Source organism: Psammomys obesus, unplaced genomic scaffold, assembly GCF_907164565.1.
Source record: "Psammomys obesus unplaced genomic scaffold, mPsaObe1.curated_primary_1811, whole genome shotgun sequence".
Lineage (NCBI taxonomy): Eukaryota > Metazoa > Chordata > Mammalia > Rodentia > Muridae > Psammomys > Psammomys obesus.
In genome coordinates this window covers 2,967,409-3,097,458 of record NW_026591450.1, presented here as the reverse complement: position 1 = coordinate 3,097,458, position 130,050 = coordinate 2,967,409, and the positions used below count along the sequence as shown (strand labels likewise).

Genomic DNA, 130,050 nt, shown 5'->3' with positions numbered 1-130,050 from the left:
ATATATATATATATATATATATATATATATATATATATATCCCCCTATCGCCTGCCCTCGTTCTTTCTCCCCACAAATACTTTCCTTTCTGCTTTATTTGTACACACACAGAAATGCATATTCTCCCTTTTTTTCTACCCCCCCCACCATTTTCTTTCTCACTCATATACATTTGTATTTAAATCTAGGTCCTACTTCAAAGAAAATGTGCATTATTCCATCATTCCCTATCATCTTCATTTTATCTCCTTCTCTTTAGATTTCCTCTCCACTCCTCACAGACCCTATACTTTTTTTTTGTTTGTTAGTCTGCTTTATTTTTTTTATAATTCAATCATATTTTTATATATGAGGAAAATGATGGTTAAATTAGTTTTTTTCTTTTTTCTTTATTAATTACACTTTATTCACTTCGTATCTCCCCTGTGGTTCCCTCCCTCCTCCCATCCCAATCCCTCCCTTCCTCCACCTTCTGCATGCATGCCCCTCCCCAAGTCCACTGATAGGGGAGGACTTCTTTTCCTTCCTTCTGATCCTAGTCAATTAGGTCTCATCAGGAGTGGCTGCATTGTCTTCTTCTGTGGCCTGGTAATGCTATACCACTCCTAGGCATATATCCAAAATATTATCAAGTACACAACAAGGACATTTTCTCAACCATGTTTGTAGCAGTCTTATTTGTAATAGCCAGAAGCTGGAAACAGCCCAGATGCTCCTTAGTGGAGAAATGGATGCACAAATTGGGGTATATCTACACAATGAAATGTTACTCAGCAATAAAAAAAAAAACAAGGAAATCATGTAATTTGCATGTCAATGGTGGGATCTGGAAAAGATCATCCTGAGTGAGCTATCCCAGAAGCAGAAAAGATGCACACGGTATAAACTCACTCATATAGACATATAATATAGGATAAACCTACTAAAATCTGTACACCTAAAGAAACTAATTAAGAGGGAGGATTATTGCTAAAATGCTCAATTCCTATCCAGAAAGGCAAAGAGGATGGACATCAGAAGAAGGAGAAAAGAGGGAACAAGTCAGGAGCCTGACACAGAGGACCTCTGAAAGGTTCTGCCCTGCAGACTATCAATGCAGATGCTGAGACTTATGGACAACCTTAGGGCAGAGTGCAGGGAATCTTAGGAAAGAAGTGGGAAACAGTAAGATCTGGAGAGGACAGGAACTCCACAAGGAGAGCAACAGAACCAAAAACTCTGAGCACAGGGGTCTTTCCTGACCCTATACTTTTATACTCAAGGTGTTTTTTTAATATTGTGTTTTTTAACATACTCAATATGTTTTTAATTAGTAGTTTACTAATTATTTGAGAATTCCCTATATACATGCAATATATTTTGATCATATTTAATCCTCACTCCTTCCCGTGTCTCCTCAAGATCCATCCCCTCTCCTACCCCTTCCCCATTTCATGTCACTTTTTAAATATCCCACCAAGTCCAATTTGTGCTGCCCAGATACTCATGAATGTGGGCCATCCAAACACCAAGGTCAGCCTATCAGAGGCAGCAACCTAGAAGAAAACTGAATCTCCCACCCTCACCCCCAAATCCATCAGTTGACACGCCAACTTGGATGAGTTAAATCTCATAGGTACCCATGTCTGGATGAAGAGCTACAGGTTAATTAATGGCTGCTGAGAAAGGGAAAGCCGTCATCTCAGGGACAAGTCCCCTGATGATTGTCCAACCCCAAGTGATCAGCCCTAAGCATATATACATACAAGCAACACTAAATGGACAAATAATTATGATTATTAATATTACTATTGTTATCATTGTCACATGCATGTGACAACAATAATTGAAGAAGAAGAGGTCAATAATATAAGAGGAATGGGGAAGCACAGACGTTGGAGGGGGAGAGAAAAGGGGTAAATATCATGTAAACACAGTACTTATGTAGGAAATACTCTAAAAAAAGTTAAAACCTTACAGTTAAATACATAGTTTAAAAGGAGAAAACTGCCAATGGCTCCTCAGTTAGGGGCCATGAGCCACTTTTCTCTCCTGCTAGAGCGTTGGCTTGATCTCATGCAGGGCTTGTGCAGGCCAGCACAGTTGTCATGAGTTCATGAGTGCAGCATCCTGCCACATCTGGGAGATGCTGTTTCTCTTTCTGTCCCATCCCTGAGCGTTGGCTGAGGGGAGACGGGACTGGGATGGAGATGCCCAGTCTGTGGCTTGCACAGACACTTGTTCTCTGCGCGTTTACCAGTGGTGAGATGGTGCATGAACCACCATCCATTGCACAAAGAAACTTCTCTGATGGGCCTGAGCAATCTACGGGTAGAGAAATGTGAACTTAAAGGGCAGTCTGATAGCATGTCCATGTAGCAAGATAATAATAATAGTGGGCCCACCCCTGGGACCTATGAAAGACCTTAAACATGGGCTTACAGCCAGATTAACAGCACCAAGAATGTATTTCCTTCTATGCAGTGGGTCTATTAAAAATGTGGTTGGTTAATCCCATAACTCTCCCACCACTATTTCACCACTGGAACACAGAAACTAGGCACAGTGATAGTTTAACAAGAACCAGTGCTGAGATGGAACGATAATATAAGCTCTAATAAAAGCTAAGATACGCCATGTCTGGTTATGACCCGGGCTCACGGCGTTCACAGCTGGAGGAGACGGTTCATGATTTCCTTCTTCCCAGAAACCTGCATCACATCTTCAGGTACTGTGAAAGCGAGCCAGCCTGCAAGAAGATTCCAGAACCAGGTTAATCCCTCCAAACAGCAATAGAGTCTCAGCCTCACGTTCTGGAGAGCAGCCAAGTGGCGATAGGCTGTATTCTTTGGGGGCTCTTCAGGACACAGAAGCAACAATGGGAGGAACAGTACCCCTGGCCGTGTTTGTCAACCTGTGGCTTTCCAGGAAGCATCGCTCTCGGTGTAGGGTGACTCTATAGGTGCACAGACAAGGAAGTTTATAAAGCATGTTTCTACTTGGCTTTTTCAAGCATCTGCGAGTTAGTTAGTTATCTCTACCCCGACACTTTCCTCTACCCTCCCCTCTCTCAGCTTAAACCTCCCTCCCCACGATTTCCCCTCTCCCCTTCATACCACCGCTGTTCTACAAGCCTTTATGATCCTCCTCTTCCTCCTCCCACCTGTGCCACTTCCTAGTCTCCTGGGTTCTGCAGGCCCCAATGTAAACATTCAAAAATCAAAGCATTCAGCACTAAGATCCTCATAAGAGTGAGAACACGCAATAACACTATGTGTTTAAAAGACATTCCGGCCACGTGTGGTGGCACATGCCTTTAATCCCAACCCTGAGGAGGCAGAGGCAGAAGGATCTTAGTGAGCTGGAGTCCAGCCTGGTCTACATAGTGAGCTCCAGGATATCCATGACTCCAAATAGAGACTCTGTCTCAGAAAACAAACCATAAAAAGAGTTTTTTTTTTTAAATCAAGGTATAATACCCTTATAGAAAAAGGTAATGTTTATTGCAAAACTTGAAGACCTCAGAATATTACAAGACTCCAGAAGGCTTAGTTGGGTCCCCTGTCTATCCGCTGCCTCATGCCAGGCTCACCCCATGCTGGATTCTAGCAGATTGATATATTTGTCCTGTTTTCAAACTTTCTACAAGCAGAATCATCTATTATATTCCTTACTGAGGCTGAATTAGTTCTTTCAAAATCAGCTTTGTAAGGTTCATGCATTTTGCTGTATGTAGCATGTAACAATCTTTATATGCAATATGTATTCCGTTCTCTGTGTGTCCCACAACTTATTGATTTAGTCCAGTTGATGGACATCTGACTAGTATCCAGTTTGGAGCAGTTATGGGAGGGCTGGTGTAGACATTTTAGGGCATGGCCTGTGGTCATCTGTTATTTATATCAAAATTTAGCCAGTGTTTTCCAGTTTTCCAAAGAAATTGCGCCAGCTGGCACCATCATCAGCTGTGTGAAACGGTACCAGTCACTGCATGCCTATCAGAGTTAACCTTTCTAGTGAAAGCCATAATTCACCTTCCTTTAAAACAAGGGTAAGGAGTTTCCTCTCCGAAGGAAAGGCCAGTTCCTCTGTGTATGAGTGAAAGAGCCTTGCCCATGTCCACTGACGGCTCTAGGGGGACAAGAAAGCTTCAGTTCTTTGTGTCAGAGACTCTGGGGCCAGAGCTTAGACGAAACGGTGTGAAATAACAGGAGACAATTTCTGTTGGCTACTCCATACCCACCTGTGTCTAGACTTGATGAGTTTTTCGGGGATGGCTTTCCAGCTCCTCTCATTGAATTGATGAGATAAGATACTTCTGCAGGCATTAACCACAGCTGGCTTCCATTTTCTTTAACTGGGAACCTGGGATGCCCCCAGGCTTTTCACTGTAGTGTAATTTCTCTCACTCAGACCTATATACCGTTCTGTGACTGTCTCGGAAATTCCCCAGACTTGAGAACCTGACTGAGGAAATAGAGCTAACATTAGAATTTATAAAGAAAAGTCACTCTGCAAACAAAAGTCTTCACGTTGACTTCAAAAGCCCTGGGTTTGTGAGACTATGAATAAATTCCAGTTAGTGTTCACTAATTTATAGATACAATAAATTAATTAAGCATATAGAATGCATGAAAATGTGTATCCAAGGTTTTAAAGCACAGTTCTGTTTTCCAAATCCCTACCCAAAAGAGGCCTACACATTTGTGGCATTGTGTTCAAGAAAAAACAGGGTACAGAGTCTCCCAGAACACTCATGGACAAGAATACGTCATAGATAACACAAGCTTCATGAGTGTTGTGAATAATTACCAATGGCAGCCATATTGAGCAGCACCGGGGACGGTCAAGAAGGCTGGCAGAGCACTCCACTGCACACACGGAGAGCAGTGAGAGTCTGCACCGCTCTGTGTAAGGCCCTGTTCGGTGCCATCTCCACAGATTATCCCATTGACTTCCCCTAGGGTGCCAAGGAGATGAGTCATAGTCTCGCGTTCACTAATTTATGGATGAGGAAATTAAGTCTTAAAGGACTCTAGTACTCATCGCCTGGAGACCATGTTAAGGAATTACAGTAATGTCCTCTGTCACTGTTCACCCCCCCCACACACAACTCTTCTGAGCAATGTTGAATGAACTGTGCATCTTCAGAGTCCCGAATTTACCTAACATCTGTTTGTTTTTTGTATGTGTGTATGTATGAATGTGTGTATGTATGTATGTATGTGTGTATGTATGTATGTATGTATGTATGTATGTATGTATGCATTCATGCCTGCCTGCTGCCTGCTGCCCACCTGCCTGCCTGCATTGATCCTTGTATCCTCATCTCTGTGATAATTACAGTTGGCTCTGATATAGGACTGTGATTCTGAAGAAGACATAAAGTGGACCCTGGGCACAGATGAAGCTCTGTCCAGCCAGGTGGAATGAGAATGTAGAAACTGTGGCTCCTGTGATTCTGTGGCCATGAGGACTCCCCCTTCCATGCAGTCAACAGTAAACCATTACAGTGAGGAATGTTTAATATCACCCAAGTCTATGCACCTAACCATATAACTTTATTGGTTATATGAATGAATGAACAAGGTTTGAGTGTGTGCCTTAAAGACTTGTGGCTTGGGAAGTTGGTCTCTAATATGGTGATGTTAAGCAATGGCAGAGGGGCTGGAGAGGTGGCTCAGAAGTTAAGAGCATTGGCTATTCCTCTGGTTCAATTCCTAGTACCCGCATGGCAGACCACAACTGCCCTTAATTCCTATTCCAGGAGACCTGACAACACTTCTGGCCTCTGGAGGCACCACTCATGTACATGTTCCACAGACACAGGCAAGCAAACATCCTACACACAGTGAAAAGATTCCTCTTGAAAATGTTAATTAAAAGGAGATGTGGGAACCTGTAAGGAGCAGAGCTCATTGGAGGCCATTACGGGATGCACCCCTGTCTCGTCTCTTCCTTTCCTCTTCTCTTTTAGCTCTCTCTGTCTCTCTCACTGCCTTTATATCTTACCATGTCATTCTTCCTTCTAGCTCATGCTTCTACTATAATGTCATTTTCTGTGATGACCCAGTCAAGGGGGCTCTCACAAGGGACCAAATCTTTGGGATCACACAATCTTAGAGCTTTAGCTTACCAACATATGGGGAAAATAAACCTCTCTGTTTGATAACTTCCTTATAGCAACATAAATCTAATACAAAAGCCTATAGAGAATATAACCTAAACTCAAGCTCAAAGCATCATTTCTGCTGATTTCAAATCTGAGCCAATTCTGTTCGGCTCCACCTATGGGTCCTGGTTCTGTAATGACAACTGACACTTGTCATTTAAAGACAACTTAATATATACCAAAGGTCCTTCAGAAGCCAAGAAGTTATTGTAAAAGAATCGGTGACACTAATGATGACCACAAGGACAATAATGACTGATCCCTGACAGAAAATTGTGTACATTTTATTGCACTCTTCCCCACAGCTCAATAGGTGTGGCCTAATCAAACTCATTTCACCTGTGAAGAAATTGGAGTTCATCGGGGCTCAGTAATCTGTGAATTCCTAGGCAGTAAATCTCAAAGGTTTCACTTCTCATACCAAGGTCATCATCCACGCTGTCACTAACCCCCATTTCCCGTGAGTAAAGGGGGGAGGGGATGCTGAATGTGGTTTTGTTTCCCGTTGCTCCAGCTTGAACTCATAGGGTTGGGGATAAGAGCTCAGAAGAGGTGTGGGGCAGGGGCGGAAGGGAGTGGGAAATAGCTACAGAGTACAGTGTAATTCCTTAACATGGTCACCGGGTGACAGCATTGTCCTTCATTTTGCTGTGTTTCCCAAGGACATTTTCCCTCAAGTAACTCCATCTACCCACCCACTGAGACCATATCTGTCTTGGAGAATCTTCCCATCCGGCAAGGAATTGTCCCAAGTGCAAACAGATGTACCTTAGAATCAAGCAACCTTCCCCCCATTATGCTTTGATGTTGTTAATGATTTGATTTTTGTAATTATCTAAAAAGAAAGCCTTGAACAAAGTCATGGCAGGAGGTGCCAGAGCCTCCTACACTCATCACTGAATATCCATCTCATCTTACATTATGTGCTCGTGTTCAGATTGGCCATAGAGATGTCCCGAGTGTCAGTGCCTTAGGGGCCTAAGATCGCCTTTGCTGTTGAACAAACACAATGTATTTGCATCTTTTAATATTATTATTATTATTATTGGCTTTGAAAAGGCAAAACCATAAAAGAGATTTTGCTCCAGCTGAGCTCTGTTTAAAAAGTCAGTATATTCTGCCCCCCCCCAAAAAAAAGTCTTTTCTAAACCCCGAGACATGATCATTTCATTCATTCAAGCACCAGATGTATTTTTCTGTTCCCAGTTAATCCTGACCCTTCAATCTGAGGCCGTCAGATGTGATGTTTGGGATCTTCTCCTTGCGTTTATCTTTAATCTGCAGCTGGGAACGAACACATGGCTTTCCAGACATGCTGTGCCCACCTGCTTCTTATTAAGGCCAGCAGGAGCCATCCACACACAGTGACCCAAGAGAAATTGGACACAAGATTAATGCTGCATAAAACTTCACACTGTGAATGTCAGCTCTGAGCTGCAGGATTTCGGTAATTAGGGGAGAAATAAAACCTTACAGATCTTTTCTCTAACTGTAAAACGTTAATCGACAAAACAGCCACAATAAAGAACTTTCCTATAATGACACAAGGAGTACTATTAAATGGAAGAGAAAATTCCACCCCAGCTATAAAGAGGCACAAAAGCTGCATGGGCTTTAGGAAGAATATATCACTTATGGAAAAAAAAATGGATAAAATTTATAGGGAAGTTACTTAAAGAAGGAGCAGTCACGAAAAAATGCGAAGGGTGATAAAATGCTACCCCACAATTCCTTTTTAAATCCCAAACATGAGCATTTCTCAGAAGAAAACTCTTGTTTTCTCTTTTACGTTTTTGGTTGTGAACAGCCTTTAACAGCAGAGCCATCTCTCCAGCCCTCCTGTTTTCTCTCAAGTGTAGGGTTCTAGATTATCTTTAGTGTCATGAAGGTAGGAGGTACCAGTTTAGGGAGGGGAGGGAGAAAAAAGGTGGGAAGAAGGATGAGAGAGAGAAGGAGAGAGAGTGTCTGTTTGAGTGTGTGCAGTTGTCTTGATGAAACCCATCATTTTGCATAGATAATATACACCAATAATAAGGAAGCAAAGAAAGAAAAATGACTGAGATTAAGAAGGGTAAAGGGCAAGCAAGCTCTCAAATCACTAAGACACCCAAACTTCTCCCACCCTGACTTCTGTTTGACTTGAGCCACACTTGATGTTTTTGTGATCTGAGCCCACCCATGCATAATTAATTATGACTTTCTTTCCCAAGATAAGGAGAATGCCACCTTTATGTTATTACCTCATTGTCGGGAGTTTAAAATAGGTATTGGATTAGAGTTCTCCAGAGAAACAGAACTGATAAAAATGTATCTGTGTCACTGATTGATATTGGTTGATTGGAGTGGCTTACAAGTTATGGTTCAACTATTTCAACAATGGCTGTTGAACAGTCATGAACAGTCCAAGAATCCAGTCCTCGTTCAGTCCATGAGGGAGGATGCCTCAGTCGGTCTTCAGTGCACACCAGATCCTGAAGATGTGGGCTCTAATGCCAATGAAGCATGCCAGTGGGAGTGAGGGCAGACAGGAAAAGAGCAAGATTGCTTCTTTCATGTCTGTTATATAGGTGCCCCAAAAAGGTGTGTCCCAGATTTGAGAGGTCTTCCCACTTCAAGGTATTCAATTAAGAAAAATCCCCCACACATGTACCCAGCCACTTGGGTTCTAGTTAATTCTGGATGTGGTCAAACTGACAACCAAGAACAGCCATCACAGGCTGTTAGCCTCTTGTCTCCCATTTTTGGAGAAAGCTTACCCCCAAGAAAACTATTTGAAGTCAGAACTGACCATTGAGGTGTCACAAGACTGAAGCTCTGTCAGCCATAATGGAAGACTATATATTGATTGTATCTATGAGGCGGGAACTTCAAGTTCATAAAACGATTCCTAGAGAATTGCCTGCAACCTTGACTGACACATCTAATTACAAGGTCTAATTTACCCTCACATGTAAGGATTCAGAAGGCCTAAAACTTCACACTAGATCAAAACTTCTTGCATTCATCACACTTTCCTGTACTATCCACTATTTGTTGAGGACTAAAAAAAGAAGTAGGAGACAAAGCCGGCTCCAGGGCCATTTCCATCAAGGGCATTGCATGTGTCTGAAGAAAACATGAGGGCTGCATGAACAAGGCTGCACAAGTCTGCTGCATGAAATGCCTCCCACAGGCTCATGTGATTGAGCCTGGTCCCTAGCTGGTGCGTTGTTTGGGGACACTGTAAAAGCATTGGGATACAGGTCCTATCTGTGAGGTGTAGCAATAGGGTCAGGCTTTAAGGGACTGATTTCCTTGGGTTCTGGTCTAACACCTCTGCTTTCTAATCTGCCAAGACATGAGATGCTGTTACTTCATCCTGCAGCCACCATGGTGGCCTAAAATAGTAATCCAAAGCATATCTTTTGTTCCTTTAATTGTTTCCATCACTCATCTTCGTCAAAACAGTGAGGGAAAATAACTAGTGCAGAAAACTAATGCTGAGAAATGGGCTGTTGGGGTGATCAACCTGATCCTGTGGTTCTCGGGTCCTTCTTATGGCTGGAATGTGGAAAAGTTCATAGTCTTGGCCCTGACTCCTCCCACAATGTCGTCCACAGACCTTACTAGGCAATAGCACTCTAATATGAGTACAGAAGTCCAGAACACTGACAGATGTGCAAACAACAAAGACCGCTCATGAGGCTTCAAAGAGGCACGACTTTGTCCGGGAATGGGACAGGTGACTGACCACTCATGCTGGCTGCTGACAAGGAGCCTGACTGCATTCTGTCAGCTCTAAAGTAACTGAGCCATGTCTTTGGCAGAGGAAATTTCAAGACAGCATAATAGTCAGACTGTGGCATGGTCCCTCACCACTGCTTTTCACCAGGTTTTAAAATGTCAAAACAACGGTGTATAGCAGAAAATGTGAAACAGGAAGAACATTTTTCAGTGTGTTTAGAAACATAACAAGGGTCATTAAAGTTGTGAAGAAAGGAGGTAGAGCTGGGCATGGGGGCACACTCCTGTTACCTCAGCACTCGGGGAGGCAGAAGCAGGTGGACCTCTGTGAGCTTAAGGAGGTCAGCCTGATCTACAAAGTAATTCCAGGACATCCAAGGCTATACAGAGAAACCCTATCTCAAAAAAAAAAAAAAAAAAAAACCAAAGAATAAAAGATAAATAAAAATAAAGGAGTTCTAGACACACAAAGCTGCTGTAAGTGCCCCAGAGGTTAGCACCACTGAAGAGAGGCTTCACACTTGGCATCAGCCTAGAAAAGAGATTTGAAGGCAATGCTCTACACATCCAAGCCTCTGGTTGTAAGCGTACAAACTGTTAAAAGTTTCATTTAAAATGAAAGTTCCTGTAAAGAGGGTCACAACAGAGAGCGCCACCCCTGAGAGTTTCCTGACCTAAGGGATCCTGAGACACGGCATTCCCAGACTTAGCTCTCAGGCACTGAGAGGCTAATGCAAATGTGTAAAAGAGAAAAGTGCAGACACGTCCCCAACTGGTAGCAGTTTCTGACAGTGAGCACATGCTCCTAGTTTTGCAACAGGCAGAATCTCGTTAGAGGGACATCAAGGCTTGTGGCTCAGCTCCCAGTCAGTTGGGACAGACAATGTGTTGCAAGGCTGGAGTCAATAAAGAGAACTTTTTGCGGCTGTGAAGGAGAAGCCCACATTACAGATGTGGGAGATGGCAAGGGCATGAAGATAAGTGCCAGGTGGAGCTATAGGCCTGTCTATCTCCTGGGGCTTCTTTTAGTGAGTCCAGAAAGAGGACTGTCCGGTTGCTAGGAGGGCTTGTAGGTGGTCCTTTGGTTTTAACTCACAGGTGCAGATAGTAAGCTTTATGTCCTTTCCTGAGATGCATCTGATTTTAATCATGAGTAGGCGTTAAGATGGCAAATAGGGAATTTCCCCTAAAAGTCCACTCGGGACAGTTTGCCTAACTGTGAGCACACCCAAAGTTCAGTCCTGTGTGTCCCAGCATCCTGGAATGTGTCTGACAGGCCAGGAGTCAGGCAAGAGGCAACAATGGCTTAACTGGAGTAGGGTGTATGTGCAGCTGAGGCAGGTGAGGGGTCTCAGGACACTAAGTACATTGTGGGGAAAGGGTATATGAAGGTCAAGTCAAGGGGAGTCCTGGGTAGCCAGGCCTTCCCCACACTTGCTGGACTTACCGTCTGTCTAGAGCTCCGGAGCTACCACAGAAGGATGTGGTGTTTCTCTCCCTTATCCAGGGAGCCTGTGTTCCCATTCAAACACATGCTGAGGAAGGCAGGCAAAGGGCGGGGTGCCTGGCACTCCATCTGTTGCTATCACAGATGATTTGCTTTGTACTAACCACTGTGGACACTGCAGAAACAGTGAGGCTCCGCCTCTGGGCATCACTCACAGCAAGTGGGTTACGAACAGGGGACATGTGAAGTCTCAACTCTGTAATGCCCAAGACCAACTCCAGCTGAAGTACGTGTTTCTCTTTTCTTAAAAAAAAAAAAAGTATCTGCCCCCTGACCCCGTGTGTCTGTGTGTGTGTAGTGTGTCTGTGTATATCGGGTCCTCATGCTGAAATTACACATAGTTGTGAGCCACCCAACATGGATGCTCAAAACTGAATTCTAGTCCTTAGGAAAAGAAGAGGCTTTAACCTTTGAGCCGTATCTCCCGGCCCTGTGTTTGTTTCTGAGAACATAATTATACACAGGAGTCTAGTCTAGTGAACTACAAGAACAGTATTTAACATAAGCTGTGAGTTATAACTACCCATCTGTACTGGATAATTAAAAGCCATGTATCTGTTAAAAATCAAGTTCCAAAAATATTTGCATCTGGTCTTTAAAGCCCAACCCAGCGTCAATTAAAATTTTATAAATATAACATTTCAACCAGGTATAATGACACATGCTTGTAAAGCTGGCGTTGGAGAGGCTGAGGCAGGAAAATTGTGAGTTCAAGGCCAGCCTGTGCTACACAGCAAAACTTCTCTCAACAAAACAAAACAAAACAAAGCAGCACCAGCCATGAAACCCAGGGAAGCAGAGGCAATGATGATCGCCCAGCCCCAGGTCCATCAACCAGTCCTGTTGCAAGGACTTGGACATCACATATGGACCTTCAGAACTCAGAAGCCCTATGCTGTGCTTGCCTGCAGTGATGTGCACAGCTGACCACTGAAACCACTGTTCGCTGAACCAGAATCCATGGAAACATTGAAGGGAAATAGCTGCACAGGAGGCAGGAAGAGTGTGGACTTATGTAGCTCTGTTTGCATCTCGTCATTCCCATGTGCTCATTCACTGCTCAGAAATATTCATACCCAATGGCAGCTTTCCTGGGCATAGTAAGATTAGCCTATGGTGAGGCTGTCTGTGCTGCCTGGCATTGATAGAGATGTTCCCAGGTATAAACATCTCTGGAAAGCCTGTTTTCAGCCTTACAGTTTAAGCAGCTTAACAAACATTTGCTGTTTACAACACAAACAACCACTCCACACAACCAACGTAATGGGCCACCTCAGCACTTTACTATTTCAAAATGAAAACACCCGAGAGGAAGCAGGTGCGAGAAAACCTCCACCACCACCCCACCCCACCCCCGCCTGCTATTTGCCTAAAAGCAGGACATAAATCAGTAAATGGCTCTCTCTTCTCTCCTGAATCGGGACGGGCAAAATGTGGTTAGCCCTCACCTGAGGTCTCTCCAAAGCAACTGCATCAGAACCTTGTCAGCTAGCTACTGCCTCCAATCCACTCCCTTGTGTTTGCCTTCCCGCAGTTTACCCCTCCAGAAACTCAAAGACCTGGTCTTGTTGTCTCCCTTTGTCACCAGGCCGAGTCCTAGCCAGCTTAGAGTGTGTCACTGGTCACCAGTGTGTTCGTAATATAGGTGCTAATGAAACTGTTTGGTTTTGCTCTAGTTGATCTCCCCTTTTCAGTCCTATTTTCAGAACCCCATTGATATGGGGACACAGAGGAAAGCAAAATGATATTTTCCCCTACAAGGATATATTCAGGTGGAGAAGCCAGTGTTTGACCTAGAGGTGTTGTGTGGCCTCATTTCCAACTTAGTGGCTAGTGAGCTTGCCAGGTTTTCCTCAGCATAGGTGTGTGCATTTGTGCGTGCAAGTGAGCAGGAGTACGTGAGTGCGTGAGCGCCAGCAAATGAGCAAGTGTACATGCAGAGGCTCAAGGTTGATTGTGGATGTCCTAGTTCTTGCCCTATTGCCATGAAGAGGCCATGACCAAAGCAGTTTATAGAAGAACAGCATCAAATTTGGGGCTTGCTTACAATTTCCATGACCATCATGAGAGGTAGTCCATGATTATCATGGGAGCAGGCAGGCATGGTGCTGGAGCCAAGAGCTTACATCTTAATCAGCAAGATGGAGGCTGAGGGAGAGACTGGGCCTGGCTTGGGCTTCTGAAACCTCAGAGCCCATGCTCAGTGACATTCCTCTTCTAACAAGACTATGCCTTTTAGTTATTCCTCAACCGTCTGCCAACTGGGAACCAAACATCTAATTGCATGATCCTTTAGGCCATTCTTATCCAAACCAGCACACAGGGAAATCTTCATTCTATTTTATCATATTCTTTTGTAACATCCTTGCTAGCTGGCTTGCTCCTGGGATCTTGTCTCTGATTTCTGACCTGGCATTTACTTGGGTTCTTGCATGGCATATGCTTTAACCACAGAGCCATCTCCCCAGCCCTGTGTGCCACTTTTTTAAAAATTTTAATTTTTGAGATTATAGTATAAATTATGTTGTGTCCCCCCACACACACACTTAAAGTAGTCTTTTGACATGTAGCCAAGGGTTAGGAATTCAAAATAGTGTATGAGAAAAACGGATACGGGGATTCTTCCGAGAGCAACTGCTCCACACACACAGTGCTGTCCTGGGTCCTGCGTCAGCATCAACATTGGTCCACATTTGCCTGAAACGCCATTATCATCTCAAGCTCCTGTCTGTAAGCTAGTTCAGCTAAGTTCCTGCCACAAAGAGCAAAGGATCCCTGATTCCCAAAGTTTTAGTATAAGTACACATCGTCTTGCTGGTGACACACTAATAGCTTGCTCTTCTATTAATTAAATTTGCCCTTTGACAATTGTATACATGTATATAATGGATTCTGATGGCTGTCATGTCTACCCTCTTCTCTTTCCCTCCATCATTATCAACACAACACATCCCTCCTTTCCCACTAGCCCCTTTCCCTCATTCATGCCTTCAGTTTGGCTTTCTGATCCAGTGAGTTTAACCATGGCCATCTGTGTAGCCATGGATTTAGAACAAGTCACTGGAGTGTGGCAGACACCTTAGTTGGGTAGACAGCCCAAGACAACGATTCGTCTTCTCACAGGGTCTATTGGGAAGCACTAGGTCAGCAGGAAGGTTTTCTAAGGTAAATGTACCTAGCCACTGTGAAAGCTCTCTTAACCAGGCAGCTTCTTCTTCCTCTCCTTCTCTTCCTCCTCCCCTCCTTCTCCTTCTTCCTCATTATTAGATATAATCTGTTACAATATGTTTATTATATACATATATATAATATGTTACAATATGTTTTACAAGTGATTCCAAACATACAGAGGAATGAACCAAGTTCTCCCAAAATGACAGAGGACACATAATTTGATTATAAGTTCAGAATCCCAGCTTGTGATGCAGAGTCCCAGAAGTTTCACTAGAACCATTTTTAAGATATATATGTACACATACATATATGTATATATATATATTCTCAAATATGCTAGAAGAGTATTTGGGTTTTAACATCTGAAAATAATTGAATGGGGAGGAGCAGACAAAAGTAATTTAAAGAATTAGTTTCTAGCTAATATTTAAAGTCTGCATCCTAGCTTGTGGAAGAAAAAGCTGGAAAAACTTTGAAAGAAAACTGTCTGTGAAGATGCGTGGGAAGTCAGCAGGCCAAGATGGCACAAGCTGCAAGTAAACAAGGTTGCTAGTCAGGTCACCAAAGCCTCACGGCTAATTGGAAACCATCTCACTGAGTGCGGCAATGCAGAGGAAGGCAGTTTCGTTTTCGCAGAAAGAAAGGCTATAAATTCGCACTAAAGGAGGAAAGCCACCAAGTATCTCTAAGATGATGATGTGCGTAATTGAAGCACAGCTAAGTGAGAAATTTATAAGTGAGGAGAAGAAGCTGATGGCCTTTCCACGTGAAGTACCAACGAGTTTCCAGAACAAACGGCAGCATGTATTGAGTTCGTTAATGATGCTCATTCTTCTTGACCTGACATCTGTGCTTCTAGGGTCATTTCCTTGAGAAAAAAAATAAAGCTGAACCACAGAGACATTAATTTTCCTCGACGCTTGGAATTAGTGCAGCTATCCTATCAAAAGAGACAGGCAGGCTGGCTGAGAAATTGGTTTGTTCATCAACCTAACGTGTGTGTGTGTGTGTGTGTGTGTGTGTGTGTGTGTGTGTGTGTGTGTCCATCATCTGCTTGTTTTCCTCAGTGTTGGGTAAAGCAGACAAGGAACCTGTGCAGGCTAATCAAGAGGTCTGTCTAACACTGAACTCCATCCTCAGCCTAAGATTTCCTGATTCAAATTAGAAAGTCAATATATTTCCTTTTAATTAGCCAGCAACCCGAGAAATTAACCACTTCTAGTAATCAGTGAAATTTAATCTCATGTTTGGTCTCTTGATTGTCTTCCTGGAGTAGGCTTTTCTCTCCAAACATAGAAAGGGTTTTTGCATAGTGACGCATTCAAGGAGGAGTAATCACCTGCTATAACAAGAGTGAAAGCCTCTTGGCACAAGTGAGTCCACCTGTTCTGTTACTGAAGTGGACCATAACTTACTCGTGTGCTGAGACGCTGCCTCTCAGATGAAGTCACATCATAAAATTATGCCCAGTGCCTTTGATGCCAAGTGGATATCTTACTGGCTTGGGTATTTACAATGTTATGGTTTAGTGTTGTACGTGAATGCTTCTTGCTTTTGAAAGAGTTTGCCATGGGCAGGATGCTGAGCCGTGGTATGCTGGCAACAGCTAAGAGCTAGCTCTAGCTTACCATATGTCTTCTGATTTGAGCTTGTTCTGATTTCAGTCGTTGTACTTGTCATGGTCTGAGGAACAGTGGCCTGTACCGTATATTCACCTCCACAGCACGCAGGTGGCCTTCACCATCCCGACCTAAGTGCCCTCTAGCACAGTCACAGAGTGGAGTCCCCTAACGGCGTCCCCGTTGCTGGGCGACCATGGCTACACAGCTCACTGGCACGCAGTACTCCATGATGCAGTTTGGCTGGGACAGGCCTTGCCCTGAACCATCCATGGAGGAAACACGCGTGTGAAGCGTGTGAGTACGGCTTTTGAAAGCTCACATTTTATAGCTGATTAGAAAAGTGAAAGGTGTTTTGTGTGTGGACCAACTTACAACCAAATGAACACTAGTTTTGAAAACTAATGTTTAGTAGGTTTTAGACAGGTGCTCGAACAGCTAATTTGCATTTGCTTTTAGGGGTTTGGGTTTTGCTTTTATCTCAGACTAACAGATGAGATGGAAAAAAAAAAAAACCTAATATTTGGGGTTTGTTTTCCCCAAGTAAGAAAAGGCAGATACATGCTACTGTGTTTAACTCGGTCAAAGTGTACATCTACCAACGCAAGTAATGGGGGAAAACGCACAACCTAGGGAAAAAAATCAAGTAATCACCATGGAAAATTTGGAACGTCACTGAAGACCCTCCTGTTCCAAGAATCACCTGGAATCTTTTTGTTTGTTTGTTTGTTTTTGTTTTTCTTAACATCTAGCGCGCCATCTAGTGTCAGCCTGGAGAAGTTAGTCCGCTCACACAGGCTCCTCCTGTGCCAGAGAGGAAGTTCTAATGCTGGAGCTCAAAGTGATCAACTGCGGCAATGTCAACTTAATTCTCAACAACTCGGAGTGTGAGCAGCATTCACTTGTACATTCGAGTTAAGAGTAGATGAAAAACTATTAATCTGAGGTCCAGAAATGCTTTCTAATATAACATTAAATTGTAAGAAAACCTCTCATTCTCTCCAGGTCTTACTATCTCTCATTTCTTTCATAAGATTCCCTGCACTCTGCCCAAAGTTTGCCTATGAGTCCCAGCATCTGCCTCGATACCCCACAGAGCCTTTCAGAGGCCCTCTCTGGTAGGCTCCTGTCCTGTTCCCTGTTTTCTCCCTCCTCTGATATCCATCCTCTTTGCCTTTCTAAATGGGGATTGAGCATCTTAGCCAGAGTCCTCCTTCTTGATTAGCTTCCTTAGGTGTACAGATTTTAGTATGTTTATCCTATATTATATGTCTAATATCCACTTATGAGTGAGTACATACCCTGCACAAGGAGAGCAACAGATCCAAAAAGTCTGGGCACAGGTTTTTTTCTGAGACTGATACTCCAGCCAAGGACCACTCATGGAGATGGCCTGGAACCCCTGCACAGATGTCGCCCATGGCTGCTCAGTGTCCAAGTGGGTTCCATAGTAATGAGGACAGGGACTGTCTCTGACAGGAACTGATTGGCCTGCTCTTTGATCACCTACCCCTGAGGGGAGAGCAGCCTTATCAGGCCACAGAGGAAGACAAAGCAGCCACTCCTGATGAGACCTGCTAGACTAAGATCAGAGGGAAGGGGAGGAGGACCTCCCCTATCAGTGGATAGGGGAGCAACATGAGTGGGGAAGAGTGAGGGAGGGTGGGGATGGGAGGGGAGGAGAGAGGGAGTTACAGAGGGGATACAAAGTGAATAAAGTGTAATTAATAAAAATTAAAAAAGAAAGCCTCTCATCTGTGTGACTCAAAGTTTAGAATACTTATTCACACACCAAAAAAATTATGATATCCTGATAAGTGGGAAAATATATTTAAAACACCAGATACGGAACATCCTAATTTTTTAGACATATATGAAAATTCCCCAAATTAACAGGAACAACAGTATTTCACTGTGAGCACTATGATTATGGGTGACTTTGTTTTCCTACTTTTTTTGTTAGCACACATTATACTGTAACATAAAAACAGGTCAAATTTTTGCCAAAGGCTATAATGTAAATAAATAAGAAAAAAATGGGATTTATCATACTTTCACAAATTAGTTAACTAGAAGCCCAAACTAAGGAGAGGAAATACACATGTCTGGGCAAGAAGAAATACTTTCATAAATATCAAATCACCAGCTATGTCACACATCTTCCTGATGCATCGTCTCATCTGCTCAAACATTTCCATCTCCCCCCCCCCTCCCATGCAGCCAATCCTGGCATAACGTTGCAAACTCAAACGTCCTAAGGGCCAAAGGCATATAAGTGTGGGTAAATCGAGACTCAGAGTCGTGAGGTCTGTAGGAATCTAGAAGGATGCACCTCAGAACAATTCAAGTTGTTGACTCTTTCTCTCTCCCCTCCTCTCATCCCCACCGGTATAATTTTTCTGTTCAAATGTCCTGTGCAATTAGGGTCAGCAGCTTGCCTGTAGCAAGCTGGGTTAAGGGGCCGCACCCTAGAGACAGGCGATGAAAATCCCTGCTTTGCTACCTTTCAATACTTCCGAAACAGCTGCTTACCCTCTCTAAGCGTTCGTGTTTATATCACGTGGCTGCGATGCGAGTAAAGCCAAAGCGTTCTCTGCAAACACCAGCGTGCTCTTCGGTGCCCCTCACTGCCTACCTAGTGTTGGTGGGCTAACTCGTAGATGCTAAACTAACCACTGGTTCAAATCTGGGTCTGTAAATGCGCAGCCCGCTCTGCCCCCTCCCCATTCTTTGCCATCTTTTTTCTCAGCCTTGCCAAGCTCTCCTGTTTCCGTGCACCACCATTTCACACAGCATGGAGCCTTGATGGAGCCGCTCTCTCAGCTCTTCTGAATGGTTGACCCTCAGCCCGGAAGTCAGAGAGTAAGCATCCCGCCACACTGAGGAAAGGTTCGGAACTGGTATGCATGTGGTGCCTGGTGCCTACTCAAAGCTCTGTGCTACCTCCATGCTCTCTGGGTGTCATTTGAGACTAGCCCCTCCAGACCCTCAGTGCTATTGTGAGAGTTTTTCTCAGCTCTGGTGTGTCTAGCAAAGGATTCAGACTTCACAAGCACCCCAGATTTCTACTGACTGCTGTCTACACTACTGTTCCTGTTTGCAATAGGTTAGTTTTGATTTTTTTTGTTGGGTGTTGTCTTGGGGTTTGAATTGCTGTGATGAAACACCGTGACCGAAGCAACTTGGGGAGGAATAAAAGCAGCTTGTATTCGGCTTAGACTTGTATCACTGTTCTAAGGAACTCGCAAAAGTAATTCAAACAGGGCAGGAACCTGAAGGGAGGAGACTATAGGGCATTTTCTTAATTAGTGAGCCATGTGGGAGGGTCCAGCCCATGGCAGGGAGGTGTCACCCCTGGGCTGTTGGTCCTGGGTGCTGTAAGAAAGCAGGCTGAGCAAGCCACGAGGAGCAAGCCAGTAAGCAGCGCCCCTCCATGGCCATACAGGCTTGCCTGTAGCCCCATCTTATTGAGGCATTTTCTCAGCCTTGGCTTCTTCCTCTCTGATGACTCTAGCTTGTATCAAGTTGTCATAGAACTAACCAGGACAGCTCACCTCATGTCAATATGGCATTCAAATACAACACTGTTAATTCACAACCTTTCCTTTCTTGTTCATCCCCAGGATTACACATTAATAATGACATCACAATATAAAACATTTTACAGATTTTTTGTTCAAAAGGTCCACAGCCTTAAAAATTCAAACACTTTAAAAGTTGTCTTTTTAAAAATATCCAGTCTCTTTTAAAATCCAGATTCTCTGTAACACTAAAAAAAAAAAAAAAAAAAAAAAAAAATCTTTTTTAACAGTTTAAAGTCTCAATTGTAGGCTCTGGTAAAATCAAAAATATATTAAATACTTTCTCACTCCAAACGAGAGGAACCAGGGCACAGTCACAATTTGAACAAAGCAAAATGAAACTCCAACTGTATCAATAACTCAATGCCCAGTGTCTGGGATTCACTCACAATTTTTTGGGCTCTTCCAAAGGGCCTGGATTGCTTCCCTGGCTCCGTCCTCTGCAGCACACACAGCTTGTCTTTCAGGCTCCAGCTGGCTCTGCTCCACCACTGCCAGTGTTCTTGATGGTCACTCGACAGTACTGGTACCTCCAAAATGCTGGAGTCTCTTGCTGCCACCTCTAGCCTCTCCTGGGCTCTCTTCATGGTGCTAGGCCTCAACTTCTCTGCATGACCCCTTCAGCCCTGTGAGTGTTTTAAGGTTATTCAAAGATAATAGGGCAGGTAGGGCATGGTAGTGTTGGAGCCACCCAGGCAGGAGGCTAACACTTACAGCGTTGTATCTGAAAAAACATGGCTCTGAAATCTGGTAGGAAAGAAAAACAACTCCTCTCCTCTGGCTCTCTGAGTTGTCTCCTGTAACATCTGTGGAACATCACTGCTCTCCTTGGCCATTTTGAGTGTGATAACGCCTGTTGGTTTCTGTTTTCTGATCTGTGCATTTGCACAAGCATCATTTTTAACGTCTTTGCTTTCACACCCCTTCAACCCAAAATAGGCATTCCAGAAACTGCATTTCCTAAAAAGCACTGACACTTCCCTTAGGTCCTCAGGTAACTGAGGGCAGGAAGAAAGCGTGTAGCCTGCCTTTATTTTGTGTCTCTCTATATATTTTTGTTTGGTTTGGTTTGATTTTGGTTTGGGGTTTTTGTTTGCTTGCTTGCTTGCTTGCGTGCTTGTTTGTTTGTTTGTTTTTGAGACAGAGTTTCTCTGTGAGATTCCTGGCCCTGGCTGTCCTGGAACCATTCTGTAGACCAGGCTGTTCTCGAACTCACAGAGTTCTGACTGCTTCCGCCTCCCAAGTGTGAGTGCTGGGATTAAAAGTGTGTGCCACCACCCCTGATCATGTCCGTACATTTCTGAAGGTGCAGAGATAAGCCTCTCTTCTTAACCTTTCTCTTTGGTCACTTTGAATTCTGGGAAGATCAAAAAACATCCTCGCCTCCAGATGTGAACAATTTTCTGAGTGTTGGGATGCGCCTCCGTAACAAACGACCAGTAAACGACTTACCAAACACAGCATAGATCTCACAACGCAGTGTTGGCTGGGACCACACATGGACTGGAACCGCTAACTATGCAACCTGGTGTCCTCTGTTTAAACACAAGCTCACATCAGCTCACCAAGGGAGCCCTTAGCTCCATCTGCTCCTTCCCAGCTTAGCCACACTGTATAAATCTCTCCCTGCTTTTTGTAATCACTTGCCTCTTTAATAAGTGTGTTGGGAAATAGGGGGTGAGCCAGCCTGGTAGAGCTGCCGGTGCCCTGGCTTTTGCTTTGAAAACTCTGGCAACAAATTTGTCTTGAGTTCACACACAGTTCTTAGTGCCTTTCGTTGTTCTCAGGTGCTTTGAACTTTGCAAAGCATGCAGGTTTCCTTGAACAAATCCCTTGGTAACATGAATGACACACATCTACCCTTAGAGGGCGCATGACACACTTACACCTACTCTAACGTCTTTTTTGTTTGTTTGTTTGTTTGTTTGTTTGTTTAATAGATCAAGGCCAAAAAACAATGCTTAAGTCTAAATCTAGATCTTTAACCAAAAGATGTAGCTTCTAAAAGACTAGGCGCATCTTCATGGGAAGAAGTATAAATAGAACTGGATTCTTCTGTCTTCCTTTTGCTGGGAGCGTTTTGATGGCTCCTCCCCCTCTCCTGCACCTGGCAGAGGAAGACCTTGCCAAGGATTACACCCTGTGAAGGCAGGCAGAAGGGAAGGAGGGTTCTGTAAAGGGCACAGATCATAACTGGGCAGAAAGGCCTTCTTCTGTTTGTCCTGCCCCAGAAAGAGAAACAGCAGAGTGGCTCGGCAGTGCTGCCTAGCTGGTATTAAAAGCGATTCGTCTATACAGCTTCCATTCATTTAGTCGACTCTTCCAGGCCTATTTTAATAACAACAACATTCTGAAGCCAATACCATTTTGCACTGACTGACAGCAAATGGAATTGGTATAATAATCCTCTTTCTCTGAAATAATGGAAACAAAGATGGTAAACAAATGTTCATTTGCTTAAGGTCACAAATCCAATTAGTTGTGAATAAATGTCAACACAGTCATTTATAATAATTCAATGATCATGTTGATTCAACATGAACTCTAATTTTCAACCTTTAATTCAGAAAAAAATAAAAATAAAAAATTTTGAGCAAATCAGGAGCTTAGGCTACTTCAGAAAGGAAATCACCTTGTAAAAAATAGAAGATGCTTCTGTTATGCGGTCTGCGGTCTTTCTGAAATATATATATGCCGGTTTTGTTTATTTCCTAAGACAATAGCAGAATATGAAGTCTATTGAGCAACTCAGAAAAATAATTCCTGGGCTAGGGGAGTTGCTCTGTGACTGAGCCCTCACCTAGCCTGCCCAGGGCTCGTGGAGGTGAGGCAGAGGAGGAAGAATTCTCTTTGGAAGTCTTACCAGTAGGCTACAAGGATGTTACGAAACCTGGTGTCTAAAGTGAATTACTTTTCATTTTTCTGATGCGATAGACCCCCATCTCTAGGACGAGCTCAAGACTCAATGCTTTTATAAAGTTATCAGTGTCTTTACGAACTGTTACGAGCAAAACAGGCTTACTTTTCACTTAGAACGACGATCAAAAATATTACCAACTTCATCCTAGGCCTATGTGCTTGGACTTAGACATTAAATGCATACATGCAGACCGTGATCCACATAAGACACTGCTTTCCACATGCATCCTAGCCTTGTGCTCCTCTTTTCGTGGTTTTTGCCTTTGGGGGCTATGTTTAAATTGTCTAGGAGTGCTGATGAGAAAGAAGGAAGGTTGGTGCATGTACGGAAGTGATGGCTGAGGAGGAAACAGGAGACGGTGTGAGGAGAACCACACGGTGTAGAGCGCCGGTTACTCTCTTCAAACGTGACTTCAGTTGACTTTGATCCTATAAAACAGCCTCATGCAGAAAGCATCGGAGGGATAAGGGTGTCCCCAATTCTTACGATGCTAAAACAAATCAAAGTAAAAAATTGTCTCTATACTTGTATTTTTACCTAAAAAACATATTGACCATATATGTATATATATGGTCTATAGCAGCACACTGATGTCACTGGTACCAGCATTCCTGACTCGTAGAAACAAAGGATTTATGACTTTGAGAATGAAGTGTCTCAATACTCTCATTGCAGAAACTTTAAAATGAGGAGAACATTTACAAAGAGGGTTGTGTACAGTAAGAGTGAGGTGGGCTGGAAGGCTGACCCAGAGGGGACCCCCAAAAGTGAGTAATCAGCAAGTGATTTCTTTTTTTTAATTAATTTATTTACTTTGCATTCTGATCGTAGCCCCCTCTCTTCTCTCCTCCCCATTCCACTATCCCTTTTTCTTCTCCCTTCCCCCTTACTCTCTTCCTCAGAAAAGGGGAGCCTACCTACCAACTCACCCCAGCTCATCAAATCACATCAGAGGCAGCCCCACCAGGGAGGAGTGATCAGAAAGCAGCAACAGAATCCATGCCACAAACTTCCCCTGCTCCCCTTACTAGGAGACCCACATGAAGGCCTAGCACCCATCAAGGACATCTTTATAGGGGGCCTAGGTCCAGTCCATGCATGGTTCTTGGTTGATGCTTCATTCTCCACAAGCTTTTCTGGGCCTTGGTTAGTTGGCTATGTTGGTCTTCCTATGGAGCTCCTGTTACTTCCAGGTCCTTGTATCCTTCCTCCAACTTTTCCACAAGACTCCCTGTGCATTGCCCAAAGTGTGGCTGTAAGTCTCAGCATCTATTTAGATCTGCTTGCTGGGTGGAGCCTCTCAGAGGACAGCTATGCTAGGCTTCTGTCTGTGGGCATAGCAGAGTGTCATTCATAGTGTCAGGGGTTGGCTTTCTTCACTGTGGGGGGTCTCAGGTTGGGGCCAGACGTTGGTTGGACATTCCCTCAGTCTCTGCTCTATCTTTATCTCTGCACATCTTGTAGGCAGGGTAAATTTTTCACTGAAATGTTTGTGGATGGATTAGTGTTCTCCTCCCTGTACTAGGAGTCTCGGCTAGAGTCACCCTCACACCTTTCCAGAAGCCTACCCTGTCTTAGGTTTCCACCTAGTCACAGAGATGCCTCTGCCCATGGTTTCTCTTCTCACTGTAGGCCCTCCATCCTCCCACCCTGCCTCCTTAGGTCTGGTCTCCACTGTCATTTCTCTCTGTGCTCCCTCTCCTATCTTATTCTTTTTCTTTAACCACTTCCACTGTCTATTCTATTTCCCTTTCTCAGTGAGATTTAAGCACCCTCCCTTGGGTCCTCCTTGTTACTTATCTTCTTTGGGTCTGTGAATTGTATGTTTATTCTGTATTGTATGGCTAAAATCTCTTACAAGTGAGGACATACTATGTGTGTCTTTCTTGGTCTGGGTTACCTCACTCATGATGATATTTTCTAGTTCCGTCCATTTGCCTGCAAATTTCATGATTTCCTTGTTTTTAATAGCTGGGTATTATTCCATTGTATCTATCACGCAATTTCTTTATCCATTCTTCAGATTCTGGCTATTATGAACAAAGCTCCTATGAACATAGTTGAGCAAGTGTCATTGTTGTATGGTGGAGCATCTTTTGGGTATATGCCCAGGAGTGGTATAGCTGGGTCTTGAGGTAAATCTAGTCTCAGTTTTCTGAGGAGAGATAAAGTGTTGTGGACACCTGTCCTCCATCAGAAGACAATGGCTGGAGGCTGGGAGATGATGTTCTGAGTTGGTCCACCTGAGGGGTAAGAAAGCTGCAGTGTTTATGCCCCAGCTCCCATCATCCATGCCTGGGGTTTCTCTTGTGGCTTTATCTCTCTCCTATTTCCAGCTGACCCCTTACGTAGGCTGAGAACACAGCTATAGGTAGAAAAAGCCCCTGGGAAAAAGATTGACAGCCTTTGCAGCAGGATACCATCTGTGCATAGGGAAACGGCAAATGTGAGAACATATGCATGGATGGCAACACAAATAACTCAATTAGTGAAGCACTCATTGAGAGTGTGCAAGGAAGTCTCTCTTTAAACACGAGCACCAGTTGTGTGATCAGGGTGTTTATTCAGTGAAGTAAGAATTCAGCTGAAGGCATAGACTACACCCTCTTTACATACACTGTGGACAAACTTTGGCCTAATTCTAATGCTGAAAATAATTCTTTTCCTCCGCAAAAGTTACCCTTGGCCTTCGTATGCAGGAAAATTCTTCCTGCTCATCAAGGGATTTCTCCCCTGGCAAAACCATGAATAAAGATTGCATATATTATATTTTATTTCCTCTGAACTTATTGGAAAGGTAAAAAGAAGTGGAAGCTAAAAGAATTGCTTCTATTTGCCTACCCCTTTCCTATTCTATTATTTTCTGATGCATTGCTATAAGCTTAAGTAGGAATTATAAAATCTAATAAAATGTTGGAACTCTTAGGACTTATGAACTAGGTCATTCCATTTGAAGCCATATAAATCCTTTCTTTAGCAGATGAAGTCATTTGCATGATGTCATCTCCCTTATCATGTCCTGAGTTTTGTTAGTAATACTCCCATGCCATTGAGACACATTGCTCCTTTGTGTCATAATTGTCATGATTTTCTTCCATCCGCTTTATATTTAAGTAAGAGCACTGCTCATTACCTGTCCTTTTGATGTGACCTCTCCATGCCTTACACATTTATTTTCATTTGTCTTATGCTGGTTCAAGCTCGTGGTGGGGAATTTGTTTGCACAGGTGACCACTAAGACTTTTTGTGCTTCCTTTTACTGTAAAGTAACATCCTGGTTGCAAACAATGTGCTCACCTCCCCTGTCATTCCTCCACAGCTCTGTGGTGGCCTGTTCTCTTGTGTTGAGGCATTGGGCATCACTCTGAAGAAACCTCATGTCTGTCCAGAAATTGGCCTTTGGAGATCATGCCTTCTCAGCCCACAAAGTCCAAGAAGGTTTTCTAGATTCTGGTAGTAGTGCTATTGAGCAGTTCGCATATACTCTTCTAGTCTACTATATATTCTAGAAATATGCCTCTTTCCTTCTCTTTTCATTAATTTTCCCTTTTTGCTCAGTGAGTGTTCTGCTTTTTGTGTGAAAGCACTCTTCTGCTTCACATATTTCTTCCCGAATGATCTCATCTACTGCACTGTAGCAAGAAGACATAGGGCTAAGAACCCCAGTGTCCTCACTCCAGGCTTGCAATACTGTGTAAAAACCAAATGGCAGATGGCAGAAAAATGGATGCGCTTCCTGTCCTCTGGTAGGATCTTCTACTTTTCTCCCTAGAGTTTTCTGTTTCCACAGTTACTAGTAGATAGTTCCAATGAGCATCTAAGAAGGCTCAGGTGTTAAGGTTTGGTCCTCAGGATGATGTTTTCAGAGGTGGGAGAGCCTTTAGGATGAACAGCCTTGTGGGAAGCATTTGGATCATCAGGTGTAGGCTTAGATTTTTTCAGCAAACCTACCTAATTTAGGGCTCTTAAGCACCTTTACCTTTCTTCCAACCCCCAGAAACTTTAGGTAGAAGATTAGTAGGGAAAAGGGCTGTAGAACTCTTTTATTTACTTCCTGCTGATTAGGGTCAATGAGTCATAAGGGGATTACCAGACTCAGTTGTCAGGATACCAGCAATCCAGTCTAAAGGCCAACACCAAGCAGCAACAAGAAGTCAGCAGAAGCCATAAGACTCACTGGGATTGCCCAGAGAAGCTCTCTGGAAGGTTTCTCTCTGCGAAGTCAAATGTTGAAGCACAAAGCTCACTGCAATCTAAAACTCGATGACTCACTCTGTGTGGGCCTCTATCTATGTCCTCTCCTCAGAGTCCACAAATGTTCTCAACTGGCCAAAGCCACGCCCCTCACACAGGAGAGCTCACAGCAAAATATCACATGCCCTCTCACAAGCCAACCTGGGCAAAACATCATGTGCCCAGCTTGCAGCAAAACATCACTTTACAAAACTCAGAAATTTCCACTTCAATCAGGAGCAAGCTCTTAAATGGGATTGCGGCACCTCAGAGTGCCCGTGAGCCTCTGCTCCAAGACCACAGCGCCATTGGCGTGCTCCTGTTGCAGTGTGCCACCGTCAGCACGATCCCAAAGATACCCAGTCTCGAACTGGTACTTCCAAAACAATAAGATAAATCAACTTTTTGTCCTTATAACTTAGTTGACTCCGGTATTTCATTACAGTTACATAAGGCTGACTAATTCAGCTGCCTTTGTTTGGGGCTGATGACATTGAGCTTCTTCTGGCAAATAGTTTTTCTGGCCCTTTGCTATCTTGGTTTTAATTTATTCAAGAAAGTACTCTGTAAAGCCATATTATCTTCCATTTTAACATAGATATTCCTAAACTTTGTTTTGATTGATTGAAATTTTCAGTTTCAGCTCAGTGGTCTCTTTCTGAACTCCTCCAGTAGGACTCACCTATATTTTTTTCCACCTGTGATATTAATCCCCCTTCAGACCAAGTAAAATCTTTCTCTGCCTGCTCTTATTGTGAGGCTGTGGCAGTGACGTAAGCAAAGTAACAGGTGGTCGTACATTTTAGAAAATGTTGCCAACTCAAAAGAGAAGACATTGTTACTATTGCCAAGTTCCCTTAGGAGAGGAATTTGCTCAAATACCAGCTCTTTACATCTCTGTGGGCACTAATGTGTTAAGTGAGCTATCCTTTGTCAGAGGTTTTATTTTCTATAATACCTATTCCGGTGGATGTATCTTATGCATTATTTTATCACAGAGGTCATAAACCTGCCTTGAAAAATACCCAGGCTCCCATTCTTGAATAGCACAATTTCAATGATTTAAAACCATTTATTTCGCTTATTTGCAGCCTAAAATCCCATAATGAAAAGGCTAAGCAACTGAATACTTTAAAGAAGGGGGAGTGGGGTTCGAGGAGAATGAGGCTCCGGTAGCCAGCAAGTTGTTTGTGTCTATTTGCAAAAATGTTTTTACTGAAGAGATGTTCACGGGAAAGCAAAGACACTTTGTGGAAGGATTTCTTTCTTTAGTTCTGTCCTGGAGATAGGCAAGCCAGGATGGACAGCAGGACACACAGGGCTGGGCAATTCTTGTGTACTTAACCTTGCAGAAAACCAAAGATACAAAAGACATCAAATAAATGTTCCCACAGCTTTAAAGAGTGAGAGCTGAGTACTGGCTTGATAATAACCAAAAGGAAGCTCACTCTAAGTTTATGTGACATGGAGTCCTGCAGACCCCATACGAAACCCAAGAGTTTTATCATTGTACTGGGGGTGAATTAAGAATATAGCGGCCTCATTTGTTCATCTGACTGGTCTTCCATGGGTCCGTTCCTATCATGTGTAACCCTGAAGGCTCTGGCTACTCTACTTCTTTCTGTACTCTCAGAGCTCAGTGTCACTAATCCTTGCTCCAGACTTTCCATCCCAGGAAAACCGTAATGGACACTTGACCAGCCAGACCTCCTTACCTTGGCTTTCCATTTTATAGTACACTTCTTTTTCATCGACAAAATTATTCTTAGTCAAGGCCATGTGACATTAAAAAATTACCTCCTCTGGCCACAAGATGAAAGCGTTTGAAGACACATCCTGAAAGCCTCGGGTGCCATATGCACATAAGAATAACATATAATATAAGCTGACGAAGATTTCATAGAAAACTGCTTTACATGGCTACATATTTCAAAGGCAGATATAGTTTATTTATAAATAGTGTTTAGATACAGAAATTAATAACATTTCCCAGATCCCTAGTTTATTAGTACATACACACCAGAGAAGAAAGATGACAGATTTCTGCCATTTGACAGAAAAACAAGATTGGTTATAGACAGATGTTCTAGCAGAGACACAGTGGCAGGTCACCTTCAGACTACAAGCATTTGGGGTTTGTTTTTCATTTGGGGGCGCATCTGAATAATTTCCCCGGCTACACTTGTTCTCACTCACTGCCCATGCTATGCAATTGCATCCATGGGATTTTAGTTTTATTCCTTAATTGCCATGAGTTCTGCTAAAAAGAAATGAATAAACAGTATCTAAACTTCCACACCCATTTTCCCTCATGAACTCTCTCTCTAAATTAATTTGTTCCATATATGCATCTGCAGATACAGTCTAATAGGGTGAAAATGGAGAGTTTTGCCCATCTGTTGTTGAAATGTTGGTGGTGTCTGAACACTAGCCACACTTCTATGGTAGTAATACTTTGCTTTCAGACTACATGTCCATGTAGGCACGGGCACTTGGCAGCCTGGAGGTTTCTAACCAAGGATCAATGCTTTCTCTGTCCCCAGGAGCACCAACTCAGTGGGTTCTGTCAAGCACAGTCAATAGACTCTGAAAGACTCCAGAGAGACACCTATTGTCCAAACGGGAGCAGCAGGAAGCTATGGGGGTGAATGGAGATGGCTGTGTGAAGACAGGTCTCTCCAAATGCTTTCAGCCTACAGAAAACCAAAAAGAGAAGTTTTCCATGTAGTCATGGCGGTATAGTTTTTATAATGTTTTTTTTTTTTAAGCCATGTTAAATTCCTTCATGGGAAAAGGAACGTTCCTACAGTAAGGGTCTAGTGAAAAATGCAGAGCTAGGTGATGACACTGCCGACTCCCTGCCAAGGACACTGCCCCCTTCTGCCTCAAGAGTAGATAAATCCAGGATGTGAGCAGCTTAGGGATGAGGGGTATGTGCCCTTCCCCTAGAATGCCAAAGAACTGAGTCATCAGCGACTTCTGCACAGAGGCAGTCATCAAACTTAATCTCTAGTCAAGAAATGATATGTGTGCTCTCCCCGCCACATCTCTACAGAAGGTATACGCCAACTGTGAACAACTCGAAGACATTAAAAAAATACTGAGTTTTCACAAGGTGTAAACACCTCTCTTTCTTGAAGTAATATAAACATAAGGTCTAGACCAGGGCTGGGTCTTGGAATCCGCTCTGCTCATTTTAACCTTGAACCTATACTCTAACCGTAACAGTCTGCAAGTCTGTGTTTGAACAGGGTGAAAGTCCATTCCTTCATCTTTCTAGTGTGCCTTTTCAAATATTTATGAAGAACACAGAACTGCATTGGGTAACTCCAAAGGGAAATAAAAACTGCCAGTTGAATTTATAGAAACAATGTATAAATAAACAAGATGTAGGGTTCTTTTTTTTTTTTTTATAAGAACTTGGAAAATAGGTTTGTTACAAATTCACTTTTTGCGGAGTGTCATGTCTGGCTCAGCTGCTTCCAGAGGCTCCACAGAAACATGAAGAGTCCCTAATGCAGGTGCGCGAACCACAGCTTGTCGCAAAGGCTGGCGGGAACTCATCCTACTGCTAGGCATCAATGACACTTTGATTTGCTTACTTCCTACGCTAACAGGAAAGGCAGAGACCAAGCATGTGAGAAGAGCCAGACCCAGTACCCATTACTTCTTTTCATGCTTCTTGGTCAGCTCGCGCCCTCCCCGCTGGCCCCGGGTCCTGCCGTCGCTGGGTCCACCATCTGTCCGCAGGCTCTCCTGGGAGACTTGCCGCACAGCCTGCAGGATGGCCTTCTGCACGATCCGCTTGCTGGCATTCTGCAGCTTCAGCTCCTCCAGCTCGTCCCCAGGCTTGTCACCTAGCCAAAAGCATGGAAAGGAGGAGAGAAGAAGTTCAGTCCCAGAGGTCAAAATGCTGCCAGAAGGGCCTTGCAGCGCAAGCCTCCGTGTCTCCCTCCATTGTTTTGCCCTCTGATGTACCCTCCTTGATGTTCTCACTATTCCAGAATCCCTAACTGTGAGAGATGGTCACAAGACAGCCCTGGCCAGCGAAGTCCTCTGGAAAATCTGTTAGGAAGGGACATACACACACCCCAAGTGTTCAACCCTAAATACTTGTACACTAGAGCACAATAAAAAAAAAATCAGTAGGGGTCATATTATATGTATATATGTATCTATATATATATATATATATATACACACATATATATGTATATATACTATATATATATATATATCCATATATAAATGTAACAATAATAATCATAGGTAAAGAGGTCATGCAGTTGAGAACAAGGGTGGAGGGACATGGGAGGAATGGAAGGAAAAGGAAGGAGATGGAAGTGTTGTAAATACAGTACTCATATAAGAAATTCTCAAGAAAATAATAAAAAAAAAGAAGAAAGGTGGACAGTGTGGTGCACACCTTTAACCCTAACACTTCGGAGGCAGAGGCAGGTAGATCTGAGTTTGAGGCCAGCCAGGCAGGTCTACAGAGAAAGTTCCAAGACAGCCTAGGCTACACAGGAAAACCCTGTCTCAGAAAAGGAAGGAAGGAAGGAAGGAAGGAAGGAAGGAAGGAAGGAAGGAAGGAAGGAAGGAAGGAAGGAAGGAAGAAAAGAAAGAAAAAAGAAAGAAGAAAAGAAAGAGATAGCAGGGGGCAGCTATTTAGAAAAACTTTCATCAGTAGTAGTATTACGGCTGTTTTAACTTTTTGAGAGTCTAATATAATTACATCCTTTTCCCCCCTTTCTGTTCCTCCCTCCAAACCCTCCCATATACCCTTCCTTTCTCTCTTTCAAATTCACGGCCTCTTCATTCATTAATTATTACATACATGTATGTATATACATACATATTCCTAAATATGACCAGCTCAGCCTGTATTATGTTATTTACATGTATGTTTCTGGTCTGATAAAGTCAGGAACTACACTCAGAAAACCTTACCCACCTGCCTGCCTAAACATGAGCTGAATAAGGTCCACAGCACACATGCTAAGACAGATAACCGAAAGTCCACAAGGCTCAACGCTACGCAAAGAATTACAGCAGCTAAAGAATGCTAACAGTGGGAGAAAAAGACTTACCCCGGAAGAACACACCAATTGTCTACCCAATATCAAGCGGTCAGCCCTGAAAACATGTTGTAAGACACATTGGGGCTCTGTTCAATTCCTCCCGTGCCATACAGTCATGAATCTTGTGCAAGACACTTGACCTTTCAAAGCTCACTTGCACATCTGTAAAATGGCTGGAGACACCCAGTAAAGAAGATTTCTGTGGGACAGAGTGATGTAACATCTATTCAGAACTCTGTGGGTCCTGGTGCAATGCAAGCATCTAGCAAATGTCAGTCATGGTGTATTCCTGAGGGGCTAGACTAAGCTATGGAAACAGAAAAACTAAAACAGAAGACTGCTCCATGCTTGTCATTATCCTGATGTTCTTCCAATCTGACCTTCACCTGCCTGAGGGAAGCTGGTCAAGCAACAACAGCCCAACTGGAGCTGGAAGGAAACAAAAGACAGAATGGAGAGCAAGAAAAGGGTTTTGAAGACTTGTGAAAGAAGCCAGGTGTGGTAGTGCCCACTTGTAGTCCTTCATATGCGGGGCAGGAGTAAAGGCAGGAGGATCCGAAATTCTGTGACCCAATATTTAAGCTAAAATTTCATTTCTTCATTTACAAACAAAAATGGATTAAAAAGTCAAAGGCAGTTTGTGCCAGCCCCAGTCCAGAAGACCCTGAGTGGCCAGAAGGTTGGTTTGACTAATGCTCACTGTGAGCTACCCTTTCATTGTCCTCATTACCTCTATGTCCTGTGTTTTGAATATCTGCTTGTAAGGGACATGAGGAACAAAGTCATTTTCAGGGAATGCACAAAAAAAGGGGGAGGAATGACCAAGAGAACTTAAGAAACAACTGAAGATAAAGAAACATATATATATGTTTCATATATATATATATGAAACATTATATATATATAATTATATATATATAATTATATATATATATAATTGAGGCTTGTGCTTGTGCATCAGGAGTTTAGACACTTGCTATCCCTTTCTCCTAAATGATAAGGGAGGGGACAAGGGTGTGATTAGAGGGACATGAGCATCATACATGACTTCTTAGCTGAACATCATAGCTGCAGTCATTGCATTAAATGAGTTTTCCTCTGCCAAGACAGACAGCTCTCCATCTGCTGCTGACATCCTCTCCCATCCTGTTATATTCCCCCCAGTTCTACAGCCCCTACTTACTCTTATCTCTGCTTATCTATGACTTGTCTTATTGTGTGCTTGTACAAGCTTCTCACAGGTTTCGAAGCTAAAGTACCACTGATTCTTGTCATCAGCTGAAATCCTTTGGAGAAAGTCTGTTAAACACAGCACACCACTGCTGTCCTTAGCAAGCTGTCCACTAACGCTAGCCACTGAACACCTGCCACTCATTCTGGTCCATTCATTGTGAGAGACCAAAAGATTAAAAATCAGCTATTAATATTTAAGGCCTGAACTAGCTGGGTGGAGAAGTCCAGGAATGCCCTGAGGGGAAGAACCCGCCTTACTGCATTCTTTCCCCACCCACTAGAGATACAGTTGCTAGGAAACTGGCCCATCCCCCTAGGGAGGGACACCAGATCATTAATGGTCGGGGACCTTCCTATAGCCAATCAATTCAAAATGTAGCATTTTGACCAATAGATGCTTGCCAGGCAGAAATTGCCCCTGCCTTGGGCATGCTGGGAGGAACCAGAATCTTTAAATCACCCAACTAACCTGAGCATGGGGCTCTTGGCTCTCACCTCTTTGGCAGTGGGGGGTGTGGGCCCAAGCTGCAGCTTGCAATGATTTATAATAAAAAGAACCTCAAGTATTTACAGTGCAGTCTGTTTATTAAAGAGCCCTGGTCTTTTGGGGTTCATGAACTGGGCAGAATAGTAGATGCTGGGGAGCTCAAGTCTACAGTTAAGAAGGCAGTTAAGAATTTCTGCCCCTGGGAGAGATCTTGAAAGAAGAAATCACTAGGACCTTGCAATATGGGCAGAACACGTGTTCTGTGCCCAATATAGTACTCATGGAGAGGCCAAGTATTCATTTGCAGGAACATCGTGTTGGAGAAATTCCTTGTGGAGACCCAACTTTTTTTAATGAGAATAGTGTGAAGATGTACACTACAACCGAGTAGAAGGCAGAGGCAGCCACAGAAATGCCTGATGCCTCGCCATTCACTTACCGGCATCTAAATTGCTGCACTGTAACCTACACATTTCAGGTGGCCCACTGCCTGGTTCTTAATGATGCGAGTGTCCTCTGGCCTAACTAACATTTTCAATACCATTTCCTTTGTCACAGAAGATGGCAAGTCTATTTAATTAAACCTGCCATGCAAAATCAAGAACGTGATACAGCTAAGTTTGTCTGAGGTGTTTTCCTGTGGAGAATTGTTAGTCCCTTTCTCCTGCCCGGGTTCCCAAAATGCCTTGCTTTCTGCGGATCCTTCATTCTTGACATCCAACATTCCAGAAGCCAATAGGAGCTCTGCGGCTCCCTGCTATTCTTGTCAGAGATTCCTCTTCATGTCCATCTTACCCACCCCGGTGGAAGAATTTAGTAGTTTGCCATGTGGCTAATGGTTGGTGGCTAGACTGGATTGGAGACTTCCCCTGATAACTGGATGTGCATGTTTTGCTCCCCACCTAGCCAGGATCACACCAGGAAGACCAGCTATGGACTGGCACCAAGGGAGGGGGGGAGCTGTAGTGCAGCAACTGGCTCTCGACATTTTGCCCATTGTATGTGATCAAATTCTTGACTCTGAGATGTGAAATGCTGTTTGCCATCCCAGTGCCATATGGTACTAAAGGTGAACTTGAGATACCTTGAGCTCCCTGAAACTCTGCTGTCTGATGCTATTTATTGACACACACATGTACACACATGTGCTCACACATATATGCACCCATATGCATGCATACACACACACACACACATGGGGTTCTGCTGGATAAGGCTGAAGTCAGTCATCTCCAGATAGCCAATCACTTACGCTTGGTCTACGATGGTAGATGCCTTTTGCTCAGTGGAGTTCTGAAACATCTCCCCTGATCTCAGTGATTCCAGGTCTTGTAAGGAGGCCACATAGCCCTCAGGGCAGAATACAGGCCACACCCTCTCCCTGGTAAGGATACTGATCTAGCAAGCATCTAGAAATTCCTAGAAATGCCCCACCCTGCTAAGGATCTTAGTCCCACAGTGACCTTCAGCTCTACTTGGAGATCCCCTCTTCCCCCCCCCCCACCTAGGATAATCAAGTACTGTATTTTCCTTCTTGTGATAGGACCATTTAAATACCAATGACTCCCTGACCCTAGTGAACCAAACACATTCACCCTCAAAATCCCTCCCACTGCCAAGGGTTTTATTGCCTTTGATTTCACATGAATAAAGGTATGCAGGTTCTCCATTTCTCACTTCAAGACCACCTAAGAGTTATCATTCATTCCCATCTGAGTCTCACCAGTCCAGCCGTCCAGCTCACTGGGCCTGGGCCTTGCTGGCCCTACACCTCACCATGCCTGTGTCTTGGCTGCAAGCTGACCAGGTGTGGGCCTTGGCTGGCACCTCTGCCATGCTCCGCACTGCAGCTTGACCAAGATCTGTAACACTTTGGTTTCACCTTAAGCTTTAGAATGCCTGAGCTTCCTCTGCAACAGGCTATCTCATGCTAAAAGACCTAAACTGTGCTTATGGCATTCAGGCTTCACCCTAAGGTGCTCTAGCTGCCCCTGGGAGAATCCCAGTCTCTGTCTAGAAGCTGAGTTTCAGGGCCCCAGCCAAGATCCATGCCCCCTCAGAACAGGAAACAACACTCACACACATACATACATACACACATGCTTGAAACCTATACATTTAATAAACTAGCTGAACTGGGTCATCAGCCCACCTGACCCCAGCTTTTGACTCTTTCCTCTCATTATCTCTTTATTTCTTTTTCATCCCCAATCCCACAAACCCAGGACCCTGTCCAGACCCCTTACATAGCTGGTTCTGCTCAGCTAATAATTAGTATTGATTCTTTATGTACAGCTGTTAAAATTATGATTCTGACAACTATAGGAGGTCACAAATTTGCATCAGTCCTTACCTCTAGAAACCTAAATGCCATTTGTCTCTTATTAAGTTAGGCTTATTATATCCTGCTGCAGTGGCTGTTGGCAAGGGCCACGGTTGCCATTCTGTCTAGAGACAGAAGTGGGTGGTGGCTTTACTTGCATCGCACAGAGAGAGTGGCACAGGCTGTGTCATCAACAGCAACTCTCCGATGGGTCACCAAGCCTGCCAGAGGGAAGGAGGGCAGAGGGATCATCTGCTTCTCCCCACAGGCTCTCTAATACATCACATTGCCAGTGGCAACCAGCCACACATTTTTTGTCTTCCCTTCTGATCACTTGACATTATAAGGGCAGCGCTATTATCCATCAATGACCAGCATATGAGACACAGTGAACGAGAACTAATTCTGGTCCCTTTAATAATGTAATGGTATTCGTTTCTCTGCTGTGCATACAGGAATTTTCCATGAAGGACCAGATGTTAGGTCTCACTCATCTGAGCCAATTGCTAATGGAGCAATGCTGGCTGCCCCACTTTGGAACTGACAATGCTGAAGTTCCAGATCCTCATTTTCCAGCTTGATGTTAACCTCACCAATCCCTGCTTTCCCCAAGCACCATAACCAACTAAGAAGGAACATTTCTAACCTCACCAATCCCGCTTTCCCCATGAACACCATAATGAAATACCGAGCATTCTAGAATCTCCAAAAGTATTTTTGATAATATAGTCTTATCAGCAAGTGAAAGACACTTCTGATCATATTTAAGCAGTATCCTGTTATTGTAGCTCCCGCCCCTAGCAAAGCAGGTAAAGAGGCAGCGAGAAGACTGCCTTCCAGTACCCAGTGACATTTCACGGCATGGTTACTCCCGTAAGATGCATGGAGAGTTCTTTATTACCATTTCCTATGGAACAAAATGATAAGAATCAAAAAGACTTTTCAGTTAGTGTATTCTTTGATGGATCCTTACACATGCTCAATACAGTCTGGTCACATTCACCCACCACCTTCTTTTGTCTTTTTCTAATCCACACAAGATCCTCTCTTCCGGTCAAGCCTCCACCTTTCTTTTGTGGCTTGTTGTTTTACTTTGTCACCAAATGGGCTTAACCACAGCCCCACGTGTAGGCTCAAGTGTGAAGCTTCCCACTGAAGCATGGATAATCCACCAACAGTTACATATCTGAAGACAACAAATTCTCTTCTTTCTGTGTGGCCCTGGAATGTTCCTTCATGTGGCAGGGCCCCATGAGCCCCTCTCCCATCTCTGACTGAACATTTAGATGCTCAGTCTGATAACCACACAGATAGTTACAGAAAAGCCCCTGTGCATGGCAGCACTGAATGGAGCAGAGCCCTGCAGGCTGAGGCATTTCTCTTTGTGTGTGCATTCATCCTCAAAATAATTGCAGATCACATTCTGCAGAGTGCACAGCCGCTTGGAAATCAGAGGTCAGAATACAGAACAGAACAGTCATGGCCCGGCCCTGTTTGCTCATATAATCTAATGGGAGAATTGGGTTTTAATTGAGTAATTGAACAGGTTTACGATTTTGAACTGGAACACACACACTATGACAGAGGAACAACTGGAAAGGTGACTGGTCTAGGCTGGGATGAACAACAAATTCCCAGACAAGAACCTTTTGGATTGACAGGGAAAGTAAGGCGACAAGAACAAGAATGAGAAGGAGGTCAAAGTGGAAAGTCCCAGACAGGTGTAAAAGCAAGGCTTATCAAAACATGAGGAACCCTGCATGGCTGGGCATCTGTGAGGGAGAGGAGGAGACAAGGGGTAACATTTAGGAAGGTGGGACAGCCCAGATTGTTCAGGTTGTGGAAGGGCTCAAGAGGTCTTTGAGTGTTTTTCATGGCAAAGCAGCATAGATTATCAAATCTATGCCAGGCAGCATAGCTGGAGAAATCAGAGGACAGCTGAGTCATCACACTGGAAATCTGTAGGGTCTGGAGAGGCCCAGAAAGACAGATGGAATTTGGACCTGCCAAGGAGTCCAAAACAAACGGAGTCTTTTCTGGTCTCAGAAGACAGGGCAGGCATGGGGCTCACTAATAAAGCCACAGAAGGCTTTTAGCTTTAGAGCCGCTGAATTATTTTAGCACATAATTTAATTTCTACCATATTACTGGGTTGCAATGCCTTAGGGAAGCCATACAAAACAGTGCCAATAAAAACCTGAAAAGGAAACGAACCGCACTTTAATCTAGGAATTGGATTTGATTATATTAGGCACAAAAAGACTGAGGTAGTTGGAGAAAGGATGAATGGAATGGCTGGAGTTAGCAGCTACCAACATTAATTATAATACAACAATAACCAGGAAAGAGCAGAATTTACAAACATCTAGAAAAGCATGGTCTAAGTCCAGGAACAACCCAGCAAATATGGGAGCACCCAACTCATGACAAACACACCAATCAATCGGTCTGAGACACAGAGTTTGACTAATTCACACTCCACATAATTGTTTCCAGGTAAACTTTATATCTATATTAAACATAAATTTGGAGCACAGAGGCTGTTTCAGACGGTGAAACTGCTCCTACGGAAATAGTCCATTCACCCAAACCCATAGGGGCCCCACCACAGGAGGAAAGAGCCTTCATACGTGTACAGACTCGATTTGTGGTGTAACAGCATAGACTGACTGCGCATGAGCCACTGTGTGAAGTGGAAGGCTCTAACTGTTGTGCGTGTTTAGGGACACTGGTCACATGGGAAGTCTTTGTGCTCTTAATTTTGTTGTGAACCTAAAATTTCTCTAAAAAGCAACAAGATCTCTATCTTTGCTGTTTCAGAATGTGTTGTATGTAGGATGATGGAGGGTGTGAGCAAGTATTCCTGTGTGTGAACTCTGGTGCGGGGAGACTGGGTCAGAGGACAACCTTCCACCTTGTTTGAGAAGTATCTTGTTGTCCAACCCTGAATTCTCCAGGCAAGACATCTCTCTCACCCCCTTCCCTTCTAGGGATTCTTTTATTTCTGCTCCCATCTCCCAGGAGCACACTAGTATTGTACAATTTGGCTTTTAGGCCGGTTCATACTTTCAGAACTCCAGTCTTCAAGAGCAGGGAGCTAGTAATTAACCTTATCCTTTGAACCACCTCCTCTGCCCTGACCACCAATGGATTTTTAGAAGAAGGGGGCAATTTAAAAAAAAAAAAATTGTAAAGGACAAAAATTGTGTGGAGCAGGAAAACACCAAGGCGGGGTTGGGAGTGGCGGATTGAAGAGCGGAGGAAAGAAATTTGCACTGGAAGAATTTGGAGTAGGGCAAATGCTCATGAAAATGTTATGTTTAGGTGTTTAAATGTTGCGTTTTCTGAGCACGTGGAGAACAAGAAACTCAATCAAAAGTGGGTTAAGAGTCCAGGCAGCCCCAGAGCTGCTCCGATGGGTACAGGACATCAAACGGAATTAGCAGAAATCTAGGTTTCCGCCTTTCACACCATCGCTTCCAGCTCCTACTTGCCGGTCAGCCCGAGTTCTAGAATGTTCCTGGGAAGGGGATGTTTAGGAATGCGAGCCACAGGGATGGGAAATCAAGAATCTGTCCAGCAGCTGGGCTGGCAGTACTTCGAGCCGGATACAACTTCCCGTCGTCCCTTCTCGGCATCCGCCAGGGCGGACGACAGCGCCAGGCTGCTGCCCCCACATGCCTGTCCTAGAGCTGCAAGCCCACACTTACGAGGCCGGTGCCCGGCCCCAAGGGTGCGCGTTGGAACGTGGCCCGGAGGGAACAGAAAAGCCGCGCACGCACCGACTGGCCTTGCCTCCGGGCAACAGGATGGAAGTCGGAATAGAAACCTGGGCGGACCGTGAAGCTGGGCCGCCGGCCCCGCCCCGCCCCGCCCTCCGCTCATGCAGCTTCTGCTGCCCCCTGCCGGCCTCTGCCAGCATTGCCTGAGCCACGGAGACCCAGAGGTCACAGGGCTGAGAAGAAGCCCTGACCCCTGGAGACAGAGGTGTGCTTTTATTTTACCAAATGCACTTAAACTGCTCAGAAGACCGTGCATTCTAGCCCACTTATTTAAAAATGGACTTTCAGGTCCTAATTGGAGTTCGGGAGCAATCCAGAGGCTTCCTGCCGTATGATTAAGAAAAAAAGTACTTGACCACAATGCCAGAGATCTTAAATAATTAACGAAATATTTTGATCTCCTAAATAAAACTAGCCAGATATTGGCTCTTCTCACCCCCCGGGGCGGGGGGAAGGATCGATGTGAGTATTAATAATACGAATGGTTTTAAATGAACCCTTCAAATGCACCCTCTCACTGGCTGTCCTCCCTGGAAAGCACGAAGTCATTTCCATAGCCACGATCTTCTGCTACAGAAAGATTCTGGAAGGGGCGAGCCATCAGGAAGTACAGCTCTAGAGCGGTTTAACCACATTAGCTCTCATAAGTCACTCATGGTCTCTAGAAGAAGAGTACATAGGAAGAAGGAAAAGTAGATGAAGGTGTAGAGGGGAATATTTCCTCTTTTCTTTGAACAAGTAGGTTCCGAGCATTTGGGAATAACCCTTTTGTAATGTCAAAACATCTCATGCATTCTCCTTTCGCCATGCTGAAAAGGAAGTATGGATTCAGCCGTGCTCACATGAATTTGATAGTGAAAACCCACTTGCATTTGGGAAATACTCGGGAGAAGCTGTATTCCACCTGTGGAGGTTCATAACACAGATGAAGAGCAGTGGTTTGCGTGAGAACGCCCTCTCAGGCTTACGCATTAGAAAGCTTGATACACAGTTGGCAGAACTGCATGGGAAGAGTTAGGAGGTGTGGCCTTATGGAAGAGGTGTGTCACTGGGGGTAGGCGGGCTTTGGGGTTTCAGAGGCTCACACCATGTCTGGCTGGCTCTTTCCCTGCCTCGTGTGTGGGAATCAGAATGTAAACTCTCGGCCATGTCTGCCGCTGACCTACTGCCATGCCTCCTGTCGGGATGGTCATGGACTCTGGCCCTCTGGAACCATGCAAATTAAACGTTTGCTTTTTGAGTTGTCTTATCCTTGTGTCTCTTCACAGCAATAAAAAAAGTAACTAAGACGCATTGGTGTTGTCCCCTAGGAAACACGTGTCTTGCTTGGAGCCCTGCCAATACTGTCCCCTAGACAGCGCCTGGCCTGCCTTGCACCCTAACAGGCTGGTACTTGAAGCAACCTTTAAAAAGCCGACAAATGTGAATTAATTCCTAATGATGAGTTGGCAAAGCCATAATGAGGTTTGGGGCAGGACTAATATATGGAAACATAGGCTTCCACAACTAGGCGTCAATTCCAGTATCGCCTAAATAAGTGTGGCACATTAATTAAACGACCACTTCTGCAAGTTTTGTACCAAATAGACAGCGTTAGGAGTAATGGAATGGCCAAAATTTCTCTCGATGTTTAAGTTTTTTAATTTACTGTATTGATGTGTGGTGGAGTATGCCATACATGTGTCATGGGACATATGTAGATATCGTGGTACAACTGGCCGGAGGACTTTCTCTCCTTCCACCACGGGGGTCTTGAGAACAGACTCTGGTCATCATGTGTGGCAGCTTTACCCCTGAACTATCTTGCAGGCCCAATTTCGTACTTTTTTTTTTAAGTGTACTGTGAACAATGTTCAACATATGAAAGAACTGATGGACATAAAACCAATTCTGTTTTCAATGTCTTTCTCTTGTTTAGTGCTCCAGATAAACCTTTTAGTCGAGCTAATAAAGACATTATGAATGGACATCATGCTCTTGTTCCCAATTTTAAGAGAAATGCTTTCAGCTTTTCCCTGTTTCATAAAATGTTGGCTATGGTTTGTCCCGTGAGGCCTTCATTGTGTTGGGGAGTGCTCTTTTTATTCCTGGTTTGTTTGGAGCTTTTATTGTGAAAGAATGTTGAACTGTATAAAATGTTTTTACTGACTAAGGAGGTGATGGTGTGGTTTCTATCCCTTGTTCTGCTGCTGTGATCTATTATGGTCATTAATTTGTGTACATTGAAACACCCTTGCAGCTCGGGACTGAAGCCACATGATCGTGATGAATGGCATTTATGGTGTGTTGTTGAATTTGACTTGCTCGGGTTCTATTAAGAATTTTTATTTATTATTTTTTTTTTTTGCATCTCTGCATACATGGGCTTTTTGTTGTACCTTTGTCTGGTTTGGGTGATATGGCGCTTGCCTCAAGGTGGGACCTTACCTTTCGGTCCTACGAAAGAGTGTGTGAGGCCTGACAACAGTGCTTCCTCGGAAGCATCCTTAAATTCCATGAAGCATCTGTGGAAAAAGAGGCAGGAGGACTCTTTGGTGCTGCCATCTTCAGGTCCATGTACAGGTTTGAGTACTGACTAAACTGGAGTTCTTTCCCCGTAGCTTTGCCTGAGGCTGCAAACTTGGGGTGAGGAAGAACCGTAGAGTCTGTAATGAAGAGCCCAAAGGCAACCACCTGCTCACTAGCCCACTTCCTCATAGTCCTTTGTTCCAACTTAAGTGACCATCTTGTCTTTGAACCTCCATTAGCTCAGCCACCGAGGCCTTTTGAAAATGAATTGGGACCTCCCCGAATTTGAAAGGCAAGCTCAGTGTCCTGATTCAGAGTCTGTGGCTTCCATTGCCTGCATGACCACCTTGCTCCTGCTGGTGGGGGCCTCCCTGTGTTTTTCAAAGTGGCATACGGGAGATCTGGTTCCTAGTGTGTGTCTGGCATGTGCCCACCAACTGGGAGACCTTGATGGAGCCAGTTTCTTCCTCCACGAAAAGAGTGCAATCAAGGCACATCCTCATAGGGTTGTGATTACCAGTGAATGTGGCCCCTCTCTCCTCTCCAGAGTGTCTGAGCCCAAGAGGGACACCCCTGCCCTGTCCTGTTCACTTCTGTCCCCATGGACAGAATGCTGTCTCTTCCCCATGGACACTTCCTAAGCATTGTTCAGTGGAAGACACCCCCAGTAGCTTTCCATCTCTGGCCTAACTTCTCCCCGCCTCTTGGCTGCCATTAAATCTCCGTTCTCGCCCTCCTTTGCCCTTTTGTTGCTTTGCCACAGTGTACTAAAGCACAAGAAGAAATGGCCCTGAGTGATGGGCTTTGAACACCAGCCTCAGCCCTCCGCAGGGAAACTGCAGAGCACAGGCAGGAGTGAGGTTCTTAGAAAACAGTCTTTGATTTCCGGATTTCTGCCACAGGGCTGATGTCTAATTTGGAGATTTTTTTTTTTTTTTACACTAAGTTTTCATCTTCTATGTAGCAGCTTCTGAGAATCTCCAACGCGCATCTAAGACACCATCAATTTAAATTTCATTTCTGTGGCTGTCTGGCTTCAACTGAGCACACATCACGCTCTTATCCATTCACACACCATTTTTGAAGCAAAGGGATGAGAAGGCATGTCACTGTCCCTTCACCTACAATCTGAACAGAGAGAGAGAAAAATTCCGCTGCTCGCATGGCTTTTGCGTGGGTGAAGCTCTGTTAAATGTGGCTTTTCCTGTACCTCCCCGCAACCACAAGAACCGTGGCTCTTTTTACTGTGTTGGGGTTAATTAGAAGAGGAGAACAGTTGGCTGGAAACAGAAAAAGGGAAGCGAAGAACAAGATAAGATGTTCTGTGTCTCCTCTCCTTGGTGGTATTTCAGAAGGGAAACCAAGCTGAAGGAAAATAAGCTGACTTTATAAATGCTCACTGGAGCCATGCACCACAAGCCTCACACCAAATGTCTCCCCACCCAGTGTTTCCATGAGTTTTGAGTTGCCAGAAATGAAAACTCCAAGTTAAATTCTTTGAGCTTTTTGTCTCAAAACAAGACACTGAAGGGGGTGGGCGAGAAAAGAGAAGTAATATCTCTGAGCATACCAAAAGTTCCCTGTATCTAGCTGCAATGAGAGATAATGCTGTGAATCTTTCCAGCTAACATACAAGAAAACAGAAATGAATTACGTGATGCACAACAGCCAGTAAAGATGTCAGCATGGTAAGAACTGTAGTTTTTGCTCTTCGTGCTGTTCACAACTTTCCTCTCGTCTTGATTGTTCCTAGAACAGGATGTTCTAACCACAAAATCTTTTCCCAAGCTCTGCCAGACCAGAGGCCAAAGCACCACCATCTGTTACTTGGTTGCTGTCTTTCAGCACCTGCGGCGTAAGAGCTAGACTTTAAGACAGTCTTCTGAGTGTCCTGTGCAAGTGCATTGTCTCTTGATAAGAGAGCAGTTGGATTTTCTCACAGTCATGTCCTTGCTTTTCTTTAATATTGTCCCAAAGATCAACAACTGTTGCTGACAGCTGTAGTTTGTTCTTTCTTGTTGGCATGTACTGTCTTATTCACATAGCACAGTCACAGAGAGAGATTTCCAGCTGGGGCCATTTTGGGGCTAGGGACTGTGTACACTGTTATTTTGTTAAAGCTTGTTTATCTTTATCGTTTGTGGAGAATGTTGGTGCTTTGCTGTGCATATATGTGAATGTGCGTGCCTGGTGCTCACAGAGGCCAGAAAAGGCTGTCAGATACCCTGAACTGGAGTTACCGACAGTTGTGAGCTGCAGTGTAGGTGCCGGGAACTGAAGCAGGGTTCTCTGCCAGCACAGCAGTGCTGTGAACCGCCGAGTCCTCCCTCAATCCTGTGTCCTGTTATTTAATGGTCAGCTTTACGCTCCCAGAGAATGACTCATGTGATGAATGGGTCTGACCAAGCAGATGATTCAAGCCCCAACATGCACAGTTTGCCTTTTGCATCTAAGCAGCTAATTTCTAAGTGTACATTGTACTTTGAGAAGTAGAAACCAAAAATTAACCATTCGTTTCAAAATGCTGTTTACTTCACCTACACCTCTCTTGGCCTCAAGTCAGGATATCATTATGAGGTCTGCCTGCTTTAATTAGAGTTAAATTTGTCAGGCGCTTAGCTCATCGACAACATAACTACTTCTGTGATAGTTTTTGAATCATTGACAGAAGTAAGTCACATGGAAAATGTTCAGATTGTACTTTGTGGTAAAGCCAAAGGCCAGAAACCCTATCAGGTACATGTGTCCTCTCCCCATGAGTCACCGTGTTCCCTTTTGTCACCATCCTCCCCTGTTAGTCTCCTCTGTCCCCCTAGGCAGTTTTGCTTTTGTGTTACCTAGCATCCATCCATCCATTCATACACAAGTGTGTGTGTGTGTGTGTGTGTGTGTGTGTGTGTGTGTTCTAAAATCTAGGAACCACAGATACGAGGAAAATGTAATACCTGTCATTCTGAAATTGGCCTAACCATTTTCTTGCTCCTAAAAAGCCATTTTCATTCATTTCTATTAACTTTAATCAAGTATTACAAAACATTGTTAGATGGCTCCCAACAAGTCAATGTCTTTAACCTACAGAGAATCCAGAGTATGTACCTGGGAGAAAGTCTTCAACCTTTTCAACCATAGGGAGACAAAATATGCTAAAAGGAGGAAGGTTGAGAAGAGGGAAGGCAGAGGGTTGTGAGGGGAACATGCTCGATATACAATGTATATGTATATGAAAGGACAGAAAATGAAAACAGACATTTTAAAGCCCAATTCTATAAGGTCTTCCTTTTGCTAGGAAAAGTAAACCTTCATAAAACAAGCAGGAAGCAAAGTTAATTCAATTTTATAAAAGTAGGAAGATGAGAAGACCTTCTTCTCAGAAATGTAAGCAGGCACAGGTGATTCAATACAGAGACTTTCCAATGAGGAAAAGGAAATGCTGGCAGGAAATGTGATCAATATGAGTGCTCGGAGGCTGAGCAATATGACTCAATATCTTCGAGACCCATCTGCTATACTTATTTGAATCACATAATGTACTGGACAGTTTATTTTTAACATCCGCTAGAACAACAATTGTGCCTTTTTAGAAGACTGGGGAAAAGGTACAATTCTAACATTGGGTGAATAAAAAAAGTCCAGTACATATGTGTGTGATGACATCTGTTTGAGGACACATGATAAACAATGAAGCTGCATGTGGACTGAATGCTTTGACCATGTGCAGAAAATCTAGAGTAAGATGAACAAACCCATGGTTTAGAAAACTCAAATCTGAGTACAAAATGCATATAGAAATAAATTTATGTAAAAGCATGCAACGTCAGGCTGTAGGTAAGCAATACACAGAAAGATGATAAAAGATGAGAAGCATCCTTACTAAGATCTGTACATCTTATTAGAATGTTCCTTTACCCTAACAGGTCAGAACTCAACCAATTAAAAGAATAAGCTTTTAATTTCTTAGAATTTGGAGTACAGTTAACACAATATAGAGACATGATTGGGTTATAAATATATGGCAATTGTGCATTTAAAAGTATAACTTTTCATGCAAAAAACTTCTGAAGAAAAACAAGAAGTGTGTTAACATATTCATTATATGGAACCCAATTAACTCAGCTGTTTTCTATAGGATTCAGGACAGGACTATGCCTATAATTAGAATGGGTCAGAAGTTTGAGACCCCATCAGAGATACAGATAACATCTCTCTGTGATTTAATATATCCTCAACTTAGTCCTCAACTATAATGGCTAGCATATGGTTGAAGGGCTGTAGCTTAGCAAACGTATGAAGAATCCATGGCACCTGCCTTATGAGTAATTCATGGTAGGAAAGTTAATAATATGTATGTCATCCATACACAATGTAAAAGAAATCAAGGCAGAACTTTATTCTCAGTAGAGTTCCAGGTAAGATGGCTGACCAGAAGTTGCCTCCATGTGGCCAGTTAAGAAGTATCACAACAAGAAACAAAAGATTCTATTACAAAGTCAAAGAATAGGAGCTTCAGAAACATCTAAAGAAAATTGCTGAGAAAATATGGGCATCTCACTGAAAAGAAAGCCAAGGCAAAGAGGTTGGAAGGGGTCATGGAGGAGCCATTCGAAAGGCATTCCAGACAGTTCTGATAAAAAGTGACCCTCAGGACAAGCTCCAGTCCTCACAAGCCTCCTGTACAGGTGTAGGTGAGGCTGTGGGTGTGCATGCAGATATAGGTTGATTGCCTGAACTACTGTGACTCCTCCAGAGGATTGGTCAACAGTAGAGAGGAATACCATTTTGTTACTTCTAGGCACCATCTTGAAAAGGGTCCTGTTCTGTCAAAGGGAGCATCTTGGGGAGCCTGATAATAAGAAACAACCACAAGCCAGCGAGGCAGAACCTAACCTGTCACAACCCCCTGAGTGACAGATTTCCCAGGCACAGAGCTGCGGGCCCCAACAAATCAAACAGAGCAGGCGGCAGGCTGCTCAGCTCAGCCATCACAGACAACTCGGACTCAGACACTCTGCACACTGTTCCACAGCACAGATAGGGAAAGGACATGACCCAACTCATTCTACAAAGCCAGTGCCAAACTGAATAAAGACATAACAAATAGAACTACAGCCTACTTCCCCTGCTGAATGCGAAAACAAACATTCTGAAAGATTTCTTGCAAACCAAGCAAGTGAGATGACTCAGCAGGTTGAAGAGCCTGTCCTGCAAGACTGATGATGTGAGGCTGATCTGCAGAGCTGGAAGAAACTTAGAGAGAATACACTTTGCAAAGCTTTCCTGTGACCTTCACATGCCTGCCGTGGCATGCATACAGCCACACATACATGTATAGGGGTGAACATTTGCACATGCACGTACAATAGTGAAGTTTACTGATTTTCTTTAAATTCTTGTAAAACAAATTAGAGAACCATGATAGCTTCATTCCAGGATTGCAAAGATCGCTCACCATACAAAGTAAAAGCCAGCGTATGAACAAACTTAAGAGCAGAAATCACATGATCATCTCAATTTACAGAGAAAAGGCCACTGATGAAGCCCAAAGCTCCCCAGCAAGTGGAGAGCAGGCAGAGAGAAACAGACAGGACTTTGAGAAAAGAGAACTCAGGAATTACTTTTCATTTCATGGATCTCTCTTAGTGTTACTGGAAATTACTGGATATTAGACATTTGAGTAGGGCAAACATAGGTGTAGAAGCCAGAGGTTCCCCAAAGAGGAGAAAATATGAGGAAGCCATTCCTGTGAATGAGAAAGTAGAAATTGAAATGGACCATGAAGCTAATGGTGCATTAACCAAATAGCATGACAGGTGAGGGGCTTAGCCTAGCTAAGCCCAAGAACCTTGGCATCTGGTACCAGGGCTTCATCAGCAGTAAGGCTGAGTTCTCATAGAGGGAATCTCACCCACGGGAAAGGATAGAGGCAGGTAGGCAGCTTTGGAATGGAGGTAGGAAGGGGTGCAGTGGCCTTTTAGGGCCTATAGATGACTGCAGTTTTGCAGCTCCGAAAACACTGGGACAAAAACAAAGTAGTAAAAGCAGCTGGCACCAGGGAAAACACAGTGTAGTTGTTTTGTTGTTGTTGTTGTTTTAATATAACCAAGATGGTTGCCAATTATGTGACTGCCCCAAGTTAAGATGGCAGTGACACCATGTGCTTTTCCTTAATGGAGATGGCAGTAAAGGCATGGCTCCACCCTTCTTATCCCAAAATCAACATGTCAGCTAGTTGTGTGCAGCCAAAGTAACATGGCAGAACTGGAGTCAAAAGTAGAGAACTTTGAGGTTAAGACTTTGTAGCTAGAAGAAGTTGGGTGGTAGAACAGGATGAACAGAGAGAAGCTTTAGAGTGGAGGAGAGAGAATGCTTGTGTGTAAGACACCTCCTTCCATTTATCAGATCACTGACAGTAATTAAAAAGATCCCTTAAAATATTGGGATTTAATGTGCTGTTAATTGGACAATTTGAACCATTATCTAAGGAATACGTAGGCCAAGTTTTATTACAGAGGCATATGAGTTTAGAGGCCTTTAACTCAGGCTTCATGCATAGGGTTTTAAAATTTTCTAGAAGACATCCCAGTCGGGATGCTGGAGGAACGGACAAATGGGCAGTTCCCATTGGCAGGTAGGAATCACTGACCTGCCAGAGGCATCTCAAAGTCAAGGTTTGGCTCAGTAGACTAGTATGGTACTATCTGGTCCAACAGCTCATCAGCGTTGGCCAGAGACTAAGAGCACAGCTGCCCATAGCAGACATGGTTTACCTAGAACTAGGATTTTCATACGTGGAGGGTGGGGCAAAACCATGCTGGTACAGAAAAAAAAAAAAAAAATCTCACCCAAGGGAAAAAGAAGCCCTAAATGGAGGTCAGTAAAAAGGGTCAACTATGGCCAGTGAAGGCTGTGGTTGGGGGTTCCTCCATCTCAAAAGGTACCAGGAAGTTGCCAGATGCTCAACGGTCAATCTTCCCCAACCAAGAGAGACATTTATGCTGACCAATGAGGAGAACTCATCAATCCAGCCAGTGTTGCATGTAGGAGGTAGCGATCTAGTTGCTGGAAAGTAGGTGGCAAACACTGGTGCCGAGAGCAGCCAACACGCGGCATGGCCGCTGAAAGTGCCTATTCAGTCAGTGCACCAATGTTAGGATGGTGTGGCGGAGCTATATGGCAGGTTCATAAATCGTGCCACGTGACTGGCTCCACGTGGGAGGTTTTATTAAGGGAAGGAGGAGGGGATCACAGAGATCGCCCCTGGGCAGGGTAGGAGAGAAAGAGAAGAAGACAGAGAGAAAGAAATGGTGTGTGTGTGGGGGGGGGGGGGGAAGGCACCCCAACAGAAAGAGGGGAAGAGCAAGAGAGTGAGAGAGCAAGAGCAAGAAGGCAAGAGAGCGACAAAGTTGTGGGTTGGTCCTTTTATGGAGCAACTGAACCACACCTGCCAGGTGTGACTACCTGGTGGGTGACACATGATGACATCATAGGTTGCTAGGCAACCCAGAAGCAGGCTGCCAAAATACTAACACATTAGTCTGGAAGTAAATATGTGGAATATATACAAGGCGGTAAATCTAATCATCAGGAACCCCCAAATCATCTGACCACATAGGTTGATGGACTAAGCAGACAGTTCTAAAGAGAAGAGATAATTCAAACAATGGGTGTTTGAAAAAGAGCAACATCCTTAGCTGTCAGGGAAATGAAAGTTAAAACTCATACAGTGCTCTCTGCAGGTAGACGGCTTTCGCCAAGGAAAGCCAAGTCTACAGTAGCTGGTGAGGGCATAGGGAGAAAAGCACACTTTACAGCACTGTGGTGGGACTATGAACTGGGGTATTCGTCTGCAAATCAATGCAGAGTTTCCTCCAAAATCTATAACTGAGCCTACCACATCACCCAGCTGAAGCACTCATGAGTATGTGCCCCAAGGACTAGACAAGCCAGCACACCACAGAGACAATGCACAGCCTTGTCTGCTGCTGCGCTCTTCACAATAGCTCAGTAATGGGGCCACCCTAAATATCCACCAGCAGATGAATAAACAAATAGAACGTGGTGCATATGCAAAAGGAATTTTTTGCCCATTAAGAAAGCATAACGTTTTGAGGAAAATTAATTGAACAGCAGATTATTACATCAAACAAAATAAGACAAATTCAGACAAACAAACATCACACATTTTCTCTTATATACAGAATTTAAAATGAAATTTCTTGGCGTGTATTTGCACCCATGTACACATAGGACATGAAACTAGGAACAGGTCATGAGAGAAGTCCTAAGTGTTGGGGAAGATGGCAGAATCCACTATGTCACAAAAGCGGGCAGAACTGTTACTATCTGAGAGGAAGAAGTGAACCAAAAAGATCAGAACAGATGGTTGAGGACCACGGGGGAGGGGCTGTGAGTAAGAACAAATATAATTGCCTACATAGTGAAACCCCATCATTCACCTGGCTAAGTCGGTGTGAAAAGTACAGGCCACCTTTCGTGCAACTGTGTCTCAAGACAACAGTTTATAAGTAACGTTGGCCTCTGTGGTTTGAATTCATCCTATCTTCCAAATCCACTGACTGAATAATGTTCGCCTGTTTCATTTCCTGTTGTGTGTAACTTCCGTCTCTCCTGTTTATGCTACTCTGGCACACAGAAACTAGGTTGTAGACATGAAAACTAACTGAGGGAGTATGGACCCATACAAGACCTAGTGACCAAAAGCTGCCGGGAAGAACTGCACCTTCTGCTGAGCCTGAGAGGCTGAGGAACTGATAGGAACTTCAGTCACGTAAAGAAACTGGCATGTTGCAGGTTCAGAGCCGAATCGCAACCGACCTGGGGCTATCTTTAGCTCCCTCAGTAGCCTTCCATGCTGCTCTCCGTGTCTTACCTAACATCCTGTTAGGTTAACAAATAAAACTCTTCAGGTTTTTTGTTAACAAAATCTTAGTTTCCACCAACCAACAGGCTAATCACCCCATTGAACAGCATCTGTGAACTCTAGCACAGATTCCCCGGTTTTGCTGTAATCCACCTATTTAACATTTTGGTTGTATTTGAAAAGTGCCTTGATTTATGATTTTCTTCACTCTGTCAATATCAAAAGTTCGTCAAACTGTTACCACACTGAAACATAGACTTGGTGGCAAGCTAATCTATGTACCGTAGCCTTGGTCTCTCGTATCTGCATGCAGAATAAACTATCTCCCCTACTATTGAGGTGAGAGTTGTGTTTCTGTACAGACTAGCTCCTGAAAGAAAGGTGAATTAAAAGTATCCCAGTCAAGTGTTTTGACTTGTGTGCTTTGCTTCTCTTGGGGAGACACCATGCAAGACTCTCATTGAGAGCCAGTCTAGATGGGAAAAATGGTCCAGCATCTCAGTGTGATGCTCCATGCATCGTTGGACTATGGCGCAGTATGTCCAACAGCAACACTCAAAACTCCCACAGCAGGAAGAAAGGATAAACACAGCATGAGAGGAACTTACGCAAGCTGTGTAGCATGGCCCTACCTGGTACCAGGCCTCTTGTTAATTAACACACACACACACACACACACACACACACACCTAAAAGTCAGCCTGAGGATCATGACATTCTTGAGCTACACCCAATTCTGCAGGAAAACACGGGTAAGGGTTTGCAAAGATAGAACGCCCCGGCCTGAGTCTTGGCTTCTTCTTGACCTGATGTTCTAGCCCATCAGGTGGCGAAGAGCTTCATCCGCGGACCCAAAGTGGCCTACCTGGAGTCTTTCGTGGACTAGCTAAGACTATCTGCAAACCCACATCCTGAAATACTGGACTAGTGGCACAGGCAGTGTGCACCCCCACTCCTCTGCTAAGACAGGCGCAGCCAGCCTACTGGGAAGCTTGATAACAGGCAGCTTGGCTGTGCCCTCAGGACACTTCTACGCTGCCCTCCACGAGCCCTTTGCTCTTTGATCATCACGGAAAGATGTTTTCAGTTGTTTGTGGGCTGATCATGAAGGTCTGGGGATATAGCCAGCCTTCCCACTAACCTATACGATGTCAACAATCACTGACTGAGCCCAAGTATCTCTTCCTAGAAAAGAAAAATCTCTCTAATATTCAGGGATGACAGATGTGCTGTGCAATTTCTGTAAGAAGTCATTTTTGTTTTTTACTATTTTAAACTGATGTCTGAGAAATTAAGATGTAGAATTTCTGGAAAATATGCATTTATTACTGAGAATATTTTCTAAGCTAAATAGCAAATTAAATAGAGCTAGCAGTTTTGTCTGAGCCTTCCTCCAACCCCTTCTTATAGTACTGATTTTTCATAGGCATTAAAATGTGCAGGAATGCATTTGGATTCATCTGTTTCACAACAAAATGCTGGAGTATTTTTTTGTTGTTGTTTTATTTTGTTTCTGAGTAACTTTGGCTCTTCTTGAATTAGAGGTTATCAAATCTTCCCTTTCAGTTTCCCCAAGAGTCACAGAAAGTTATCTTCATATATTTTCTTTTTGTCTTCTAATCCTCCAACCAGACACAAAACCGCCATCCAGTGTCATTTCACAGAACAAGGCTCCATTCCGTGCTCAAAAGGAAAGGAATCTTCAAACACCTTCCCTTCCCTCATGGTTCACTGGAATGAAAATCAAAACCTATCTCAACAAAAAGCATGCCAAAGATGAAACGTGTCAATGAAAGTAGATTTCAGCTATGAAAGCTTGCTGGACATAGGGGGAAGAAGGTCAGAGCCTGACTTTGTTCTCTGTTCTTACTCCACTGACAATGTAAGTGTCAGCAGTTTGGAACCAACTTCTAAGAGGAAGTTGGCAGATCACATTTTAAAGTCACCAGAACGTTATCCACAGTTAGCATCTTCAGGAACTGCAAGGCAGAGTTCACTGGAACCTGTAAGCATCTGCTTCCTTGGGACTCAGTGAGGGCCCTATGTTTAAACACACCCAGCTCCTCAGGTCCCACCTCCCCATGCGCAAAGTGCTTCACATGCTGGGCTCATAGCAATTGGCTATGCAAGCATGCACGGATGTGCCAATTATCAACCCCCTTATCGTGTAAAAATTGAGATTAAGTGAAACACGGGTATCATGCAGAATATCTTACTACTTGCACTTAAGTGTTTTTAATGTCTAATAATTAAAGCAGTAAGTGGCTAGCAGATGGCAAATGGAACAGGTTGAAAAGCCTGCTATTCTGTATGTGCTAAAGATGAGTGTTCAAACGAGCAAAGAGAAGAAGCAGAGAAAAGGGTATACTTGTTTTAACCATTAAATCTGTGGCTCTAGGTGGGGCACAGATACTGAAGAGGGAAGTGCTTCCGCTCACATCCCTGGGCTCACATGACCTGAGTCCAGCCAGTCCCGGGTGTAACGGGAAAGAAACCACCAGTATAAGGTGATAGAGCTTCTATCATGGGCAAAGGCTAGATACCAGAGCAAGGCTCAGATTGAAAAGCTTTCCCTGAGACACGAGCAAGAGGCGGGGCGCTGCGGTTGGCTCAGCAGCAGGAGCTGCATCTGTCACACCCGAGTTGCCAACTGTGCAGAAAGACCAGGCAGAGTCATCCTGCCAGCAGCTTAACAATGGAGTTTGTAACGGCGGCGATGTTCTGTGGGACAGATTCTCGGCTCCCGCCAAACAGAAGTGCTAACAACATTAACCACGAAGCCAGACAGGGCCCTTATGACGTGCTCCAACCATGCCCTAAGTAACTTGTTTTTACTAATCTCGAGTGAAAACTGCTTCTGCGTAAGTGATATTTATTTGCAAATCTAGCCTGTTTTTGTTTTTGTTGTCTTCTTTCTTTCTTTCAACTTGGGATCTGGATCCAATCTTTGCAATAAAATTCTTATAGTTGCTGCTGGCTCTTATTCTCAGATAACCTGTGCTGAAAGCACTTTTCATGAATGGCCCCATGGGTTCTTCTAAATAATATTATGAATCGATGCTGTCTTTTCATGCGGGTGCAAAGACAGCCATACACAAGAGCTGACTGAAGAAGAGACCATCATTTTCCACCACACCTCCAAGCCTATATGGATACAATGTCCCCTATGATGTGGTTTACCACCCAGAATTTTGTCAACAGTTTATTCCTAAGCCTTCTTTGGGGGGGGGGAGTGAAAAAGTGTGTTTTTATTTATTAAGAATGAGCAGTCCTGGAGATTTCTTTTGAAGGACGTAGCTCCTGTGGTGTAGGAAGCTGAGAGGCCAAATGGGCAAGGGAATCCAGCCGACTGGAGACACAGGAAAAGCTGAGGCTGCCATCTTGATCGTCAGCTCACAAGGGCAGCCTTTTGGGAAAGTGGCATGATTTCCATGTTGCAGTCTTAAGAGCTACTTCACCTCCAGCAATCCTCAGTCTTTTCTCATTAGTCTGTCCACTGATTGTATGAGATCCAACCACATCATGGGGAATAACAAGCTTTGCTCAAATACGATGATTTGAATGTTAGTCATATCTCAAAATTACCCTCTAAGCGACACTCAGACAAGTGCTTGACTAAATTCCTGATACCACAGTCTAGACGAGTTACTGTTTGCAGGTAACCACCACAAGAGCAAAATTCACCAAGATAGCAAATACAAAACACAAATGTGTAGCCAACTCTTCCACCTGAGACCATGATGGACATCCCTTATCGGCCCACACTCCATCCTCCACAGACTTCGCCACAGCTCAGCTCCGGAAAGCCTTATTCACAGGAAGATGAGAAATAACCTGTCAGTGTCCTAAAGACTATTATGTGGTGCGGCTCCAGCACATGGCCGCCATCAGCTCATGTGTCACTCCAGTGCCCTCGGAAGCTTCTCTGAATTTGGCTGGGTTATGTTAGAAAGCCTTTATAAATTAAATTTTAAAATCTGTTTTAATTAATACATTTCAGAGAAAATGGCAAGGCTTCATAATAAATCACATTCCTTATTCTCTAGGGAGGAAACGAGCACGAGCTCAGTAAAACCTCTTTGTCTCAGCCACCCGCCACTCCAGGCGCTGCCTGCCGCGTTCTCGTCCTTCTTCACTTGAAGTGTTTCAGATGTGTGCTGCCCTAAAGGGTTAGTAGCTCTAACCATGGGAAATCACACATTGTACGCAATTGTACTCAACAGAAAGATGTGCAGGCATCACTTCTTAGATTTTAACAGTCATAGTAATTTCTAAGAAAACTCATTGCCTCTTATATGTTATGTTCGTGATCTTTGCAGAAGCTCGTTGATCAGATTAATGTACAAAATAGGTTCAAAACAACAAAACTCTACAACTGAGCACAACGGCACCCCAAATAAAAAGAAGAGCTGTTTTTTTCAGGTTCATGGCTACCTCAAGGTCAGGATCCAGGGCTCAGGATCCAGGTATCTATTACTTGCCTTCATTCACTACTCAGAGGTCTGTTCTGTGACTGCCAATCAACCGTTCCATGTTCCATAGTCTGACCCATGCTGAGCACTCCCAGCTTTGGTCTCTTGGCCTCACATCCTTCTGGATGACTGATCAAGCTAACCCCTGAGTTTGACTTTCCTCTTCCTGAACTGACAACCTACAGGCTGAGTCTCCACTGATCAAAGAGAGCCTTTCACAGCAGCCTAGCAATTTACGTAAGCGGTGACAGCAGCACATTCATATTTACCACCTACAATGCATGAGCTATATCCTTAGCATGTACTGGCTCATTTAATATTAAATAAGTGTGAGTTTATATTCTGCAAAAATGTATCTCCTGCATCCCGGATTCTCTAGAACTTTGCCCACCTCTCAGTGAGGGGGTCGCCACCTTAACCCCTTGAACTTGCCTCAGTTAATACAGTGCAGTAGGACAGGACTTCCAAAGGTATGCTCTAAAAAGGTGACACCTGATCTTTTCCCCTTCCATGCAGCATTCCAGGCCGGAAGGCGTGTAAGATAAAGGGTTTGCAACCAGCTAAGATCTTACCTCAGGGCAATGCCAATCACGAGTCATAAAGAAAATGAGCCTTTGATCCAAACCTGGCTAGTGGCAAACAGGGCAGAGCTGAGCTTTCTACAGAGCCCCCATGGTGCAGCCACTGAGCTCTGTTGCACTTGGTTTTGCAAAAACAGGTAACTAGCACAAAGGTACTTACATTTCATCCTCACTTTACATATAAACCTGAGGCCAAGAATGGACTCATTGGATCTTTACACACTTATCTTGCACTTATTGAGAGAGTCAGCCCTTACGCTTCTCAGCATACTTCATCATTTAACTCCACTGATACAAGTGATGAATGTTACACAGCTTTTAATGTAGTCACATCTTTTTTACCCAAGCAATCCTACTACCAAAGGTGAAAGATGGCGGACAACATTATCAGAAAAAAAGAAACCCAGTATCAGGAAAGAATTTGCTACTTGGACTTGCTCATGTATACTTACTTACCAAGACGGTAAGAAGCTGAAATTGTACTGCTGGGAGCAGCAATTCCCAGGAAGTCTGACTCACTTCTTTTTTAACACATCTATAAGACCCTCTCCGAGGAACTTCTTCAGACTGAACATGGTGCCTGCCAAGAAGCGAAAGAGCTCCTATGGAAGAAAATGCTGGCATTGCCTAAATTACACGAAGACTATAACTTTGAAAGGTTGGTGTGCTTCAGATGTTGCCACTTCAAAATGGTGTGTGTGTGTGTGTGTGTGGCTGGGGAAGGTATACTGGTGTTCTTTTAACAAAAAAAAAAAAAAAAAAAAAAAAGGGTAATCAGGAAAAGTGTCATGAGTAATAAAATCTTCAGGAAAATAAAATAGGGACATAAAAATGGAAAGTAGTTTTTAATAGAAACTATGTGAGTACTCACGATGGCGCATACCTGGGTTCTTACTACTTTGAAGGCTGAAGCTAGAAGCTAGGGGATTGTGAGTTCAAGGCCAGCCTGAGCTACACGGTGAAATGCATAGGAGCTGACATCAATGCCTGAGAACAGCATAGGGATTTTTTGGATCAATTATGCAAGCTGAGTCTCTGATTAAGGTTAATAACCTAAATACAATTATAACTCAGCTTTCTGTGTGATGTGTACTTCATTAAGCATCCTACATGTTTTTCTTTAAGTAAAGATTGAAACTCTATAAATAAGAAAGACTATTATCAATTCTATAACTAGGTCGTCTGGGGTTCAGAGAGACTAAGTGAGTTCCCTCAGGTCAAGTAGCAAGTTGCTAGAAAAACTGTTAAACCAACATTTCTGATTCAAAGTCGTAGTTCATGGACTAACTTTGAGATATAGTTGTGAAAGATGTGTCTATATGAATCACCCTTATAGTATCGTAAAAGCCAGTTCAATTCCTGGACAAAACAAAGTAAGACACCTAGCATATGTGATAACATTAATATTTATTTTCAAAAGGATACATTATGTACACTTAAACAATAGGTTTAATTTTAGCATATAAATTAGTGCTAAGTTATGTCATATAATAAAAGTGTAAGCCTTGGATCTGAAGGAAAACTACTTCAAAACCTCTTTACCTCAGTTTCTGTTTTCCTTCTGTATTTGAAATTTGCAATATTATGCTATTCTGGAATATGAAAACAAGGCAACTGTCCCTATTTTTGCATCTGGTCCAGATTACTGACTGAGAAAACACAAACCCTGGTCAAAATGACACTGGACAGGCTATCCCTGACTGTGGTTGTCATCCATACTGCCTGATTCCTTCACCAACTTTGATTCTGCCTCAGAGTCCACTCTGTGCTCAACAGCCAAAGACTGCAAAAGACTGCTGGTCCTGAGGTCCTCAGAGCAAATCCATGGCTGCCCTCCAAATGGCTCTGAGCTCCTGCATCCTGCATCTGTCCCCCTTAAGTGAAGGACTACACTAGCTCAGGCTGTGACTACTTGACTAGCAATGGCCCCCATGGGCTTATATATTTGAATACTTAGTCACCAGGAGTGGCACTACTTGAGAAGGATTGGGAGGCATGGTCTTGTTGGAGGAAGTGCCTGACTGGGGGTGGGCCTTGGAATTCAAAAGCCCAAGACAGTCCCAGTGTTTCTCTCCTGCCCATACAGAACTCTGAGCTACTTCTCCAGCACCGGGTCTGCCTGCCTGATGCGATGTTTCCCACCATGGTGATAAGGGATTAAACCTCGGAAGCTGCGAGCCAGCCACAGTTAGAAGAGTTGTCACGGTGTGGTGTCTCTTCACAGCGATAGAGACACTAAGACACAGATATCTCCCAGCCTACAGTGCAGCCACAGCAGCCTCTCAAACCCTCCTGCTACTAGATGCCGGCTTCCGGTTGCATGAATGTTTTAATACTCACACAACAGAGATGTCATCAAAAGTAGCAGGGACAGGACTGTTCCTGGTATCTAAAGGGTGGTAATCCTTAGTGCTACCACACAGAGATGTTCTTTTTCTTCTCTAATTGATACAAGTCCCCCCCACCCCCACCCCCACCCCTACCCCGGAAGCAACTGGGCTAGAAGCACTCCTTGGTTTTCACTCTAATGGGAATACTGAAAGATGACCTCTCTTCTGTCCACTCCTTCCTGCAGCCAGTGGGTGCCAGGTAGAACTTTACAGGAAACAAGATGGTGAGGAGACCTGAAGCTGTCTTCCCTCTGTGCTGCGACCCACTGCTGGGAGAGCTATACAACCCTCACACTTATGCACACCCCTGGGGCTTTTGTTTTACTGACCTGGGTTGCAGCCAGAGTTTCTCAGGGGATGTGAATGAGTTGGTGGCACTGAAAACCCTGAGCCACAGCACAGTGACAACTGTGTCAAATCACCCTTCTGGCCTTTTCAAACGCTGTGTGTGTGTATATGTGTATGGGAGAGCACTGGTGTGTGTGTGTGTGTGTGTGTGTGTGTTTGTGTGTGTGTGAATACAGGTGTTTGTGTGAGTGTGTGAAAACAGGCATGTGTGTATGAGTACTGGTATGTGTGGGTGTGTGTACATGTGTGTGTGAGAGAGAACACTGGTGTGTGTGTGTGTGTGTGTGCACTGTTGTGTGGGAGTGTGCACATGGACAGACGGGTTCTCCTGCCCACATGTGGAGGCAGGTAGGCAGCAGTCTCTGGCATCATCCTCAGGAACAGGAATCCTCTGGGTGGAGCCAGGTCTCTCACTGAACAGCTGAGGCAGAAAGCCCCGCACTCCTGCCTGCACTTCCTCAGCGTGTACAGCTGGCTTTTGAAGTGAGCTGGCTTTTTCCTATGAGTGATGTATTTCCTTTAATATAATGATAGCAAATTCCATCCACATTTTCACAACTCACAGGATCTCATCCTTCATATGGATGAGTAGTATTCTAGTGGGTTTACATATCACCACATTTGCCTTATTTATTCATTAGCCAGCGGCACAAAGTAGACACCTTCTCTTGTTTATTAAAGTAGGTCATCACTAAAACGATCTATCCCCTTAAAACCTTCTTTAAATTTATTGTTTTATAAATTACATTTTATTTGCTTTGTATCCCAGCTGTAATCCCCTCCCTTATTCCTTCCCAATCCCACCCTCCCTCCCTCACCTCCACCCATGCCCCTCCCCAAGTCCACTGATAGGGGAGGTCCTCCTCCCCTTCCATCTGACCCTAGCCTATCAGGTCTCATCAAAACTGCCTGCATTGTCTTCCTCTGTGGCCTGGCAAGGCTGTTCCCCTCTTAGCAGGAGGTGATCAAAGAGCCAGCCACTGAGTTCATGTCACAGACAGTCCCTGTTCCCCTTTATAGGGAACCCACTAGAAGACTGAGTTGCCTTGGGCTATATCTATGCAAGAGTTTTTGGTTATCTCCATGCATGATCCTTGGTTGGAGTATCAGTCTCAGAAAAGAGCCCTGTGCCCAGATTTTTTGGTTCTGTTGCTCTCCTTGTGGAGATCTTCTTCCCTTCAGGTCTTTCTCTCTCCCCCTTCTTTCATAAGATTCCTTGCACTCAGCCCAAAGTTTGGCTATGTGTCTCAGCATCTGCTTTGATACATTGCTGGGTAGAGTCTTTCAAAGGCCCTCTGTGGTAGGCTCCAGTCCTATTTCCTGTTTTCTCCCTCTTTCGATGTCTGTCCTGCTTGCCTTTCTGAATGAGGATTGATCATCTTACCCAGTGTCCTTCTTCTTGATTTAGCTTCTTTAGGTGTACAGATTTTAGTATAATTATCCTCTATTATATATCTAATATCCACTTATAAGTGAGTATATACCATGTGTGTCTTTCTGCTTCTGGGATACCTCACTCAGGATGATCTTTTCTAGTTCCCACCATTTGCCTGCAAACTTCATGATTTCCTTGTTTTTAATTGCTGAGTAGTATTCCATTGTGTAAATGTACCACAATTTCTGTATCCATTTCTCAGGTGAGAAACATCTGGGTTGTTTCTAGATTCTGGCTATTACGAATAAAGCTGCTACAAACATGGTTGAGCAAATGTTCTTTTTGTGTACTTGAGCATCTTTTGGATATATGTCTAGGAGTGGTATAGCAGGATCTTGAGGTAGCACTATTCCTAATTCTCTGAGAAAGTGCCAAATTGATTTCCAAAGTGGTTGTACAGTTTACATTCCCACCAGCAATGGAGGAGGGTTCCCCTTTCTCCACATCCTCTCCAGCATGTATTATCACTTGAGCTTTTGATCTTAGCCATTCTGATGGGTGTAAGGTAAAATCTCAGGGTCGTTTTGCTTTGCATTTTTCTGGTGACTAAGTATGTTGAGCATTCTTTAGGTGTTTCCCTACCATTCGATATTCCTCTATTGAGAATTCTCTGTTTAGCTCTGTATTCTATTTTTTAATTGGATTACTTGAGTTGTTGCTGTTTAACTTCTTGAGTTCTTTATATATTCTGGATATCAGCCCTCTGTCAGATATAGGGTTGGTGAAGATCCTTTCCCAATCTGTATGCTGTCGTTCTGTTCTGACGACAGTGTCCTTTGCTTTACAAAAACTTTGCAGTTTCATGAAGTGCCATTTATTGATTGTTGATCTGGGGACCAAACCCGGTCCTCGTGCACAGAAGCAAAGTGCTTTACTGATGGAGAAATCTTCCCTACATGCCTTTAAGAGATCTTTATGCTGTTTCTTGGGTTTTCTCCTACTTTTTGATAAAAGCCCACCTCGGCTTGGCTTAGAGAGATTAGGTGAAAGCTGTCTGCCTGTGCCTCGCATGCCTCTGTCATGTCCTGGTCGTAGCCATTGTCACTGATGGAAACTTACCACTATCAGGGGCGGAATGAGGAGCTACACCGAACATGCCTGCTCCAGTTAGACAGCCTCTTCTGCTAAGGGTACACGTCTTTGAGGGTGTCTTTATGGCCATTCAAAGATGCTAGCGACCAGTTCTTGGCCCTGGGATGTATCTCCGGGCTTGCCTGGCATGCACAAGGTGCTGGGTCCAGCTGGCCTCAGTATCCCTTACTCAAACACAGCACACTTCTGCATAGGACGCATCTGTGTACCTAAACAGACAGTGGAAAGAACTCTCCCAGCGACCCCCACCTGCCCACCCCCATCTAGCATTCAAACGGTGCCCAGCTGTGCTAAAAGGCCAGAGAAGAGGGTTTTCTACACCTTAATGGGTTTTCCACCCTCCAGAACTAACCTCTCAAACGAAATCAAACCCGAGGCGAGTGCTTCAAAAGAACGAAGCCATTCTTCTTTTTGCCCTCCCTTTACCCTGTGACTTTCAAACAGGTACTTCTGACCCTTTACGTCCTTTGTATTAAAACTCACTCTCCACTGCCTAGTAGACTGTAGGAGTCAGAGCAGATAAGCAGTTTACTGAATAAAAAGTGAAATTACCAAAAGCGTGTGCCCACAGACACACACAATAGCCTACAGCAATTTGGGCCTCTCTGATACTCTAGTGCTATTCCCACCATGACAGCCATTTTCTTTCCTTCGGTTCAGATGCATGCGACCTTCACTGACAGGTCGGACCATTTACACGGTGGATGGAAAAGAGTTTATAATCCATAGTCTTTTTGATCTGCCTGCAACTAGCATTGGGCTCCGGGCATGAATAAGATAAATAGCAAGGTGAATGGAGCTTTAAAGTCTGACCTCTGTGACGTAAGTTCTTTTTTGAGTAAAATAACTGCTATTTATTGACTTTTATGGCATGACTTCATCGTGTGGTGAAATAATGTGTTCTGAACCATGGAGTCTAAACTTGTGGTTGGAGTGATTAAGCCCTCAGTGATGACACTGCATAACTTTATGGGATGCATTAGGAAGGACTTGGGAGGAAGGATGGTGGATCTCTGAGTTCAAGGTCAGCTTGACCTACATTGCAAATTCCAGAACTACATGATAAGACTGGAAAATAGTGGGGGAAAAATAGTGGAAAGAAAGAAAGGTGAAGATTACCTAAGAATGTTATAAATAAATCCCATGGAGACAAAAATAGCATCTTCTCTCATCTGACACAAGACGTGAGTTGCAAAGAAGGAGCCTATCCAAATAGCAGACAGACCACCATATTCACCCAGGAAGCAATAGTGACTCAGACTATGTGTTTATTTCTCGAAAGACATGAGGATTATTTGTCTAAGGTTAATATATATATATATATATATATATATATATATATATATATATATATATATATTAAGGTATTTAGAGAAATCATTTCATATTGTCTCCATATATCAACAAATAAATCAGGAGCAACTATGAGAAATATAGAGCAGCCTGACAGCCAAAGGCTAAAGAAAGTTGTAGTTTGACATCTCCTCAGCTGAAGTAGTTCCTTGGTGTAAGGATCTATGTGTCGTAGAAGTTTTGCCTAATGAGATGTAAACGTGTTTTTGTTTTAACGCCAGGTGTGGGATATGCTTCAGATTGTCCACAGCAGCAGACTATTTGCCTCATGTGGGCTCTAAGAGAGATTCTCTGCCAGCTGCAGATGGTTTAATTCTTAGGACTCTGGAGAGAGAATAAATGCCGGAGCCCAGGGAGTGTTGAGGGATGCTCTGAGAAAGAAACAGGCTGCTCCTGCTCCCCGCTGCTACTCCTGGTTGCTGTTGTTACAGTTCGACAGAAAGAAATTGGGAATATCCTGAAATGAAGATTGGATTTGCTTGCTGAGGAAGTATAACCCTGAACAGCAGGAAGTAGCTAAGGGAAACTATGACCCTTCTCCCCACTAACCTTCTTTCTCTCCTATCGGTGTTGGGGTGTAGGAAGGAATTGGGGTGGAGTAGGGAGAAACAGACATAAGAAGAATAAATAAAATAGTGTTTAAAAGTATGCCAACATCCATGCAACAAATTTGGCATGTGGCAGGCTTTCCCATAAATTCAAGCTCCCTTGCTTTAGGTTCATTTCCTCTCAAATTCATCCCAGGGATGAAAAGTCTTTATCTAGTTGGAAAATACTAGGCATTTAATCATGCTGCAAGTGATCACTTAGGACAGGAATAGGAGAGAAGACTCAACCGCGTAGCAAGTAGATATTTCTAAACTTTGTTCCCCTTCAAGTCCCTAGAGAGGGCTGTGTAATTGTCTCACCAACAATACCGTGGGATTTTCTTCCTAAGAGCATTCACCTCGGGCCAAAGGTCATGTTCAAAGAATAGAACCTAAGAATGCACAAGTTGCTAGGACACAAGGACACAGTATGGGAAATTAGTTCTCAAACGAACCAATGTATACCAAATTGGTAATGATGTCATGATACACAAGCTTCCCTGACTCAGTATGAAGTATTAGAAACATGGGGTCTGGTGTTCTCATCCGAACGCCAGCTCTCTGTCCTGATCAGTGTTCTTAAGAGATCGTCCATGCACCTAAACCCAGCCAGTGTTTAAATTTAGATAAGATCCGAATTATTCAGATCAGCAAGATGGCCATCTGCTTTCAAGCATGCAGCTGCTAAGCCTTTAAACAGCAGCTTTTCATGATTCATAACTTATTCATCCCAAGATGCACTCAGACATCTGGCTTGTCATCAATTCGGCTTGGCAGAGCATTTTGCTTTAAAGTTTCATAACCTCTATCCAGGTAAGTAAGTTTTCTGAAGACTGATAAGATCTACAGTCCTAGCCATTCCCTCTAACAGCAGTGACAGCAGCAATAGCTGCTGGTTAGTCTATTGCCCTTCAGTTTGCAAACCTGCCCTAATCAGGCCCAGCCCTCTGCATCAGCATGCAGCCCCACTTCCCCGTTTGGAGCTTTTGGAGTCTTTGCTCCAGATGTCCATGATGCGAGTGACAGCCATTGTGTGGTGGGACATGAGAACATGTTCTCTCCATCCATGCCTGTGTCTACTTTAACCTTCCTCACCTACCCTTCCCTTCTCCCAGTTGTCACTGTTTTAACTCTGGCTTCCACATGCAACACAGAGTAGGCAATATTATCATTTAGCGTCTGGCTAACTTCCCATTAGATGGTGTCCAGCTGCAATGACTAGATGTTATTATTTATGATGGAGTACTCTCTACTGTGAGTTTGGACTGCACTTTTCTTAGCCATTCTTCCACCCATGGACACCTAGACTGGTCCCATATCTTCTCTATTTTGAATAGTTGACACGTTAACTTTATTTCCATCCCTACTCTGGAAAATACATATCATGATCTTTATTTCACTACTGAGAAAATCAACAAGACTAAATAATATACTCAATGATGTTAAGCACAGAGATGGCAGAAATGAAATGCTGAAAACCAGACATATCTGTGCTCAAATTCAGACTTTTGCAGCAAGCAGTGCAGCTTCCTATTGCAATTCCTATGGAGCAGCTGGAATGTCTTCATCATACTTGTAAGAACCACTGCACTGAGCTCTACAACATTCATCCCCAGTCCTGGAAAGCTTCAGGTGGCCCTTGGTTGCCAGTAATCTGTTTACTCTGCTGGACAAGTTAATGCAGCCTTGGCTACCCATTCTTTTCTCCATCAACAATAACAGCAGCTGGGGAGATAGGAATCCAGGAAGTGTGCAAAGATAATCTTCTATGCAATCTGAAAATAGAGATCCTGTTTACTCTACTTGGAAGGAATGTTTAACACATGGAAGATTCTCTCCGAAGAAAACCAGTTTGTGTGTGTCAAAAATTTAAGGGCTAGTGAAATAACTCAGCAGGTAAAAGTGCTTGTCACCAGGCTGATGATCTGAGTTTGATCCTCAGAACCCAGTGGGTAGAGGCAGAGAAATGGCTCCCCTGGCATGTCCCTGTGTACACACATACACACAAAATAAATACAATGGAATGCAAAAACTTGCACAAACTGACTGCTGTCTTCTATTTACTCCATAACCATACTACATGAGAGAAAAAAAAAAAAAAGTAGAGCCAGCTTTCAGGTCTTGATTCTATGATGTAAAATTGGTCAGGCTTCTAAGCTTCACATTTGTTATCTGAAGTAAATGAAAATAATAGCATCTTTTGTTCCATCTTTTATGTTCCACATAAGCAATATGTCGAAGGCAGTTGTGTGGTTGTAAGCTTAAGCAAACACTCCCTAGATGTGGCTCACGAAATTCAAAAACAGCAAGAGGAAAACCAGAAAACTTCTGAACAGCTCAGGTAGCAACCGGCAAAGTGGGCTACAGAGTATATATGGGGGGGGGGGGGTTTGCAAACCACTCAGCTGGCCAAGATTAATATCCAGAGCAAATCGGGAACTTTTAAAATTCAACAACACAAATACAATCTTTCTGAAATTGGACAAATGATAGGAATACATTTCTCAAAAAAGAAATGCAAATAGTTGACGCGTCTTTGAACAATGCTGGCTATCATTAGCCATTGGGAGTTGGAAACCGGAGCCACAGTGACACAGCTTCCCACCCAGTTAAAGCAGCTGTTATCAAACAGATATAACTTACGAAGTACAGACTCCCTGTGGGGTCATTACCTTACAGCACAAACACAAATTAATACAGCATCATGGAAAGCACTTGGGGTGGTCCCCAAAACACAACATGGGTCCGCCACAGACCTCACTTCTGGTTACAAGTGGGAAAAGTAAAAATCATAGCGAAAAGACCATCATCCATATATTTATTGAAGCAATGCCCTACAGCCAGGATATGGACTCAGTGTACATGCCCATCAACATTGGAGGGGAATAATGAAAATGGGAGACACACGCAGAAGGGGAGCTGGGAGGGGGGGGACGATTATTCACCCTCGAAAAATGCAAGAAGTCTGTTATGTACAAGAAAATCAACAAACAGAAAGACGATAATTTTAAGTAAATTGAGATAGATGCAGAAAGAAAGCAGTATAATCCTCTCGATAGCGGAGCAGCTTAAGGGCTCACACTAAATAGAGAATAGGAGATGATGACTTAAGGTTGTGAGCTGTGGAAGTCTGGAGAGTGAGGACACAGCACAGCTGAAGAGAAGGCCTTGGTTTCTGTGCCCCATAGTACCTTGAGGCCGGCTGTAGCCCACAGTGGGGCTGCATAGCCCAGAGTGGGGCCGTCCACAGCCCACTGTGGGGCTGGCTACCACCCCCAGGAGCCTATTGTACATCTTAGCAAGAAGACAGGAAAGCAGGCTCCAAACCTAAGGAAGCCAGAGGGAGGCAGAGTTGATGACTCGCTGGCATGAGCAGAGCGTCCTGATGACGCACGCAGAAGTAACATTCCACACCTCACAGACACACACAGCTATTACAGCTTAACCAAAAAGAGCAAAACAGGTGAGAGGGTTTTCCAACGCACCGAGACTGCCCTGGAACTTCCTTTGACCCAGCCACAAGCTCTAGACCCTCTTGCCTTAGCCCTCCTGGGTACAAAAATCATAGGTTTACTACCACAACTGAGTAAACATAACTTTAAAAAACAACTGAAAAGAGATCATAGACATAAAATTACAAAACTCATGGAGGAAACATGGGGGAAAAATCTTGAAGACTTTGAATTAGGCAAAAGTTCTTAGATATGTTACAAAAATATAATGTGTTAATATACACGAACTCTACTAAAATTAAAAACATTTAGTTTTTGTTTTTGTTTTGTTTTGTTTTTCGAGACAGGGTTTTCTCTGTGTAGCCTTGGCTTTCCTACTCTCACTTTGTAGACCAGGCTGGCCTCAAATTCACAGAGATCTGCCTGCCTCTGCCTCCTCGAGTGCTGAGATTACAGGCATGTACCACTGCACCTGGCTGAAAACGTTTAGTTTTAAAATGGTGTTGAAAGTATAAAAACAAAACAAACAAACAAACAAACAAACACAAGTAGCAAATATTGTGCCTCTGACAACAGACTATAGAAGGAAACCTTCAAACCCAATGTGAAGAAAGCAAACATTCTCTTTAAAAAATTGACAAAATATCTAAACAGATACATCAAGAAAATAAACACTTGACAAATAAGCTCTTGAAAAGATGGCTCACGAGTGGGTAGCAAATGACTCAGTAGGGCAGGGTGCCGCCCACCCAAGCTCAATCCCCAGATTTACCCCTTTTACGTGGTACAAGGAGAGAAGCAACGAAGTCTAGTCCTGCAAATACCTTCTCACCTCCATCTGTGTTGTGGTGTGCAGACACGCACCTGCACACGCATACAGACACACGTGCTTGTGCACACACATGCCCACAACACACTAAAAAACAAAGAAATGCAAAATAACTATTGTAAAGGTCCACAACCACTGATCTGTGCGCCATTGCGTGCTTACTGTAATGGCGGGGACGAGGAGAACAGGACTTCCCACAGATTAATGCTGGCCTTGGAAACAGAACAGTTTTCAAGAGAACAACTGAGGTTTAACTTGCCATAAGCCCCAGCAGTCAAGCCTGGCATATTTACCCCAAACAAAGTCTAAGCCTGTATACAAACGCATGTGAAATTTTAGCACGACCTTATTCATAATCTCTGCAAACTGGAAATACCTTAATGTCTTTCAGTGGGGAAAGATAAGCTGCTTTGCATATGTCCAAACAATGAAATGCTACTCAACAGTGAAAGCAAAAACAATGAACTCTTGATGCCCCCACAGCCCGTCATGCTCAAGGAAAGAAGTCAGTCTCCAAAAGTGGTATGCTGTCTATCATGATTTGATTGGTTATGGTGCGACATTCATATGTGAAATCCTAACTCCTGAGGAAGGTGACAGTATGAAGAGCTGTCACCAGTTCCATGGTGAAAGATCAGTGGGGGACCCTCTCGCTCTGCCACGTGAGGTCAGGGTGAAGATATGGCTACAGGGCATCTGCCATCCCCGATCTGCAACACTTTGGGCTCGGACTTCCCAGCCTGCAAATCTGTAGGAAATGAATCTCTGTTTTTATAAGCCATATGGTCTGTGGTATTTTGTTAGTGAGGCATCAATGGCTAAGGCTCATTGTGATTCTGTTTGGAAGACATTCTGAACAAAGCAAATGGCTAGGGATAGAAAACAGATCTGTGATCAGGTCAGAGGGAGAGAAGACTTTGAAAAAGACAAGGGGGAAAACTTTAGTGTGTTGAAGGTTCTCTGCAGTGATTACAAGAGTCTGTGTATGCTTTCAAACTCATTGAACTGTATGCAAAAATTAAATGTAGTGTATGTTAATTTTAAAGAAATGGACACATTTTTAAAAGTCTATGATTATAAAACTGATAGTTAAGACAGTCTGCTATAAATTTATTTAAAATTTATATATTTTAAACATATATTTAAAATGAATAAATCTAGATAGATTTATATAAGTGTATAAAGGCTATAGCTACCTTGTAATAAATGTTTTCTTAAATATACTTGATCACTTTCTTTAGAAATACTGGTGTTAAATGCTCTCCAAACTAAGCTTAGATGTCAGGGTCTGCCTACCTAATTGCTTGCAATTACACCATTTTATATACTTATGAGATCCTCATTATTATACCTTACCTGATTTGTGTGCAAGGAAAGGGATCTTTTGTTGGCACAGGATCTCACTTGAAGCAAATCCAAACAAGTCAGGCACGTAGTAAGTGCATCCACAGGAGAGGTGAGCTAATCCCGAAATGTACGGAACTCACTGACTGGGGGGAAGCAGTGCGGGCCAGAGACGAGGGACTTCTTTCTGTCCTCACTTCCATTGCTGTCTTCTGTTCCTCGTTAGATTACTCTGATTTGGGGATTCTTTAGTCAAAACGACATGGCAGTGAAGAAACGTGAATTTGTGAGTCTATCTTCTTTTTCCCTCCTAGAATTCAACCAGGAAATACATATGCTCTGCTACCTTGTGCCAACTTTAATATGAATGGTCGGTCAGGGGTCTCCCTTCCTCCACTTTGCCTTTGTGTATAAATAGATACATCCCAAACACCAGAAACACCACAGGGGAAGTCCAGGCTCCCCCCCCCCCACCCCAAATTGTCCCTGTTGCTATGCTCACTGTTAGGGTAATGTGTGCCAGTTTAACACTACAAATGTAAAGTATGTTACTGGTCCAACAGCCTTTTTCATTAATCCTGGCCATTTACACTTGTGAAGCTCAGGAAATATTTTACCTTCAGTTTGAGGAGACAGTAACAGGATGAGAGAGAGATTTGTGAGAAAGAATCACAGTGCCTCATTTTACCCATGTACCTCAAATTGGCTTGGCCTCCGTTTGAGAATACGTAGTCAGTCCTGGCTGAGAAATCGGTCTGCCTTCTTGCTCATTCATCTGCTAACTGCCATATAAGAAATGAGTTATGGGCTTCAGATCAACATCCTTTAAAAAATATTAGTGCTCATGACCTTTTACCTTGGAGAATTTTAAAATTAGTTTGCACAAAATTAAAATTCTTCTAAGATACAATGTCTATTCATTGTGTAAGAGAAGAGAAACATGTGTAATTTCTTTTTCTGTTCTAGCCAAATGGAGAAACAGTACTCACAGCTCTTGTCCAAGCAAAGCCTTGTTTCTTACAGTGCACAGATACCAAGGCAAGAGAATGAACACATGTTTTATAGCAAATGTAAGAGTGACTTCCAGCTATGCTTGTATAAAGCTTCATTCTGGTGCTCTCCCATTGCAGTCCATTGCTAGACTGAAAGTAGCTCCACTTTCGCCTTTGCCTTTGAGGTAAACCAGAGAACCATTCAAATACCAGTCAGTCTGCAGAGGCGAGGCCAGAGCGAGAGCCCATGACCCTATTTACATCTGTGAAAATCCAGTAAGAACACAATACAGGGGGCTGGAGAGATGGCTCAGAGGTTAAGAGCTCTGACTGTTCTTTCAAAGGTCCTGAGTTCAATTCCCAGTAACCACATGGTGGCTCACAACCATCTATAATGAGATCTGGTGCCCTCTTCTGGTGTGCAGGTGTCAATGCAGGCAGAGCACTGTACACACAATAAATAAACAAATCTTTAAAAAAAGAACAATACACACTGGCTGAGTTTTATGAAAAAAAGTTAGCTGTTTGTTAACTTTTGAGTGATCTTCGCCATGCATCTCCTTCCTGTGCATTTGGTTAGCCCGGAGGACTGTGATGGGAAAATATTGCCAGATTCCAGCCATTCTGGAAGAATAATAGGCTAGAAACAAGAATGCAGTAGTGAAATTTTAACAGGGCTCAGGAAGATCAGTGTTTGGGTTTTTCTTTCAGAACGCTGTAATCACAGAGGTTAGAAACCATTAGTAGACATGATGGTAAGTTGCCAAATTGTGTGTGTGCGTGTGTGTGTGTGTGTGTGTGTGTGTGTGTGTGTGTGGTGGGGGGTGACACAAGAAACACTTCACAAGTTTTTCTGCTTGTCATATCTAGGTCAATTTCTGATAAAATTTTTTGGCAGATATGAACCATCACTATTTCCTGCACAGAGATAAACAGGAACTACAAACTTGAAAGTTAGACTGAGAAGTCCACTCCTGTTCAAATTGTGTTGCTTGAAACCAGACTGCCTCTCCCCCCGCCGCCCCCACCCGGACAGCACAGTCTCTGGCTCATTACAGTGCCCTCCACCCCGACATAACACCACCCCATAACCAGAGTACTAGACATACAGCCCACCTCCCTCCTCTGTAGCTGGGGTGTGTCTCCACCGGGAGGAAAGACCCTCCCCGAGGACCGGAGAAACAGACAGAGTGTACAGCCAGACAAGCCCAGGTCAGCCTGGCAAGAGTGGCAGAAATGATAAAGTGGGCGTGACACTGCTCCCTTCACTGGGTGACTTAGTCAGAGGGAGGCAGCAGCAGGCACGCTGTTAAGTGTTTCTGAGGACCGAGGCGTGCTGTTTTCCAGTTCACTGAGCCTGCACTGACGGTCCCTCACCCACGGCACCTCCCTTGAGTTGTCTGCTTTGGGAAGGAGAAAGAACTCTTGGGCACTCCTCTGAGAAAGTGGCTTTCTCAAGCGTCCTAAGGCTGCAACCCTTTGATACAGCTCCTCACGTTGTGGTGACCCCCAACCATAGAATTATTTTTGTTGCTTCTTCATAACTGTATTTTGCCACTATTCTAAGTAGTAATGTAAATATCATCTGATATGAGACCCCCGAAAGAGGGTTCTGCATCTCAGAGGGTCAGGACCCACACGTTAAGAAACGCTGTCCTTAAGGCATCCCCCCCCCCACAAAAAAAAAAAGTCGCTACCTCTAGTAATTTAAAGTTGGCAGAAGCTGGTTCATGCCTCTTTAGCTAGCCTCTTGGGGACATGGCGAGGGTCACTGACAGGTGGACAGCTTTCTCTTTGATTTAAAATAAATAAATAAAGCCAAATCCAATTCTTTCCTTTTAGAAATGCTTTATGTTTCCTCTCCAGTGCCTGGTTCCCTGGCCAGGACGTATTCAAACCTGTTTCTCGCATTAAAGACCCCAAAGATACAGAGTGTGTGTTTCCTGCTGCCGGTTGTCATCTGCTCTTAAATTAAAAGTACAATGGGGGCGGGACAGGCTAAGGGAGAGAGAGAAGGTTAGAAAGCGGGAGGAGAAAAATCAGACAGACAGACAGATGGACAAACTTTGGATCTAGAAATGTTAACTCTGAACTCGGTGCATACTTTAGCTTTCTCTTCGATTTCCTAGTTCAGGCCCAACACACACACACACACACACACACACACACACACACACACACACACACCTAGGTCCAGGCCCCAGCAGACGCACCGGAACACACGTGCGCCTGCGCGCGGGCGGACACACACACACACACACACACACACACACACACAACGGTAAACCCGCCAACCTCAGATAAATCTGACTCTTCGCCAACTTGTAGCCTCCACCATCAGCGATAGGACCGAGGTCCTCCGCTACCTGCCCGCAGAAGACACCGCCGGCGCCCGCGGCTCCGCAGTAGCCTCTCCTGCTGCAGTCCCGACAGAGTTTCCGATGGAAATCCTTGGGGCTAGCGCTCCTCTGCCCCTCGGCCGCTCGCCTGCCTTCCACCTCCTTCTCGCGAGGCCAGAGGAAGCAGGACACTTTTTCACTTCTAGGGATGGGGAACGGGAGGGAGGAGAAACTCCCGCAACGGGAGCCCCGAGCCCGCCCCACTGCCCGCCCCACTGCCCGCCAGCACACCCGCGCAGGCAGGTCTCGTGCTGGCGAGTGGGCCGTTTGCCAAGGTGTCGCTGCTCACTCCGGGTGCGGGGATGCAGGCAGGACGGCGAGGCGGAAAGGTCGGGGCTTGCAGAGGAGGCGGGTGTGGCAGAGGGGCGACCCGGAGCTCTCCAGCCGCATCTCCGAGGCGCGCAGAGGGACCCCGCCAACTTAAAGGCCTGCCCTCGCGGCGCGCTCGCCTCCCGCCCTGCTCCCCGCCTGGACGTCTGCGGGAAAAGAAGGTGCAAGAGTACCTGGAGCGAACACCATGACTTCCTTCAGCCTCTGCGCCCCTGGGTTCGGAGAGGTGGGCAGCCGGAGGGCGAGGGCCGGCCGGGGACCGGGCAGCCGCGGGGCTGGGGGCGGGCGGGCGCGCGAGGCGCGGGCGGGACGGTCAGCACCTCGGACAGCTCCCCGCGCGCGGTCCCGGGCCGCCGCTCAGCGCTGGGCGCGCGCTGCCTCCACAATGCACCGCTGCGCCGCCGGCGGGAGGAGGAGACCCAGCCCTCTCGGCTCACCCTCGGTCCCCGCGCCAGCTCGGCGTTCCGCCGCCCGAGGAGCAGGGCGCTTCTACCGCTTCCACCCGAGCAGGAAGCACGGAAGGGGAAGCCAGACAGAAAGGTAATTGCCCGGTTTCCCGGCAGGGGCATAACTAATTGCTTCTAATTACCCGCTGTCACTCACCCCCAGGGATGCCGGGGCTGACATTTGAGTTGGTCGCTTTCCCCACGTCGCACTGGAGTTTACTCCAGACGCAAAGTCTGAGTTCCCCGGAGTCGGGCTGGCTCTGAACAGAGCAGGGGAGGGGAGAACCGCCGAGTTAACCCATCTTTGCTCTTCACGACTTCTCTGGCTGTCCCAGGCCTCTCTCCTAATGTCAGCAAAGAGAGCTCAAGGAGAAAAACAGGATGACTGCGGAGTGCTAGACGAGGGCGCTGCTCACGGGTCCTGTTCCCCTTGACGGCCCCGTCAGCTCCCACATTTGCAGGTTGTCAAGGTCATAGCGTCAGAGGAAACGGCGTCAGCCAAGGCAAAAGAGAGTCTAGATGAGACAGGTCTCGGACAAACTAATACAGCTTCTGCAAGGATGAGCCAGCCCCTGTCAGATACTGACTACAAACCTAAGTGCTTGCCCAGACACAGTTCAGTTATACCAGCTGCGCCTCTTCCTCACACCTGGCTCTACAGCAAAGATAGTAAGGCCTGCTGGATGTTCGCCGCTGGCTCCTAACCCGTAGATCACTTGACGGTATCTATTCTCCAATTACTGTTTGTGCAACGTAGGCGGCCACCATACCCACCTTCCGTGTGAGCCACGTGCGCGGGGGGTGGGGGGGGGGGGGGGGGGGGGTGGTTCGCTGACAGAGTTGAAACCTCATAGGACTCCACTTGCCTTGGCTTTTATCCTGTCTCTGTACTTCCATAGGATGATCCAAAAACAAAGGCGATCAGAGTTCTTGGGGCATTCTTCGCCTATCTCTGGAAATGGTAATAATATTCTGAAAACAGTGTGTTAACAGTTTGGTATAGAAGCCATGAGCTCCACTCTGTTTGGCAAATGTAAGCATTGGCATAGCCAGGCTGGCGCTGAGTTTGACCAAAGCCATAATAGGTTGAAAATGCATATAGTTTCACAGCTCTAGAACTGCAGCTTCCGTGGAGGAATACGGGCAGCTTCATCGTAGCACAATCAGAGCGGCCCCCAGCACCTGGTGTCTGTCACGCAGGCGGAAACAGACAGGCACTGCCTCAACAAGGTGCAAGTCAGCTGATGGGCGGGCTAAACAACTTTCATGAAGGGGTGGGGTCCTCTCACAATGCCCACATCACACGAAAACCCCTGAGATCAAAGATGCTCTGCCCCTCTTGTTTCAGCACACGGCACGCTTGCAGCATTGTCTGAGGTTGTCTTGAATGACAGGCCAACTCTTTTAAACACTTCTCTACCACCCTTATTTTTTTTACAACTTTGTAAATTCAATGCCCTTTATTCACCTGATGCATAAATAAATGTCCACAATTAAATTTAAAAAGAAGATAGTGTAAGAGCATTTTTAAACATCTTTAAGGATCAATCAGATCCAAACAGGCACAGCACCTTCATTGTGTTCTCTTTGATATGTCACCCAACTGGCCTCATCTCAACTGTACTGTAGGAACTGAGGCATCTGTGAGGTTTGCTGTGAGGACTCTGAAATACGGACCTGACTGAAGAAAGAGCAAGCGGCCAGGCGTGGCATCATGTGTGTCAGGGGTTGGTCTAGTGTTTGTATTTTGATGCTAATTACTGACCTTCATGATCTGGTTACTGCCCTAGCAGTAACCTGCCTAAGACATTATTCCTGAGTGGTTAATTTAGAAAAAGAAAAAAGAAAAAAGGCCTGAACCTGAGCAGGGCAAAAGAAGGTAGGCATGGATAAAGTTCCCAGGCTTTGAGGACAAGAGAATCACCGGAAAAGACTGGAAGAGAGGAGACAGGAGGACGCTGTGATAGCTTAGCATGGAAGGAACCATGTGGGCAAGGAGAAAGGACTCCAGGAATGGTGTGGAAACAAACACCAAGATGAAAATATAAACAAGTATTTAAAATAGCATGGATGGAAGATAGCCCAAATAGGAATGGTTAAGGCCAGTGGCATTGGATGGGAACTGGGAGGTGAATGGGGTGGTTACTGAGATAGCGTAGGTGGAATTATTTGTCCTCCACAAAAGTAAAGTCCAAGTGGATCAAAGACCTAAACATAAAACCAGACACACTAAACCTGTTAGAAGAAAAAGTGGGGAAGAGCCTTGAACTCATTGGTATAGGAGAAAACTTCCTGAACACAACACCAACAGCATAAGACTCTACGATCAACAATCAATAAATGGGACCTCATGAAACTGAAAAGCTTCTGTAAAGTGAAGGACACTGTCATCAGAACAAAACGACAGCCTACAAATTGGAAAAATATCTTCACCAACTCTTTTTTTTTTTTTTTTGACAGAGGTCTAATATCCAGAATATATAAAGAACTAAAGAAGTTAAACAGCAACAAATCTAGTAATCCAATTAAAAACTGTAATACAGGGCTAAACAGAGAATTCTCAGTAGAGGATATAGAACACCAGAAAAACACTTAAAGAAATTTTCAACATCTTTGGCATCTGAGAAATGCAAATCAAAACAACCCTGATTTCACCTTACACTCATCAGAATGGCTAAGATCAAAAGTTCAAGTGACAACACATACTGGAGAGGTTGTGGAGAAAGGGGAACCCTACTCCACTGCTGGTGGGAATGTAAACTTGTACAACCACTTTGGAAATCAATTTGGCACTTTCTCAGAAAATTAGGAATAGTGCTACCTCAAGATCCAGCTATACCACTCCTAGGCTTATATCCAACATATGCTCAAGTGTACAACAAGGACATTTGCTTAACCATGTTTATAGCAGCTTTCTTTGTAATAGCCAGAGCCTGGAAACAACCCAGATGTTTCTCACCTGAAGAATAAATACAGAAATTGTGGTACATTTACACAATGGAATACTGCTCAACAATTAAAAACAAGGATATCATGAAGTTTGCAGGCAAATAGTGGGAACTAGAAAAGATCATCCTGAGTGAGGTATCCCAGAAGCAGAAAGACACACATGGTAATACTCACTTAGAAGTGGATATTAGACATATAATATAGGATAAACATACTAAAATCTGTACACCTAAAGAAGCTAAGCAAGAAGGAAGACTCTGGATAAGATGCTCAATCCTTATTCAGAAAGGCAAATGGGATAGACATCAGAAAGGGAGAAAACAGGGAAAATAACAGGAGCCTACCACAGAGAGCCTCTGAAAGACTCTACCCAGCAGGGTATTGAAGCAGATGCTGAGACTCATAGCCAAACTTTGGACAGAGTGCTGGAAATCTTATGAAAGAAGGGGGAGATAGAAACACCTGGGAGGGACAGGAGCTCCACAAGGAGAGCAGCAGAACCAAAAAAATCTTGACCCAGGGCTCTTTTCTGAGACTGATACTCCAACCAAGGACCATTCATGGAGATAACCTAGAACCCCTGCACAGATGTAGCCCATGCCAGCTCAGTCTCTAAGTGGAATCCCTAGTAAGGGGAACAGGAGTTGTTTTTTACATGAACTCAGTGGCTGGCTCTTTTGTCACCTTCCCCTAAGGGGGTGGGCAGCCTTGCCAGGGCACAGAGGAAGAAAATGCAGCCAGTCATGGTGAGACCTTATAGGCTAGGGTCAGACAGAAGGGGAGGAGGACCTCCCCTATCAGTGGACTAGGGGAGGGGCATGGGAGGAGAAGAGGGAGGGAGAGTGAGATTGGGAGTTGATGAGGGACAGGGCTACAGCTGGGATAGAAAGTGAATAAACTGTAATAAAATAAAAATAAATTTAAAAAGAAAACAAAAAGTAAAAATAACAAATTTTAAATCCTATGCACTATTTTTGAAAATATCAATATGCATAAAAACCCCTTGATGTGAGACAAAAAGCAGCTTCTGACAAGGGTCCTGGCTCTGGTCTCCTTATTTCTTTTTCATGGCAGAAGGACAGTGGTCACGAATCCAAGTGGGTGACCTATGTGCTAGAGGTTTTCAGCCACTCCATTTATTTCCAGGCCAGACTAGGTCTCAAAGAGAAACAAAGAAATTGGGGCATATTTGTGGGTCATTTTAAAATATATAAAAGTTGTAGAAAAGGTGGAATCCTGAGCTATTATGGTAAGGCCCTATTTTTAAAAAATGGATCCTAAGAACACTCAGAAAATTAATAGCAAATTTCTTTCACACGGTATTTGCTTTACCTGGAGTCCTCTGGATAATAGGACACTAAACTTACTAGATGCCTCAATATGACAGTAATAAAACCAGAAAAAAAATAAAAAAAGAACCCAGACAACGTCCCACAGAATGCTAGCCTAGACAGTAGCCGAAATAAACAAATAAAAGAAATGTATTGGACATTTGCTCAACCATGTTTGTAGCAGCTTTATTTGTAATAGCCAGAACCTGGAAACAACCCAGATGTCCATCAACGGAGGAATGGATACAGAAATTGTGGTATTTTTACACAATGGAATACTACTCAGCAATCAAAAACGAGGAAATCATGAAATTTGCAGGCAAATGGTGGGATCTAGAAGAGAGCATTCTGAGTGAGGTATCCCAGGAGAAAGACACACATGGTATATACTCACTCATATACTCCTATAAGATATGATAAACATAATGAAATCTATACACCTAAAGAAGATAAACAAGAAAGAGGACCTGGGGTAAGATGATCAATCCTTAGTTAGAAAGACAAATTGGAGGTGCACTGGATGAAGGAGAAAACAAGAACAGAACAGGAGCGTACTGCAGAGGGCCCCTGAAAGACTCTACCTAGCAGTGTATCAAAGCAGGTACTAAGACTCATAACCAAACCTTCGGTAGAGTGCAGGGAATCATATGAAAGAAGGGGAGTTTGTATGACATAGAAAGGATGGGAGCTCCACAAGGACCAAATATATCTGGGCACAGGGGTCTTTTCTGAGACTGACACTCCACCAAGGACCAAGGTTATGTCTATGGATATAACCTAGAACCTCTGCTTGAATGGAGCCCGTAGTAGCTCAGTAACCAATTGGTTTCCCATGGTGAGGGGAACAGGGATTATTTCTGATAGGAACTCAATGGCAGGCTTTTTGACCTTCTACCCCCCTAGGGAGGAGCAGTCCAGCTAGGCCACAGAGGAGGACTTTGCAGCCAGTCCTGAAGATACCTGATAAAACAGGGTCAGATGAAAGGGGAGGAGGTCCTCCCAATCAGTGGACTTGGAAAGGGACAGGGAGGAGATGAGGGAGGGAGGGTAGGATTGGGGAGGGAATGAGGGAGCGGGATACAGCTAGGATACAGAGTTAATAAAATGTAACTGATAATAAAATAAATAGATAGATAGAACTGTATTGGAGATAGACCGATGGGTCCTCTAGCGTTTTTTGTGAGCCTGAAGTGGGCAATAGACAGGAACGTGGTCTAATAGAAACCAGAACAACTGGCCGGTATTAAACAAAAAGTCTCACCCCACCCGTCCTTAACAAGAGTTGTAGACTGTCTTTTCTCAAATCATCTCTTCATTACCCCTCCCCAACACCACTGCTACACAGCCAAAGTATGTTTTCAGTATAAATTGTGTGTGTGTGCGCGCACACACACAGTTTTACTTATATTAAGGATCAGTCCAGAGCCTCACACAACATAGGCAGGAGTTTTATTACCAAATTGTAATATCAGCTTCTGTCTATAGTTTAGACAATATTACCCCTTACAAACCCAAGTCACTTCAGTGATATGTTTTGGTTTCACCTGTACATTTCACTCAACCTTCACTCACATTTGTACTATGACCAGAATTATTCTGTTGGTTTTATTTCAATATCCTGACATCGCTTCCAGATTTTAATATCTTTATATTTGATATAAGTGATAGATTGAATAGCTGAATACCTAATAGAAAGATGAATGTTCCCATTTAGTCAGCCATCAAATGAGCCAGATTCTTTGGCAGGTCATTTACCCAGACTTACCCACAACTGAAGTGGCTTCGGTGTGGTTTCACTCTGTCTGAACACTTCCATGCATGGCAGCTCGCTCTACTGAAACCGCTTTAAAGACAGCCATTCTACCAGGGAAGTAACCACTGCTGCCATCTACCACATTCTGGCTTTCACAGTCATTTCTGTTCAATAACGGAAGCAGCAATAGAAAACAAGACAGGACACAAGCTTTAATAGATGCTCTGCTTTCTTAGTCCAGACCTGAGCCTATGGAGCTAGACACGCCCCCTTCCAGGAGTGGACACGCCCCTTCCCAGGATTGGGCACACCCCCTCCCATGAGTGGACAGGAAGGTTTGGGTGGGTTATAGGCACAGGTGGAAAATGATAATCTCACCAGAACCATTAGGCATTTGGGAGAATTTTTGACTTAAACATGGAAATGTTATGATGTGGGAAGCAGAATTCTTGTGATAAACAAATGTTAAATAATCGATTCTGATAAAACAATTCACTACAGGCAATGTAGAGCTAAACCTCTTGGGTTTCCCAAGCCTCCATTTTTTTTTTTTTTTTTTTTTTGTCACACTTCTCCTCCACTCTGTATTAGAGCGTTGACAGGGAGAAAATCTTGTAAGCCTTTTCCGGAGTACACTCGCAACCCCAACATTTGTGGAGCAGTGTGTTTCCTGGCATACCTCGATTCTTTTCACTCAACACTCATTTTAAAAACATCAGGCAATGAACTAGACTTTAAAACATTTTTTACCTGTGGGAACTGTTGAAGTAGATTGAAAAGAGGTGTTTTCATTACAAGGAATTAAACCATAACTCTTTCCAAAATGTCTGAGCTTATAAGTTTTGAATGGTTATAGAAACAAAATGCTGGAAATGAATTTTTTCTCTCTTAAAAGCTGCTGGAAATTGTTGAGATGGCCCAAAAGAGGGACCCGAGGTGATGAAAAGCATAATTAAGAAAGCGATGAGTATGTTATACTGAGACACAAATAATAATTGAGTGAAGAGGGCACAGGAAACTAACTGTACTTTCTGGTCTGTAAAGGCACAAGAAAACTAAGGTAAAATGTACACGAAAAGGAAAGAAAGCATCAGTGCACAATAAAAGTGAGGGCAGAAGATGAAATAAGAGAACACAATGACGTTACTAAGTCAAAGGAGGAAATATTAAGGCATTTTTCAGGCTCGAAGAACGCAGAGCCATGCCTTTGCAGGTCTACATTTATGAGGTGGCTTATGAATCCCGTGGGATACTTCACAATGTGCAATAACCATATTTTCTGAAAGTGGAATAGCAAAACCTACACGTTGGAGAAATTAAATTTTTTACATTGTGTTCATGGAAAACTAATAACGTCCTGGGAAACATCAATTTCATTGCAAAATCTTTCCTCCTACCAATGACCCGTGTGTCCACATTCATTTCTGTGGATAAAGTACTCCCACGTTTATTCTACAAGATAGCATGAATGGAAAATGAGATGGCATGGGTGGGAATTGAGATAACAAGCATGGATGGCATGGATGGAAAATAAGACAGCATGGTTAAGCATGTGTGGAAAATGAGATAGCATGGATGGAAATGAGAAAACATGAATGGCACTGTGAAAATGAGACAGCATGGCACATGTGGAAAATGAGAGAGCATGGGAAGAAATAAGTTAGCATGGATGGCATGTGTGGAAGATGAGGTGGCATGATAGTATAGGTGGAAAATAAAATGACAATATTCAGATTCAAATCAACTTGATTCTAGAATGAAGCATGAAGCTCCCAACTCACAATATTTGACTCATCAAAAACTGTGAGCTGAACTTATAAGGTTCTGTTTAATAAATTCTGAGCATTGAATCTATTTACAAATAGGTTCTGCAATAAATCATTTTCAAAAGGAAAAGAAAAGTGGAGATAGAAAAAAAGGAGAAGATAGTAGAGAAGAAAAGGGAAAATGAAAGGAGGGAAGGAGAAAACAGAAAAGCAATGAAGAGGGAGAAAAGGAAAACAACAAATGCAAGAAACACTTCTTAAACAATAAAAAAGAAGAGCAAAGTAGAATAATGATCTTTTCACTTTCTTGGATTTTTGTTTGTTTGTTCGTTTCTTGAGACTGGCTCTCACTATGTTGCCTAGTATAGACTAGAACTGACTATGTAAAACTAACAGAAATCTACCTGCCTCTGCCTCCTGAGTGCTGGGAATAAGGCCTGTGCTTCCACACCGGATGCTTTTAAGCGGTTTTGTGTTGGCTTCTTTGTTGAGTGAGACTGAATCTCAGTGCATTCCAGAATGGATTTGAACTGCCTCTGTACCCCAGGAGGAGAAGGAAGGGAAAAGCACTGAGGCCCAGCTGAAGACAGCAAAGATTTATCAGTTAAGGTCATGACTGGCAAGGTCCCATGAAATTAGGGTACAAATGAGAACGGCACCAAAGCCATGAGACCTTAGTTGAGGAGGAAAGGTGATGAAGGAATGACAAATTAAGAAGTCATTCTGTGCTAGCAGTAATGAAGTCAAAAGTCTAGCTCTGTGATGACAAAGAAGAAAGCTAACAGGGGTGTCTGTGTTTAAAATTTCAGGTATGAAGTTATTCTGGATAGCAACAAGATCTTGAAGGTGGATTGTACATGAGTGCTCAACAGTCAGGGACAAGACAACTCTTTAGAACGAAGCACTGAGCTGCTGAGTCATCCTGGAGGGTGAGTGGACACAGGGGCAGAGTAAAGCAGCCTACCCACAGCAACCTCGGTACCTAGCCCAGCCTGTTACACAGCAGTCAGTCAACCCACATTCAATGACTGCTGAATTCTGTGCTCTTTTCTTTGCTTGGATTTATTTAACTCTCACAGTTATATGGGTTATCTGTTATTGTTTTTATTTGAAGGATAGACATGCTAAGGCACAGAAAAATTCAATACCCTTACATTGGTTATAGAGGCAGTCTGTGGTAAAGCCAGAATTTAAATGCAAGTAAAAGTTGGTTAGGGAGGGAAAGGATAAAGCCAAGTATGATCGCTAAAACCATTTTCTCTCCAGTATCTTACATAACATCTACTGCACAAAAGCAAATGCACCTCTGGCCATCCAAGTGACACTGAAGGACAGAAAACTACTCTCAGGTGAGCACTGTTGTGTAGGAGCAAAACCAGTTTCTACATCATTTCTGAAAATCAAATGGGTTCTGGGCTATTTGGAACCAATGTTATAGAGGGTTTCCTTAATGACAAAATAGAAGTTTCCAATATTACCTTGTGTGCTTGGCTAGGTTTCCTTTCTGTTTTGTTTTGTGTTTGTTTGTTTGTTTGTTTTTTGCTTTTGTCACCTTGATATAAAGTAGGGTCATCTGGGACAAGCAAAATTCTTCCATTACATTAGCCTATAGACAAGTCCAGGGGGAAATTTTCCTGATCCATGTTTGATATGAGAGGGAACACCATGACCAGTGCTGTCCCTGCTGGGCAGATGGTCCTGGCTGGTATAAGAAAGCAGGCTGAGCAAGTCATGAGGAGTGAGTCTGTAAGCAACATTCCTTCATGGCCTCTGCCTCAGTTGGTGCCTCAGGTTCTCACCCAGAATTCCTGCCCTAACCTCCCTTCACTGTGAGCTGTGAAACGAAATAAACTCACTCTTCCATGAGTGCTTTTATTTGCGGTGGTTGTCACAGCAAGGGAAAACTAGCAACATGCCTTGGACCCACATGGAAGAGATTTCATACTGTGAGGAAAAGATGGAGCTGTTTGATTTGGGAATATTGTGGCATAATCTTAAAACACAAACCATGGAAAAGTCAATCATTTTAAATAACTGTATAGTTACAACCAGACTTGTCCTAATCCTAGACCTTTCAATTGTTGAGCCTCATAAGTGTGGGTCAGGTGTGGTGCTGTATAGAAATACACTTGCTGTATTCAAAGCTAATGCTTTTTTAAAATGTTGCACTTATTTCCATAGTTTTCTCCATTCTTGCACTGTCCTCATTAGTAGCAGCCAAAGTCTAAAAATGATATCAAATTTGAAAAGTTTCAAAGTGTGTCTAAAAGTTAGCATCTACTCTCCATCCCTCATAACCTCGTCCAAGTAGACCAACATTCTCTATCTATCTATCTATCTATCTATCTATCTATCTATCTATCATCTATCTTTTTAATGTTATGTGAATGGGTGTTTTGCCTGCATCTATGTCTCTGCACCATGTACCCCACAAAGGTCGGGAGATGGCACCAGATCCCCTGGAACTGAAATTAAAGATGGTTGTTAGCACCATGTGGGTACTGGGAACTGAACCCAGGTCCTCTACATAGACAAATACTCTTAACTGATGAGCCATCTCTCCACCCCCCCCACACACACACACATTATCTCTTACCTGTACTGCTGAAATGCCGTTGAAACTAATCTGTTAGTTTCATGTTTTCAGGTCTGTTTACCTGTCTACTTTATCTCCAACATTTTCACAATGACTAGCTGCTTTCAGAACACAGAAGCACTCACAATGTGAAGATCAATAGTCATGATGTCTCAATAAGAGTTTATTTACAGCAACAGGTGGAGGGTCATGTTAAACCCCAAAGGAGCAAAGATTATTAAAGTTATCTGTAAACAATATAACATAAGCCATGTATGTTGCTATGTCACTTCTGTCTGAGAAATTTTAGACCTCTAGCAATGCCATACAGTCTATGAAATCTGTGGGAGCCTGTATAAAAAAAAGATGTGAACTTTGTGGCAGAGTGCAGAATATTTGTCCCACAATGTGTCCTTCTAGAAAGAATTGCATGCACTACAATAAGCAGATGCACTTAAAAGAAAGGATGAAGGGAATGCTCTGGCATGTCCACATTATTTCTTTGGGAAAGGCAAAGGCCTGGGGGGAATATTCATGGCTCTTTTTACATTACCAAAGACATAACACCAACTATATTCCACCTCCCCATTCTTGTGTTTGCATAAGTTAACTGTAAAGGTCACCTCATGTTTTACTTACATTAATAATAAAAACGAGAAGTGCTTTGTTTGCACTACTCTAGAGTTCAAACTCCTGGAGTCCCTTGGTTATCCCACACAACACTTGGGCATTTCATTCAATCTAGACTTAACCTCACTGATTGGGGAGGGTTGATAAAAAAAACAAACAAAAACAAAAAAAAAACAAAAAAAAACAACAAAAAAACGTGCTTTTGAAAGTGTCCTGCAAGTTTGATCAGTCTCCTGCCTACGGGGTAGGTTTATAATTGCCACTCGCTATCTGTCAGGGATAGTTTCATATCCCTGGGGTGCTAATGTTTCTACACAGCCTAGTGTTCCTTTTCTGGCAACTGTATCCACGTCTTCATCTTGCCTGGAATAGTCCATGCACACTTCCTCTTCTCTTGGCAAATGCCTGCTATCCTTCCAGGCCTGACCAGGCTCCTTCAAGCTTTCATGATCTACATGGGATGAGGTATCCCTCCTGTCTTACAAGAGCCCTTTTTTTGTCTTTGTTGTTTGACCCACACTGGAGTACTGCTCTCTGCTTTCCATAACTGAACCCTGAGTCTCACAGGGAAGGTTTTGTTTGCTATGCCTCACTTGTTTTTGCAACCCTCTTTTGCCTCAGCAAATATTAAGTCTAGATAATTACTTAACAAATATTTAAACAAATAGACAAAACAGTGAGTTTATATCAAGGGATCAGTGAAAATACAGTATTGTTTTTACCACAAATATATTTTGTCTTGTACCTACCCATATGCATGCAAACACATATGTGTACTTGTGCTTCTTGAATTTAAACTACATAAATACAAAAGTCATTTCTGTGAACTTGGCAACATCCCACATCAGAAGGCTTGGGACTGAAGGTGTTTCATTTTTAAGAGTTTTCCGCCAGACTTTGGGGTATCTCCATACACTTAAGAAGATAGCTTTAGATCAAACCCATCAGAACAAAATATTCATTTTTGTTTCATGTATAAGTTATACACAGTTAATTGTAATTTTATACCATTTTCAGCGAGCCTGTATTTTAAATGATCAATCACATAATGTCTGGAATATTCCATTTATAACACCATGCCAATACCCGAAACAGTTTCAGATTATGGAGTCTGGCTGTGAATGCATGCTTTTATAACTGTATCTTGACAATTGCATTTATCCTGCCTCTAAAAAGCTGAAAATTCTGAGCCTGCACTCCAGCAGGAAGGTTACAGGAGGGCAGCAGGCAGGACCAGGGCTCCCCATGTCCAAACTCAATTCACTGTGCTCTTTATTTCAGACTCTGGCATTGGAATTTGTTTCTTCTCACTCACAAGCTATGGTGCCAAGAACATTCTAGGCACCGTGATGTTTACTCTTAAATAAACATAACGCATTCCCAAGATAAGGTTTTCATCTGCGCATTTAAATGTCAAACCTAAGTAATTCATATTACCTTCTAAAAACATTTTTATCACATCGCTTTCTTTATGAGGTTTTATATTTAATAAAAACAATATCCATCACCTGAACTTTAGAATAATTTCATTATTTACATTTTATTATACTGTAGACATGCATAGCAAAACTGAAATTTGAATTTATATTGCAAACTAAAAGAAGGCCACACAGACTTCGGAGTTGTGAGCAAAGCAGGTCTGGCCTTGGGTATCTCACTTAGAGAATGCAGGGATATAGCTAAGGCTACATTTTTGAAACTCAAAACAAGAGAAAAAATAAGATCATATTGGGTCGGCAGAAAAGTAATATAACAAATGACAAAACACAGACCTTTTCTATAAACTTTTTTTTTTGTTCTATATCACCATCATTATCATCATTATTTATTAGTTGTTATTCATATCACATTTAATGATTAGGTTTAAGTAAAAACATACTACATAATATTTTCCTCTGAACATAACTTCACCTTACAGAATGATTGAAAATTAATTAAAATGGTATTATAAATGACATTTAATATTATTGTTCATTAAATATTTATTTGAAATATATTTGATTAATAGCTTTAATATGCAAGGCAGAGGGTTAGTTGCTATTTGAGATATAAAAATAACATAATACAACCTCTACCCTCAAGTAGATTACATATTGATAAAGAAGAAAAGAGCTGGGCATGGTGGTGCCATGCCATTAATCCTAGCACGAAGAGGCAGGAGTCCAGTATCTTGTGAGTTCAAGTCCACCGTGCTCTACAGTGTGTTCCTGGCCAGCTTGGTTTATACATTGAGACCCTCTCTCAAAAAAAAAAAAAAAAAAAAGAGAAAGAAAGCAGAAAGACATAGAATTATAAGGCAAATAAGATTAGATGCCATACAGTGTAACATTTCAACCTTATAAACATGGTTATGTTTATATATGTTAAGATTCAAGAATCATAGGCAAAAACTATACCAAAGTCAGCTTCGTAGGCAAGTATTTTAAGATGCCTGTACTCTGTAGAAAATCACACATTTGACACTGGACCCAAGATTTGAGTTTAGATGAACAGCAGCCCAACACAAAATAGAACTGAAACATCATCAGTATTGTCATGTACTTGTTTTAATGAAGTAATTGTAGTTTCCTGAATTCAAACACCTATACATAAACAACACATGTATTAGGTAACACATTCTGTATTGTATGACCAAAACTGTTATGTGTGTGATGTAGGTGGAAAAGTGACTGCCTAAGGTTCACACATAACCCACTGCAATCCTCGTCTTCAACAAGCCTGTAGCCTGCTCCAGCTCTGTACCCGGCACCAAGATGCACGGTCACTGTCTGTCATACAAACTGCAGCGAACTAAGACATATGCCACCAATTCTCTCATCCCAGAACTCTTTTAATTATTACTACTTCTTTGAGAATCTCATACATTTTGATCATACTCACGCTCTCCCAACTCCTCCCAGACTATTCCTACCCACCCAACTGTGTGTTCCTCCCTCCTTTTTTAAATCCATCATGTTCAACTTGGGCTGCTCATGTATTCTTTGGTGCACGGCCCCGCATGGAGTGTGTTCAACCTACCACAACACTACCAGGGGCAACACTTTTTGCTTGTATCTATATCTGTGTTTGCTTGCATCTATGGCAGCCTGGTGTCATGGAGGCCTGAAGACAGTGTCAGATCCCCTGGTTCGGGAGTTATAGATTGTTGTGAGTGCTATGTGGGTGCTGGGAATGGAAACTGGGTCCTCTGCTGATCCAGTTTCTCCAGCTACAGGAACAAATGTTTAAAAAACAAACAAAACAAAAAACCTGACTTTCCCTTTCCCAGAACTTTCAACTGCCAATCTCTATAGGCATGTCCACTTCTCTCAGTGATAGAATTTGATCTGGCTTGTGTATGCTGTCTTAATTGCTGAGTTCATATGTGCAGCTCTGCTGTTGTGTATGGAGGCTACTGTTCCTCATATTCATTCACTGCCTCTGCTTCTTAAAGTCTTCCAGTCCTTTCTTCTGCAATGATCTTGAGAGAAGCGGATGACAAAATCAATTCCTATCACAATTGGTGGTTTCTTATACAAAATATCCTGGACCCCACACAATGAATTTCAGTGTTTAACAGAATTACTAGCAATGATACATTAATAATATAACAATAATTTATCTTTAAGAATGATGAGTGGGAAGCTAGAGAGATGGCTCAGCAGTTAAGAACACTGATTCTTCTGGAGGAGCCAGGCTTGGCTCCCAGCCTTTCACCAGCACCACTCATGCACATGGTACCCAGACACACATACAGGGTGATGAGTGGCTAGAGAAATTCTTCACTGGGCAAAACCCTTGCTATGCAATGTGAAGGCCTGAATCCAGGTGGCCAGCACCCAGTAAAGGTGAGGCGTGGCCATATGTGCCTGTAGCCCTCCTGCTGGGGAAGGGTGGACAGACAGGCAGATATAGGGATCTCCCTGGTCAGATGGTCCAGCCAAGACCATGAGGTCCATGAGCAAGTTCAGTGAGTTTCTTGTCTCAAAACAAATAAATAAAATGAAGGAGGGGATGAGGAAGTCATCCTCACAACCACCTCTCCCCCCATACAAGCACCCATTGATAAAGGCACACACACACACACACACACACACACACACACACACGGGGGGGGGAGAATTGGGGTAAGTATAAGCTATCTTTGAAATAAGTCTGTACTCTTTGACGTCTTCAGACTCTGCTTAAACAGCCACATGTCTCCACTTAACTAATTCATAAACCTAGAGCTATTACTGGAAGAAATAGGGTTTGGGTAATTAACTTCCTCTAGCGATTCTAGACCCTGGCTTCAAGAAACATTTGTTCTGCAGACATTGCCTATGGACAATGAAGAAAAAGTACTGAGCATGTTTTTCGCAGAAAGTGGTGATTACTACAGAAAACAGAAACAGTAAAGAGGGCCATGAGATGGAGGAGAGATGGAGGGGAAAGAGTAAGAGTTCTCAGGATGGAATCTTGAAGCTTTCCACCATTTAGAAACCACATCAATTAGAAGCCAGCACGGGAATACAACCAGCAATGGCCACTGAGGTCATGTACATGGGCCTCCCTCTGCCCCTTCCTTGTTTTTCCCTAAGGAGGAGTAACTTATTTATCAATAAATTTGAGAGATAAAATGATAATAGATGGCTCTATTCCCTCTTCTTTGCTTTTGGGGGCTGGCTGCCAATATAAAATCTGTGTTCTGCTCTGCCTGCCTATATGAAATGTTCCCAGAGATAATGTGAGGCCTGCAATTTTCTGTGCTTCTGGCAACTGGTGAGTAATTCTGCCTTATTCTGGAATTCAGTACCACACAGCTAATTTATTTGCAGCTCTAAGCCACATTTTTGGATACCAGATTTATCAATAATAACGGTAATGTTCTACGTATGTCTGCCTCACTCCTTTGCCTTAGCTAATTGTCTCAAAACTATTGGCAACAAGATCCAAGTCCATCAGGTCCCCTTCAGAACCTACTATTCTTAAGGTGCATTTCAGATGTGTATCATTTGCAAGAAAATGTTCTACTTCAAAGAAAGTGCAGTTGCATTGTTTACTGGCCTGCCTGTAACATGGGAGCCAAGATGGAGATTTTAGAAAAGGAAAGAAAATTTGACCATGCATAGAGCATTTTAATGGGAAAACTGAAACACGAGCATGAGCTTGGCAGTAGAAGAGAAACAGCAGGTTGAGTCTCTTGATGCCCACCTAGCCCAAGGCGGACTATAGTTCTCAGCACAAACCCAGATTGATTCTGCCTCAGATATTCCTGAAGGAAAAACAAACAGAACATTCAACTATCTTCCAGAAAGCTTTTCTGCAAATTCTCCCATCATTCCCTACATAAACACCTTGACTCATAATATAGGGAAAAAAAGAAGCATTTGCTCGCCCAATAGTATCACCTTTAAATCTTTTCCTTCAGTGGCTGATTTCATTGGATTATAGAAAGCTTTTCTTTCCCATTATCAAGGTCACTTAAGAAATGTCAACTTTCCCAATCTGTAGGCATTTTGTTTTGATGACAGTGTCCTTTGCTTTACAGAAGCTTTTCAGTTTCATGAGGTCCCATTCATTGACTGTTGCTCTTAGAGCCTGTGCTGTTGGTGTTCTGTTCAGAAAGTTGTCTCCTGTGCCAATCTGGAAAAGATCATCCTGAGTGAGCTATCCCAGAAGCAGAAAGACGCACACGGCATATGCTCACTCATATAGACATAATATAGGATAAACCTACTAAAATCTGTACACCTAAAGAAACTAATCAAGAGGGAGGACTCTTGCTAAAATGCTCAATCCCTATCCAGAAAGGCAAAGAGGATGGATATCAGAAGGAGAAAAGAGGGAACAAGTCAGAAGCCTGACACAGAGGACCTCTGAAAGGTTCTGCCCTGCAGACTATCAATGCAGATGCTGAGACTTATGGCCAACCTTTGGGCAGAGTGCAGGGAATCTTATGAAAGAAGTGGGAAACAGTAAGATCTGGAGAGGACAGGAACTCCACAAGGAGAGCAACAGAACCAAAAAATATGAGCACAGGGGTCTTTCCTGAGACTGATACTCCAACCAAGGACCAGGCATGGAGATAACCTAAGACCCCTGCACAGATGTAGCCCATAGCAGTTCAGTATCCAAGTGGGTTCCATAGTAATAGGAACAGGGACTGTCTCAGACATGAACTGATTGGCCTGCTCTTTAATTACCTCCCCCTGAGGAGGGAGCAGCATTACCAGGCCACAGAAGAAGACAATGCAGCCATTCCTGATGAGACCTAATTGACTAGGATCAGAAGGAAGGAGAGGGGGACCTCCCCTATCAGTGGACTTGGGGAGAGGCATGCGTATAGAGGGGAGAGGAAGGGAGGGATTGGGATGGGAGGAAGGAGGGAACCACAGGGGGATATAAAGTGAATAATGTGTAATTAATAAAGAATTTTTAAAAAGAATATTAAACAATGGCAAAAAAAAAAAAGATTTTAAAAAGTGGGAGGACCTCTCTTTTTAGTGGACTGGGAGAGGGACACAGTGGGGAAGAGGGAGGGGAGGATTGAGAGGGAAGAAGGGAGGGAGGTACAGGGGGGATACAAAGTGAACAATCTGTAATTAATAGAAATAAAAATTAAAAAATGTTTATGTCAAAAAAAAAAAAAAAAAAAAGAAATGTCAACTGCTGATTCCAGATGGCCAGCCGCAAAGGTGCCCTTAGCAGCATTTCCTTAGTGGCTTTCTCATTGCTGGAACTGCTTGAAGCCCCAACACCTTCCACTCTCAGTACTTCTACCTCCTTCTTGGCAACTAAGGCCTCAGACAGCAAGGTCTTCTCCCACCACCAAATTCAAACTTACCCCAAGTGCACAAGCCTCTCCTTCCTTCTTAGAGGAGGTGTGTACTTGTTCCAGGAGGTGTGTCACTGGAGGTGGACTTTGAGGTATCAAAACCCCACAGGCCTAGTCTCTTGCTCACTCCCTTTGGATCTGGATCAAACTTCTCCAGCACCATGTCTGCCTGTGTGCTGCCATACAAGTCACCAATTGAATGTTTTCTTTTTTCTATAAGAGTTGCCATGGTCATGGTCTCCTCACAGAAACAGAACTCTTCGTTACAGAGGAAGAAAATCTCAATACCTAACTCCACATATTGTGTTTGTGTATTAGGATGCCGTAACAAAACACCACAGAAAGGGTGAGAAACTGCAGAAATTTACTTTCTGCAGTCCTGGAAGTCCACGATCCAGAGCTAGGGTTGGTTTCTGAGGAGGCATGCCCTCCTGGCTTGCTGCTTTTTCACTGTGTGCTCACTCAGGCTTCCCTCTGTGCATGTACACAAAGAGACCTCTGTGGTGTCATCTCCTTCTCTGATCAGGATTCCAACCCTACCTTGCAGGTCCCATCCTATGACCTCAGTCTATCCTAATTACCTAAATGAACCTGTCCTCAGATAGTCACTTGGGGTTTAAGACTTCAAAGCATAAATATGAGGTAAAGAGAGTACAAAATTAATACCTAAATAATTAGGAAAACAGGAATACATTCTCTAGTGCTATAAGAAGAAAAGAACATTGTGGAAGACAGAAGAGAAATAGAGAACATTAAAAAATAGAATCAGTGAAATCAAATGTTTGTTCCTAGGGAAAAATGTCAACAAGATTGAAAACGTTTGGCCAGGTAAAGGAAAAGTAGAGGCTATACAAATAGCTAAACTCAGAAATAAAAATTGAGACTGTTGAAGAATTTTTGATCCCATTGTGAACCTTGAGATTGTGAACTGTAAAAACCTATTTCTAGTTGTGGAGTGGATCAGCCCTAACTCATACCTTTAATTCAACAACTTTCTGTTTATTGTAAACAGGTGGTTAATGGTGTGGCTCAACCCTAGCACACACCTTTAATCCAAGAGCTTTCTGTACACAGGGTTTAATAAAGTTAACCCTAGGTCAAAACTTGGAGCAAGTAACCAGCTGACAAGTATTAAAAAGAAACGAGGGACTTTTGAGTTGAGGGGTATTTAAGACAGCACGGAGAAAAAAAAAAAAAAAACAGTTGTGTGCTTTTTCCTTCGTCCTTCTGGGACACAGGCTGAATAGGAAGGCCAGCTGGGTGCTTTCTCTGCCTCTCCAAGCTAGTAGGCTTTCACCTCAACATCTGGCTCCTGAGTCTTGTCTGGTAAAAATCAAATAACTGGGATATTTTCTTTCTTTAAAATAACAATGAGACTTTGCCAAATATCTTCCAATTTATCTTTATTATTTTCAACTGTGTGTCCACATGTGCATGAAAACAGGTGTCCACAAAGGCCAGAGGCTTCAGCTTCCCTAGAGCTAGAGTTACAAGCAGCTGTATGCTGCCTGACATAGGTGCTGGGCTCTGAACTTGGGCCTTCTGCTAGAGCAGCAAACACACTTCACTGATGAGCCACCTCTCCTGACTCATACTTAATATCTTGCAGAAATAAAAAGGATTGTAAAAGTATACTAGAAATGCTTGCACACCATGATGATACAACATGACCAAGTGGGATTTATCTAGGGATACAAAAGTGGATTGGCATGCAAATCAGTACCGTATTCTACTTCAACAGAGTAAGGGGGAAATTGTGATCATCTCAGTTGACGCAGAAAAAGCATTTAACAAAATTCAACTTTTTCATGATTTTAAAAAGAACCCTTAATAACCTAGGAATGGACAGAAATTTCTTTGGGATGAAAAAAGACACTATCATATTTACTGATAGAACAATAAAACATTCACTCAAAAATCAAAAATAAACCATGCCTTTTCCATTTCTAGTACTAGCTCTAGACAGAGAATTTAGGCAGAAAATATAAAAAGTCATATAGCCCAACAATAAGAGTAAAGCATCTGTATTTACAGATGGTTTATTGAAAATTCATAAGTAATATCACACACACACACACACACACCTCTACCTACTATGTTAATTGGCTAAGTTGTAGGCTATTAGGTCAACAGGAAAAAGTCAATTGTATTTTTATATACCAGCAATGAACAATCTGAAAAAGAAATTAAGTGGAAAATTCATTTGCAATAAGATCCAAAAAAACAAAATTTTTGATAACAACAAAGTTTTTAAAAATAAACTTTAACCAAGGACACCATAAGCTATCAAACAGCACGGAAAGAACACAAAGGTCTTAGTAGATTGCTGTGGATGAGGAGTCTTAACAATGTCAGGGGGCTTTTCAGGATTACCTACAGATTAATGCAGTAACCAAAGATCCAACAGCCTTCTATGAACAATTCCAAGTCCATCCTCAATGGGATGTGGAAATTTAAGTGCCCCAATGAGCCAAAACAGTATTTTTTAAAGAGTAAAATAACACTTCCTAACTTACAAAGTTACAGTAATAAGAACAGGTCATTTCTGACATGCTGATACACAGATCAACTGAGCAGGATTAAGGGTCCAGAAGCAAATCCCTTCATCTGTGGCCAGCTGATTTTGACAAGTGTGTCAGGATCATCAGCAGAGAAAAGCATCCTTTAAAAAAAAAAAAAACAAAAAACATGATAGAACCAGATGTCTACATGGAAGAATGATGGTTGATTCCTCCCTCACGTCACACAAAAATCACAATGGGCCAACAATCTAACAATAAGAATCACAAGAATGTAACTCTTAGAGACCAACACAAGAGCAAACTTTCCTGGTTAGACTGGTAAAGGAGTCTAAATTCATGACATCCAATGTATAGACAACAAAACAGTTTATAGCACATTCTTAAACCTCTGTGCACCCAACATAATCATAACTGATGGGCGTGGAGACCTGGCACAGGCTTAAGTACACTCGCTCTTTTTGAGGCTACCAGTTCAGTTCCCAGCACCCACATGTAGTTCATAATTTGCAACTCCAGTTCCAGGGGACCCAATGCCCTTCACGATCTCTGTAGCATCAGGCACACAAGTAATGTACACATACACACAGGCAAAACAATCAACCAAATGCATACAATAAAAAGCACAATAGTCTCTCCATATGTGCAATCTACTAAAATAATGTGTTCTTTTCTTAATGTAAAGTAAGTGTCAGAGAGGATGTAAATAAACAAAAAGTTTTATGTTGATGAATATGGAAAAGGCTTGTCATTCAAGAATTCAAATGTAAACTTTTCAAAACCAAGCAATTTCCCCCCTTTCATTCCCCAAATAGTTGAAACAGGTACTACAATATGTATATGTGCACAGTTTACAGTAGTACTATTCATAATATCCAAAAGATAGAAACAGAGTGCTGTTCCCAGCACCCTGCAACTCCAGCTTCAGGGAATCTGATGCCTTTTTCTGGTCTCCACAGGTGCCTGCACTCACAAGTACATTCTCCAATACACACACTATTAAACATAAAGTTAAAAATGTGTAACAGCTGTACTATTAGAGTTGAATATAATACTACAGTTAAGACTATAATGTAGCAGGGCATGGTGGTGCACACTCTAATCCCAGCACTCAGGGAGGAGAGGCAGGCGGACCGCTGTAACGTTTGAGGCCAGCCTGGTCTACAAGCAAGTCCAGGGCAGACAAGGCTACAAACAGAAACCCCGTCTCAAAACACACACACACACACACACACACACACACACACACACACACACACAGTTTATTTATTTACTCATTTACTTTTGGCTTTTTGAGACAGGGTTTCTCTGTGTAGCCTTGGCTCACAGAGATCCCCCTGCCTCTGCCTCCCTGGGTGCTGGAATTAAAGGCGTGCGCCACCACATCCAAATAAACTATACTTTTTAAAAGAAATAGATATAGGATGGAGAGGATGCAGTTGAGTTCCCAGTACCCACACTGGGTGGCTCCCAACCAATTTAACTCAAGCTCCAGAAGATAGATCTTTCTCTTCTGGCCTCCACAGGTACCTGCACTCACACAGGCACATCCATTTCACACAGACACACGTATATGAATAACTTTTTAAAAAACTTGAAAATATAAGTGAGGTCATACTTTTTAAAATCCATGGATTAAAATAATGCAAACATCTGGTTAGTGGTTAACTTCAAGAAGATGCAATAGGGAGTAACATATATTCAACAATCTAGAACTTAATATAAGTCATAGATTGATGAGTGTTTGGTTATTTGCATTACGGTTTATTACTTCAAATATGCATTTATTGAGCATCTATTCTCTACGTGGCCACATGGTTTTAAAATACTTATTTTACAATAAATGATATTGCAACAGACTGCACAAGGACACTACTACCCTCGGTGTTCGGAGCATGTGCCTGACTTACATGGGTTTCACAACCTTTTATTTCAAACTGAAGACAAAATAAAACTCTCGACTTTCAAATGCAAGTGACTTCTTGACCCGTTACTCCAAATAAGTTACATAAATTATACTCAGTGATTGCTTTTTCTTTTTTGGAAGAATAAAAACTGAAAGTAATAACATTATCCTTTCCCAGAGCAAAGAAAATGACCATAATCTAAAAAAATGGAAGACAAGTCTGTCTAAACTTTGCCCCATACTCCCTGCATTCCAAGAGTCCCTTGTGAATGTGTGACTTTACTTGTCCTCACCATTCAGATATTTTAAATGATTGCCATCAAAGTACATCTAAGTTGCAACTGTGCTTTCAGACTATCTTATCCCAATTTATGACTTGTAGATTCAAGAAAACATGCTTTACACATATGAATAGGCTCCCTTGTAAAATACTAAAGAAAGAAACTGAAGCTGGAATTTAATTTTTCTACATGCAAATGACAAAAACTTCTACTAAAAACTGTTCTCTCTCAAAAGTCAAATATACACACACTCTCTCTCTCAAAAGTATATATATATTCTTCAGGGGCTGGAGGGATGGATGGGGGCTAAGAGCTCTGGCTGCTCCAGTATACCGTGAACAGACATACATTCAGGCAAGACACTCACACACATAATTTTTTTAAAGCTTTGGAAAGCAAAATGTAAGAGACATCACGGTTCCTTTATGTTTCTTAGTCCTCCCCATGCAACTGTCTATTCACTTTTTTACCTTGGATAGTCAAGTCATGTGATAGTCCACAGGATCAGCTTTTTTTTTTTTTTTTTTTTTAAGTAAAGCTATTCCTAGACAGTATCATGCTTCCATTTCTATGCAATCAAATTCCTGAAAACTCCAACACCTGAAATGAATTTACACTTCGAATAGTAGGGTCAGTAGATAAGAGCCCCTCCAGGTGAACGCTGCCCACGCTTATATTGGTGAAAGGAACACGTGTCTTTAGGTCGAATGCAACTGCCACTGGCGGCTGTGAGCGGGACTCAACCAAGTGTAAATTCATCCCGAATGACCCGGCAGGCAGAAGCATTCTGCCCTTGTTCCACCGACTTTGCAGCCTCAATGCATTTGTATAGTCTTTGGAGTCGGATCAATACGGAAAACCAGAGACGACTGAGGGAGATAATGCAAAGTGCCTAGCGATCAGCGGGGTAACTCTGTGAACGGCCGGTATTCCGGTGCTGCTGTGGGATCCAGGGAGCTTTCGGTCAGAGAGGGCTTCAGCGGAGCGTCTCCCTTATAGCTATGCGCACTCGGACCGAACAGATGGAAAGTCAAGGCTAAAGCACGTGCTCCCGAAATATTAAAACTCACAGAAGCCTGGGCACCAGCGGCGAAACCGCGGCCTGGGGGTGCCCCGGGGCTTCAGAGATACCCGCTACCCCTTTAAGCGTCCCCGGAGGCCGGAAGTGACCGCACGGCAGAGGGCGGCCTTCGTTTTGCGTCCGCTGGCTCCGGGCTTCTCTCGATCCCGCTGCAGTCCTCCGCCCTCAGTCCTCTCGACATTCGCGTATGGGTCCCCGAGTCCCAGAGCTAGGCCTCCCCGCCCTCCAGCCTCAGCCAGGCCTGGCCCCGCGGTCCGCGCCGCGCGCCCGGCCCACGGTAGTGACGCACTTCCGGCCGCGACCGGGGTTCCCGGGGGATTGCGTCGCGCAGTGTGGCGGCGCGGCGGGGGCAGAGGCGCGCACCGGTCGGGCGGGACGGCGGCCCCTTACGTGACCCTCGAGGCCAGAGTCTACAAACGATGCCCGGAGGGTGGCGTTTCCGTCAGCCGCTTGGCGGGCGGCTCGGTGGGTGGCTCCCACCTCGAGAGGGACAGGCCCATCCCGGCGTTCTGGGCGCACCGAAGTGGGCCTTTAACCGGAAAGCGTCGGAAATCACCAGGCCACGACCCCGCACCTGTTTGGCCTTGTCGCATAAACCCTCCAACTCTAGATCGCTGGCCGCAGCTGCCGTGTTCAGCCCCCCCACTCACACCCCCGCCCCCCGGCGTATCTTTACACATCTCAGCACTCTGCCGCGTGGCGCAGGAACCATCAGAAACCGAGAGCATTGGCCAGTCATCCCAGCCTAGAAAGGGCCAGATGGTGTCATACGAACCCTTGGACTAAATATCTCAGGTTTTCCTCGGGCTTCTTCCCCGGAATTACGTAGTTTTACACTTTTCATTTCACATTCTCATCAATAAGTTCAGGCAAAAGTGTTTACGTGTTTCTCTCACATACCATATGCCTACGACTGTACTTAGTGTTAGGGGATAAAGATAAATGTATATTTTCAACATCAGGGAAATGGGGGAAAACCTCACAATCTGGTGTCCGGTTGCGTAATTCTTCTGCGTAAAGAACGTGTGTTAGGATTGTAGAGATGGCTCAGCCGTTAAAATGTAGGCTCGCGACCAAAAGTAGAAGAATGTGTTTGGCACACGGTTGGTTGGTTTGTTTATTTTGTAAGGCTATATACAACTTAGAAAGCTACGCAGGAAACCCAGCTTAGGCAATTTTGGTGTTTGCTGCCAAAAACGTTGAGTGTAAAGTTTCGTGGCAAAGGAAATAAATGATACTGGGTACTGTGCTTGTCTGAGGTATGCCCACTTCCTTTTTTCCCATAAACTAGATGGAGAATTAGCACACTGTCCTTAAGCAAGTCGCTTTACAAATGAGGCTGCAGTTTCCATTAAAAGCATTACATAATTAAAATTTGGGGTTTCAAACTCTGACTTTCTGGGTCAAAGAAGATGAGGAGCTTGCCACTTAAGTAAAGGTTCTCTCGAAAGCCTCTAGGTAGTATCTATGACCACCTTGAATGTTGACATGTTTATCTCTGGGTGGCCAACATAGTTTCAGTGGAGTGTCTCAAAGTCCTACGTAGGACTCTTCCCACCAACCTAAATGCTGTCTCCTTCATTGACAGTTTACACGGGAAAACTATCATAAGGAAAACAGTTAAACATTTTTGCAAAACGTAGTTTAAAGATAGGTTGTAACGAGTGTCAGCTCCCTTTAGAGACGTTTTAGAGTGAGTCTGGGCCCTCCTACATGAAGTTGTGTGTTTGCAACGCATACATTCATTTTTCAGAGGACTTTAAGGTTTTGCAGTTTATTAGTCCTCAGAATTTTAACCATTGCAGCAGATCAGGTCATGGCAGAATCTCTACTTTCGCTTCTTGCCAGCATGACGTAGGCCTTTGGCAGCCCCTGACCACCATTCTGGTTTTGTGTTCCTTTCCCTGTTTTTTGGCACCCTCTCTGTCTTAAAGGTCATTTCTTTCGAGCCTGTGTTTAAAGTAATTCTTTGCATAATCGAAAGAATCATAAATCTTGCTGAAGATTTTGGTGGTCTTGGCACCACCAAAATGGCTTCGGGATCCAAATGCAGAGTTGGTATCTGTTGTGATTCCCAGGGTGCAGGAACAGTGACAGTCTGTTTCCTCTGAAGCACAGGGTCAGACATGAACATCTAAGAGCGGTGCTGTGTCATGCCTGGTGGTAGCTGTTGAGCAGCCAGAGACAAAAAGAGCTGTCAGTGATTTTAAGATGTATTCATTTTTATGTGATTGTTTTGCCTGCATGTACCCATTTGCACTGTGTTGCTTGGTGCCAGGAGAAATCACAGGATGTCTGATTCCCTGGAACTAGAGGTGCTGGTGTTTCTTACTTACCATGTGGGTACTGGGAGCTAAACCCAGGTACTGTGCAAGAGTAATAAATTATTGCTGAGCCATCTTTGTGGTAGTGTACGCTGCCTGAACTTTTGACAAAATTCTATTAACATAATTTTAACAGAAAATTAAGCTTATCAGAAAATGGCTTGTTCAGTCTCCTACTGAAGAGTCCTCCTTCTCCAGGGTAGTGACCTCCCTTTTCCTTTGGCTAATCTCATTTGAGACCTTTAGTAATTGGTATCTCTCTCATCTTGTTGATTCTTACCACATAATCTTCAGCACACTTCTTTTTTTTACAAAATCCACATTGTTTTATTTTTTTAAAATAATTTGTAATATTCACATTTGTTATGTGAAATTGACAATAGAAATATTTGTGATTTCAAAAACACTTTTTTTATAGGTAAACTCATAAATATTTATTTTTTTAATATTTTTTAATTTTTTATTAATTACACTTTATTCATTTTGTATCCCCCCATAAGCCCCTCCCTCCTCCCCTCCCGATCCCGCCCTCCCTCCCCTTTCTGCATGCATGCCACTCCCCAAGTCCACTGATAGGGGAGGTTCTCCTCTTCTTTCTGATCTTAATCTATCAGTTCTCATCAAAAGTGGCTGTATTGTCCTCTACTGTGGCCTGATAAGGCTGCTCCCCCCTCAAGGGGAAGTGATCAACGAGCAGGCCAATCAGATTATGTCAGAGGCAGTCCCTCTTCCCATTACTATGTAACCCACTTGGACACTGAACTGCTATGGGCTACACCTGTTCAGCACACTTCTTTAGTCATTGTTGATTAGTTACAATCACCCTAGTCTTGCCTCCTATTTCTTGAATTTCTTCAAAAAGTTAGAGACAAATTTTAAAGCAGTTATGTCTCTACTAATTTGATGTTTTCTTTTTTATTTAATCCGAACCTTTGGATTTCAGCTTCAGCAAGCTCTTCCTTCTAAGCCTGTCTGAAATGGAATGGAAGTCCTAAAAAAAAAAAAAATCTTTCAGTGATTTTTTTTTTTCCTGTCGCCAAACATTATTTACATAGAGCAGAGATATGCCTTGCTTTTCAGTGTAAAGTTTCCAAGTTTTTACCACTTCCAGGCCCTAGGTTTACTATAGTATGTCTATGAAAACCCCCTCAACAGGGTAGGGAGAATTGGGAGGAGTGCTCATAAGATGGGGAAGGGGGAAGGTCTGTCACAGAACACCCAGAGTGCAACCAAATTGAACCCTACTGACTTTGCTTCAGGTGGACTTCTTAGGGCTGATTAGTATCATAAGAGCTGTTAACTGTCGCAGTGGCCTTTAGAGCCAATTTACTAGGCCTAGTTTTCAGAAGTGCACAAAGACTTCTCCTGGTAGACTTCCTTGATCCCATGCCTAGAGATTTAGATCTCTGATGCTCTTATGGTTCTGTCAGGCTTTGGCCCTGCTAAAAGGAGGAGCAGGACTCACTCCCCAGCTTCTCTTGTGAACTCATTAGCCAGAAAACCTTTGTCCTACCCTGATGCTCACTGTTCCAGTATAATTTCTGTCCTTAAACATACCTTTAGGTGGTTCGAGTTTGCATCCAAAATTGAGAAAGTAGTAAAAGACTTGTTCCTCTAATAGAGAACCAAGTACATTTAGGAGGTCCATCAGGGAAAAAGGCACACAGCTTGCTACTTGCACTTGACTGGATTTGTTGCCTTGGATTTAGTAGTTAACGAATAACAAATAACAAATAACTGGCAGCTTTTCGTGAATTAGAAAATGAACTGTAGAACCAAATAAAAATAGTTTTGTTGTTGTTTGCTTTGTTGGTGTTGATTTGGTTTGGTTGCAGGTTTAACTGTTGTTGAGATTTGACTGTCTTGGACAAACTGGGACTCGGACATCTTTGCTATTAGATGTCATAATTTCTTGCATACTAATTGGAGATAACATGCTGGCAGAGCAGATGACTGTTAAGTCAGATACCGTGAAATCCTCTGTCTTCCCTTCAAATGTTCTGCTGTCAATCCTTTTCACAGCACCACCACAATGAGAGAAAGCTATTTTAAAAGTCTCAAACTGCTACACTCAATTTCCAGAGGTTCAGACTAAAGCATAGGATGGGATCCAAGAACTTACATTTCTTAAGATTCTTCCGTGATACTTTTATAAGAATAAACCCACACACCTATGAATACTCAATTTTTGACAAAGAAGCCAAAACCATTCAATGGAAAAAAGACAGCATCTTCAACAAATGGTGCTGGTCCACCTAGATGTCTACATGCAGAAAAATGAAAATAGATCCATATTTATCACCCTGCACAAAACTAAAGTCCAAGTGGATCGAAGACCTCAACATAAAACCAGATACTCTAAATCTGTTAGAAGAAAAAGTAGGGAACAGCCTAGAACTCATTGGCACAGGAGACAACTTTCTGAACAGAACACCAACAGCATAGGCTCTAAGAGCAACAATCAATAAATGGGACCTCATGAAACTGAAAAGCTTCTGTAAAGCAAAGGACACCGTCATCAAAGCAAAATGACCGCCTACAGATTGGGAAAGAATCTTCACTAACCCTTTATCTGACAGAGGACTAATATCCAATATATACAAAGAACTAAAGAAGCTGAAAAGCAGCAAACCAAGTAATCCACTTAAAAGATGGGGAACAGAGCTAAACAGAGAATTCTCGACAGAGGAATATCGAATGGCAGAGGAACACTTAAAGAAATGCTCAACCTCATTAGCCATCAGGGAAATGCAAATCAAAACGACCCTGAGATTTAACCTTACACCCATCAGAATGGCCAAGATGAAAAACTCAAGGGACAACACATGCTGGAGAAGTTGTGGAGAAAGGGGAACCCTCCTCTGCTGATGGGAATGTAAACTGGTACAACCACTCTGGAAATCTATCTGGCGCTTTCTAAGACAATTAGGAATAGTGCTTCCTCAAGACCCAGCTATACCACTGCTAGGTATATACCCAAAGTTTGCTCAAGTACACAAAAGGGATATTTGCTCAACCATGTTTATAGCAGCTTTATTTGTAATAGCCAGAACCTGGAAACAACCCAGATGTCCATCAATGGAGGAATGGGTACAGAAATTGTGGTATTTTTACACAATGGAATACTACTCAGCAATCAAAAAGGAGGAAATCATGAAATTTGCAGGCAAATGGTGGGATCTAGAAAAGATCATTCTGAGTGAAATATCCCAGAAAGAGAAAGACAAACACGGTATATACTCACTTATATAGACCTATAAGATATGAGAAACATAATGAAATCTATACACCTAAAAAAGATTATCAAGAGAGCGGACATGGGGTAAGATGATCAATCCTCGTTTAGAAAGACAGATGGGATGTGCATTGAACGTGTGACAGGAGTCTACTGAGCGCATCTGAAAGACTCTAACTAGCAGTGTTTTCAAAGCAGATACAAAGACTCATGACCAAACCTTCGACAGGGTACAGGGAATCATATGAAAGAAGGGGAGTTAGTATGATGGGGAAAGGATAGGAGCTCCACAAGGACCAAATATATCTGGGCACAGGGTCTTCTCAGAGACTGTCATTCAACCAAGGACCATATATGGATATAACCTAGAACCTCTACTCAGATGTAGCCTGTGGTAGCTCAGTAACCAATTGGTTTCCCACAGTAAGGGGAACAGACAGGGACTATTTCTGATATGAACTCAATGTCAGGTTCTTTGACCTCCCCAACCCCCAAGGGAGGAGCAGCCCTGTTAGGCCACAGAGGAGGGCTTTGCAGCCAGTCCTAAAGATACCTGATAAAACAGGGTTGGATGAATGGGGAGGAGGTTCCCCCGCCATCAGTGGACTTGGAAAGGGGCACGGTGGAGATGAGGGAGGGAGGGTGGGATTGGGAGGGAATGAGGGAGCAGGACAGGGCTGGGATTCAGAGTTAATAAAATGTAACTGATAAGAAAAAAATAAAAAAAAATTAAAAGAACATTTCAAGACACGAAAAAAAAAGAACAAATAAAAACAGGAGTAAAAAATAAAATAAACAGCTGATTTTCACTGCTACAGAGAAAGACACTTGCCTGTCCCCATCTTCCTGTACACTCACTACCATTACCATATGGACACTTACTTTTGAAAAGTTGTCTTCCTGTGTTTCTCTGAAGTTCATGTGCATTTTCCTGAAAGCTAAGTCAGTTTCTCACCACTTTACAACATGAGAATGGGTCCCTCCTTGCCCTCGAAGCCATCTCCATGAACTTTTATCATGAAATTATCACCTCTCCCAGCTTCTTGGAACATTGCCCACCTCAGTACATACCTGGCTCCAAATGACATTCACCAGCTATAAAGAGATTGGAAGTTTGTTTGAAATTTTGAAGAGTGAACAAATGCATGGGCACCAAAGGTGCAGGTTACATTTGGGATGGTCTCCATGTGGCCAATGGTGTTGTCAAGGTCCCTTACTGGAGCACTTGAGAGCACTTACATAATGGATCCCATCAGCTTAGATTAGCGGTGACACTACCTACTTGGCAATCTCCTTAGCAGATGTCCAGTTACACACTGAGCATTCAGGTATGATGCTTATTCAATAAAAGAACTGACACTTGTCTTCCCTCAGTACAGGCTGGTTGGAAAGAGATTTGGGCTTGATAGTCTTTTTTCCAGCATCAGTTGAGGCCACAGAGAGATCTACTGCACAATAGGAGCCTGAATGTGGAACTTTCCATTTCTCTCTAGTTCTTTCAGCCTTCCCTCATGGTTTGTGGAAGACTCTAAATATTTGCCTTTTTCAACTTTGACTCTGTCATCTTTCCCACCGTATAGCCTCTATAAAGTTGAACATGCCTTTTCTACTCTCCAAATCAGCGAGTTTTGGGAAAAGAATACAGAAGTCACTGCAGCAAGGCAACATCCACATTGCTACTCCTTGGCCAACTCCGGCACAGACTGATTAGCACTGGGGGAGTAACTGTCGGCAGGGCAGTACTGACTAGCATTCTTGAGTAGGAGGGAAATGCTACAATATGTTTTGCTTCAGTAGGGAAAGTGCTGCAAGGGCAAAGGCATGCCTAGTCCAGCTGTTGGCGTCAGAGTGGCTTCCTAGGACAGTTGACAAAGTTGCTATCCAAGGGGTCAGTAGGAATAAGGTAAGGAAAAGAAATCACTGGTCTCTGGCAAAAGAATTTGCAAACGTCCAGAGGAGTGGGAATGTGGCCATGTTCAGGCAACTGCAAATACTTCGTACAGTCGAGAGATGGAATGATACGTGCCGCCACAGAGCACGAATGGGCCAGACTGCAGAGCTTAGGTAGAGTTTCAGCCATTCACAGATCTATCCAATTACCCGCCTCCATACCACAGTCCTTGAACAAATTATGTAGAATTGAAAAGCAGTAGGCATCCATCCATTCTCTCATGCAAGTAACGCTGCTGAAATGAAGTAAGCTTGACAAGAATGTTTATAGTAGCGTGTATGTTATCTCCGGATGACTACCACTTCCTCCAGCAAAATACAAAGTACCAACACAACATATGCATTCCAAACTTTCATGATGTCTATCAGTATTCTAGTCTACGAGTTAAAAGGATCTTTTACTTCTTTTGACATTTGGCATATTCCTTCCTGTAGGTTTTAATTTGTTTCGGTTGGTTTTATTTCTTGCCTTGTTAGGTTACACAGCTATCAGTTTCTATTGCTGCCTGAAAACAGCCTTCCCCTGGTCTGAAGACAGTGTGCTGTTAGCTGCTTTCTCTGTGTTTGATCATTGCTGTCTGAAAATCAGAACATCCACGATTACTTAAGAGAGACTCTTGCCTGAGATTCAGTCACTCAGTCTCTCCTCTGCTATAACTGTTAGTATTTTAAAATGCCATGCACACAACAAAGCTTATGAAAGAGTGTATTTGGGGGAAGGGAAGGAGAACAGAGTTAGGGCCTAAGTGGGCCATGATGGGAGACAGATGGGAGGAGGGTGGGCCCTGACAGAGATAGGGGAGAAAGTAAAAGAGGAGAGAGACAGGGAGTGGCAGACGTGAAATACCTGGCCCAGATATGTCATTGGGTGCAGGTACTGACATAGAATGTTGTCCGAACCTTAAAGGTCCCTAAGGGCAGGCCAGTTGAATTACCTGCACAACATAACAATAACTGCACATAGTCCTGGTCCAGCTGCAAGTGTTCCTGGGAGCTACCAGAGTGTATAGGAGGTTAGTGCAATGATGCAGCCTTCATGAGTCATCAACCATGCAGGGCTGGGGCTTTTCCAGGATGCAGCTGCCGAAGAAGCATTCACGATTCTGAAAGTAAGCCCCTAGCCAGCCATAGTTAGGGCTTCATCACTGTACAAACACCATGACCAAAAAAGCAAGCTGGGGAGAAAGGAGTTTATTCTCCTTATATTTCCACATCACTGTTCATTAGGAAAGGAAGTCAGACAGGAACTCAAGCAGAGCAGGGACCTGGAGGCAGTCACTGATGCAGCAACCATGAAGGGGTGCTGCTTACTGGCTCTAATCCCATGGCTATGGCTTGCTCACCCTGCTTTCTTATAGAGCCCAGGACCAACAGCCCAGAAAAGGAAGCGCCTTACATGGACTATGGGCTGGGCCCTCCCCCATTGATCATTAATTGAGAAAATGCCTTACAGATGGATCTCATGGAGGCATTTCCTCAACCGAGGCTCCTTCCTCTACGATGGCTCTAGCTAGCATCAAGTTGACACACCTCCTGGTACTGACCTCAATAAATGCCTTTGTTCCACCAAGCCAACTTAGGTGGGAACATATCTTTGATATGCTGCTGTTCTCTCTTGGGTGAGTTGCTTTAAATTCTGTGTATTTAAAAGAATCATGCAACAAACAAGATGAATTTTCCAGGAGAACGGGCTCCACCCCTCTTTACTAACATAACTCATCTGAGAGGAGAGAAAAAATGTTTCTATAAGATTGGGCTATAGGCAAGCCTGTAGGGCATTTTCTTAATTAGTGATTGATAGGGGAAGGCCCAACCCATTGTGGGTGGTACCATCCTTGGGCCAATAGTCCTGGGTTCTATAAGAAAGCAAACTGAGGAAGCCAGTAAGTAGCTTCTCCTGTCTTCAGGTTCCTGCCGTGCTTAAGTTCCTGCCCTGACTTCCTTTGATAACACTGATATGAAAGTATAAGCCAAATAAACATTTGCCTTTTCCAAGTTGCTTCGGTTATGGTGTTTCATCACACCAATTGTAAGCCTAACTAAGACAATGGTTCATATAAAATTCCATCTAACCCAAAAGTTGAAAAGTGGAATCAAATAGCAGAAAATGGCATCTGTCTAGACCAAACCCCAAATCACAGGTGAGACAAATGTCTAAGAAGAGCACACAAAAGCATCAAAAAGATGAAATTTCTGTCATCATGAGAAAGTGCCAGGGCTGTTCTGAGAAACAAAATAGGAGCAGACTAATTATTGAAATTGGCTCACATGACTATGGAGGCTAAGAAGTCCCAGACTGCTTCATGCTATCTGGAAAGCCAGTGGTGCAATTCAACCCAGTTCAGTGGATCAAGAGCCACATCATACAGGTTATGGCTCCAAGAGAGAGAAAAGGCTCTGAGGATGTGTATTGTAATCAGCATGTCTCCCTTATAGGAGCTATCTCTTTCTCTCTCTCTCTCCCCATCTACTGATCTATCTATCTATATTTATCTGGATCTATCTACCTGTTATCTATCTCTCTTCTATCTATAATTTTTATATTAAAGCCTTGAAAGACTAATAGATGAGTGTCCCTAACTCCAAACTGAAGAACAACAGTGACTTCAAGTATACTTCTTAAGTTGACCACAGACTTTGGTGACCCAGGTTGTTTAAACATGGAGAATATAAGAGTTACAGGGTCATGGAGGCCACCATCTAGATCTCAGGGGAAAGCAAGGGAGGTCAGACACCATGCACTAGAGTCAGGATCCTTGAGGATGCCCTTGAGAAGCAGTATATGAGACTATAAAGGTGAAACCCAAGCTACACTGGGAACCTGGGGAAGTTGGAGGTGCCAAGAGTGGAGACAGTAGGAAGGCTGCATACCAGCCCAGAAGAGAGGCTGCATGGACTGTAGCCACTGAGGCTGTAGGGATGGAGCTGTCCAAGTCTACTGAAGCCCACGTATGACATAATGTGGCTAAAATGCTGAAGATGGGGCTACAAGAGTCGAGAATGGTCCTGCTGGTTTGGGTTTGGCCTTGGCTCCACTCCTCCATTCTCAGCCTCCTTCCTGCACATTTGGAATGGACATATTCATCTGTGCCACTTCATCCTGAGAGGCTGTAAGTCGGTTTCGTCTTACAGAGGCTTAAAGCTATAAGTGTGCCTTGAGCCTCAGAGGAGACTAGGCTTGCACTTTGAATACTGCTGTAAGTGTCAAGATTGCGGAGACTCTTGGAGATGGGCTGCATACATAAATGCATCTCGTATTATGAGATGTATGGACCTTTTGGGGACCAGGATAAAATACTATGGCTTCGATATGGAGTACTCCCCGCCCCAAATGCTTATTTGTAGAAAGTATATTCTCAGGGGCTGTGTATTGTCTTGGATTGATCTCTCTCACATGCCCTCTTGCTCTCTCCCTTCTGGGACGCCATCAGGTAAAAATATAATATTGCTGCCATGCAACTCTCCAGCTGCATGTGGCCAAGCAACCATGGGCTGAAATCTCTGCAAAGATACAAAATCAATCTTTCTTGTAACTTGCTTGGTCAGATTGCAGTGATAAAAGCTGGGTGAGCACAGGGCCGTGCTTCCTATGTTGGTTCCTCTGTGTTTGTGGCTACACTGTGGGGTGGCATCTTGCCTGCGGCCTCCTAACCACTTGCATCCTTCCTCATGTCAGGGCTTTGGTCACACTGATTAATAGTTCATTGGATTTTTCCAAACACATTTGGAAATCTACGTTTGGACCCTGGTGATGAAGACACTGTTAAGATTCAAATTCCTTCTTCACTTTGACACTGCAGTAGTATCATCATCTTCATAATATCAAATGATCTGTTGCTTGTCAGTGTTTCACTGAACATTGTTGCTCAGTGTCAACTCTTTGTTCAGAGACATAAACATCCGCACCAAAATATAAAGAAGGGAGAACATCCAATTGTGTAAAAATGAGAAAATGCAATGCTATTTTCCATCTTCAAAAAACTTAATGAAATGAAAATATTCATTTAAAGTTATGAAAGACACACTTACTGACCTTTAAAGTTTTGCAGGCCCAAGGAGATCAAGACAATTAATGAAGACAGCAAAGACTCCAAGAAAATCCATGAAGTCTGACTAAGAGACATGCTCAAGATAAACCACATCTGCATGAGTTTTGGATGGCTTTATCAGTTCTGAGTTCTGAGAAAATGTAACAAGAAACTTGAAGGAGGTCATCCATGGCAAGTAAGAACCTAGCCAGCACATTGCTTACTTGGTAACTGATTATTGTACAAAGAAATAAAATAAGCAGAGAAAACAGAAGTGGGGATATTAGAAAGGGACACACAGTTCATAGTGTCCCTAGAATTTATCTTTCAAGGCAAGATGTAGAGAAATTTTAATTAAGAACATGGCTGCTCTGGCAAGAGATCACATCCTTCTAGATCTGTATGATCTGGCTGGAATACAGACACACCTTTAACCCCAGCACTCAGGAGACAAATACACACAGATCTTTGAGTTTGAGTCAGTGCGTTGAGAGGCAGTGCAGTGCAGTTTGTGGCAGGTTCAGTTAATGGAATTCAGAGGCAGTTTTACCAGAATTTTACAGAGACAGTTTGAAGAGAAAACAAGCTAGGTACAGGTGAAGACAGAACAAGCTAGAGAATGAGAAAGAGCCAGAAGATTAGAACAGATTGCTAGAGTTAGTTTGAGGCCAAAAGCAATTCAATCAGAAGCTGAGAGAAGCCAGTTTGAATCATTCATCTTGGAGAGGAGTTTGAACCAGAACCCCTGAGTTGAACCAGCCAGCCAGAGTTCAGAAAGAATAAGAAAGGGTGAGCTTATTAGCAGAAAGTCTCAGAGGCTGAAAACATTCTAGGCCTAGATTAGATTGCATGGAGGCTGGAAGCTTCCAGGATTAGGCCTAGGTTAGCAGATGGAGGCAGTTAGCCTAGGAGAATAACTTTTACAGCAAGACATGCAAATATCTGCTGATGCAATGAGGTAAGGTGTGGTCTCAGATAAAGTGGGTCCTAACTCTGATTCTGTTTAAATCCATATTAGAAGAGAACACAGAGAGAATTGTAGGGAAAACAACGCCTTAGTATAAGAGGGGGAGAAACTGAGAGGTAGAGCTTCAAATCCTGAAAGCCAAATACTGTCACTAGGCACCAGAAATTAAGATGAACATCAAGGGAACTGTGCCCTACTTATGCCCTGAACCAGTCTCTGAAATAGTGAAAGAATATATTTCTTTCTTATTAAAACACTAATTTTGGCTTTGGTACTGCCATCCTAAGAAACTAGTACATGGTTCAAAAACTGAAATATTTAAATGAGTATTTAATTTTAGAAAGTAAAATGATGCCATAAAGAATGTGGAACAGCTGCAGTGATGTGAACCATGATTTCTAAATCAAATACCGAATTCAGTTTTTATATTTGCCAAAAGCATCAAGCAACATAACAAGTCATATATTCTATGAAAACATCTCAATAACAAAAGAACCCAGTATAACAGAAGACACAGCATTGCAAAGTCACAGGACAACTGTAGTGAGGACTGAGAGCGGCAGGCGCCTCAGACGAAGGGTGGTTTGCAGTTACTCGGCATAATTCTAGGCGTCAAGGATACTTGACTGAGGGAGTTGACACCCTTGAGCACATAGCACACAAGCTGTGCCAGCCTCTGGGCATCATGCTTCCTCGGCTTTGCTTCCCTTGTGTGTTCGTTCATGTTTTCTTTGTGGAATTCGCACACTCAGGTTAGAATGAGCTCTGCTTGAGGAGTTACTCTTAGATAAAGTAGCCTGAACACAGACAAGAAATGACATAAGAATTGTGTATTAGTGATTAATAAGAAGTTACATTTTGCATCCAAATTAATTATTCTTTACTTGATATGCAATTTTGTATTCATTTGATATAACTACAAATTTCAAACATTTTTCTCTTTTTAAATTATAATCACTTAATGCTCGAAATGGACATTGTTCATATCCAAAAAATACAGCTGAAGAAACTTGATTACCAGATGTTGAGGAAGCTATCTATTGTTGAATTAAGTTTTGATTAAGTCAGTTTTATCATCCTCATTTCTCTAGTCTTGGTCCTTTAAATATTTCTTTCCAAATTTCTATTTTAAGTAGTTTAATGTAACTCAGTGTTGAATATTAAACAGGAAATTTTTATAAAATTTGATTAATGTTCTCATAACTCCATAAATTGCTTTTAAAGCGCTGATGGACCACCAAGGTTTTGGTATCCAATACTGTTCTCCAATTAAAAAAAAGTCTGGGCCCCTTCTGGAGATAGATTATTTTGAAGATGGAGCCAAAACTACACAAGCTGAGCTCAGAACTAAAAAGAAGAGAGGCATGGCAGGAGGTGGGGCAGGGAAGGGAGTCATATGGGTCAGAGTGCCATGCACAGAAACCTGGAACAGGCTGAGTGACAAGACAAGTACAGGGCTGGGTCATAGGTCACAGAAAAAAAAAAACCCCACATTCTATACCCACACTAATAAATGACTGAATAAGTAAATGAAAAGGGAGAAGTGACATCTCTCATCTTAAAGAATGTTAAATAGTTTCTACAGACTCTCCACTGTGGAGGGAGCAGAGCTCATGAGTGTGGGTGGGGTATGGTCACGTGCTTCCAGATGACACAGTTTGCAAAAGTGGACCAGACTCCATCCACAGTGACGGAATCTGGCCAGCATCATCAGTTCTAAGTCATGCTGAGTACATGCGCCCTCCATAAAATGTGGCGACCGCAGCATTTCATCTAAGCAAATGAAACTTCTCTCCCCTAACCTACAGCCTTGGAAAATTATCAGACAAACCAAAACTGGGAAACTGCATGAAACAGTGATCCGTGAGAAGCAAGGCACAAAAGGAGCCCCACAGTTGCCTAGCTTGCAGGTAGAGATCCCAAGCAAAGGTAGGTTATCCCCTAGGTTAAGAATATGTAGAAGTCAAGGCTCTTGGCAAAAAAAAAAAAAAGCCAAAAATTGTGGACAAAAGACCCAGGGATGTTAGAGCTTTGCAGACAAGACCTGAAATGTCGAGGGATGCCTGAGATCCGCTGATCCTAACACACACGTGGAAAAGAAACCAGGGATGCCAGACATCAGCTGCATGCTGACACATATGGAGAAGAAGCTGGAGGCAAAAGGAGCCTGCAGAGCAGCCCCACGACTCAGAGCTTCGGAGATAGTGTTTTTCTTCAAGGAGAACTGACAGAAGACTGCTACCTCAGAAGGGCCATGTTCACCATGGAGTCAAGGCTGTGCTGTTCTCTGCCAGAAAGGCCTAAACCTTAAAAAAGCAAAAACAAACAAACAAACAAACAAACAAAAAAACTGCTTTGAAGTAAATTATTTGTATCTCAAGGTTCAATATTGTTTAAGAAATCCCAAAATAGGGCCTGGCAAGATGGCTCGGCAGTTAAGAGTGCTGACTACTCTTTCAGGGGACCTGGGTTCAACTCCCAGCACCCACATAGCAGCTCACAACTGTCTATAACTCCTGGAAGATTCTGTTTCCTTGGTGTCATCCACCTCCTCGGACTCTTACAATCCTTCTGCCTCCTTCTTCTGTATAGCTGCCTAAATAAGCCCCCAGGGACAGGGCCTTAGATGAAGACATCTCACATTTAGGACTAAATGTTCCAAGTTTCTCATTCTCTGTCCATTGTCCAGTATTTGTCTGTGTTTGTTCACATATTCTGGAAGACGAAGCTTCTCTGATGACAGCTGAGGGAGACACTGATCTATGGGAACCGAAGAATGTTGTTTGCAGTAATTTCATTGATGTGTTCCTTTAGCAGAAAAGTTGTATCTGATTTTACCTGAGGCCCATAGCCTATCTAGTCTCAGGTTCTTAGCCACCCAAGCTAAGCTGCAAGTCCATCTCGTGGTGTGGGCCTTACATCCGTCAGATCATGGTTGGTTACTTCCTCAATGTCTGCACCACTATTAGCCAGCGTATCAAGCAGGCAGGTCATAACTGTAGATATCAGGATTTAATGCTGAGATTTCATTTACCTTTCCCCTCTGATAGTGTACAGAATACTATGAGCACTAGTCAGTAGTATCTAGGCTGTCTCCAATTTCTGGCTGTTATGAACAGAGGAGCAGTGAACACGGATGAGCGTGTGTGTCTGTGATGGGGTGCAGAGTCCTTTGGGTGTGCGCCCAAGCGTGGTGCAGCCAGACCTTGAGTAGAAACGTTTCTAACATCTTTAGGAGCCTCCATGCTGATCTCCACAGCAGCTGTACAAGTTGCACTGGCAATGTAGGAGTGTTTCCCTTCGCTCCACATCCTCACCAGCAGCTGCTGCCATTTGTTGTACTGATCTTGGCCATTCTGGTGGAACATGGGAACATGAAATCCCACAGTAGTTCTGATTCACATTTCCCCGATGACTATGGATGTTTAACATTTTAAAGCTGTTCTCATCCATTTGCCTTTCATCTTTTGAAAACTATTTAGTTTGTTTTCTTGGTGTCCAGTTTTTACCACCTAAAACAGTAACCTTCTATCAGATGTATAACTGTAAAGATATTTTCTCATTCTGCATGCTGCTACTTTGCCCAAATGAAGGTTTTCAGGTTCATGAGGCCCCATTTATAAGTGTTTCTCTTAGTGCTTGTGTGATTGGTGTCCTGTTCAGAAAATCTTTTTCTGTACCAATTAGTTTAAAGTCTATTCACCACTCTCCTTTCACTCAAATTCTGGCCTTAAGTTGAGGTCTGTGATCCCTCTGGGGCACCCACTCCTGCAAGTCTCCTCAAACCTCTACACAAGCCCCGTGCCACACACTCCCCTAGCACATACACTCACATCCATTACCTAATTTACTTGTTAGACATGATTTTTTTAAAGGAAGATACAATCATTCATGTTTGGGAAAGATAATCGCACTAAGCATTTAAAAGCAATAAAGGCTGTGCTTCCATTGTGATTGCATCCTAGCATTTGGAAGATGGAAGAATGACGATCAGGAATCTGAGCACAGCTCCATAGCTACACAGCTCCATAGCTACATAGTGAAACTGTCTCAAAACAGGTTGCCTGTTTTGAGTTAAGCTTCCTACTGCTTCAAATAGGCGCCATGACTACAGCAACTCTTATGCAGGAAAACATTTAACTGGAGCTGGCAATTTTATTTTGTGGGTGCATAGAGGTGTGAGTGCTCAAAGTCTGTACTATACCCAATTAAAAACATTTCACTAAAACCCATCACTCCCTACAATGAATGTATACTAGTAAAATAACATTTTATATTTTTATTTTTTATGTGTGTGTGTCTGTATGAGTGTGTGCCATGTGTGAACTCAGATCCCCTTGGAGACCAGAAGAGGGCATTGGCTCCTAGAGCAAGAGTTGGAGGCTGTTGTGAGCCACCTGATGTGGCTGATAGGAGCCAAACTCATGTCCCTTGGAAGATCAATCAGTGTCCTTAAACATTGAGCCATCCTGTAAAATAATTTTTGGGACATCTAAAAAAAATTCAATGGATTTTAAAAAAAATCCATTTCCTTTAATTGAGTACAAAAGTACTTTAGTTTCCAATACAATGTCTGTTTTACCTTCCAAACTAGAAGAATACTTTTGAAGAATTTTGGTCCTAATTTTATGTGTACCCCTCCTCCCACTGACCAGGGTAGGGAGTTACATTGCTGATGAAGTTCTTCTTCGTGCAAAATCCCACCTCAAGTTCTTTGGCAATTTCAGGAATTTTGAAGGATAAATTGATATTAGATTAATTTTGTATATAATTTAATGATTCTCAGTGAGTTCAATAAAACTTGTACTCAGAGAAATAAAATTATGACAACAGCTAAGATGCAAAACCCACTAAAATGAAGGCAAGAAAAGCCAGATTGTGTTCTTACAGTGACTATACAGGGGTGTGAATTCTGTGAGGACTTTGCTTTTTTTTTTTTTTAATTCACTTTACATCCTCATTGTAGCCCCATTCCTCCTCTCCTACTAGCCCCACCCTCCCTTCCTCTTCCATCCCCTTTTCCTCAGAGCTCTCTTTCCCATCCACCTCAGCTCATCAAGTTGCATCAAGACTGAGCATGTCCTCTTCCCCTGTGGCCTGCCAGGAGAAAGTGATCTAAAAGCTAGCAAGCGAGTCTATGTCCAATGCAGTCCCCACTTCCCTTACTGGAAGCCTAAGCTTCCACATAAAGCCTAAGATGCCCATCTGCTATGTCTTAGTAGGGAGCCTATGTCCAGTTCATGCTTAGTCCTTGGTTGATGCTTCAGTCTCAGCAAGCCCCTCGGGGTCCTGGTTAGTTGGCTCTGTTGGTGTTCTTGTGGAGCTCCTGTCACTTCCAGGTCCCTTTCTCTTTCCTCCTACTTCTCCACAAGACTATTTACACATCACTCAATGTTTGACTGTGTTTTTTTGGTGGGGGAAAAGGGGTTGAGACAAGGTTTCTCTGTGTAGCTTTGGCTGTCCTGGACTCATTTTGTAGATAAGGTTGGCCTTGAACTCAGAGCCATTGCCTCTGCCTTCCTAAATGCTGGGATTACAGGCATGCTCCACCATTCCCAGCTTCAAGGTTGTTTGCTTGCTTGTTTGAATTTATTTTATTTGATGTGTATGGTTGCTCTATCTGCATTCACACCTGTGTGCCAGAAGAGGACAACAGCTCCTAGTATAGATGGTTGGTTGTGAGCCACCATGTGATTTCTGGAACTGGAACTCAGGATCTCTGGAAGAACAGACAGTGCTCTTAGCCACTGAGCCATCTCTCCAGCTCCAGGACTTTGCTTTCTACCAAATAAGATTTCAGATAGCTGATTTGTAAAATTCCTCCAAAAGCCCATTTCAGATTACAGTGTGGTGCCTAAATGTAGTATAAGACGTTTTGCTTATTTTCTGTTTGTTTTTTGTTTTGCTGCATTTGAACACTTGACATAGGCCTGCTCACCTGATGCGTGCTCACTGTGGACATTATGGGATATTTCTCTAAGGCCAGAAGGCCACACTGTCATTCCCTCTCCCTTGCAGATCAATAACCTAATCTGGCCGACCTCAGAACGAATAGTCAGACTCAGGCAATTCCACAAAGACTTTCTACTTCCATTTGACTAGGGTTTATTACTTTGTTTTCAGAAATAATGTGCCTTCCCAGTGAGACACCACTCTGCTCACTCAGACTGAAGGAAAGGCTTGTCTGGCAAGTGCTCGTCTGGCTGGGGCTAACGCCCAAGGAAGAGCTGGCCAGGAACAGAAATTTTCAGTAACTTATATACCCCATCTTAGTTATGGTTTCTATTGCTGCAATGAAACACCATGCCAAAAAACAATTTAGAGAGGAAAGGGTTTATTTAGCTTGCAAGTCCATGTCACTGTTCATCACCAAAGGAAGTCAGGACAGGACTCAAACAGAGCAGGAACCTGGAGACAGGGGCTGATGCAGAAAGCTTGGAGGGGTGCTGCTTACGGGCTGGCTCCCCTGGCTTGCTCTGTTGCTTTTGTTTTGTTTTGTTGTTTAATATAACTCAGGACCACCAACGCAGGAATGGGACCACCCATAGTGGGCTGGGCCCTCCCCTACTGATCACTAATTGAGAAAACGCCTTACAGCTGGATCTCCTTCCTCTCCGATGACTCGAGCTTGTGATAAGTTAACACACAAAACACCTTAGGCCTCTGTGCTTTGCATACCCAGACATCTCTACATCTCTTTTAGATCCTAGCCCCCGTGTTACACTTCAAACCATTTAAACAGAGACAAGAAACTGCAACTCTGGCCACCTGGACAGACGGGAGATTCACACAGTAAAGACATTTTAATATTTCTTAAGTACACCAATTTTGTTCTTTTTGAATAGCTATTACCCAGAGCTATCTTGCCCATCTGACAGGCTTACCAACTAACATTTGTTGTGACCCTGTGCTGCCCCCTTGAGCATGTCAGGGGCATGTTCTTTGGGGCTGGGCCAAATGACAGGTCAGTCCTGGTGAGCAAACATTTCCATACTAGCACTGTAACTGTCTCTAACAGGCCTATCTTTGGGGTATTTTTGAGGCAGTGCTCCCTTAGCTAAATTCTACTCTCTGTGATTTACTAATAGAAGCAAATCTATTAATAAATCTTTTAGAACATCACTTCTATTACTTTGAGTTTTTTCCACATCAGTCTGACCACACTTAGGTCAGTCTCCCGACCCTTAAACTTTCCCCTAGGTTCTGTGCGCTTCCTTGTAAAGAATCTTACTAAACCTGTTTCTCAAGAATCCCGTAGCACGGTATCTAATCTTCAGCCTCACAAACCCCATGTCCATGTCCATGTCCTGACTACAGCAAGAACCTACTTGTTCAGTGTAGACAAAATTCCTTGCTTGCTGCTCTACTGAAAAACAACAACAACAAAATGGGGAGCAGCAGTTGTTTTTTAAACATCAATCTGTTTACATTATTGGCCAGACCTGGGAGATAAATTCTGAATCTCTTCCTGAGACTGAAGACATTTTACAACTTATGTAAGATATGAAGCAAGAGCTGGAAATTTATGCCTGCAGATTTAGTTGTGATATGCAGTATCAGAACTGTGAGGGTAATTTTTTTTTCTGGGAGATAGCTTCCCCTCTGGTGTTCCATCAGGAGGCTTTTCCTCCTCCTGCTTTGCAAATTCCTGGAGTAATTCTCATCACATGGACACTGGTCCATTGGACCAGATGTTTGTTCTTAGTATGTTCTGTCTCTGCCCTATTTCCTGGTCCTTCATTGCACTCCCACTGCCCTGTGCAGTGTTGAAGCTGAATTCATTTCTGTAATAAGGTCTCTTATCTACCACTGCAGGAGGCTTAGATAAGCATCTGCTTTTACAGCTTCAGGTACTGTTCCAGCCCTGGTTTTCCCTTAATGTATCAAGGGTTAATCAGTTAGTAACTGTCTTAACTTCTATTTCCTCAAACTCCTCGAGCAGAATGTTCTACAGTGTTCCACGAAGAAGCTGGCCATCCTCACTCTGCCTGCAACTGAGATATGGCCAGTGGCAAACCTCTTCATTCGTAGTCTCCCTGGGATGCTCCACAGACCCAGATCAGCCCCACTCTTTAGTTTACTTTCTTTGGTCATGCTGGTTAGTTTCCAAGTGAAAACATGGCTGGGTCTGGTTAGTCAGCAGAACACTTATCCATTCCCTTCCTGGCGATCACGAGGAGGGTGAGCTCTCTCATGTCACTTGAATAATTTTTGCATTGGACAAATATGTGGTATTCTAAGAAAAATCTATTACAGCAACATGATGGCAAGAATCTGAAAATCAGCATTGTAATGAACTACTAACGCCCTATTAAATTTTTTAATTTAACCTCAGCCTCTAAGAAAATGTATAGCTTTGGTACTTAAAGAAAATAAACATAAAGCTGGGTATGGTGGTGCAGGCCTTTAATTCCAGCACTCAGCAGAGGCAGGCAGATTTCTTTGAGTTTGAGGCCAGCCTGGTCTACAAAGTGAGTTCCAGGACAGCCAAGGCTACACAGAGAAACCAAACAACCAAAACCCAACAACCAACCAACCAACCAAACAAACAAAGATGTGGAAGGAGGCTGCACATCGCCTGCTCACCCTCACTCTGGCTGGCAAGTGCGTTCCTCTCTCCGCCATTGGTGCCTCCCCCTTCAGGGTTCTGGTGCATGCTAAAGACCAGCTGAGACACCAAGCCTTGTGGATTCAACTACTGTCCTTGGACTCTCCATCGGAGACAGCCATTGTTGGACTAGTCAGATCATAATCTGATAAATCCTGCTCATACAGATACAGATACAGATTCATGCTATCAGGTCTGTTTCTCTAGAGGGCCCTGAGTAATATAAGATACAAGTTCAAAACAAGTTCTTTTAGGGGTTCAAATCACAGATTTTTAGTGTGAAAGTGCTGAATCACTTAGGCTCAATTTGCATCTCAGGGGAGGAGAGACTGTTCAGCAAGCATCGGTTCTCTTCAGCACCAAAAACAAACAGCATCCACCACAGACCAGGTTCTGGTTCCCAGGACACTCACCTCTGCTTCTTCCCTCCTGGGGTGTCTATCTTTCTAGCTGAGTGAGTAGACATATATCTTGTCTCCCTCTCTAGACTTAATTCTTGAGAAAATGGTCCAAGTCTTACCAACCCTGTAGACTATTTTCTCCTTAGTGTTTCGAACTTAGAATCCTGATCATTTGTTTCATGTTGATGTTCATTTGACTGAGAGGAAAAGGTAATAGTGGGACATTGACATGCATGTGTGGGTTAGAGATGCAGACATGTTACTTTTACATTATTTTCTACCATCCCTTCATAGTTCATATCACAGCCTTTCTCTTTCATCCTTTCTTTGACAATGCTTCTTGTATTAAAATATTATAAAACACCCAAGGGGAACAGCAGCCAAGAAATAACAGCTGAAGTATCATCCTCTGGTCTTCACATTTCTGTGTGTATGCGCTCACACAAACACACACACACACACACACATACACAAAAATAACAAATAATCGTAAGTATGTAGGAAAGTAAAACAAAACTTTGCAAACATAAATTAGGTCAGGGTCCTATGACATTGGTGCAGGAAGGAGGTATTTTAAAATACGGATAGATGACTTAGTTACTTTTCTTTTGCTGTGACAAAACACCATCACCAAGGCAACTTACAAAAAACATTTATTGGGGGGGGGGAAGGTCCATGACTGTCACGGCAGGGGACGTGGCAGAGAGCAGGCAAGCATCGTGCAGAAGCAGCACCTGATAGCTCACTGATAGCTAATTCACAAGCAAAGAGAAAGCTAACTGTCAATGGCCTGGGCTTTTTAATCCTCAACCCCTCCCCGTCCAGTGACACAGCTCCTCCCAACAAGGCCACACCTCCCAATCCTTCCCAAACAGTTCTACCAACTGGAGACCAAGCTTTCAAATGTATGAGACTATGGGGGCCATTCTTATTCAAACCACCACTGAAATTAAGTTGTGGCCATCCAACTTCCAAAGCTAAACAAGTAACAAAAATAAATGGTGAAGGCCAGAAAGATGGCTCAGTGGGTAAATTTGATCATTGCCAAGCCTGATAACCTGAGCTGGATTCCCTGTACCCATTTAGGAGTAGGAGAAGATGGATTCCCACAGTTGTTCTCTGGTCTCCATGCACACAATAACACATGCATGGCCGCACACATAAATAATAAACAAATGAATAGCTAAACAAATATCTGAGGAATGTAAGAACTCCAATGAGTACACTTAGAAAGCCTGAGGAAACCTGAAAAACAGCTATCAGAATAGCATAGTAGTAATACCCTATTCTGATAGCTTTAAAAAGTTTTAATATTTAAGAAAAAAATTAATATCAACATTGTTGAAAACGCAAAAGTAAAGGTACCTCTTAAAAGTGAAATCAGGAAAGCAAACAGAAACTGAGGAATGACAAAAAAAAGAAGTTAAAGGATACATTTAAAAGAGCTGGAGAAAGAATACAAATATGTCGAAATCACAAATGAAGTAACACAAGAAAACCTTTCAGATCTTAAGGACATTCCTTTCAAGCCCGAAAGGTCCCAGTAGTTTTAAATATACTCCAAGTAACATAGTCAAATTTTTAAAATGTTTTCCGACTTTGTGGTTTACTTGGTTAAATAATTAGTTAGTTAATTAAGAGACAGTGTCTAGTTCTCAGGTGAACCCCAAACTTTTGGACTCCAGGACTCAAAAGATCCTCTGGGCTCAGCTTTACCAGTGGATGAGAGTACAAGCCCATTCTCCACTGCCTGTTTTCTTCCAGCTTGTTATTACGTTCTATTTCTTTTGATGGGGTCTTATTTTGTAGCCCTGGATGGCTTGGAACTCTTGCGTAGATAAGGGTTTCTTGGAACTCACAGGGCTAAGGTTAAGGGCACCCGTCATGGTATCTGGATTTCTTGGAGCTTTAAAGAAAGGAAAATACACAGAATGCAAATATCAGAAATTCAAATGGTTTCAGACTTCTTGGGCTATTTTTGAACTTTGAAGACAGATCATAATTTTTGTTTGTTTTGTTTTTCCAGAGAGTGTTTCGCTATCGGCCAGAGCGCGGGCTCAGGCCAGGTTTTCCTGACTCAGCCTCTGGGCTGAGAGTACAGTCTGTTCCATCACACTTGGGTCCCATAGCACCAATGTCTAATCGATTCGGGACTTCATACTGAAAACAGACATACGTTTTCGGAGAAAATACCCAACTTGTCTGTAATTACATCTGTAACCACCAAATGTCCTACAGCTAATGGCATCAGCTGCAAAGGATGCTGTCCACTCTGGCACTCCGTAGTGGGCCTGAAGTCACTTAATCTGGAGCTACAAAAAAGTCTGCCAGGGTGTGAATAGTCCCATGCCCCACCCCCAACCCCCAGGGACACAAAGACACTTTAACTGTCTGCTTATTTTAAGCAGTACCATTAAAACTGTTCATGAACCCTCTTGTGTAAAGGCATGGGATTATTCACACCCTGGCAGACATTTTTTTTTCCTTCCAGTTTAGAAGCCAGCTACCATCAAATAGGTGTGAAGGTTGAAGCAGACTGGCAATAACACCAGCCTACTAGGCCACTGATCCCCTGTTGGAGGATGGGTGCTGTCCACACAGCGGAGGAAGACTAGGAGCCACAAATGGGAGCCCAAGAATGGAGTTCTAGAACAGTGCAGAGGGGAATGATTGAAACGTAGGTCCTCAAAAGCTGCAGGAAATAGTTAAAGTGCATGCCTGAAACCGGAGTCTTAGGTGTACCCTGTAATGCTAAACATCTCAGCTGAAATAGCACTTACATGACAACCGTGAGCAGTGGGTTCTGACTGAATAAAATCACAATACAGAGGTGTCCATGTTTTAGCTCTAGCCTAAGGGACGGAGAGTTTATTCTGGAGCCAAATATGAATGATCAGATCTTGAGGATACGGACGAAAATTACACTAAACACTATATTACAACGGTAACAAGTCTCTGGAGATTTCCTAGTTATAGACCTGAAGAGAACTTTGCAAATGCTCTGGTGGACACATTAGCAGCTATGAGGGTTTCAGCACAGCAGGAGACCTCTGCTGGGGTTTCAGGTGGGAGCTGGTGACAGTCTTAGCCCTGAGCTGGTGGGGGCTGGTGATCCGCTGACACACCCCGAAGGATTCCTGTGATAGGCACAGAAACCAGACAAGCGGACGGCCAACAAACAGCTACTCAGGGGGCCAAAGATAGTCCAAACACTGGAGCGCAATCACGGGGTTCGGATCAACTGCTCAGCCTTGTAGAAATCTTTAACATACATGTGTCCCACAACCCTGAACTCAAGAGAAATGTGAATGTCCACGTGTAAGAGAGGTGGGGGCAGGGGAACGGGAAGGCTCTCTACAGGAAGAAAACCAGGGCTAAAGTTCACTTGTTCTTAGAGCGATAGAGATGAAACTTAGCAACTAAAATAGCTGAAGTTCAATAATTCTCTATCCAATCCAGGGAGATGGTCTCCGGTTTCCTGGTAAACAGTGTAAGTCTCTCCATCAGTTTTCTTCACTCTTCTACAGTACAAGCGTGCAGCTCAACCTGGAAACAGCAAAGTAAAACTGAGCCCCAATCTTTTATTTTGACATACTAGGATTTGAACTACAATAATGTACAAAAAAAAAAAAAACCCAAAACAAAAACTAAACAAACCAAAACAAAACAATAACAACAAACAAACAAAACCCCTCAAACTAAGCCTAGCCTGGTAGCACATGCCTTTAATCACATCACTCAGGGAGGCAGAGGCAGGCAGACTGTTGTGAGTTCGAGGCCAGCCTGATCTACAAAGCAAGTCCAGGACAGCTGGGGCTACACAGAGAAACCCTGTCTTGGGAGGGCAAAAAGAACCAGATTTTTTTTTCTTTGTTTATTTGGTAGAGGAGTGGTTGAGGGACAGCGGCACATAGCGAGGTCGACATATTTTCAATATAGCATGTGTATTTATAAAACCCGCAAAACCTGTTATTGTTCTGCAAAATGTTGTACCTTAATATTAAGCTCCCAGAAGGCAAGGGGGCGGGGGCAAACGGTGAACTCTTACAACAGATACAATTGCTGCTTGTGCAGAGGGGTAAGAGAAACAGGTGGGCAAAAGCGAAAGTGAAAATATTTTTATGGCTATCAAAAGTGGTGGCTTTATAGATTCAGGCCAGACATGGAAGCGGTGAGAAGCCACTGAGTAAGGCCAGAGCCATGTCGTCCTCACAGGTGCTCACAAGCTGCCTGTTTCCCTCCTTGTTGGCTGCCAGGGAGTAGAGTTAACATAGCTTTGGAGTGGATGGCTGGGATCGTGCTTCGGTGTCTAACGCTGAATCCTTCCAGGCTCAGGAAGCCCGGGGTTAGACGCTGGATTACATCAAGCAAGGACATTTGAACCATCTTGGTAGTTTGTGGAATTATCAGTTTTCATTTCAGAGTATGAGGGACAACCACCTGCTCAGAGCGGACTCAGGGTTCCTTTCCTTTCCTTTTTTCTTTCTTTTCTTTTCTTCCTTCCTTCCTTTCTTCTTTCGTTTTGTTTTTTCGAGACAGAGTTTCTCTGTGTAGTCTTGGCTCTCCTGGACTCACTTTGTAGACCAGGCTGGCCTCGAACTCACAGCAATGCGCCTGGCTCTGCCTCCCTGAGGTGTTGGGATTACAGACATGCGCCACCCTGCCCTGCTCCTCTCCTGGATTTTATGATCACCTTTCCCGCCGTTTGGAGTTTGGAGGCAGGGAATTTTCAAGTAGTTTCATTAAAAAGTTCCCAAAGTATAAACAAAATAGCTGCAGTAGACTTGCAGTGGGAATGACTGATATAACCCTAAAGACTCAAGTTCCTTCAGGGCAAAGGGAAAGATACAGGATGCTGGAGGCTGTTGCTGGTGGCTTGTGTGGCAAGCGAAAAAGGTAGTAGATGAGGCTCTGGGTCCTCCACCCTTTTACTGACTGACGGAAAATAATAATAAAATTATGATCTCTCCCACGCATAGAATGTTTTCTGTTGCCAAAAACACAATACCACCAAACAAATGAATTCTAAGGGAAACTGGTTTATTTTGGCTCGTGATTCTGGAGGTCCAAAGCTGAGGTTTCTCGCTGAGAAAAATCACAAGGCCTCACAAGGCAAAAGACAGCGAGTGTGTGTGTGCATTTGTAATATATTTGAACCCCCCCCCTTGTTTTTATAAAGCTGCATGGCTTCTACCATGGGGCCCTGCCTGAGCCTAATTACTTTTCAAAGCAGGCACTTTTCAGAGAGGTGGGATGTTTGTCCCCTAAAAGTTCACAAGTTAAAGCACTGGTCACCAAAAAGGCTCTGGGGGATGGCTGAAGCTTTAGGAGGCGAGGCTGGCAGACAGCTGGTATGCCTCTGGAGGCTCTCCTAGGAGAGAATATTGGAACCCCAGGGCCCGAGTCATACTTAATGGCCGTTGTGAGGTCATCAGTTCACGTCCTCAGGATTGACTGTGCTCCAACAGGCCTGAAGTAATAGAGATAAGCGACCACAGGCAGAACCTGTAAAACTACCAGCCCAAATACATGCTTCCATCTTGTATGTGTGCCTGGAGCTGCCGCAGTAACAGAAGCTGACCAAATTCAACCGTGGTGAATGACCACACTATTTTCAAGTCTGCAGTATTTTCTGAAGTTTGGAAAGGTGAGGAGGCATCCACTCTCGGACAGTAGAAACAGGATCAGGCTCATTTCAGCATCCAGGCACCTAGTTCAATACCTGGCACTATAAATGCCAGCCATTCAACCAGTACAGTTAATGGACACTAATCCTACTCCACACAAAGTGCGTTCCTGTAAGATGAATAGGTTGGAAAAACTGAATATAAAAGTATTTTCTAAATCGAGGATTTCAAAATTGCAATTCTGGCTATGCTGTCATGTTTCCTAACTAGGTTTGGAAGCCAGCCAAATCTGGGGTGTACACTTGAGGACATGCCAATGACCTACTTAAAAATGGGCAAATGATGGCTGATTATGAAACCAAAGAAAATTCTAGGGCGAATACATCTGTTAGAACAAAGCTGTGAATGGGTACCTTATAAATGCCAAGATTTTCAGTTATGAGGGCTTAACTGAGGTTATCAGCCTACAGTCTAGAGGCAGTGATTACAGAACTGACAGGTATTAGAAAGAATGTTTTCTGTGTCCACTGAGAACACCCTTGACTTGGTGGGATTTGTTGGCACATGCCTATTGTCCCAACACTATGGATGCAGAGGCAGGCAGACCTCCGAGTCTGAGGTGAGCCAAGCTACAGACTGATACCACCTCTAAAACAAACCAGCACAATAGGAAAACAGAACAAAGCCTAGAGAATATTTATGGTGCTCCCAGAGAGCCGAGTACCGGGCTCCGTGTTGTTTAATTTTCACGGTAAGCAATGAGGTAAAAATCCACGTGATTACCTTAAGGTGAAGGGTAGGACCAGGGTAGTTAAAAATGTGTTTGAATTTGTGCATTATTATCCCCCAATTCCTCAGTATAGCAGACTGAATTCTATGCATGACAGGGAAGCACTTTGCACCATATCCCCAGCCTCAGTCATTTGCTCAGCCTGGTCTTGAACTTACTCTTTAGCCAGCCAGGCCTTGAACTTGATCTTGTCTCAGCCTCCTGGGTAGCTGGGATGACAGACCTGTGCTGCCTACACACAACTCTCTTGGCTGTTTTTACAGTAACAGAAAGCTGACTAACAGATTAGCCTGCTGTCACTAAAAATATCTAAAGAAAGCACATACTCCAAAGGAAACCCAGCACTAACGGTAGAGGTTGTAACACAGATACATTTCTTGAACAGAATAGTTAAAACGCTGAACACATAATACAAAGTATCAAAAATTCTGCTGTTTCCCCAGGTTTGAAGGAGATTACCTGCTTACGAGGCTTTCTACAGGGACTGATTTTATATGTGAAGTCTGTACCTCTATGAAACCATAACTAAGTTAGCATGGATCTGTATGGGTATAGCAAGGTCCTAAAGAAAATGATCACGAACAAGAGAAGTGTATCATCATCTTTATATACAAAAACAAAGGCCCAAAATACGGTTTGTTGAAGTAGCTATCAACAGGACGCCGGCTGATTTCACGTTTGCTTTGGTTACCACAGCCTAGGATCACCAGTAGGCCCTCCTACTGACAGCACAGACACACACCAACAGGACTGCCTTCAATACAGGACAAAGGGCTCTCAGGAAAAAATTAATTTAAAACTAAAACATTTTACCAAAAAAAAAAAAAAAAAAATTTAAAGGTAGCTTTTCCATCCGACAATTTCGGGCATAACATGTACACCAATTTTGAAAACAAAGTTTTTCTCACAATAGTAATAACAGGTGTTAGCATAGCAAGCCATGTCATGAAACTACTTTAATGCACTTTTTTTTTTTAAAAAAAGGGAAGCCTTCAGAACCAAACATGAACTTTAAAAGTTGGCACTTTCTACAAGTATACACATCCTAAAACAACCACCTAGCACTTTCCTACAGAACATAATTCAAACTCTGTTGGCATTTTAATATATTCCTAAGGAAATAGTTAAAAGAACATTTCGTACACCGGATCTGAAACAAAGTTCATAATTTTGATTTATGGCTATGACAAGGCAGTCATCTTCTATTGAAAACTGCAACCAGTGATAAAACATACTTGGAAAACAAACATTTGGGCTGATGATTTTTAATATTGGGTTAAAACAGTTTGATGTTTGTTGCCAATGAAAGGTACTTTAATCCAATGTGCAAAAAGAAAAAGAAAAAAAAAAAAAAAAAAAAGAAAGTGCAGGTGTCCTTTTTCTTGAAATACATAAGACCAACACTACTATTTACACACGTAAAAAGATTTTAAATTTATTTAAGCATCTTCTTTATGGGATATTGAGTGCTGCAGAGAGCCCCAAAGCTTGATGATCCATAAATTACAAAAAACATACTTGAAGAAGCATTTCTGTTCTTGTCCAAATTTTGATCTTAAATACAAAACCAATTTTGAAATCAGTCAAGATTTCAAGACCTAGGGAATCTTAGGGTTTTTTTTTTTTTTTTAATCTGTGGAAACCTTGTCTGAGAGAGACTTTTCTCCTCCTCTCACTACTGGTCCACTGCAGACGCCTGAGGTGGTGTGGCCACACTGGACAGAGGAGGAACTCGGTCCCAACGCCACCAGTACCTCGGTGTTTTCACTCACCCTGAGGCACACATGACCCGCAGCGTTTTGGGGTGTATATGGGAGCCCTCTCGATGGATGAAGAGACACTTCAGCAAAGCAACCATTATCTGTCCACAGGAACAGTGAAAACAATGATATATATATGTAAAACTGATAAATCAAATATAAAACTAACACCATCCATTTTTTTTTTTTCTCCAAACTTGGTTTTGTACTTATGCAGTGTTCTGGGTAAGCCTATGCCAACGTTTTCGGCATCGGCATGATGTTCTCGTATACGGTTATTCAAACTGCTGTCTAGACCGCAAGTCATATATACCGGGACAATCAAGAAATGAATTTACTCAATTACTCTGTGCAGTGCACTCACCAGGCAAGCAAAGAGGAGTTAAGCATGAAACAGAAGCCGCTCACTTTAAACTGGACAAAGGAGTTTTCAAATTGAAACCATAAAGAAGGGCAGGGGAGCTTACCGGGAATATGAATATCAGACATCAAAAACAAAACACACACACAAAAAACCCCCCACAACTGTTTGGTCAGAACGTAGGAACGTAATTGCCTTGAGAAATCTGAAAATTCCCTAAGTGGAGCAAGCACTGCCTTTAAGGTCCAGTCAGCACAACACACCGTAAGCGGCCACAGAGCAGTCAAAGGTCTTCACCCACTACAATCAATGCAACCTCGGCTCCTACCCCCCAGGCCAAGTGTTCCCGACCCCCGGCCTCAGCTGCAGGCGATGGTCTCCAGCTGCTGCTCGGCCTCGGCGGCCATAGCTGCAGCCTGCAACTGCTCCGTCTCACTCTGGATGGCACTGGGGGTGACCTGTTTCCTCTCACTGTGCATATTGTTCTCGTGCCTCTTCAGATCCGAGGCCTTGGCAAACGCCTTGGTACAGGAGCCGCACACAAACGGCTTCTCCCCTCTGTGCCTCCTCTCGTGGTCCTTGAGGTGAGACTTGTGTTTGAAGGCCTTGTCACACATGTGGCACGCAAACGGTCTCTCGTTGCTGTGGACCCTCTCGTGCTTCTTCAGGTCTGGGGCCCGGATGAAGGACTTCCCACACACCTCACAGCTGTAGGGCTTATACCCCGTGTGGATTTTCAGGTGTTCCTTCAGGTGGGCCTGCGTGGTGAAGCCTTTCGTGCACATCTCACAGACGAACGGCCTGTCTGCCGTGTGAAGCTTTTCGTGCTTCCTCAATCTGCCCTCATCGGAAAAGGTCTTACCGCACGCCTGGCAGGCGATCTGCTCCCGGTGGTGACCGTAGAGCAGATACTCGAACTTCATGTCGCTGGCGGCCGTGGTCCAGCCCGGAGTCTGCTCGTCTTTCACTTCGCTCATCCCATCGTTAAACGTCAAGGCTTGAGGGGTCTGCGACCCCAAATCTTTGGACTCGGGGGTCTCCATGGATTCCACTTCCTGGCCGTAGCAGTTCACTTTTCGAACTTCCTCGCTCCCCAGCTCTTTCAGAATTGCTTCCTGAACCCGGAGGGTGGTCGTGGGAGACTTGCCGTCCTCCTGACTCGGGGGGGTGCCTTCTACCGTGTCGTCCGAGGGGCTGTCGTCCTGATCCCCGATTTCTTCCACGTCGTCGTCCTGAGTGTCGGCGGCATCTCCGATGGGGCGGTTTAATTTGAGGCAGTACTTACTCTTGGATTGGCCGTTACTCTCATCCGGGCTGGACACGTCACGCTTCTGAGAACAGAGTTTATCCAAAAACCGGATGCCGAGAATCTGACCTGATGACATCATCAGGTTAACATCCTCCTTTTTCACGGAGATCTTGGCCGTGTACATGTAGTTCAGGACCTCCTCAAAGATGTCCGAGCGCAGGAAATCTATCTCTATGACGGAGGAGCTGTCCACTTCCAGCTTCTTGAAAAGCTTCTTAAAGTACGTGCTGCAGGCAGCAAGGACGCACCGGTGGGCTCTGAACTTCACATCTTCAACCACGATGGCGATGTCACAGAATTCTCCCTCCAGGCGCTGCTCATTGAGCGTTTTCAGAAACAGCGTTTTATGATCATCGTCATTATATTTTATGGTTTCAGACATACTGATGAAAAACTCCTGCAAAAAAAAAAAAATAATAATTTTAAAGGACTTTAATTGTTGTGAATGTAGTACTTCCCATACAAAAATTAGTCATCCTGTGAGTGTCTGGAAAGCATTTAGAAAGTCAGTGTTAAACATGGCTTAAGAACTCATGCTGCCAAACTGTCAAGACGGAGAGGGAAAGACCGATAAACAGCCTATGTAAACTCCAGTGGGCACAGGTTGGCCAGCGGTAATTCCAAGAAGGTGCAATCGGATCCCGAGCAAAGACGGCTAGCTCTACCAGCCGAGCAGTGAACTTCAGGTTGAACTGAGAGATCCTGTCCCAACTAACCAGGTGGAGAGAGCCATCAAAGAACCACCGCCCAACCCTGTCCACCTCCGGTGGCCACAGGAACGGCCCCGCGCATGCACACACACACTCATACACATGCAGACATGTATGCAACAGCCAATGCAGAGGGGGGTAAAAAAAGAAGCCTCAAGCCCTAACGTGGAATCTAACTTCAGGTGTGGAGGGTTCTGGAAAACAACGTTGGGGCTGGGCACTACACTTTCTTGAGAGGAGAGACAAAGCAGCATTGAAGAAATAGACAGGGCATTGCTGCCACATAGTCTGTGCTGTCTTCTAGTTTCTCCACAGCAGTTTTGGGCACTCCCGGACGAGGGTATCAAGGTTTAAACTGACCCCAAAAGACATCTGGGAAGAGTGATGAGTGGCTTCATGTTCACAGGATGTCAGCCTTCCAGCCATCCAGTAAGAAGTCTCACCAGCAACACATGTACAGGTGGAGAAATCTTTCTTGGAAATGCTTGGGACCAGAAGCCTTTCAAATTTCAGATTTTTTTTCCCTCCAGACTTTGCAATACATGCATATACATAACGAGTTAAACGAGAGATGGCAGCACAAGCCTAAATACAAAAATAGTTGATATATTATGTATACCTTGTACACAAAACATGAAGGTAATTTATGTACTATTTCAAATAATGTATTTTCTTGTTCACCATCATCTTTTTGTTGTTATTTTGTGAGACAGGGTTTCTCTGTGTAACCCTGGCTGTCCTAGAACTCGATCTGTAGACCAGGCTGGCCTCAAACTCAGAGATCCGCCTACCTCAAGTAATATTTTAAACAAAATTTCACAGGATAGAATTTTCATTTGTGGCTTACTGCCCTTCAAAAACTTTCAGAGTTTGAACATTTTGGTCTGGTCTTATGTTCAACTCGGAGAACTCGGTAAGTAATGGAGTATTTTAAAAGTAAAATAATTTCAGGGCCATCGTGAAAGACCTACCACTGTGTTCAAGAATTAATCTACAAATAATGTGTTTTACATTTTCCATCAAAAAAGCATTATGATACTTTTATTCAACAAAGTGTAAGCCTGAGGAAAACTGATTTTTCCTCAGGGAAATAGAATCGGAAATGTATGACGAGAGAGAGAGAGAGAGAGAGAGAGAGAGAGA

At 43.4% G+C, this 130,050-nt stretch overlaps 2 protein-coding genes and 1 long non-coding RNA gene across 3 annotated transcripts; all 3 read right to left on the bottom strand.

Moving 5' to 3' along the window:
* Positions 1-28,848: 28,848 nt before the first annotated feature.
* Positions 28,849-73,087, bottom strand: Akain1 (A-kinase anchor inhibitor 1). The gene is made up of 2 exons (XM_055610125.1): positions 72,978-73,087; positions 28,849-30,765 (listed from the first exon to the last, which is right to left on the bottom strand). The coding sequence occupies exons 1-2, from the start codon at positions 72,991-72,993 to the stop codon at positions 30,572-30,574; spliced, it is 210 nt and encodes a 69-aa protein (XP_055466100.1). The 5' UTR covers positions 72,994-73,087; the 3' UTR covers positions 28,849-30,571.
* Positions 73,088-93,058: 19,971 nt separating this feature from the next.
* Positions 93,059-97,071, bottom strand: LOC129679212 (uncharacterized). Its single transcript, XR_008720529.1, has 2 exons — positions 96,227-97,071; positions 93,059-93,712 (listed from the first exon to the last, which is right to left on the bottom strand). It is a non-coding gene; the product is annotated as an uncharacterized LOC129679212 (long non-coding RNA).
* Positions 97,072-125,355: 28,284 nt separating this feature from the next.
* Zbtb14 (zinc finger and BTB domain containing 14) lies at positions 125,356-129,397 on the bottom strand. Its single transcript, XM_055610182.1, has 2 exons — positions 129,268-129,397; positions 125,356-128,594 (listed from the first exon to the last, which is right to left on the bottom strand). Exons 1-2 carry the CDS (start codon positions 129,331-129,333, stop codon positions 127,248-127,250), a joined length of 1,413 nt encoding a protein of 470 aa, XP_055466157.1. The 5' UTR covers positions 129,334-129,397; the 3' UTR covers positions 125,356-127,247.
* Positions 129,398-130,050: the final 653 nt, after the last annotated feature.

Coding starts and splice junctions, on each gene's coding strand:
- Zbtb14 (XM_055610182.1), bottom strand. CDS start 129,333: ATGGCTGGAAGGCTGACATCCTGTGAACATGAAGCCACTCATCACTCT. Junction 128,595..129,267: donor CTTCCCAGATGTCTTTTGGG/GTCAGTTTAAAC, acceptor TTTTTTTTGCAG/GAGTTTTTCATCAGTATGTC.